The sequence below is a fragment of the Amia ocellicauda genome, chromosome 12 (assembly GCF_036373705.1).
Source record: "Amia ocellicauda isolate fAmiCal2 chromosome 12, fAmiCal2.hap1, whole genome shotgun sequence".
NCBI lineage: Eukaryota > Metazoa > Chordata > Actinopteri > Amiiformes > Amiidae > Amia > Amia ocellicauda.
Window position 1 is genome coordinate 27,550,425 of NC_089861.1, and position 121,856 is coordinate 27,672,280.

Here is a 121,856-nt window from a genome sequence, read left to right on the forward strand (position 1 = left end):
CTTTTTTGTTTGTTTTTTATTTTTACCTTTTAATTGTTTCTTTATTTTGTCCAATGCATTTTCAGTTATTTTCAATGTATTTGACTTTTATGTTGGTGAGCAGTTTTGCTTTAATCACATTTGTTTTGTTGTTTTGTGCACGTTTATTTTAAGTTAATTGTTTTGTTTTTCGTTAAAATCACAAAGATTTTAAAAATGTTAAGTGATTTTAAGAATTGATTTTAAAAGATTTTAATCACAAGTATTAAAAATTTGAATTGTTTTTTTTATGAAAATGTAAAATACTACACCCAATAAAACAGTATCAATGTGCATAGTGTGAAGTCATCGGTGAGAGCACAGTCAGTCTTGACCTATCTTGCAGGGGTTCAAGCAGACGTGATTTTCCTACAGGAATGTGGGATCCCTTTTCGCTCCAGACATACCAAGCTGGAGGAGCTGTGGCCTCACGGTCCATCCCTGTGGAGTGGCTCTGATGAGAATCGGTCTGACGTAGTGGCCGTTCTCATTAAGAACAAGCATGTGTTGGTGAAGGGGTCCTCGGTGGTACGAGTGGGTAGAGCTCTGCATTGATTTTATGTTCGCTCGTGGGTTTTCCTGCACTGCAGTTTCTCTGACTCCGGTTTTCTTTTCCGACCACCAGCTGTTCTCCTGCACACTGGACCTTTCCTCAAATTTTTCGGTGGGGCGTGGGATATGGAAGTTGAACTCTTCCCTAATGGATGACAAGGTTGTAGTGGAAAAATACAGGGACAGATATAGGGAGTGGCAGACCTTATATGACTTCTTTGACACCAGAGCACAGTGGTGGGAGATGGTGAAGGGTAGGACCAAGACTTTCTTTTTAGAGGCAGGGAGAAAGAAGAGGGAAAGAGACAGAAGGGTCGTTAGGGGGCTTCAGAGGCGCCTCAATAGGTCTTTTCGATTGAGGGAGGGGGGTTTTGATTTTATGACAGAGATTAGAGAGCTCAGAGAGGAGATGAGCACTGTTTTTAATGAACCTAGTTGGGGGATTATTTTTAAGAGTAGGGTGAGGGAGATAGAAGAGGGGGAGAAGTGCTCACGGTTTTTCTTTAAGAAGATTTTAGGTAGCGGGGGACTGATGACCGGGCTGACGAGAAGGGACGGCTCTGCGGCCTCCACCACACCTGAGATGTTGGCGGTCGCAGAGGAGTTTTATACTGACCTGTTTGGCACCAAGGACGTTTTAGCAGCCAGCATGACCGAAATTTTAGGGGTTTTAGAGTCGAGTGTAGGGGATGTGTCAGTTTTAACGAAGGAATTGACGGTCAGTCTCCGGACCTTCAAGACAGGTAAGGCTCCAGGAGTGGACGGCCTTACGCTGGAGTTTTATCAGACCTTTTGGGACGTTTTAGCTTCGGACTTCCTGACCGTTTTTAAAGAATTTGAGGTTTTAGACCGGTTACCAGATAGTTTTAGATTAGGGATAGTCAGGCTTTTATATAAGAAACGTGATCGGTCGGACCTGAAAAATTGGTTGACCGATCACCCTTTTAAATCAGGATTTTAAACTTTTTAGTAAACTGCTGACCCTGAGGATGAGGACGGTTTTAGAGGACGTGATCCACCCAGATCAAACCTGTGGAGTGCCGGGGCAGAGAATCACAGACAGCCTGTTGCTGGTCAGAGACACCATCTGTTTTGCGAGAGACAGAGGAATCTGTCTAGCAGTGTTAAATTTAAACTTTGAGAAAGCTTATGATTGGGTCTCGCACCAGTACATGTTTGCTGTACTGAGAAAGATGGGCTTTCCTGACAGGTTCCTAGCCTTGGTGGGTCTGCTCTACCGGGATATTGAGAGCAGGATAATCATTAATGGGTTTCTGTCCAAAGCAGTACAAGTCAACTGCGGTGTCCGTCAAGGCTGTCCGTTATCATCTCTTCTGTTCATCTGCAGCATCGAGCCCCTGGCGCAGTGTTTGAGAAGGGACAAAGTGATCAGTGGGTTGGGTATTCCGGGGAGTGGAGGACAGGATGTATAAACGTTTTATGTACCGACCTTTTATCTATCCACAGGACTCTTGACGCGACCGACAGGTTCAAGGACAAGTGTGACTTGTTGTTTGGGACGTGGACGAGGACAGAGACGGCAGGATTGACTAGGACTGTCCGGACTGATGCAATGAAGATCCTCGGGGTGCAGTTTGATGCACAGGGCAGGGGTGGTTGGACCTGGGAGGGGGTGGTGAACAAAGTAAAGACCAAAGTGGGCTTTTGGAGATTACGCAAGCTGACGATAGAGGGCAAGGTTTTAATTGTAAAAGCCATTACTTTACCCATTTTATTGCACTATTCTATGGTTTTTATGCCTCCCAGGTCTGTTTTAACAGTTTTAAACCGTTTGGTCTTTTATTTTCTATGGGGGTCTAAGTGGGAGAGATTGCGGAGGGAGGTTGTGTGTCGAGGAGTTTTTAAAGGGGGGAAAGGCCTACCAGATATTTACCGGTTTTTAATGATAAAGTATGTGTCTGTGCACCTGTCCTTGTGTGTCTCGTCGGTATCCAAAGCCTCCTTTTTCGCACGGTACTTTCTGGGGTCTTATCTTCGACACTTGAAACTCATCCCTGTCCCGTTGTCTGTCCCTGTGTCTTTTAATTTGCCTTGTTTTTATTTGATCCTAAAGAATTTTATTAAAAAAAGGTGATATGGAGTCATGCACTGTGGACATTTTAACTGACCACAGGAAATTGTCTCTTTTTGTCCATGGGATCCTGCCGGTCAGAGCCGTGATGCACTCCTGGAAGCTGTGCAAGACCCCTAGATGTCCTTTTCAGGGCTGTGGGGCAGACGAATCCATCCTCCATCTGCTCTGGGAGTGCGCCACTGCCAGGGCTTTCTGGAGAGAAACCACGCCAATCATGCAGTGGTTTCTGCTAGGCAGAATTTTGTAAGGATTTTAAACTCGTGGACTGTTTTAAGTTTATTAACCACAGGAGGCCGGTTTCGTATGGCACAAGGGGGATTGGCCACAGGCCCCAAGATTTGACAAGATTTCAGTGGAGCAGTATAGGGACAGATATAGGGAATGGCAGACCTTTTACGATTTCGAGGAGGATGGCTAGGGGGCTTCAGAGGCGCCTGAATAGGTATTGTTGCGGGAGGAAGGGTTTGATTTTATGGCCAAGATTAGAGAGGTGAGAGAGGAGTTGAGCACGTTCTTTGAAGCACATAGTTGGGGGGGATATTTTTAGGAGTAGGGTGGGGGAGGTAGAGGAGGGGGAGAAGTGCTCAAGGTATTTTATTTTTTAAAGAAGATTTTAAGTAGCAGGGGACTAATGACTGGTCTGACGGAAAGGACAGATCTGTGGCCTCTACCACTCCAGAGATGTTGGGGGTCGCAGAGGAGTTTTATCGGGACCAAGGACGTTTTAGTAGCCAGCATGACTGATGTTTTAGGGTTTTTAGAATCGAGTGTAGGGGACGCGTCGTTTTTTAACTGCTGATTTGACCTTGGACTAACTGACTGACAGCCTCCGCACCTTCAACACTGGCAAGGCTCCAGGAGTAGACAGCCTTCCGATGGGATGTTTTAGCTTCGGACTTGCTGACTTAAGGAATTTGAGGTTTTTGACAGGTTGCCGGATAGTCATTGTCAAGCTTTTGTATACAACTTTTTACCAAACTATTAACCTGGAGGATGAGGACAGTTTTAGAGGATGTGATGCAACCGGATCAAACCTGTGGAGTGCCGGGGCGGAGGATCACTGACAGCCCGTTGCTGGTCAGAGATGCCATCTGTTTTGCGAGAGACAGAGGAATTAGTGTTAAATTTAGATTTTGAAAAGGCTTACGATCGGGTCTCGCACCAGTACATGTTAGCTGTACTGTGAAAGATGGGCTTTCCTAACAGGTTCCTAGCCTGGGTGGGAATGCTCTACCGGGATATTGACAGCAGGATAAATCATTAACGGGTTTCTGTCCAAAGCAGTGCCAGTCAACTGCGGTGTCCGTCAAGGCTGCCCGTTATCCTCTCTCCCGTTTATCGGCAGCATCGAGCCCCTGCCACAGAGTTTGAGAAGGGACACAGTGATCAGTGGGTTGGGTATTCCGGGGAGTGGAGGACAGGATGTGAAATGTGTTTTACATATGGACGACGTGAATGTTTTATGTACTGACCTTTTATCAAGCAACCGTCAGGTCCAGCCTGGCCTCGGGGGCCAAGCTGAACAAGGACAAGCCTGACCTGATGTTGTTTGGGATGTGGACAAGCACAGAGACCGCAGGGTTGACTATGACCGTCCAGACTGACGCGATGACAATCCTCGGGGGTTCAGTTTGATGCACAAGGGAGGGGTGCTCAGACCTGGGAGGGGGTGGTGGTGAACAAGGTGAAGAGAAAGGTGGATTTTTGGGGGATTACGATGATTGACAATGGAGGGGAAGGTTTGTTAAAGCCATGATTTTACCCATTTTATTACACATTTCCCCAGTTTGTCTGCCTCCCAGGTCGGTTTTAATTGCTTTAAACTGTCAGGTCTTTCATTTTCTGTGGGGGTCAAAGTGGGAGAGATTACAAAAGGAGTTGGTGTGTAGAGGGTATTTTAACAGGGGGGAGGAAGTGCCTACCAGATTTGTACATGTTTTTAAATGATAAAGTATGCGTCTGTGCATCTCTTCGGTGTCAAAAGAGTTTTTTTTTTTTTTGGCACGGTACATTCCAGGGTTTAATCTTCAGCACTTGAAGCTCGTCTCTGTCCCGTTGTCCTTTGACCTTCTATGCTTTTATCTGATTGTAAAGCTTTTTTTAAAAGGAACAAGAGATGGAGTCCTGCACTGTGGACATTTTAACTGACCATAGGAAAGGTTTTATTTTTGTGCAGGGGAGAGTGCAATTGTGTCCAATAAGAGGGCTTACGGTAGGAGATACCCGGGCGGTGTGGAGAAACGCGACCCATCCTGCCCTGCTGAACAGACCTCAGCTAATTCGTGGCCCATGGGATCCTGCCGGTCAGAACCGTAATGCACTCCCGGAATTTGTACAAGACCCCTAGATGCCCTTTTCAGGGCTGTAAAGCATCCAAATCCATCTGCTCTGGGAGTGCGCTGCTGCCAGGGCTTACTGGACAGCACCAATCACGCAGCCGTTCCTGCTAGGTGGAGTGCTGGACGCACGACTGGTGCTGTACGGGGCGAGCCACTTCCGCTACCCGAGTCAAGACTATGCGTGGCTCTGGATTGTCCTCAACTGCCTCAGGGAGGCTCTGTGGACCGCAAGGAATGTACCGATTCACAAATCAAAGACTTTCCCAACACAGTTGGTGATCGAGATGGCCACATCCTCCACGAGTGCATATGTGCAAAGAGACGTCCGGAGGAATGGACAGGAACACACGCAGAGGTCACAGCAGTTATCCGGCTGGCCGGGCAGGGTCTCAAGGCTCATCGGCATCGGCTTTCGTTTTAGAGACAGGGAGAAGGAAGAGGGACTGAGAAAGGAGGGTCATTAGAGGGATTCAGAGGCAACTACAGTGGTATTTTGTGTTACAGGCACATAGGGAGGTGAAGCTAAGCGCGCTGGTGTGTCCTGGGCTTAAGACTTGTGCGGGTTTCATCACGGGGACCGAGACGAGAGTGGGCTGTAACAAGCAAACCGGAGCACCAGAAGTCAGGACCTCATCTGTGAGTTGAGCTGTGGGCTGAAGAGGACGCATTCCCCGGGGCCCAAGCGTCAACTGGCAGCGATGACAGACCTGCGGCGAAGGAGGAAGTCATCACAACCATGTCTAAAGTGGATTTGGACATTTTGGTTTTACTTAAAATTACAATGTTCCGTCCCCTTCCTGGGGTGGCATCTGTAAAAAGAAAAATGTAAGCTTTGGCAACACTGGAGCGGCTTGGCGTCTGTGGGGTTAGAGTAGTACCAGTCAGTCACCAGACTGATCACTGACTTCGGGAAGACAGTGGGGGAGAAACATTAACACAGAGAGACTGTGGTCAGAGTACCTAACAGTCATGGACATCAGACTGGGGCGGTAAAACAGGATCATCCCTCCACAAGACTATTTGGAAGAGCATTTATACAAAATAAGCCAGAGTAAGACCAGGACTAACCACTCCAAACGAACAGTTTCAGCCACATCCTCACCAGCTCAGCCAGAGGGTCCAGGTGAGAGCAGCTGCAGGGTCCTGCCAGGGCAAAGGGAACAGAACAGAATAGCAGGTCTCTGATCAGTCCCCCAGAAACAGCCCACCTCCTACCACCCCCCACACCCACAGGGTCTGTGAGGCAGAGGGTCAGAGAGGGGGGCAATTCTAGGATTTGACCCTCAGCAGGGCTCAGCCCCCAATGAGAATGTGAGATGTAACATTCCCCAACACAAAAACACCACAATTTTTTCATATCACTTGTCTGGATTACCTGCTAACTTTCTCACCTGGTGCTTGCTCTCGCTCTCCCCATCTGTGGCCTCTCCATCCCCCTCTCTCTCTCCCACTTCACCAGTGGCCACTCCCTCCTCCTCCTCCCTCGCTTTGTACAAACAATCCCAAGCAAACAGACCATTTACTAGAAAATAAATATTTTAAATGTGAAGGGGACTGAAAGACCTGAGGTCAAATTTAAATACAATAAATGACATATCAGCTCTGCATAAATATTCAAGTGGAATATATGTCACACACACATTTATTTGAATGGAATATTTAAATGTTGTATAGTTCTCTCTCTCTCTCTCTCTCTCTCCCCCTGCACACCCACTTTTCTGGTTCCACGTGCAAAACGCATTGAACCACTCTCTCACAGTCCTTTGCATATCCCAGTATGGTATGCGGAGGAAGCGGTGACATGATGATGCTTGGCCCCGATGCTTGGAAACTCCACCCTCCAAAGGAGGAAGAGGAAGTAAGGAAGCAAGGGCTGAGCCAATCCACATGCACATCCGAGACACTGCCCTCTGCTGATTGGACATTATGCACCTTTTGTTTAGAACGGTTTAAAAATGCAAACCCGGAAGATACCTGTAAGAAAAGCCGTTTGAACCCGAGACTGCCTCGTGTTCGCTCTGTTCTTCCGGGCCGGCCTGATTAAAAGACTTCTTTTCCATTTGCAACAACTCCTGCGCTGCCGTTTTCATCAATTTAAGAGGGTTTCTTCAGGGACCCATGACTGGAATGATACTACCTTTTCTCAATAGAGCAATACACTTACCAAGGGTATAAAGTTTCTTTGTAAAAGGGTGCAACGATTTTTGCACCTCACCCGGCTGGAGTTCAGCAGGTCCGTGCTGCAGAGGGGCCTGGGCTTTGCCCCTTCTGAGCTGAACTGTGTGGTAAAACTGCCTGGACCTAGGGACGTGTTCGAGGTGAGCTTTAAGAACCCTCAAGTGCTGGAGAGTTTTTGGAACCTGTATAGGGAGAAAAAAGACAGCATGCCCCTGAATGACTTTGTGGTCGACGCCCTGACAGATAGAGAGATCAAAATTGTAACTATTCAGTTTTACAACGAAGCAGTGGCAGAGTACGACGTAGAAGTATGGCTGAGGAGACACTGTGAGATCCTGTCTGAAAGTAGGAGAGTTAATGATGAGGATGGGGTCTGGACCGGTGCTAGGCGGTGGCAGGTGCGCCTGCAGGTGGAAGTGGCCGCCATCGGCGGAGTACGCCATCTACCAAGCACCGTGGTTTTAGGAGCAAATAGGGGGCTTGTCTTTTATCATGGCATGCCCAAATTATGTAGGAACTGCGGGGCCCTGGGTCATTTAGCCGCAGCCTGTACCGTTGTTAAGTGCAAGGTCTGCGGCGGGGAACATCAGACCAGGGCCTGCAAGCAGGAGAGGGCCTGCAACCTGTGCGGTGGGGGAGGGCACCTCTTTAGAAATTGTCCCTCCTCCTATGCAAATAGGGCGCGGGCCCTCGGGGGTGGTGGAGAGAGAGAAAACCAAGCGGAGGCTCCTCCAAAGGTGATACCCCAAGATGGGGGTAGAGAGGAAACAATCCTCAGGAGCCTCATAGGCTCCCTCTCTGACTCTGGGTCAGAAGTGGAGGCAGAGGGAGAGTGGACAGTGGTAGCGGGGAAGAGAAGGAGGGCTGAGAAGAGGAGCATGGGTAGGGGGGGCATGATGAAAAAGAGGATTCATTCTGCAGATTCTCCCCCCCCTGCCGGCTCCTCCCCCGCTCCAGAGTCCCCTCCCTCTAATTTTTATACGCCCCACTCTGACTCCGGAGAGGAGAGCGGTGGGCCTTCTCCACTGCCCCGAGTGGGCAGCCTGGTAGATGAGAGGCCCCCTAGAAATAACATTCCTCCTGCCCCACAACTGAGACTCTCCCAGGGGAGGGGTCAGGTATGCCCTCCCGGCAGTAGTGGGAGAGCCGCAGGTCCTCAGGAGACGAGAGTCGGCGCCAGTGTCCTTTCCCAGAAAGACATCAGGGACGTGATGGCAAGGTCACTGGCGCTGGGGGAGGAGGCCTGCGGCGGCAGACAGCCGGGAAGGGAGAGACCACCCCCTCCCCCACCATTAGTTAAAAGAACGACTAGCGGGGTCTATACAGTTTTCTCCCCAGTTGTACATAAAGCCTCTGCCCTGCCATCTGTTCGTCGGGCCTCGGCCTCAAAGGAACCAGGGAGAACCTCCAGCACCACGGGCCCTGAGCCCAGTGGAGTTTTGCCCGCCTTACCGGGTGGCGGGAGCCGAGCCCCCCCCATAGTCTTCCTAGAGGATCAAGCGGTGAGGCAAATGATTGAAATGATGGGTGCTAGCGCTAAGCTAGGTGAGGGAGAAGAGAGGAGTGGGGAAGAGAAAGGTTTCTTTACATGATTGTTACGGAGCGGGTAATTGCCCTCACAGCCATTATGGCATTAACTATTATTTCAATTAATGTGAGGAGCATTGCTGAGGTGAAAAAGAGGACCGATGTTTTAAACTCTCTGGCTGGAATGAAGGCGGATATTATCTGTTTGCAGGAGTGCGGCATCCCGTTCCAAAAAGAATACAAAGATCTCCGGGACACTTGGACCCTAGGAGAATCCTTCTGGTCGGGGTCCAATGTGTCCCGAGCGGACGGGATTGCCGTACTCCTGAAAAACCCCTTCTTAATAGTTAAAACATTCAAGGTTATAGAGGCGGGCAGACTGGCCAGCCTCGATTTTAAATACAAGGGGGCTGTATTGAGGCTGGTCAATGTCTATGCCCCCACCAGCCAGAGAGAGAGAGTCCTCTTTCTCCCTCAGCTACGCCCGCTCCTGATCGGCACCTTGCCAGTTATCATTTCAGGTGATTTCAACTGTGCTCTGAGGGATGTAGACCGGAGTAAGCCCCGCAACGATAGATCCAGCAGGGACCTCGCTGCGTTCGTGGAGGACTTTGAACTCTGCGACGCAGGTCGGGACCTGGTCCCCTTGTTCACCTGGGTGAGTTCTTCTGGCTCCTCCTTCTCCAGGATAGATCTCGTCCTCCTCAGTAAGCCACTGGAGAGGACCGCCATGTCTTCGGAGGCGGTCTTCTTTTCAGACCACAGGCTCCTGACGACAGAGGTGCTCATTCCGAGCACACGGGAGTCGGGGCCTGGGGTCTGGAAGCTCAACACCTCTCTGCTCGATGACCCTCGTGTGATTAAGACCTTTAGCAGACGCCTCGAGGAGTGGAGGACCCTGAAGGACCTTTTTGATTCTCCCATAGAGTGGTGGGAGATGATGAAGAAAAGAACCAAGGGCTACTTCATTCAGCTGGGGAAACGGAAAGCTCGCGAGAGGCGGGCGAGATATTCCCATCTAAACGCCCGCCTCCAGCGCCTGAGTCTTTTACAGCTCAGAGGCTTCGACCTAGCTGAGGAGGTGGCCCGGGTCAAACTGAGTCTCTCCGCCCTCTATCGGGAGGAGCAAGAAAAGATCAAGGTCCTTTCCAGGGTCCGCATCATGGAGGACGATGAGAAATGCAGCCGCTTCTTCTTCAAGAAAACGAAGGAGAGGCGGCCTGCAATGTCCTCCATGATCGACTCCTCGGGGCAAGAGGTGGAGGGCAGAGAGGCTGTTGAGACAGTGGTGCGGGATTTCTACAGGGAGTTGTACGACCAGAAGGTGGTGGATCAAAATCTGATCCATCACTTTCTGTCCCTGTTGGAGTCCCGCAATGAGGGGGACGAGGAGGAGGAGGAGGATCCAGAGATCACCACCACTGAACTCTCCCAGGTGATAAAGAGTCTTAACTCTGGAAGGACACCGGGTCCCGATGGGATCCCTGCTGAGTTCTATAAGATCTTTTGGGAGGTGCTTAAGGAAGATCTGGGCCGGGTCCTGGGGTCGATGTACAGAGAGGGCAGATTGGCCCCTTCGATGAAGAAGAGTATCCTCTCCCTTCTTCACAAGAAGGGAGACACGAAAGATCTGAGGAACTGGCGGCCAGTCAGCCTCCTGTGCACCGACTACAAGATACTGGCCAAAGCACTGACGCTCCGGCTGCAGCGGCCACTCCCTCAAGTCGTGGGTCCCGACCAGGTCTGTGGTGCCCGGGGGAGATCGGCGGCCGACAACGCCATGCTGCTCAGGGATGTCGTGGCCTACTCGAACGAGAGAGGGCTTCCCCTGGTCCTAATCAGCTTGGACCAGGAGAAAGCCTTCGACAGAGTGGGCCACGAATACCTGCAGCTTGTTATGGAGAGGATGGGTCTCGCTCTTGGCCTGAGGAAGTGGGTCAAGATCATCTACAGCGGCCTAAGCAGCAGGGTCCTTGTGAACCGCCACCTGACCGAACCATTTCCGGTCAGGTCGGGGGTCCGGCAGGGTTGTCCCCTGTCGGCCCTGCTGTACGTCCTCTGCTTGGAGCCGTTCATGCAGGCGATCCGCCGGGACGTCCGGGTGACAGGTTTCCATCTCCCGGGTTCCGGCGGAGAGCAACTGAAGGCCCTGGCCTATATGGACGACGTGGCCGTGGTCTGCACGGACGCTCCGTCCGTGGCCAGGGTCGAGGAACTGCTGGACGGCTTCTGCAGGGCGACGGGGGCCGCTGTGAATAAGGCCAAGAGCGAGGTCTACCTCTCCAGGACATGGCCTGTCGGCCGGGGCCCGCCGACCGTGTTCCCTGTGAAGCCGTTTATCAAGGTTCTGGGGATCACGATCGACGGGACCAACACGGGCACCCGGAGCTGGGAGGAGGCCATAGCAAAGGTCCAAAGGAAGATCCACGGCTGGAGCACAAGGACCTTGACGATGGCTGGTAAGGTGCTGGTCGTAAAGGCCATCCTCTTCCCGATACTCCTCTACGTAGGAATGATCTTCCCCCCAGACAAGGGTATCGCAAAACTAGTGACCCGAATTATATTTCGGTTTGTCTGGGGGAGCAAAATGGAGAGGCTGAAAAGAGTGCAGATGGTGAAGGGTACCCTGGATGGAGGCAGGGGGGTCCCGGACGTTGTGCGGCTGATAAAGGCGCAGGGGCTGGCCTATGTGGTCAAGAACATCCAGGCTGCTGGCAAGAAAGTGAGTTTCATGAACCGCTTTTATTTTGCCAGCAGCCTGAGACCATTCGGCCTCTGCGCCATGGACAACACCAGGCCGCACTCGTGGGATCCCCCGCCGTTCTACAGGGCGCTCCGAGCCTTTGCGCTCGAAGTAGGCCTCCATAAAGTCGTGCTGGCCTCCTGGGATTATAAGACCATCTGTAGTCAGATGAGATCTGCCCAGGAGACCAGCCGGATAGAAGATTTCCCTCCCGAAACCTGCCGGTTTATCTGGGCTAACGCTACGCACGTTTGCCTCACGAACACGCAGAAAGATGTCTCCTGGATGGCTGTGAGTCGGTGTCTCCCCACCCGAGTGTTTATGCACAGAAGGGGCATAGCTCCTTATGACACCTGCCCCTATAAGGGTTGCTTGGGGAAGGAGACGGAGGCTCACATCTTTAGTGAGTGCCCCTCCGCCCACAGGGTCTGGCTCCTGTTTTCTCCGTTCCTCCACAGGTTCGCCGTTCCTGCGCGGGCGACCGCCCAGCAGATCCTATACGGTCCAGCCAAGGGAATCTCTACATCTACCTTGAGGTGCTGGTGGCGTGTCGTCTGCGCAGTGAAGCAGGCACTGTGGGAGGGACGGAACATCTGTTTGTTCAATAAGCAGGAGCTAGACCCGATCGTCATCGCGCGGAGGGGCATGGTGTTTGTGAAAGACTACGTCAATCTGGAGGTCCATCAGAGGGGCAAGGAGGAAGCCTTTAAGAACTGGCGCATACAAGATCTGGGGGAGCTCAGGATCCCGTGATGGGACCCACCTCCGGGGACGGTTAGTTCCCCCTGCTGGAGCCCGAGTCCAAGATCTTTTAAAGATTTTATGAATGATTGTTTTTAAAAGAAGATTTTAAATAATGAATCTTAATTGTTTTTAAAGATTTAGTTGTTTTTAAATCACATTGTTTAGGGCTCTTTAGGTATAGTTTTGTTATATTTTGTTGTCAAATACATTGACCGTTTTTTGGTTTAATTTAAAATGCATTAGACTCTTTTTGTTTGTTTTTTATTTTTTCCTTTTAATTGTTTCTTTATTTTGTCTAATGCATTTTCTGTTATTTTCAATGTATTTGACTCCTTTGTTGGTGTGCAGTTTTTGCTTTTATCACGTTTTGTTTATTTGATTTGAGCACGTTTATTTTAAAGTTAATTGTTTTAGTTTTGTTAAAAAAATCACAAGATTTTAAAAAATTTTAAGTGATTTTAAGAACTGATATTTTAAACTATTTTAATCATAAGTATTAAAATTGGAATTGTTTTTAATTTTGTAAAATGTGAAATACTTAACCCAATAAACAGTATTTTACCTCCAACAACGAGTTGTAAAGATAGCATCCCTATAATACAAGTACAGTTGTATCATAACTGGAATGATACTAGCTTGTTTCAACACCCCTTGATGCATTCCAATCTACTGAATAACTTGGATAGTTACTTGTGAGCCTAGCCTTGAAAGAGGACTCGGATCTATTTCTGGTCCACTTCATATGTGATGTGGTCTCAGTCCACTTACCATTCACACGATTGTTCTTTGGGAACACAGACCACCAGTTAATACAAATTAATAGCTATGTATATAATAAGTAATAATGGTATTTTGGTCATTAACAATATAAAATTATATGCTTTGCATTTTGCACTATTATAATTTATGGTTTATGTATGCTAATTTCATATAATTTCAATAAGGAATTAAATGGATTTAACAAAATATACTGTTTTCACACTTGGTCCTTTTTAGCCATATGAACTATATTACTCACTACCTTAGACATGGAACGAGGAACAGGACTGGAAATTAAGGTCACCTGATCGCCCCTGGCGAGTATTTTGAAGGCAGGGTGAGTTGCAAATATTAATTGTTGCCACCTGGCAAGCAGCATGTAGTCAATTAAAAACAAATACAAACTTTCCCCCTGTGATTTATCGCAATGCAGCGAGTTTTGCTAGACTGTTGCGCCTTAAGCATTTTATTTCATGCTGAACTCCACCTTAAGGCTTTCCTCATCTGTCCTCGCACCGCATTTGATGGCTGATCTGTGTATAATAACAACCACACACCAAAAGTTCTAGTGCTGATAATTATTTATGCATCAATCGATATGTGAATACTTTTTGACTGAAGAGCTCACCTAGTCTTTGTAGATAATTGCATTCCCAGCTTGTGAACGGAGGTTACATTAACGTTATTTAAATCGTAAGATTAATATTTCCCCACCCGAGCCTCTCTATTCACAATAACACATGCAAATGTATTCTCGAACATTAGAGAATACCCATCTAGATCACAGCTCACCTGTGCGACTTTCACATTCACAGTCCCCAAGCCATCTGTCTGCACTGCACGCAATTCCCCTCTGTGTGGTTCAACCAATCGCAAAACGATCAGCAACCACGATGCTGCTGAGTGGATGATAGGAGAGTTTGCCAATTGTTTACACCCACCGCTGCTGTCAGTCAATCACGCCCTCACGCTTTGGAGGAGAAATCACAAAATACAAGGGGCTTAAATGGATTTCAGTAAATAATCACTTAACATTTTCAGGGGGGCTGAGATGGTCTAGAATCGCCAATGGTCAGAAAGTGCCAGTCATGAGTAGATCAGACTGGGGCGGTAAGAAAAAAAGAAGGATCCTCACTCCCAGGACACACAGACCCACCCAGACTTGGGCTGCTCCACCCCAGCACCCTCCCCCCACCGCCTCAGAGGATGCTGCAGGTGAGGGTTAGGAAGCGTCTAAGATAGTACGTGCTATTGGGGCCACAGCAGCTCCAGGACAGTCAGCATTGGGCTCAGCCTACCCGAGAAGAGGGGAAGAGAATATCAAGTTAAAATTCAGAGTGAACTCTCCAGGCCACCGTGTCCCCTCTGGCAGGATTATTTTATCCAAGTGGCAAACCAGATATCCCAGTATAAACACATAATGACCCTGGGCTCTGCACTGTCAGTTATTTTCTCGCTCAGCACGAGTTCTAAGACGAACGAGATTCCAATAGAAAATCATCATGTGTGCAGAGCCCCCCCACCCACTGCCCAGTCTCTACAGAGAGACTAACAATTTCAGGCTCCAGCACGATTACCTGCCCCACAGACCACAATACAATCCACCCCCACACAAGACCCATGCACTCTCTCAGGGACTAGCTGGTGAGTTTACCATCACAAAGCCGCCCTCCTGCAGTACCATGCCAGTCCACCAGAGCACTAGGCAAGAGAGGGAGAGGTACCCTTACCCTGCTGCTGTATAGGGTGGGGTTGGACTAAAGCACCCCCTCACTGGTATTTAGTCTCAAAAGTTCAAGCCTTTTCACAGCAATTCACAATGAGCTAGATAGCTTCATCACTGGACTGTGCACCCCCCACCTCCCCCCAGAAATACTGCCATCAACTGTACAAGATGGCACCAACCAGCCTACCCCCATTAAGTGTTGAATGCATCTGAAGAAACCCACCTCATGCACGGGGCAGCTACAGCAGCAGACCGGGCAGTGCTGGACCTGAGAACATCAACAGGGCTACATTAGTTACAAGCACTTCCATAGACCCTAAAAATAAAAGCCAAAACCAGTCATCTCTGCCCCCAACCATGTCTCCACAGTCTGATCAGCACTTTGGGGACTTCAGTTGCAATGAGACAAATCTGCCATCCACAAGAGTAATTGGCCGACACCCAGATCATCCTTTCAAACTGGACATGGAGCAGAAACACACCCCATCCTTCAAACAGAAACCCCAACCCAGAGGCTCTATGGGGCGGTTCCTCCCAGGAGAATGCCCATGTAAAAGGCAAGTCCAGTTTAGCTCTGAACACCATTTCCACAGCACCATTCCCAGGATGACATCTGCCCCAATACAGCTACAATCACAACTCCCCCCCAGCACTGGAGTGTCAGATGCCATCGTTTCAGATTAAATGTATGCATCAGAGATCAGGCATATGCTTGTCTTTGGTATAAATTCATCGTCAACGCTTCACACTCCACCTGTGGTACCGGCCCGTCTGCTCAGAATCTGGCAAAGGAGTTTCTTAAAGAGCAGATTTGACAAGAGAGAGTTCAGTGTTCATCAGCACAGCACTGCAGGGACCTTTTGCAAACGGGATTAAATAATGATTCATTTTCTAATGGGAAAGAATTTGTTCTTGGGGAGGTTTGGTAGAATAGTGAATTTGGCAGGTTAACGAGTGGTGGATAAACAAGAGTGAACCTGTAGATATTAAACAGCAGCAGCTTCAGACTGCTCAGTACATTATCCTCGGCTAGCTGCAATAGTCCATTATGGACTGTGTGTTTCTTGTAGTACGTGCGTGTATGTTACACTCTCAATTGATAAGAGATTTCTCCAAACTAAGGTCTATGCTCTCAAAACAATTAACACAGCCATCTGATCCCTTGACATAGTAAGCAGAGCTAACAGTAACTTTATGCTGGGTTTTCACACAAATTACAAAAGATGCACATAGCATTTCCCCCCCCAAACACAAACAAAACTCTACATGAAGTTCAACTTTCAGTTCAAATTTGCCATCTTGTCAAACTCACATGGCATGTGCTCAATTGCCATCAAATTGGTTAGTACAGCACACAAAACAGGAAGTGCAATTTGCTCAATTGTTCACACAGCAAATCAACACTTTGCGATGTATAAAATAAGTCCCTCCATGAAATCCCTAGAGCCTGAACAAAACAATGGAAGAGCCCGGAGAAAGTTGGAAGACGAGGTGCAAGAATGAGAGGAGCTAGTGTAGGTGGGGAAGGAAGAGGGCACAGAAGAAGGATATCAAATGAGTCGAGAGCAACTAATTGACCAGGTCTTCAACCATGGATTGGTCAGCATGCCACGGTCAACGTCCCTTGTCAACGTGGAGGCAACATTACCATCTGTGCTGCAATCTCGAATGGGGTAGTGGCCAACAATGCCATCTTGGGGCCATACAATACAGCAAGAGATCAGAAATGACTAAGGGGGCACAAGTTGGTCTCTGATGAGCGGGGGGCTGCAATACTACAGTCACAAAATATTTTTGCAGCAACGCACGTCAGTCTTGTAACGGTAATCTGCATTCTTGTACTATGTGACACTTATTAATGGGATCAAAAGAAATACTGTTTTATTGTTTAAAAGTATTTTACATTACAAATAAAAACAATTCAAATTTTTAATACTTATGATTAAAAACTTTTTAAAATCAATTCTTAAAATCACTTAACATTTTTAAAATCTTTGTGATTTAACAAGAACAAAAAAAAAAACTTACCTTTCAATAAACAAGTCAAATACATTGATAATAACTGAAAATGCACTGGACAAAATAAAAAAACAATTAAAAAGGTCCAATGCATTTAAAATTAAATCCAAAACAGACAATGTATTTGACAAAAAAAATTAGAACAAAACTAAACCAAAAAAACCCTAAACAATTAGTGTTTTAAAAACAACTAAATCTTTAAAAACAATTAAACTCTGGTCTGACAGACAAGAAATTAATGTATTCATCCAGCCTTGGTTACAACAGTAAATTGGAATTTGTGGTCTTCACACACAAACCTGTACAATTTTCAGATCAAAATTGACAAACCTACCACATAAGAGACTGAAATTACATATTGCATTTCCAAAATTGTGAGGAGAAGCCATTTCACTTACAGTAAACAAAAACACTTCCACACATTATGGAAAAAAGCTTAATCAGTTTAGGATTGTGGAACTTTCAGATAAATGTGTTTTACCATTAGTATTCCTGTATGGATAGATCTAAATCAATAGATGACATTTCTGTAGTTTTGATGAAAATACCCGTTTATAAAGTGTTCTCTGAAAAGAAAGCAGCACTTCATTTCGTTATGTAATTTGGCCGTGTTGCTAAATGAGCGTTTTTCAATGGCTGTGTTAATGGTTGTGAGAGCATAAACGTTAGATTGGAGAAATGAGTCCAATCATTTGAGAACAACTGTAATGGTCGTTGTGAAGTGCACAGTATGCATGGCTGTAATGTAGTCTCACTGAGGTTTGATTTACAGCAGTGTCCTCCCCTGCCGTTCTGGTCCAGCCCATTTCTGAGCCTTCATTTCTCAGAGCTTTCACACTCTGAAGGGAGTGTCACATATGGCGACAGCTCGTGTATACACACACACACATTTATCTATTATACATTGTAAACAAACATGAAAATTGTCCTGTGTTCAAACGTTACACATTCAAAAAATGAAACTGAATTACATCGAGGGCAGCCCTCTCCTCTGTCCCGCTGTCAGTCTGTCGTTAAACCAGCTCGTTCCCCGGGGGGTGCACCGTTCCTGGAGACACTGCAATACCAGGCCGATGCGTGGAGTGGGCGGAGCAAGCCCCTATCCCATCTCCCTGCGCCAAAAATCAATTTAATATATGGTCCCCATATAGGGGACGTATCAGATATTAAACTGATAAGAACAGATACTACACTTGATCTTAGCCAAAAGGCCGAGAAGCGATACCGAGCCCTCCGCGCTCACAGAGTCCCGTCTCCGGACAGAGCGAGTGGGTCCAGGGTGGGACTCGTAAACAACACCTACGAACTCAACACGCAAGCGCATCAAGTTCATATGACACTACGGACGCCTGTAGGAATCGCATGCGCTTCATCAGAACGATCAAGAACCTTTCGAACACTCGCAAATGCTTTTATACCCAACATGCAACGCGCGATAATCTGCATAATAACCTAGTCTGCACCACTCGGATACCTGAAACAAGTGCAATGTTTTTAAGATCGTGACACAAATCAGTTTAATAAAATCGTGACATACAGCGTAACTAATCGACTACTAGGGTAGTGCTCTATACAACAGTATACTGTTGTACCTTGGGCTATACTATAGTATTTATTAAAGTACTATTGGAAATACTATGGCTTACTGTATACTATATTATACTCCAATACGTTGCAATGTACTATACTTCCGATAGTAGTACGACAAATACTATATATACACCGTTTTAATACAAACTATATATACAAACTTTTTAAGTTACATTATACCGGGGTAACTTGATATACAGATAGTGCTCCGTTACAACATGTGATATACTGTAATATAGTAGAGTATTTACTATAGTGCCTTGTGACATTAAAGTATTTACTAGTACTACATAAAATACTGTATATTATACTGTACAGCCTTGCAATGCATGATAGTACACACTACGGTACTACAACAAATACTGTAGTATAATGTATACTATATTATACTGTAGTACCTTGCAATTTACTATAGTACTTACTATAGCAGTACAACACATACAACTCGTATAGTACTGAAACATACTTTCACATGCAGACAATTAGCATTCTAGTTAGGATTGTACTTATTGAGTATTATTGTGGTTACTTTTATTAAACCTGAAATGTATATAATAAAAGAGAACAATCGTTTCACCTCACAATAAATAAGTCACACCAATACATCACACCATTATAAACATTTTCCCCAACACAAACTCTAAACAAAATGCAGTTTAATCTAATCCCACTTAAATAGCTTTATGCTTCATAAATAAACAAACAAACATCCACATATCCCCATCAATACAATCTAAATTTACAGTCAGAAACCCAGCCCACAACGGGGTTTGCGAGAAACCCAGACACACACGTCCACTGCCGACGGGGCTACAAGTTCATATCAGCGGTAGCGCAGACTAACTACAGCGCCAGTCAAACTCCCGGATCAGATTGTTCTCACCCAGCTGCCTCCTCAAGGCTATCAGTAGTTTCGCACCAAACTCCCGCAGTAATGCAGCGATGCAGTCGCTCTCTAGCTCAGCAGCCACACAAGGCAGTGAGCGGCGCTGCTGCAGACGCCTCTCAGTCACCGCGTCCCGGCGCGTCTGCGCTCCCGCACCTGCCTGTCTGCGCGGTCCCTGACGCTGTGCGCCGTCTGACCATTCCTCCCTCTTACACAGGTGCAGCAACCACTTCAAGCATTGTCATCTGCTGATTATGATCCAATTAAACAAGCCCGTATAATCCCTCATATTCGACCCCTTTACACAGGGCAGGCCGTCTGCAGCGCCTCCCCACAGACCAATAAGGCTGCTGTATTCAATCACTTACACTGACTGCGCCCATTTAAAATGCTTTGAAGTGCAGAGATGTGCACTGCACCGGTCCTTTAATCACAAGAGCGGCAATGATGTGCAAGCCAAGCAAACCATGGGAATGAAAGTAGCAAATACAACTGATTTCTAATGAAGCCCTTTAGAAACCCTCCTGTCAAGTATCAAGCCGCAATGCACATCCAGTGCCGCTTTCACCGGCTCACACACGCCTCTCATTGGCCTACAGCGACATCCCCACTACAACACACATTGGAACAAATCGTGCAATACCAGAACCATGATCAAACTCGGCGAATAACCTAAATTAAACCATAACAATTCAACTTCAATCAAATCATAATCGCACAATATACACAAATAAAGAACACATGTATAGCCTATCTGCTTAATAGTAACCACTATATTTAATATTCCACTAAATAAAAGTAATACCTACAATAGAAACAACAATGAAAGTTATAAGTTACATTCCATGAGTTCTATATCTTTGTATATCTTGCATTTGTTTTTTGCCATATTGGCAATATTTCACTGCTAGAACATTAAATACAATATTGTTTGCAATGGTTTGCATCATAAGAATTTAAAACTGAATACGATGGGTTTTTTTTTTTTTAATTCATTCAAATTTTATGGATTATTTTTTACTGCCATTATAATTAAGATTGGAGCAACATTAATTCATATTTTATAAACAGTTAAAACCATGTTGGAAACTTTCTAATATAAACAGTTTTAATCAGGTTACTTAACGACTGCCAAGTTTTTCCAGTAAAAGTATAGTGCATGATTTTGGGTGGTCATTATTTTCCTTGATCCTCGTACAATATCCATGATTTTTTCAGATACCTATTGCCCTAATTCACGGTGGTATTTTTTTAGCTCGTCCTCAACAATGCTTTTCTCGGTTAGCCACTGGTGAAAGCAATCTAGGGAGAAAAACAAAGAAACCTTGGTCACCGGAACGAAAGACTGCCATTGTGGGGAACCCAGGTGCAGAGTGAGAGGTAGTCAGGAACAGGCTGGGATCAATGCCGGCAAACTAATGCAATGTCCAGGGAAATCCAGAAGTCGTGGTCGATAAGGCAAGCAGGGGGTCAATGATCAGACGAACGGGCTGGTAGGGAGAATCGGGGGGGTCGCGTTACACGTGGAGGCCGTCAACAATAACAACAAAGGGACTACATCGCCATGCAACAGGAACAAAGACAAGACTGAGCAGAGAATGGGAGTCACAGGGGGGTTTATATATGTGTAGCAGAGGGCAGTGAAGGAGAGTGCTGGTCCAATGGGAGTTGAGGAAGATGGAACAAGTGCACATGCTGCCGAGGAATGTTAAGTGGCTGATTGCTGGGGAATGTGAGCGTTTAGTATTCCGGTGATGATGACCTCAGGTGGTGAGCTTGTGAATTGCGGGATGTGTGGGATACAACAGTGACAGTCACGATGTGTAATATACAAACATTACATTGTGGCTGAGCACCACCCATGCAGAGAGGGCTTAAAATTGCAGGGTAATCCCAGTCTCACTTCACAACAGCAACTCCTGTGGTGCTGGGTACTGCAGTTGACTGAGTCTTTGGTGGAACTGTATTTCTTCTGATGCAATGGGCCTCGTCACATTATTTTCCAAATAGTAGGCCTATGTAATATATAATATGCTACACAAACATTGTTCTGTAAACAGATATTTATGGTTCATACATATTTTAATTCAATTCAAGTGGAATTTATATACAGATATTTCCAACTTGTTACACACTATGCATATATACACGATCAGCCATAACATTATGACCACTGCGGAAGCGCCTACAATGGGCATGTGAGCATCAGAACTGGACCACGGAGCAATGGAAGAAGGTGGCTTGGTCTGATGAATCACGTTTTCTTTTACATCACGTGGATGGCCGGGTGCCTGTGCGTCGCTTACCTGGAGAACACATGGCACCAGGATGCACTATGGGAAGAAGACAAGCCGGCGGAGGCAATGTGATGCTTTGGGCAATGTTCTGCTGGGAAACCTTGGGTCCTGCCATTCATGTGGATGTGACTTTGACACGTACCTAAGCATTGTTGCAGACCATTTACACCCTTTCATGGAAACGGTATTCCCTGATGGCACTGGCCTCTTTCAGCAGGATAATGCACCCCGCCAAAAAGCAAAAATGATTCAGGAATGGTTTAAGGAACACAACAACGAATTCAAGTTGTTGACTTGGCCTCCAAATTCCCCAGATCTCAATCCAATCGAGCATCTGTGAGATATGCTGGACAAACAAGTCCGATCCATGGAGGCCCCACCTCGCAACTTACAGGACTGCTGCTAACATCTTGGTGCCAGATACCACAGCACACCTTCAGAGGTCTAGTGGAGTCCATGCCTCGACACGTCAGGGCTGTTTTGGCGGCAAAGGGGGACCTACACAATATTAGGCAGGTGTTCATAATGTTATGGTTGATTGGTGTATATATACATGATAGATAGATAGATAGATAGATAGATAGATAGATAGATAGATAGATGTCAGGCCTATACACACACACACACATTTTTAGATACATACCATTGAATGTTTTATTGCGTTTATTTCTACACCCACATTTTTAATGCATTCATTTTCTTCAATGCCTTCATCTTGATTCATCTTGGGAACATGGATTCATTTTCCACTGGAAATCTGCTTCTTAAAATCCTTCTTATCATTTGGAAATGGTTATAATCAACGGATAAATAGTGAGTAATACTTTATCACTTTATATATGTAACAGTGTTCAATATAGCATGAACAGTTATTTCACTTGAAATTTTCTGAACAAAGTGTATACATTATATGCTACAACTTTTTTTTATCCCACTTTTAAAAATATTTTAGATTTGTTTTTAAATCGTTAGGCTATTATAATATTAGCATGTAATATCCTTACCTGACAGTAATAGAATTTGCCCTTTATAATAGAAGTTAGAAGTTAGAAGGTGTTGCTTAAATTTGTGCTTATCCTATGGAAGATTTTGCCCGCATTCAGTCCAGTAAATCTGGTAAATCTTCTTCTTGTCAAAATCATTGGTTGTCTTCGGTTTAAAGTCTCGAATAAAAGACGCAGGTACTGCAGCTCATACATCGTCTTCCATGTATTTTAATAAAGCGAACATCCTAAATAACAAAACAGACAAAATTACCATTTTAACAATGATCTTTGGCAATGTTTCGTTATTTTTAAATACCATTACATAGAGGTAAGATAACGTACCTTAGTTTAGCGAAGATGAACCAACCAGAAAATGCCACGATCTCTCGCGCACCTGTTCAAATCTGAACTGCAAAAGATGCAACGGCGCACGCGCAGAGATGCGAGGACGGGCAGCGGTTTCGACATCTCGAGACGGTGTTTACTAAAATGAATGATAACATTATTAACTAAAAAGTATAGGGTATTGTTTTAAAACATAAATCCTTTAGCTTTATTTCATGCTATTTTAACTTTAAAGTGTGATTTGTATTCACTATTGAGGATAAATTCATCACCATATAACACTTTACGTTTTACAAATCCGTTTTGGTAATATTTCGTTTTTAATCTTGAAGTACTTTTTATTATATAATGATTATTATTGTTTTTCTTGTTATTGATAATTGTCCAGAGAAAACAAACACAAATATGTTTGTATCAGCAGAACTGAAAAATGGAAAGGCCTTGAAATATAAAAGATATTTAGAACCTGGAGCAGAAGATTGCAGGCCTCGCTCAACACAAGGACTGCATGAAAGAAGACGAGATTTTGCTTCTTCATCACAAGTGTCTTTGGTATGCATTATATATTAATTGCTATTTACAAATTACAAATACATGAACCCAGTCCCCCTAAATTAACACATTAGATAATGTTATTACTGTTATAGAAGTAATGTATTCTGCATTTATTTGACAGACTGAGGATAAATCTGAGCAGGTAGTGGGAGATTCTCAGGAAACTGTTATTCTACGGTAAGAAATAGAGACATATAAAACAGCATGACTTTACAATCTAGGAATGCATAATATATGCATTTATTACATCATCACTTAAGCACAACAGTAAATGGTAATAAGCAGTATATTATAGTAAATTAATCAAATAAATATTAAGAGGGAATCCTTATTCCAGGTTAAATAATGAAAATATACAATACAGATAATTTTTTAAACAAGCCAAGGTGTTATGCGAAATCTATTCTGTCCCCCCAAACAAATTGTAACAAGTAAACTTTTAAAATACATATTTTAAAGATACATGCTGGAACAGAAGACAGCACAACTTACAGCCACAATGAACGATTTGCTTTTGAAGTAAATATTCAAGACCTTCTTGGTGTGTTTGATCATTCAGATACTGAACAAAAAGACGTATCATCAGACAGTGATCATGAATCAGACAGTGATCAGGAATACGTGTCATCTGGAACAGCGCTAAATTCAGAAATAGATCCTGGTTCAAATGATCCCTTACATATGCTGGGGTCAAATCCAGACCTGAATTTTAATGTATGTGACTTTGGTAATACAACCAAAGCAGAGGCACTATTAATGGTTATGACATTTGCCATGAGGCATTCCCTTACTGGTGTTGCTGTAGTAGATCTACTTCAAATAACTAACAAACTGTTTGGGAGAGTAGTCCCAGATACAAAACATTGTTTTAGTAAGGTTTTTAGTAAATCATGTGAGTTGACAAAATTTCATTTCTGTTGTACATTTTGCCAATCATGTGGGAAATTACTGTAATAATTTTGATGCAAAGGAGAAAGAATGCTCCCAATGTCACAGGGTTTGTAACACAGATACCTTAAATGAAGGACATTTCTTTATCAGTGTACCACTTGCTCCTCAGACTCAGTGTTCCTGCAGACTTCTGCAGCAGTGAGTGTCTCAGTCAGATAGTTTGTGTAGCTGTTTGTGTTGGTCTTCATATTAATGTCCTCCCTCTGTCTGCTATTGCAGTGTGTTAATGTGTCTGTCTGTCTGTCTTTCAGGTACTACAATGTGTACAACTCAGGGGACAGACAGCCACTCCTAGATGTGTTTCATGGCGGGGCCTCCTTCTCCCTCAGCATCCCCTTCTGCTCTCAGATCCCCTACAGGTACCACATGTTTTTATTATGGATTATGGAGTTTTCTCCCCAGTTGTACATAAAGCCTCTGCCCTGCCATCTGTTCGTCGGGCCTCGGCCTCAAAGGAACCAGGGAGAACCTCCAGCACCACGGGCCCTGAGCCCAGTGGAGTTTTGCCAGCCTTACCGGGTGGCGGGAGCCGAGCCCCCCCCATAGTCTTCCTAGAGGATCAAGCGGTGAGGCAAATGATTGAAATGATGGGTGCTAGCGCTAAGCTAGGTGAGGGAGAAGAGAGGAGTGGGGAAGAGAAAGGTTTCTTTACATGATTGTTACGGAGCGGGTAATTGCCCTCACAGCCATTATGGCATTAACTATCATTTCAATAAATGTGAGGAGCATTGCTGAGGTGAAAAAGAGGACCGATGTTTTAAACTCTCTGGCTGGAATGAAGGCAGACATTATTTGTTTACAGGAGTGCGGCATCCCGTTCCAAAAAGAATATAAAGATCTCCGGGACACTTGGACCCTAGGAGAATCCTTCTGGTCGGGGTCCAATGTGTCCCGAGCGGACGGGATTGCCGTACTCCTGAAAAACCCCTTCTTAGCAGTTAAAACATTTAAGGTTATAGAGGCGGGCAGACTGGCCAGCCTCGATTTTAAATACAAGGGGGCTGTATTGAGGCTGGTCAATGTCTATGCCCCCACCAGCCAGAGAGAGAGAGTCCTCTTTCTCCCTCAGCTACGCCCGCTCCTGATCGACACCTTGCCAGTTATCATTTCAGGTGATTTCAACTGTGCCCTGAGGGATGTAGACCGGAGTAAGCCCCGCAACGATAGATCCAGCAGGGACCTCGCTGCGTTCGTGGAGGACTTTGAACTCTGCGACGCAGGTCGGGACCTGGTCCCCTTGTTCACCTGGGTGAGTTCTTCTGGCTCCTCCTTCTCCAGGATAGATCTCGTCCTCCTCAGCAAGCCACTGGAGAGGACCGCCATGTCTTCGGAGGCGGTCTTCTTTTCAGACCACAGGCTCCTGACGACAGAGGTGCTCATTCCGAGCACACGGGAGTCGGGGCCTGGGGTCTGGAAGCTAAACACCTCTCTGCTCGATGACCCTCGTGTGATTAAGACCTTTAGCAGACGCCTCGAGGAGTGGAGGACCCTGAAGGACCTTTTTGATTCTCCCATAGAGTGGTGGGAGATGATGAAGAAAAGAACCAAGGGCTACTTCATTCAGCTGGGCAAACGGAAAGCTCGCGAGAGGCGGGCGAGATATTCCCATCTAAACGCCCGCCTCCAGCGCCTGAGTCTTTTACAGCTCAGAGGCTTCGACCTAGCTGAGGAGGTGGCCCGGGTCAAACTGAGTCTCTCCGCCCTCTATCGGGACGATCAAGAGAAGATCAAGGTCCTTTCCAGGGTCCGCATCATGGAGGACGATGAGAAATGCAGCCGCTTCTTCTTCAAGAAAACGAAGGAGAGGCGGCCTGCAATGTCCTCCATGATCGACTCCTCGGGGCAAGAGGTGGAGGGCAGAGAGGCTGTTGAGACAGTGGTGCGGGATTTCTACAGGGAGTTGTACGACCAGAAGGTGGTGGATCAAAATCTGATCCATCACTTTCTGTCCCTGTTGGAGTCCCGCAATGAGGGGGACGAGGAGGAGGAGGAGGATCCAGAGATCACCACCACTGAACTCTCCCAGGTGATAAAGAGTCTTAACTCTGGAAGGACACCGGGTCCCGACGGGATCCCTGCTGAGTTCTATAAGATCTTTTGGGAGGTGCTTAAGGAAGATCTGGGCCAGGTCCTGGGGTCGATGTACAGAGAGGGCAGATTGGCCCCTTCGATGAAGAAGAGTATCCTCTCCCTTCTTCATAAGAAGGGAGACCCGAAAGATCTGAGGAACTGGCGGCCAGTCAGCCTCCTGTGCACCGACTACAAGATACTGGCCAAAGCACTGATGCTCCGGCTGCAGCGGCCACTCCCTCAAGTCGTGGGTCCCGACCAGGTCTGTGGTGCCCGGGGGAGATCGGCGGCCGACAACGCCATGCTGCTCAGGGATGTCGTGGCCTACTCGAACGAGAGAGGGCTTCCCCTGGTCCTAATCAGCTTGGACCAGGAGAAAGCCTTCGACAGAGTGGGCCACGAATACCTGCAGCTCGTCATGGAGTGGATGGGTCTCGCTCTTGGCCTGAGGAAGTAGGTCAAGATCATCTACAGCGGCCTAAGCAGCAGGGTCCTTGTGAACCGCCACCTGACCGAACCATTTCCGGTCAGGTCGGGGGTCCGGCAGGGTTGTCCCCTGTCGGCCCTGCTGTACGTCCTCTGCTTGGAGCCGTTCATGCAGGCGATCCGCCGGGACGTCCGGGTGACAGGTTTCCATCTCCCGGGTTCCGGCGGAGAGCAACTGAAGGCCCTGGCCTATATGGACGACGTGGCCGTGGTCTGCACGGACGCTCCGTCCGTGGCCAGGGTCGAGGAACTGCTGGACGGCTTCTGCAGGGCGACGGGGGCCGCTGTGAACAAGGCCAAGAGCGAGGTCTACCTCTCCAGGGCATGGCCTGTCGGCCGGGGCCCGCCGACCGTGTTCCCTGTGAAGCCGTCTATCAAGGTTCTGGGGATCACGATCGACGGGACCAACACGGGCACCCGGAGCTGGGAGGAGGCCATAGCAAAGGTCCAAAGGAAGATCCACGGCTGGAGCACAAGGACCTTGACGATGGCTGGTAAGGTGCTGGTCGTAAAGGCCATCCTCTTCCCGATACTCCTCTACGTAGGAATGATCTTCCCCCCAGACAAGGTCATCGCAAAACTAGTGACCCGAATTATATTTCGGTTTGTCTGGGGGAGCAAAATGGAGAGGCTGAAAAGAGTGCAGATGGTGAAGGGTACCCTGGATGGAGGCAGGGGGGTCCCGGACGTTGTGCGGCTGATAAAGGCGCAGGGGCTGGCCTATGTGGTCAAGAACATCCAGGCTGCTGGCAAGAAAGTGAGTTTCATGAACCGCTTTTATTTTGCCAGCAGCCTGAGACCATTCGGCCTCTGCGCCATGGATAACACCAGGCCGCACTCGTGGGATCCCCCGCCGTTCTACAGGGCGCTCCGAGCCTTTGCGCTCGAAGTAGGCCTCCATAAAGTCGTGCTGGCCTCCTGGGATTACAAGACCATCTGTAGTCAGATGAGATCTACCCAGGAGACCAGCCGGATAGAAGATTTCCCTCCCGAAACCTGCCGGTTTATCTGGGCTAACGCTACGCACGTTTGCCTCACGAACACGCAGAAAGATGTCTCCTGGATGGCTGTGAGTCGGTGTCTCCCCACCCGAGTGTTCATGCACAGAAGGGGCATAGCTCCTTATGACATCTGCCCCTATAAGGGTTGCCTGGGGAAGGAGACGGAGGCTCACATCTTTAGTGAGTGCCCCTCCGCCCACAGGGTCTGGCTCCTGTTTTCTCCGTTCCTCCACAGGTTTGCCGTTCCTGCGCGGGCGACCGCCCAGCAGATCTTGTATGGTCCGGCCAGGGGAATATCAACATCTACCCTGAGGTGCTGGTGGCGTGTCGTCTGCGCAGTGAAGCAGGCACTGTGGGAGGGACGGAACATCTGTTTGTTCAATAAGCAGGAGCTGGACCCGATCGTCATCGCGCGGAGGGGCATGGTGTTTGTAAAAGACTATGTCAATCTGGAGGTCCACCAGAGGGGCAAGGAGGAAGCCTACAAGAACTGGCGCATACAAGATCTGGGGGAGCTCAGGATCCCATGATGGGACCCACCTCCGGGGACGGTTAGTTCCCCCTGCTGGAGCCCGAGTCCAAGATCTTTTAAAGATTTTAAGGATGATTGTTTTTAAAAAGATTTAAAAAAAAACGAATCTTAATTGTTTTTAAAGATTTAGTTGTTTTTAAATCACATTGTTCAGGGTTTTTATTGGTATAGTTTTGTTATATTTTGTTGTCAAATACATTGACCGTTTTGGGTTTAATTTAAAATGCATTAGACTTTTTTTGTTTGTTTTTTATTTTTACTTTTTAATTGTTTCTTTAATTTGTTTAATGCATTTTCAGTTATTTTCAATGTATTTGACCCTTTTGTTGGTGTGCAGTTTTTGCTTTTATCACGTTTGTTTTGTTGATTTGAGCACATTTATTTTAAAAGTTAATTGTTTTAGTTTTTGTTAAAATCACAAAGATTTTAAAATTTTTAAGTGATTTTAAGGATTGATATTTTAATGTTTTTAATCATAAGTATTAAAAATTGAATTGTTTTTATTGATGAAAAGAAAATACTAAATCCAATAAAATAGTATTTTTTAAATCCCTTTTCCCTGCTGTGATACTTGCACAGAAGCCCCACTGCACCCCCAGCCCCTCTATGGGTCGTATATTACCCTTGGGAGTGTGTATTGTGTTAAGCTGGTTGAACTAAACAACTAGTAATATGTTATCTTATCAAATGTGAAAAAAATAATATAGGACACAGGAAGTACACAAAAAAATAACAAATCTGTGGGCCAGAACGGTCATAGAGAGAGACATGTAAAAGAATGTTCCCATCCCGGTGGAGAGAGAGGACTATTTATTGTTTATTTTGTTATAGTATTTTACATTACAAAAAACAAATCACATTTTAATATTTATGATTAAAAAAAAAAGAATTCTAAAATCATATCTAAAATCCTAAAAGTGATTCCAAACCAAAATGCAAAATGAACTCAATAAACAAATGCATTAAAGCAATCAAAACAAGTAAATGTGTAAAGGGGGCAAACTGCCAAAACAACAATTTAACAAAACAGTCGAATGCATTGACATTTTACAGTAAATCATGTATCAGATAAATAAAAAAACAAAACCTCAAAGGAAGAAAAAGAAAACAATCTGATGCATTTAAAGTAATACAAGTGGTCAATGCATTAGACAAAATAAAAAAACAAAACCACCAAACAATCAAAACACAAGAAAAACGAATGCCTTTTAAAACAAGTAATTTAATTTAAAACAATGTTAAAACGCAAGTAAAAACATGAATTTGCAAGCACTTGGACTCAGGCTCCAGCAGAATGGTGATTGACAATGACAGTTAAAGTCTATTGATTTGCAAACCTTCCCTTACAAACTGCGAAATATTGTGTAAACAAGCGTGTGGGTAGAGAATCAAAAAGAGCTTACGTGAACAAATCAGTGGTAATTGAATAAGGAGACGTACATATTGTGAGTAAATGTAATGTTTGTAATATTAATTTAATAAATAGTCTTGGATATGTGTTAAAAGAAGTAGGTGCTGTAATGTATTGTTTGTGAAAAGTGACAGCTGAGTGAGAGCAGACAGCAGTACTGAGTGTTAGGACAAGGCAGAACAGCACCGAGATTCAGAACCCGTTTTGCAAGGAAGGGAGTAAAAGATGTGTTACAATATTAGATGTGTTTTGGCGGTGATCAAGTGTAGTCCTCTTCATTTGATTTGTGGAGCGATCTTGGGTGGAAGTTTGGAAACCATTTGCTTACTTTGTTTAATATTCTTTTTTTTTCAGGTCTTGTTGGTGTGGCTGTCTGGAGGTAGAGTAAGGAGAGTTTTGTGGTGTAAGGCCCTTCGGACCTCATGCTTTCTTTTTCAGTTGCATTTACATTAGTGTTTTGGGTGTAGGTGTGCAAGTTGTTGGGGGTACTTTCTCCAGTGTCGGCCACTAGGGTTGGCATGCAGAGACACTTCTGTGTGCATTTTAATTTTTTCTGTTACGAGTAGTAGGAAGTTGAACATGAGACACGTTCCTCAGTCAATTACATCATCTCTCAGTGTGGTTGAGCAGCCAAGGTGGTAGAATGATCATTCAAAAAGACAAGGTTGGTAGTGAATCCATAAACCAGGAACTGTTTATTGGAGTATAGCCAGCAAGGCATCAGGTACAAACATAAAATGAAAATAAACCAAAGCCAATAAAAAGTGTAATATATATATATCACACACTAATTTTAAATAAAGTTACTCTACACTTTGATAATAACCACTGGAGTAAACCGTTCATCAAAACTCAGCAGATGTATACAACCTCCTGTATGACAGTCTCCATCACTAAATGCCCCCCTCTGCTCTTAACCTTGGGCCTTATACACTCACCTAAAGGATTATTAGGAACACCTGTTCAATTTCTCATTAATGCATTTATCTAACCAACCAATCACATGGCAGTTGCTTCAATGCATTTAGGGGTGTGGTCCTGATCAAGACAATCTCCTGAACTCCAAACTGAATGTCTGAATGGGAAAGAAAGGTGATTTAAGCAATTTTGAGCGTGGCATGGTTGTTGGTGCCAGACGGGCCGGTCTGAGTATTTCACAATCTGCTCAGTTACTGGGATTTTCACGCACAACCATTTCTAGGGTTTACAAAGAATGGTGTGAAAAGGGAAAAACATCCAGTATGCGGCAGTCCTGTGGGTGAAAATGCCTTGTTGATGCTAGAGGTCAGAGGAGAATGGGCCGACTGATTCTAGCTGATAGAAGAGCAACTTTGACTGAAATAAGCACTCGTTACAACCGAGGTATGCAGCAAAGCATTTGTGAAGCCACAACACGTACAACCTTGAGGCAGATGGGCTACAACAGCAGAAGACCCCACCGGGTACCACTCATCTCCACTACAAATAGGAAAAAGAGGCTCACCAAAATTGGACAGTTGAAGACTGGAAAAATGTTGCCTGGTCTGATAAGTCTCGAATTCTGTTGAGACATTCAGATGGTAGAGTCAGAATTTGGCGTAAACAGAATGAGAACATGGATCCATCATGCCTTGTTACCACTGTGCAGGCTGGTGGTGGTGGTGTAATGGTGTGGGGGATGTTTTCTAGCCACACTTTAGGCCCCTTAGTGCCAATTGGGCATCGTTTAAATGCCACGGCCTACCTGAGCATTGTTTCTGACCATGTCCATCCCTTTATGACCACCATGTACCCATCCTCTGATGGCTACTTCCAGCAGGATAATGCACCATGTCACAAAGGTCGAATCATTTCAAATTGGTTTCTTGAACATGACAATGAGTTCACTGTACTAAACTGGCCCCCACAGTCACCAGATCTCAACCCAATAGAGCATCTTTGGGATGTGGTGGAACGGGAGCTTCGTGCCCTGGATGTGCATCCCACAAATCTCCATCAACTGCAAGATGCTATCCTATCAATATGGGCCAACATTTCTAAAGAATGCTTTCAGCACCTTGTTGAATCAATGCCACGTAGAATTAAGGCAGTTCTGAAGGCGCAAGGGGGTCAAACACAGTATTAGTATGGTGTTCCTAATAATCCTTTAGGTGAGTGTATACCCACCTTTCCTTTGATGGAACAAACCAAAAGGATAGGGTACAGAGAGCAAAAAACTGAACCAATAAACCGTAATCACACTTTCCTACAGTTCCAGATTACATTTAAATCTATCAATCTACCTATCACTTGTATAGATCACATTACTGGTATATGAAGGGAGGAAAAAAATGGGTAATCCATGCTGGACATTGTCTATGCTATACCAAAATGAAAAACATACATGTGTTCTTTCTTTGTGTTTATTGTGCGATTATGATTTGATTGAAGTTGAATTGTTATGGTTTAATTTAGGTTATTCGCCGAGTTTGATCATGGTTCTGGTATTGCACGATTTGTTCCAATGTGTGTTGTAGTGGGGATGTCGCTGTAGGCCAATGAGAGGCGTGTGTGAGCCGGTGAAAGCGGCACTTGATGTGCATTGCGGCTTGATACTTGACAGGAGGGTTTCTAAAGGGCTTCATTAGAAATCAGTTGTATTTGCTACTTTCATTCCCATGGTTTGCTTGGCTTGCACATCATTGCCGCTCTTGTGATTAAAGGACCGGTGCAGTGCACATCTCTGCACTTCAAAGCATTTTAAATGGGCGCAGTCAGTGTAAGTGATTGAATACAGCAGCCTTATTGGTCTGTGGGGAGGCGCTGCAGACGGCCTGAGGTACAGTTCTTATAACCTATAGGCCAATACCGTATTTTAATTACTTCCAATAGGCTATCAAGATCAAGTATGATAACTTTCAGTTTTAATCAAAGTAGCAAGAATATTAAAAAACTACAATCCTGGTAAACTGCCACAGTAGAAGATAAAGTACGGGGTCAATTATAGGCCAGAGCGAAATGAATGGGATTGTTTTTTCTTCAAAGCGATCTCTGTGTTCTTGGTTAGAAGAGCTAGGTGTGTTCGTGTCTAAAACCCCATTCAGTCGGCAGTATAACGTTGAAATGTAAAGTGATTTGTCTGGCCGTTTAAAATCATACGTACGATGAAATCAAAATTAGTCTACACTTAATGTGTAGTAATTTCAGTAGTTTGTAAACATGTCTGCACGTAATGTTTGCAGTTATGTGCCTGTTGTACACCCGCTTAAAGCATCAGGGCTCATGTCTGCTTCTCTCCGTGTCCTCCGTGTTGTGCACGGCGGCGCTGCGCCTCTACAGCTCGAAGCGAGCCGGCGCTGCTACCGCTGTGACGCCAGAGTGGTGCTGGGCGTGGTTATGGAAATGTTTGCGGGGCATCATGGGTATTTACTACGTCTTGGCTACAGGCGGAATTAGATCGCACTATTGTCTTCTGACGAGCTGGTGGTTTAAGTACGCTGTATAATAAGACTATTTCACATCCGAGTATTTGTCACGATCTTAAAAACATTGCACTTGTTTCAGGTATGCCCTCCCGGCAGTAGTGGGAGAGCCGCAGGTCCTCAAGAGACGAAAGTCGGCTGGGGGAGGAGGCCTGCGGCGGCAGACAGCCGGGAAGGGAGAGACCCCCCCCCCTCCCCCACCATTAGTCAAAAGAACAACTAGCGGGGTCTACACAGTTTTCTCCCCAGTTGTACATAAAGCCTCCGCCATCTGCTCGTCGGGCCTCGGCCACAAAGGAACCAGGGAGAACCTCCAGCACCACGGGCCCTGAGCCCAGTGGAGTTTCGCCAGCCTTACCGGGTGGCGGGAGCCGAGCCCCCCCCATAGTCTTCCTAGAGGATCAAGCGGTGAGGCAAATGATTGAAATGATGGGTGCTAGCGCTAAGCTAGGTGAGGGAGAAGAGAGGAGTGGGGAAGAGAAAGGTTTCTTTACATGATTGTTACGGAGCGGGTAATTGCCCTCACAGCCATCATGGCATTAATTATTATATCAATAAATGTGAGGAGCATTGCTGAGGTGAAAAAGAGGACCGATGTTTTAAACTCTCTGGCTGGAATGAAGGCGGACATTATTTGTTTGCAGGAGTGCGGCATCCCGTTCCAAAAAGAATATAAAGATCTCCGGGACACTTGGACCCTAGGAGAATCCTTCTGGTCGGGGTCCAATGTGTCCCGAGCGGACGGGATTGCCGTACTCCTGAAAAACCCCTTCATAGTGGTAAAAACATTTAAGGTAATAGAGGCGGGCAGACTGGCCAGCCTCGATTTTAAATACAAGGGGGCTGTATTGAGGCTGGTCAATGTCTATGCCCCCACCAGCCAGAGAGAGAGAGTCCTCTTTCTCCCTCAGCTACGCCCGCTCCTGATCGGCACCTTGCCAGTTATCATTTCAGGTGATTTCAACTGTGCTCTGAGGGATGTAGACCGGAGTAAGCCCCGCAACGATAGATCCAGCAGGGACCTCGCTGCGTTCGTGGAGGACTTTGAACTCTGCGACGCAGGTCGGGACCTGGTCCCCTTGTTCACCTGGGTGAGTTCTTCTGGCTCCTCCTTCTCCAGGATAGATCTCGTCCTCCTCAGTAAGCCACTGGAGAGGACCGCCATGTCTTCGGAGGCGGTCTTCTTTTCAGACCACAGGCTGAGTCGGGGCCTGGGGTCTGGAAGCTCAACACCTCCCTGCTCGATGACCCTCGTGTTATTAAGACCTTTAGCAGATGCCTCGAGGAGTGGAGAACCCTGAAGGACCTTTTTGATTCTCCCATAGAGTGGTGGGAGATGGTGAAGAAAAGGACCAAGGGCTACTTCATTCAGCTAGGGAAACGGAAAGCTCGTGAGAGGCGGGCGAGATATTCCCATCTAAATGCCCGCCTCCAGCGCCTGAGTCTTTTACAGCTCAGAGGCTTCGACCTAGCTGAGGAGGTGGCTCGGGTCAAACTGAGTCTCTCCGCCCTCTATCGGGAGGAGCAAGAGAAGATCAAGGTCCTTTCCAGGGTCCGCATCATGGAGGACGATGAGAAATGCAGCCGCTTCTTCTTCAAGAAAATGAAGGAGAGGCGGCATGCAATGTCCTCCATGATCGACTCCTCGGGGCAAGAGGTGGAGGGCAGAGAGGCTGTTGAGACAGTGGTGCGGGATTTCTACAGGGAGTTGTACGATCAGAAGGTGGTGGATCAAAATCTGATCCATCACTTTCTGTCCCTGTTGGAGTCCCGCAATAAGGGGGACGAGGAGGAGGAGGAGGATCCAGAGATCACCACCACTGAACTCTCCCAGGTGATAAAGAGTCTTAACTCTGGAAGGACACCGGGTCCCGACGGGATCCCTGCTGAGTTCTATAAGATCTTTTGGGAGGTGCTTAAAGAAGATCTGGCCCAGGGGTCGATGTACAGAGAGGGCAGATTTGCCCCTTCTATGAAGAAGAGTATCCTCTCCCTTCTTCACAAGAAGGGAGACCAAAAAGATCTGAGGAACTGGCGGCCGGTCAGCCTCCTGTGCACCGACTACAAGATACTGGCCAAAGCACTGACGCTCCGGCTGCAGCGGCCACTCCCTCAAGTCGTGGGTCCCGACCGGGTCTGTGGTGCCCGGGGGAGATCGGCGGCCGACAACGCCATGCTGCTCAGGGATGTCGTGGCCTACTCGAATGAGAGAGGGCTTCCCCTGGTCCTAATCAGCTTGGACCAGGAGAAAGCCTTCGACAGAGTGGGCCATGAATACCTGCAGCTCGTTATGGAGAGGATGGGTCTCGCTCTTGGCCTGAGGAAGTGGGTTAAGATCATCTACAGCGGCCTAAGCAGCAGGGTCCTTGTGAACCGCCACCTGACCGAACCATTTCCGGTCAGGTCGGGGGTCCGGCAGGGTTGTCCCCTGTCGGCCCTGCTGTACGTCCTCTGTCTGGAGCCGTTCATGCAGGCGATCCGCCGGGACGTCCGGGTGACAGGTTTCCATCTCCCGGGTTCCGGCGGAGAGCAACTGAGGCCCTGGCCTACATGGACGACGTGGCCGTGGTTTGCACGGACGCTACGTCCGTGGCCAGGGTCGAGGAACTGCTGGACGGCTTCTGCAGGGCGACAGGGGCCGTTGTCAATAAGGCCAAGAGCGAGGTCTACCTCTCCAGGGCATGGCCTGTCGGCCGGGGCCCGCCGACCGTGTTCCCAGATAAGCCGTTTATCAAGGTTCTAGGGATCACGATCGACGGGACCAACACGGGCACCCGGAGCTGGGAGGAGGCCATATCTAAGGTCCAAAAGAAGATCCACGGCTGGAGCACAAGGACCTTGAAGATGGCTGGTAAGGTGCTGGTCGTAAAGGCCATCCTCTTCCCGATACTCCTCTACGTAGGAATGATCTTCCCCCCAGACAAGGTCATCGCAAAACTAGTGACCCGAATTATATTTCGGTTTGTCTGGGGGAGCAAAATGGAGAGGCTGAAAAGAGTGCAGATGGTGAAGGGTACCCTGGATGGAGGCAGGGGGGTCCCGGATGTTGTGCGGCTGATAAAGGCACAGGGGCTGGCCTATGTGGTCAAGAACATCCAGGCTGCTGGCAAGAAAGTGAGTTTTATGAACCGCTTTTATTTTGCCAGCAGCCTGAGACCATTCGGCCTCTGCGCCATGGATAACACCAGGCCGCACTCGTGGGATCCCCCGCCGTTCTACAGGGCGCTCCGAGCCTTTGTGCTCAAAGTAGGCCTCCATAAAGTCGTGCTGGCCTCCTGGGATTATAAGACCATCTGTAGCCAGATGAGATCTACCCAGGAGACCAGCCCGATAGAAGATTTCCCTCCCGAAACCTGCCGGTTTACCTGGGCTAACGCTACGCATGTTTGCCTCACGAATACGCAGAAAGATGTCTCCTGGATGGCTGTGAGTCGGCGTCTCCCCACCCAAGTGTTCATGCACAGAAGGGGCATAGCTCCTTATGACACCTGCCCCTATAAGGGTTGCCTGGGGAAGGAGACGGAGGCTCACATCTTTAGAGATTGCCCCTCCGCCTACAGGGTCTGGCTCCTGTTTTCTCCGTGCCTCCACAGGTTTGCCGTTCCTGCGCGGCGACCGCCCAGCAGATCTTGTACGGTCCTCCCAGGGGACTAACATCTTCCACCCTGAGGTGCTGGTGGCGTGTCGTCTGCGCAGTGAAGCAGGCCCTGTGGGAGGGACGGAACATCTGTCTATTCAATAAGCAGGAGCTGGACCCGATTGTCATCGCGCGGAGGGGCATGGTGCTCGTGAGGGACTACGTCAATCTGGAGGTCCATCAGAGGGGCAAGGAGGAAGCCTATAAGAACTGGCATATACAAGATCTGGGGGAGCTCAGGATCCCATGATGGGACCCACCTCCGGGGACGGTCAGTTCCCCCTGCTGGAGCCCGAGTCCAAGATCTTTTAACCAGTTTATGGATGATTGTTTTTAAAAGGACTTTTAAAATGAATCTTAACTGTTTTTAAAGATTTAGTTGTTTTTAAATCACTAATTGTTTAAGGGTTTCTTGGTTTAGTTTTGTTATATTTTTTTGTCAAATACATTGTCCGTTTTGGATTTAATTTTAAATGCATTGGACCTTTTTTGTTTTTTATTTTTACCTTTTTAATTGTTCCTTTATATTGTCCAGTGCATTTTCAGTTATTTTCAATGTATTTGACTTTTATTGGTAGCAGTTTTGCTTTAATCACGTTTGTTTTGTTGTTTTGTGCACTAGTTTATTTGAAATTAAGTATTTTATTTTCGTTAAATCACAAAGATTTTTAAAATTTTAATTGATCTTAAGAATTGTATTTTAAAAAAGTATTAAAAATTTGAATTGTTTTTATTTGTTAAATGTAAAATACTTTAAAACAATAAAACCGTATTTCTTTTGATCCCATTAATAAGTGTCCACATAGTACAAGAATACAGATTACCGTTACAAGACTGACGTGCGTTGCTGCAAAAATATAGTCTTTTTTGCATTTGTCTTTGAAAGCGATCCGGAGTGGAGTGTTTTGGTTCTTTTGCATGTTCTTGTGTTTTCTCACAGTTAGGTGTTGTGGGTGCTGTGCTGGAGGCGGAGTGAGGAGTGTTTCGTGTGGGTTAAGGCCCTCCGGGGCCCATGGGTTCTTCTTTGTTACTTCTTCTGTAGTGTTTTTTCTTGTTGTAAGGTTTTGTGTTGGGAGTACTTTCCGTCATGTCGGCCACTAGGGTCGGCATGCGTAGGTACTTCTGTGTGCGTTTCTCCTCTGTTAAACATGGGGGTGGGGGGTGCGAGTTGTCAAGGCTTGACTTTTCAAGGAAAGTCATGCAGCAAGCCTTGCAATTCAAGCCCACAGATATTAATTGTTTAGTGGTGTTGCCAAGAGGGGAGGGTTTTGATGTGAGTTTTCGTTCAGCACAACTTTTGAGTGAGTTTTGGAGTGGGGAATTGTAAGGATGTTGGACTGTTGCGAATGTTTAGTTTGGAGCGTTTGTCTGATGCGTCTGTGAAAACTGTGATTGTTCGAATGTTTAATGAGTGCGTGACGTCGGAAGATAGAGGTATGGCTGCGACGGTTTTGTATGGTGAAAGGGAAGTCGCAGAAGGTGGTGGACGTGGATGGTATTTGGAACTGTGCGTGGAGGGTGTTGATCCAGCAAAGGCCGGACCCGGCAGAATTTGGTGGACTGAAGGCGATCCCCTCCCAAATTCTGCTGGGGATGAATAGGGGCCTTGTGTTTTACCAGGGTGAGCCAAAGCTGTGCAGGAAGTGTGGGGAGCACGGACATTTGGCTGATGCCTGCGAGAAGCTGGGGTGTGGCAAGTGCAGGGAGGTTGGCCATGGCTATGCTGACTGCACTAACGAACGGGCGTGCAATCTGTGTGGAGAGACCGGGCATTTGTTTTGCGATGTCTTTCGCAAATAAAATGAAGGTATGTCGACTAGTAGAGGCAGCTAGAGATGTGGTGGTGGAGCAGGAGCCCACAGTGGAATCCGAACACCAAGAACCCGACAAACAAAATGGTGGCCCAACTGCCGGCTCTGAACCCTCTAACGAGGGGGAGGAGCTGGTTAGTTTGAATCTCCCACCCAGTATCCCGGTTGGTGCGGAGATTGAGGTGGCGACCAGTAGAGCGGACGGTGGGGGTGGCCAGCTCATTGGTTCGATTTCGGATAGTGACTCTCCCTCTTCCAGTTCGGATGAGGGGGAGGCTTTCGATCTCTCTCTCCCACCGGCCCTCAGTGGAACGGTGGTGGCTGACTCTGGTGAAGCCGGTGGGTCTGGGACGGCAATGAAGAGAGGACAGGACATTTTGTCTGATTCAGATTCTGAGCCCTTGATTGATAGGAAAAGACCCGCTGGTCCGGGAAAGATCCCCGCACCACTAGAGGTGGACTCGGTCTCGGGATCCGATGATTCAAAGGTATTCCCCTCCTCATCTCCGAATGAGAGGACGTTTGTAGACCCTGGTGCAGCCACAAAGATGAGTCTCCCAAGACGTCAACACGACAGAAGAAAGACCACTCCAAAGGTCTTGGCTTTTTTTGGTTACAATGTTTTTATTTCTCATTCTCATGGCGTTGAGTGTGGTGACTATCAATGTGCATAGTGTGAAGTCACCGGTGAGAGCACAGTCAGTCTTGACCGATCTTGCAGGGGTTCAAGCAGACGTGATTTTCCTACAGGAATGTGGGATCCCTTTTCGCTCCAGACATACCAAGCTGGAGGAGCTGTGGCCTCACGGTCCATCCCTGTGGAGTGGCTCTGATGAGAATCGGTCTGACGTAGTGGCCGTTCTCATTAAGAACAAGCATGTGTTGGTGAAGGGGTCCTTGGTGGTACGAGTGGGTAGAGCTCTGCATTGATTTTATGTTCGCTCGTGGGTTTTCCTGCACTGCAGTTTCTCTGACTCCGGTTTTCTTTTCCGACCACCAGCTGTTCTCCTGCACACTGGACCTTTCCTCAAATTTTTTGGTGGGGCGTGGGATATGGAAGTTGAACTCTTCCCTAATGGATGACAAGGTTGTAGTGGAAAAATACAGGGACAGATATAGGGAGTGGCAGACCTTATATGACTTCTTTGACACCAGAGCACAGTGGTGGGAGATGGTGAAGGGTAGGACCAAGACTTTCTTTTTAGAGGCAGGGAGAAAGAAGAGGGAAAGAGACAGAAGGGTCGTTAGGGGGCTTCAGAGGCGCCTCAATAGGTCTTTTCGATTGAGGGAGGGGGGTTTTGATTTTATGACAGAGATTAGAGAGCTCAGAGAGGAGATGAGCACTGTTTTTAATGAACCTAGTTGGGGGATTATTTTTAAGAGTAGGGTGAGGGAGATAGAAGAGGGGGAGAAGTGCTCACGGTTTTTCTTTAAGAAGATTTTAGGTAGCGGGGGACTGATGACCGGGCTGACGAGAAGGGACGGCTCTGCGGCCTCCACCACACCTGAGATGTTGGCGGTCGCAGAGGAGTTTTATACTGACCTGTTTGGCACCAAGGACGTTTTAGCAGCCAGCATGACCGAAATTTTAGGGGTTTTAGAGTCGAGTGTAGGGGATGTGTCAGTTTTAACGAAGGAATTGACGGTCAGTCTCCGGACCTTCAAGACAGGTAAGGCTCCAGGAGTGGACGGCCTTACGCTGGAGTTTTATCAGACCTTTTGGGACGTTTTAGCTTCGGACTTCCTGACCGTTTTTAAAAAATTTGAGGTTTTAGACCGGTTACCAGATAGTTTTAGATTAGGGATAGTCAGGCTTTTATATAAGAAACGTGATCGGTCGGACCTGAAAAATTGGCGACCGATCACCCTTTTAAATCAGGATTTTAAACTTTTTAGTAAACTGCTGACCCTGAGGATGAGGACGGTTTTAGAGGACGTGATCCGCCCAGATCAAACCTGTGGAGTGCCGGGGCAGAGAATCACAGACAGCCTGTTGCTGGTCAGAGACACCATCTGTTTTGCGAGAGACAGAGGAATCTGTCTAGCAGTGTTAAATTTAAACTTTGAGAAAGCTTATGATTGGTTCTCGCACCAGTACATGTTTGCTGTACTGAGAAAGATGGGCTTTCCTGACAGGTTCTTAGCCTTGGTGGGTCTGCTCTACCGGGATATTGAGAGCAGGACAATCATTAATGGGTTTCTGTCCAAAGCAGTACAAGTCAACTGCGGTGTCCGTCAAGGCTGTCCGTTATCATCTCTTCTGTTCATCTGCAGCATCGAGCCCCTGGCGCAGTGTTTGAGAAGGGACAAAGTGATCAGTGGGTTGGGTATTCCGGGGAGTGGAGGACAGGATGTATAAACGTTTTATGTACCGACCTTTTATCTATCCACAGGACTCTTGACGCGACCGACAGGTTCAGCTTGGCCTCAGGGGCCAAGCTGAACAAGGACAAGTGTGACTTGTTGTTTGGGACGTGGACAAGGACAGAGACGGCAGGATTGACTAGGACTGTCCGGACTGATGCAATGAAGATCCTCGGGGTGCAGTTTGATGCACAGGGCAGGGGTGGTTGGACCTGGGAGGGGGTGGTGAACAAAGTAAAGACCAAAGTGGGCTTTTGGAGATTACGCAAGCTGACGATAGAGGGCAAGGTTTTAATTGTAAAAGCCATTACTTTACCTACCAGATATTTACCGGTTTTTAATGATAAAGTATGTGTCTGTGCACCTGTCCTTGTGTGTCTCGTCGGTATCCAAAGCCTCCTTTTTCGCACGGTACTTTCTGGGGTCTTATCTTCGACACTTGAAACTCATCCCTGTCCCGTTGTCTGTCCCTGTGTCTTTTAATTTGCCTTGTTTTTATTTGATCCTAAAGAATTTTATTAAAAAAGGTGATATGGAGTCATGCACTGTGGACATTTTAACTGACCACAGGAAATTGTCTCTTTTTGTCCATGGGATCCTGCCGGTCAGAGCCGTGATGCACTCCTGGAAGCTGTGCAAGACCCCTAGATGTCCTTTTCAGGGCTGTGGGGCAGACGAATCCATCCTCCATCTGCTCTGGGAGTGCGCCACTGCCAGGGCTTTCTGGAGAGAAACCACGCCAATCATGCAGTGGTTTCTGCTAGGCAGAATTTTGTAAGGATTTTAAACTCGTGGACTGTTTTAAGTTTATTAACCACAGGAGGTCGGTTTCGTATGGCACAAGGGGGATTGGTCACAGGCCCCAAGATTTGACAAGATTTCAGTGGAGCAGTATAGGGACAGATATAGGGAATGGCAGACCTTTTACGATTTCGAGGAGGATGGCTAGGGGGCTTCAGAGGCGCCTGAATAGGTATTGTTGCGGGAGGAAGGGTTTGATTTTATGGCCAAGATTAGAGAGGTGAGAGAGGAGTTGAGCACGTTCTTTGAAGCACATAGTTGGGGGGGATATTTTTAGGAGTAGGGTGGGGGAGGTAGAGGAGGGGGAGAAGTGCTCAAGGTATTTTATTTTTTAAAGAAGATTTTAAGTAGCAGGGGACTAATGACTGGTCTGACGGAAAGGACAGATCTGTGGCCTCTACCACTCCAGAGATGTTGGGGGTCGCAGAGGAGTTTTATCGGGACCAAGGACGTTTTAGTAGCCAGCATGACTGAAGTTTTAGGGTTTTTAGAATCGAGTGTAGGGGACGCGTCATTTTTTAACTGCTGATTTGACCTTGGACTAACTGACTGACAGCCTCCGCACCTTCAACACTGGCAAGGCTCCAGGAGTAGACAGCCTTCCGATGGGATGTTTTAGCTTCGGACTTGCTGACTTAAGGAATTTGAGGTTTTTGACAGGTTGCCAGATAGTCATTGTCAAGCTTTTGTATACAACTTTTTACCAAACTATTAACCCGGAGGATGAGGACAGTTTTAGAGGATGTGATGCAACCGGATCAAACCTGTGGAGTGCCGGGGCGGAGGATCACTGACAGCCCGTTGCTGGTCAGAGATGCCATCTGTTTTGCGAGAGACAGAGGAATTAGTGTTAAATTTAGATTTTGAAAAGGCTTACGATCGGGTCTCGCACCAGTACATGTTAGCTGTACTGCGAAAGATGGGCTTTCCTAACAGGTTCCTAGCCTGGGTGGGAATGCTCTACCGGGATATTGACAGCAGGATAAATCATTAACGGGTTTCTGTCCAAAGCAGTGCCAGTCAACTGCGGTGTCCGTCAAGGCTGCCCGTTATCCTCTCTCCCGTTTATCGGCAGCATCGAGCCCCTGCCACAGAGTTTGAGAAGGGACACAGTGATCAGTGGGTTGGGTATTCCGGGGAGTGGAGGACAGGATGTGAAATGTGTTTTACATATGGACGACGTGAATGTTTTATGTACTGACCTTTTATCAAGCAACCGTCAGGTCCAGCCTGGCCTCGGGGGCCAAGCTGAACAAGGACAAGCCTGACCTGATGTTGTTTGGGATGTGGACAAGCACAGAGACCGCAGGGTTGACTATGACCGTCCAGACTGACGCGATGACAATCCTCGGGGGTTCAGTTTGATGCACAGGGGAGGGGTGCTCAGACCTGGGAGGGGGTGGTGGTGAACAAGGTGAAGAGAAAGGTGGATTTTTGGGGGATTACGATGATTGACAATGGAGGGGAAGGTTTGTTAAAGCCATGATTTTACCCATTTTATTACACATTTCCCCAGTTTGTCTGCCTCCCAGGTCGGTTTTAATTGCTTTAAACTGTCAGGTCTTTCATTTTCTGTGGGGGTCAAAGTGGGAGAGATTACAAAAGGAGTTGGTGTGTAGAGGGTTTTTTAACAGGGGGGAGGAAGTGCCTACCAGATTTGTACATGTTTTTAAATGATAAAGTATGCGTCTGTGCACCTGTGCTTGTGCATCTCTTCGGTGTCAAAAGAGTTTTTTTTTTTTTGGCACGGTACATTCCAGGGTTTAATCTTCAGCACTTGAAGCTCGTCTCTGTCCCGTTGTCCTTTGACCTTCTATGCTTTTATCTGATTGTAAAGCTTTTTTTTTTAAAAGGAACAAGAGATGGAGTCCTGCACTGTGGACATTTTAACTGACCATAGGAAAGGTTTTATTTTTGTGCAGGGGAGAGTGCAATTGTGTCCAATAAGAGGGCTTACGGTAGGAGATACCCGGGCGGTGTGGAGAAACGCGACCCATCCTGCCCTGCTGAACAGACCTCAGCTAATTCGTGGCCCATGGGATCCTGCCGGTCAGAACCGTAATGCACTCCCGGAATTTGTACAAGACCCATAGATGCCCTTTTCAGGGCTGTAAAGCATCCAAATCCATCTGCTCTGGGAGTGCGCTGCTGCCAGGGCTTACTGGACAGCACCAATCACGCAGCTGTTCCTGCTAGGTGGAGTGCTGGACGCACGACTGGTGCTGTACGGGGCGAGCCACTTCCGCTACCCGAGTCAAGACTATGCGTGGCTCTGGATTGTCCTCAACTGCCTCAGGGAGGCTCTGTGGACCGCAAGGAATGTACCGATTCACAAATCAAAGACTTTCCCAACACAGTTGGTGATCGAGATGGCCACATCCTCCACGAGTGCGTATGTGCAAAGAGACGTCCGGAGGAATGGACAGGAACACACGCAGAGGTCACAGCAGTTATCCGGCTGGCCGGGCAGGGTCTCAAGGCTCATCGGCGTCGGCTTTCGTTTTAGAGACAGGGAGAAGGAAGAGGGACTGAGAAAGGAGGGTCATTAGAGGGATTCAGAGGCAACTACAGTGGTATTTTGTGTTACGGGCACATAGGGAGGTGAAGCTAAGCGCGCTGGTGTGTCCTGGGCTTAAGACTTGTGCGGGTTTCATCACGGGGACCGAGACGAGAGTGGGCTGTAACAAGCAAACCGGAGCAGCAGAAGTCAGGACCTCATCTGTGAGTTGAGCTGTGGGCTGAAGAGGACGCATTCCCCGGGGCCCAAGCGTCAACTGGCAGCGATGACAGACCTGCGGCGAAGGAGGAAGTCATCACAACCATGTCTAAAGTGGATTTGGACATTTTGGTTTTACTTAAAATTACAATGTTCTGTCCCCTTCCTGGGGTGGCATCTGTAAAAAGAAAAATGTAAGCTTTGGCAACACTGGAGCGGCTTGGCGTCTGTGGGGTTAGAGTAGTACCAGTCAGTCACCAGACTGATCACTGACTTCGGGAAGACAGTGGGGGAGAAACATTAACACAGAGAGACTGTGGTCAGAGTACCTAACAGTCATGGACATCAGACTGGGGCGGTAAAACAGGATCATCCCTCCACAAGACTATTTGGAAGAGCATTTATACAAAATAAGCCAGAGTAAGACCAGGACTAACCACTCCAAACGAACAGTTTCAGCCACATCCTCACCAGCTCAGCCAGAGGGTCCAGGTGAGAGCAGCTGCAGGGTCCTGCCAGGGCAAAGGGAACAGAACAGAATAGCAGGTCTCTGATCAGTCCCCCAGAAACAGCCCACCTCCTACCACCCCCCACACCCACAGGGTCTGTGAGGCAGAGGGTCAGAGAGGGGGGCAATTCTAGGATTTGACCCTCAGCAGGGCTCAGCCCCCAATGAGAATGTGAGATGTAACATTCCCCAACACAAAAACACCACAATTTTTTCATATCACTTGTCTGGATTACCTGCTAACTTTCTCACCTGGTGCTTGCTCTCGCTCTCCCCATCTGTGGCCTCTCCATCCCCCTCTCTCTCTCCCACTTCACCAGTGGCCACTCCCTCCTCCTCCTCCCTCGCCTTGTACAAACAATCCCAAGCAAACAGACCATTTACTAGAAAATAAATATTTTAAATGTGAAGGGGACTGAAAGACCTGAGGTCAAATTTAAATACAATAAATGACATATCAGCTCTGCATAAATATTCAAGTGGAATATATGTCACACACACATTTATTTGAATGGAATATTTAAATGTTGTATAGTTCTCTCTCTCTCTCTCTCTCTCCCCCTGCACACCCACTTTTCTGGTTCCACGTGCAAAACGCATTGAACCACTCTCTCACAGTCCTTTGCATATCCCAGTATGGTATGCGGAGGAAGCGGTGACATGATGATGCTTGGCCCCGATGCTTGGTAACTCCACCCTCCAAAGGAGGAAGAGGAAGTAAGGAAGCAAGGGCTGAGCCAATCCACATGCACATCCGAGACACTGCCCTCTGCTGATTGGACATTATGCACCTTTTGTTTAGAACGGTTTAAAAATGCAAACCCGGAAGATACCTGTAAGAAAAGCCGTTTGAACCCGAGACCGCCTCGTGTTCGCTCTGTTCTTCCGGGCCGGCCTGATTAAAAGACTTCTTTTCCATTTGCAACAACTCCTGTGCTGCCGTTTTCATCAATTTAAGAGGGTTTCTTCAGGGACCCATGACTGGAATGATGCTACCTTTTCTCAATAGAGCAATACACTTACCAAGGGTATAAAGTTTCTTTGTAAAAGGGTGCAACGATTTTTGCACCTCCAACAACGAGTTGTAAAGATAGCATCCCTATAATACAAGTACAGTTGTATCATAACTGGAATGATACTAGCTTGTTTCAACACCCCTTGATGCATTCCAATCTACTGAATAACTTGGATAGTTACTTGTGAGCCTAGCCTTGAAAGAGGACTCGGATCTATTTCTGGTCCACTTCATATGTGATGTGGTCTCAGTCCACTTACCATTCACACGATTGTTCTTTGGGAACACAGACCACCAGTTAATACAAATTAATAGCTATGTATATAATAAGTAATAATGGTATTTTGGTCATTAACAATATAAAATTATATGCTTTGCATTTTGCACTATTATAATTTATGGTTTATGTATGCTAATTTCATATAATTTCAATAAGGAATTAAATGGATTTAACAAAATATACTGTTTTCACACTTGGTCCTTTTTAGCCATATGAACTATATTACTCACTACCTTAGACATGGAACGAGGAACAGGACTGGAAATTAAGGTCACCTGATCGCCCCTGGCGAGTATTTTGAAGGCAGGGTGAGTTGCAAATATGAATTGTTGCCACCTGGCAAGCAGCATGTAGTCAATTAAAAACAAATACAAACTTTCCCCCCGTGATTTATCGCAATGCAGCGAGTTTTGCTAGACTGTTGCGCCTTAAGCATTTTATTTCATGCTGAACTCCACCTTAAGGCTTTCCTCATCTGTCCTCGCACCGCATTTGATGGCTGATCTGTGTATAATAACAACCACACACCAAAAGTTCTGGTGCTGATAATTATTTATGCATCAATCGATATGTGAATACTTTTTGACTGAAGAGCTCACCAAGTCTTTGTAGATAATTGCATTCCCAGCTTGTGAACGGAGGTTACATTAACGTTATTTAAATCGTAAAAGATTATTATTTCCCCACCCCTCCCACCCGAGCCTCTCTATTCACAATAACACATGCAAATGTATTCTCGAACATTAGAGAATACCCATCTAGATCACAGCTCACCTGTGCGACTTTCACGTTCACAGTCCCGAAGCCATCTGTCTGCACTGCACGCAATTCCCCTCTGTGTGGTTCAACCAATCACAAAACGATCAGCAACCACGACGCTGCTGAGTGGATGATGAGAGTTTGCCAATTGTTTACACCCACCGCTGCTGTCAGTCAATCACGCCCTCACGCTTTGGAGGAGAAATCACAAAATACAAGGGGCTTAAATGGATTTCAGAAAATAATCACTTAACATTTTCAGGGGGGCTGAGATGGTCTAGAATCACCAATGGTCAGAAAGTGCCAGTCATGAGTAGATCAGACTGGGGCGGTAAGAAAAAAAGAAGGATCCTCACTCCCAGGACACACAGACCCACCCAGACTTGGGCTGCTCCACCCCAGCACCCTCCCCCCACCGCCTCAGAGGATGCTGCAGGTGAGGGTTAGGAAGCGTCTAAGATAGTACCTGCTATTGGGGCCACAGCAGCTCCAGGACAGTCAGCATTGGGCTCAGCCTACCCGAGAAGAGGGGAAGAGAATATCAAGTTAAAATTCAGAGTGAACTCTCCAGGCCACCGTGTCCCCTCTGGCAGGATTATTTTATCCAAGTGGCAAACCAGATATCCCAGTATAAACACATAATGACCCTGGGCTCTGCACTGTCAGTTATTTTCTCTCTCAGCACGAGTTCTAAGACGAACGAGATTCCAATAGAAAATCATCATGTGTGCAGAGCCCCCCCACCCACTGCCCAGTCTCTACAGAGAGACTAACAATTTCAGGCTCCAGCACGATTACCTGCCCCACAGACCACAATACAATCCACCCCCACACAAGACCCATGCACTCTCTCAGGGACTAGCTGGTGAGTTTACCATCACAAAGCTGCCCTCCTGCAGTACCATGCCAGTCCACCAGAGCACTAGGCAAGAGAAGGAGAGGTACCCTTACCCTGCTGCTGTATAGGGTGGGGTTGGACTAAAGCACCCCCTCACTGGTATTTAGTCTCAAAAGTTCAAGCCTTTTCACAGCAATTCACAATGAGCTAGATAGCTTCATCACTGGACTGTGCACCCCCCCACCTCCCCCAGAAATACTGCCATCAACTGTACAAGATGGCACCAACCAGCCTACCTCCATTAAGTGTTGAATGCATCTGAAGAAACCCACCTCATGCACGGGGCAGCTACAGCAGCAGACCGGGCAGTGCTGGACCTGAGAACATCAACAGGGCTTCATTAGTTACAAGCACTTCCATAGACCTTAAAAATAAAAGCCAAAACCAGTCATCTCTGCCCCCAACCATGTCTGATCAGCGCTTTGGGGACTTCAGTTGCAATGAGACAAATCTGCCATCCACAAGAGTAATGGGCCGACACCCAGATCATCCTTTCAAACTGGACATGGAGCAGAAACACACCCCATCCTTCAAACAGAAACCCCAACCCAGAGGCTCTATGGGGCGGTTCCTCCGATTTAATTTTAAAAACACGACCAACCAAGGTCTACCAGCCTACCTGCTCTATTCCCATGGAATCAACACCTGCAGCATCAGGACCCCTCATGGCACAGTCGTCCCAGGAGAATGCCCGTGTAAAAGGCAAGTCCAGTTTAGCTCTGAACACCATTACCACAGCACCATTCCCAGGATGACATCTGCCCCAATACAGCTACAATCACAACTCCCCCCCCAGCACTGGAGTGTCAGATGCCATCGTTTCAGATTAAATGTATGCATCAGAGATCAGGCATATGCTTGTCTTTGGTTTAAATTCATCATCAACGCTTCACACTCCACCTGTGGTACCGGCCCGTCTGCTCAGAATCTGGCAAAGGAGTTTCTTAAAGAGCAGATTTGGCAAGAGAGAGTTCAGTGTTCGTCAGCACAGCACTGCAGGGACCTTTTGCAAACGGGATTAAATAATGATTAATTTTCTAATGGGAAAGAATTTGTTCTTGGGGAGGTTTGGTAGAATTGTGAATTTGGCAGGTTAACGAGTGGTGGATTAACAAGAGTGAACCTGTAGATATTAAACAGCAGCAGCTTCAGACTGCTCAGTACATTATCCTCGGCTAGCTGCAATAGTCCATTATGGACTGTGTGTTTCTTGTAGTACGTGCGTGTATGTTACACTCTCAATTGATAAGAGATTTCTCCAAACTAAGGTCTATGCTCTCAAAACAATTAACACAGCCATCTGATCCCTTGACATAGTAAGCAGAGCTAACAGTAACTTTATGCTGGGTTTTCACACAAATTACAAAAGATGCACATAGCATTTCCCCCCCAAACACAAACAAAACTCTACATGAAGTTCAACTTTCAGTTCAAATTTGCCATCTTGTCAAACTCACATGGCATGTGCTCAATTGCCATCAAATTGGTTAGTACAGCACACAAAACAGGAAGTGCAATTTGCTCAATTGTTCACACAGCAAATCAACACTTTGCGATGTATAAAATAAGTCCCTCCATGAAATCCCTAGAGCCTGAACAAAACAATGGAAGAGCCCGGAGAAAGTTGGAAGACGAGGTGCAAGAATGAGAGGAGCTAGTGTAGGTGGGGAAGGAAGAGGGCACAGAAGAAGGATATCAAATGAGTCGAGAGCAACTAATTGACCAGGTCTTCAACCATGGATTGGTCAGCATGCCACGGTCAACGTCCCTTGTCAACGTGGAGGCAACATTACCATCTGTGCTGCAATCTCGAATGGGGTAGTGGCCAACAATGCCATCTTGGGGCCATACAATACAGCAAGAGATCAGAAATGACTAAGGGGGCACAAGTTGGTCTCTGATGAGCGGGGGGCTGCAATACTACAGTCACAAAATATTTTTGCAGCAACGCACGTCAGTCTTGTAACGGTAATCTGCATTCTTGTACTATGTGACACTTATTAATGGGATCAAAAGAAATACTGTTTTATTGTTTAAAAGTATTTTACATTACAAATAAAAACAATTCAAATTTTTAATACTTATGATTAAAAACTTTTTAAAATCAATTCTTAAAATCACTTAACATTTTTAAAATCTTTGTGATTTAACAAGAACAAAAAAAAACTTACCTTTCAATAAACAAGTCAAATACATTGATAATAACTGAAAATGCACTGGACAAAATAAAAAAACAATTAAAAAGGTCCAATGCATTTAAAATTAAATCCAAAACGGACAATGTATTTGACAAAAAAAATTAGAACAAAACTAAACCAAAAAAACCCTAAACAATTAGTGTTTTAAAAACAACTAAATCTTTAAAAACAATTAAACTCTGGTCTGACAGACAAGAAATTAATGTATTCATCCAGCCTTGGTTACAACAGTAAATTGGAATTTGTGGTCTTCACACACAAACCTGTACAATTTTCAGATCAAAATTGACAAACCTACCACATAAGAGACTGAAATTACATATTGCATTTCCAAAATTGTGAGGAGAAGCCATTTCACTTACAGTAAACAAAAACACTTCCACACATTATGGAAAAAAGCTTAATCAGTTTAGGATTGTGGAACTTTCAGATAAATGTGTTTTACCATTAGTATTCCTGTATGGATAGATCTAAATCAATAGATGACATTTCTGTAGTTTTGATGAAAATACCCGTTTATAAAGTGTTCTCTGAAAAGAAAGCAGCACTTCATTTCGTTATGTAATTTGGCCGTGTTGCTAAATGAGCGTTTTTCAATGGCTGTGTTAATGGTTGTGAGAGCATAAACGTTAGATTGGAGAAATGAGTCCAATCATTTGAGAACAACTGTAATGGTCGTTGTGAAGTGCACAGTATGCATGGCTGTAATGTAGTCTCACTGAGGTTTGATTTACAGCAGTGTCCTCCCCTGCCGTTCTGGTCCAGCCCATTTCTGAGCCTTCATTTCTCAGAGCTTTCACACTCTGAAGGGAGTGTCACATATGGCGACAGCTCGTGTATACACACACACACATTTATCTATTATACATTGTAAACAAACATGAAAATTGTCCTGTGTTCAAACGTTACACATTCAAAAAATGAAACTGAATTACATCGAGGGCAGCCCTCTCCTCTGTCCCGCTGTCAGTCTGTCGTTAAACCAGCTCGTTCCCCGGGGGGTGCACCGTTCCTGGAGACACTGCAATACCAGGCCGATGCGTGGAGTGGGCGGAGCAAGCCCCTATCCCATCTCCCTGCGCCAAAAATCAATTTAATATATGGTCCCCATATAGGGGACGTATCAGATATTAAACTGATAAGAACAGATACTACACTTGATCTTAGCCAAAAGGCCGAGAAGCGATACCGAGCCCTCCGCGCTCACAGAGTCCCGTCTCCGGACAGAGCGAGTGGGTCCAGGGTGGGACTCGTAAACAACACCTACGAACTCAACACGCAAGCGCATCAAGTTCATATGACACTACGGACGCCTGTAGGAATCGCATGCGCTTCATCAGAACGATCAAGAACCTTTCGAACACTCGCAAATGCTTTTATACCCAACATGCAACGCGCGATAATCTGCATAATAACCTAGTCTGCACCACTCGGATACCTGAAACAAGTGCAATGTTTTTAAGATCGTGACAAATACTCGGATGTGAAATAGTCGTATTATACAGCGTACTTAAACCACCAGCTCGTCAGAAGACAATAGTGCGATCAAATTCCGCCTGTAGCCAAGACGTAGTAAATACCCATGATGCCCCGCAAACATTTCCATAACCACGCCCAGCACCACTCTGGCGTCACAGCGGTAGCAGCGCCGGCTCGCTTCGAGCTGTAGAGGCGCAGCGCCGCCGTGCACAACACGCAGGACACGGAGAGAAGCAGACATGAGCCCTGATGCTTTAAGCGGATGAACAACAGGCACATAACTGCAAACATTACGTGCAGACATGTTTACAAACTACTGAAATTACTACACATTAAGTGTAGACTAATTTTGATTTCATCGTACGTATGATTTTAAACGGCCAGACAAATCACTTTACATTTCAACGTTATACTGCCGACTGAATGGGGTTTTAGACACGAACACACCTAGCTCTTCTAACCAAGAACACAGAGATCGCTTTGAAGAAAAAACAATCCCATTCATTTCGCTCTGGCCTATAATTGAACCCGTACTTTATCTTCTACTGTGGCAGTTTACCAGGATTGTAGTTTTTTAATATTCTTGCTACTTTGATTAAAACTGAAAGTTATCATACTTGATCTTGATAGCCTATTGGAAGTAATTAAAATACGGTATTGGCCTATAGGTTATAAGAACTGTACCTCAGGCCGTCTGCAGCGCCTCCCCACAGACCAATAAGGCTGCTGTATTCAATCACTTACACTGACTGCGCCCATTTAAAATGCTTTGAAGTGCAGAGATGTGCACTGCACCGGTCCTTTAATCACAAGAGCGGCTATGATGTGCAAGCCAAGCAAACCATGGGAATGAAAGTAGCAAATACAACTGATTTCTAATGAAGCCCTTTAGAAACCCTCCTGTCAAGTATCAAGCCGCAATGCACATCCAGTGCCGCTTTCACCGGCTCACACACGCCTCTCATTGGCCTACAGCGACATACCCACTACAACACACATTGGAACAAATCGTGCAATACCAGAACCATGATCAAACTCGGCGAATAACCTAAATTAAACCATAACAATTCAACTTCAATCAAATCAATTTTCATGTTTGTTTACAATGTATAATAGATAAATGTGTGTGTGTGTGTGTATACACGAGCTGTCGCCATATGTGACACTCCCTTCAGAGTGTGAAAGCTCTGAGAAATGAAGGCTCAGAAATGGGCTGGACCAGAACGGCAGGGGAGGACACTGCTGTAAATCAAACCTCAGTGAGACTACATTACAGCCATGCATACTGTGCACTTCACAACGACCATTACAGTTGTTCTCAAATGATTGGACTCATTTCTCCAATCTAACGTTTATGCTCTCACAACCATTAACACAGCCATTGAAAAACGCTCATTTAGCAACACGGCCAAATTACATAACGAAATGAAGTGCTGCTTTCTTTTCAGAGAACACTTTATAAACGGGTATTTTCATCAAAACTACAGAAATGTCATCTATTGATTTAGATCTATCCATACAGGAATACTAATGGTAAAACACATTTATCTGAAAGTTCCACAATCCTAAACTGATTAAGCTTTTGTCCATAATGTGTGGAAGTGTTTTTGTTTACTGTAAGTGAAATGGCTTCTCCTCACAATTTTGGAAATGCAATATGTAATTTCAGTTTCTTATGTGGCAGGTTTGTCAATTTTGATCTGAAAATCTGAAAATTGTACAGGTTTGTGTGTGAAGACCACAAATTCCAATTTACTGTTGTAACCAAGGCTGGATGAATACATTAATTTCTTGTCTTTCAGGCCAGAGTTTAATTGTTTTTAAAGATTTAGTTGTTTTTAAAAACACTAGTTTGATTGGTTTTTTGGGTTGTTTTTGTTATATTTCTTTATCAAATGCATTGGCCACTTGGTTTTAATTTTAAATGAATTGGACTGTTTTGGTTTGTCATTTTTCTTGTTTTATTTTATTTTTTTGATTTGTCCGATTCATTTTCAGTTATTTTCAATGTATTTGACATTTTTTGTTGGTTAGCAGGTTTGCTTTTAGCACATTTGTTTTTCTTTTAATGCACATGTTCAGTTAATTTGAATTTAATCACTTTGAGATTTAATTTTTTTTTTTAAGTGATTTTAGTAATTTATTTAAGAATTTTTTTTAATCATAAGTATTAAAAATTTGAATGCTTTTTATTTGTAAATGTAAAATACTACTACCTAATAAACAGTATTATCAGTTTAATATCTGATACCACCTCCGGATTGAGAGCCTCTAGTGAGAGAAACCTTTGTCCAGCAGGGGGCATCAAGCTGTATTTGACAGTCTTCTTTTCCTTGCAGGGAGCTGATCCATCAGGCCAGACCAGACGAGACGGGGAGGTGCCGGTTGACAGAGCTGCAGAGTCCTGGGTCCTTGGAGCGGTCCGGAGGCCGAGGCGAGTGGAGATTGGGACGGACCGGGAGCGACAGGGGACCTAGCCAGAGGAGTCGGCGGACTCCTCACGGAGTGGGTCCCACCCAGAAGCCCGGCCGACCATCTACCCGGAGCCCGGCCTGACCAGGACTGCTCCCTGCTGACGTCACCAGCCAGGATCCAGGAGAGGCCTCGGATTCCAGGGACCGACCAGGCTGATCGGCAACGTCCCTGAGGGAGGCCTCCTGCAGCCAGGGCCCGGACTTCTCCCCGCAAGGCCCGCTCCCTGCAAGAGCCCCGGAGGTGGAAGCTGCTCCCCAGCCAGGTGGACTTGCCCAGACCTCCGGATTGAGAGCCTCTGGACCCTTCTCCCAGGTAGGAAAGCGCAGCATGGCCCAGCGAACCGCCGGTGTGAGGCGCCATAATGCGGAGCGCTTCAGCCGTGAGGCTGGAGCCGAGACCGCGGCCCTCACCCGGCTGGAGTTCAGCAGGTCCGTGCTGCAGAGGGGCCTGGGCTTTGCCCCTTCTGAGCTGAACTGCGTGGTTAAACTGCCTGGACCTAGGGACGTGTTTGAGGTGAGCTTTAAGAACCCTCAAGTGCTGGAGAGTTTTTGGAATTTGTATAGAGAAAAAAAAGATAGTATGCCCCTGAGTGACTTTGTGGTCGATGCACTGACAGATAGAGAGGTAAAAATAGTAACTATTCAGTTCTATAATGAAGCAGTGGCAGAGTACGACGTATAGGTATGGCTGAGGAGACACTGCGAGATCCTGTCTGAAAGCAGGAGAGTTAATGATGAGGATGGGGTCTGGACCGGTGCTCGGCGGTGGCAGGTGTGCCTGCAGGTGGAAGTGGCCGCCATCGGCGGAGTACGCCATCTGCCGAGCACCGTGGTATTAGGAGCAAATAGGGGGCTTGTCTTCTACCATGGCATGCCCAAATGATGCAGGAACTGCGGGGCCCTGGGTCATTTAGCCGCAGCCTGCACTGTTGTTAAGTGCAAGGTCTGTGGCGGAGAACATCTGACCAGGGCCTGCAAGCAGGAGAGGGCCTGCAACCTGTGCGGTGGGGGAGGGCATCTCTTCAGGAATTGCCCCTCCTCCTATGCAAATAGGGAGGAGAGAGAATCAAGTGGAGGCTCCTCCAAAGGTGATACCCCAAGATGGGGGTAGAGAGGAAACAATCCTCAGGAGCCTCATAGGCTCCCTCTCTGACTCTGGGTCAGAAGTGGAGGCAGAGGGGGAGTGGACAGTGGTAGCGGGGAAGAGAAGGAGGGCAGAGAAGAGGAGCATGGGTAGGGGGGGTATGATGAAAAAAAGGATCCATTCTCCCCCCCCTGCTGGCTCCTCCCCCGCTGCAGAGTCCTCTCCCTCTAATTTCTACACGCCCCACTCTGACTCCGGAGAGGAGAGTAGTGGGCCTTCTCCACTGCCCCGAGTGGGCAGCCTGGTGGACGAGAGGCCCCCTAGAAATAACATTCCTCCTGCCCCACAACTGAGACTCTCCCAGGGGAGGGGTCAGGTGTGCCCTCCCGGCAGTAGTGGGAGAGCCGCAGGTCCTCAGGAGATGAGAGTTGGCGCCAGTGTCCTTTCCCAGAAAGACATCAGGGACGTGATGGTAAGGTCACTGGCGCTGGGGGAGGAGGCCTGCGGCGGCAGACAGCCGGGAAGGGAGAGACCACCCCCTCCCCCACCATTAGTTAAAAGAACAACTAGCGGGGTCTACACAGTTTTCTCCCCAGTTGTACATAAAGCCTGTGCCCTGCCATCTGTTCGTCGGGCCTCGGCCTCAAAGGAACCAGGGAGAACCTCCAGCACCACGGGCCCTGAGCCCAGTGGAGTTTCGCCAGCCTTACCGGGTGGCGGGAGCCGAGCCCCCCCCATAGTCTTCCTAGAGGATCAAGCGGTGAGGCAAATGATTGAAATGATGGGTGCTAGCGCTAAGCTAGGTGAGGGAGAAGAGAGGAGTGGGGAAGAGAAAGGTTTCTTTACATGATTGTTACGGAGCGGGTAATTGCCCTCACAGCCATTATGGCATTAACCATTATTTCAATAAATGTGAGGAGCATTGCTGAGGTGAAAAAGATGACCGATGTTTTAAACTCTCTGGCTGGAATGATGGTAGATATTATTTGTTTGCAGGAGTGCGGCATCCCGTTCCAAAAAGAATATAAAGATCTCCGGGACACTTGGACCCTGAGAGAATCCTTCTGGTCGGGGTCCAATGTGTCCCGAGCGGACGGGATTGCCGTACTCCTGAAAAACCCCTTCTTAACAGTAAAAACATTTAAGGTTATAGAGGCGGGCAGACTGGCCAGCCTCGATTTTAAATACAAGGGGGCTGTATTGAGGCTGGTCAATGTCTATGCCCCCACCAGCCAGAGAGAGAGAGTCCTCTTTCTCCCTCAGCTACGCCCACTCCTGATCGGCACCTTGCCAGTTATCATTTCAGGTGATTTCAACTGTGCTCTGAGGGATGTAGACCGGAGTAAGCCCCGCAACGATAGATCCAGCAGGGACCTCGCTGCGTTCGTGGAGGACTTTGAACTCTGCGACGCAGGTCGGGACCTGGTCCCCTTGTTCACCTGGGTGAGTTCTTCTGGCTCCTCCTTCTCCAGGATAGATCTCGTCCTCCTCAGTAAGCCACTGGAGAGGACCGCCATGTCTTCGGAGGCGGTCTTCTTTTCAGACCACAGGCTCCTGACGACAGAGGTGCTCATTCCGAGCACACGGGAGTCGGGGCCTGGGGTCTGGAAGCTCAACACCTCTCTGCTCGATGACCCTCGTGTGATTAAGACCTTTAGCAGACGCCTCGAGGAGTGGAGGATCCTGAAGGACCTTTTTGATTCTCCCATAGAGTGGTGGGAGATGGTGAAGAAAAGAACCAAGGGCTACTTCATTCAGCTGGGGAAACGGAAAGCTCGCGAGAGGCGGGCGAGATATTCCCATCTAAACGCCCGCCTCCAGCGCCTGAGTCTTTTACAGCTCAGAGGCTTCGACCTAGCTGAGGAGGTGGCCCGGGTCAAACTGAGTCTCTCCGCCCTCTATCGGGAGGAGCAAGAGAAGATCAAGGTCCTTTCCAGGGTCCGCATCATGGAGGACGATGAGAAATGCAGCCGCTTCTTCTTCAAGAAAACGAAGGAGAGGCGGCCTGCAATGTCCTCCATGATCGACTCCTCGGGGCAAGAGGTGGAGGGCAGAGAGGCTGTTAAGACAGTGGTGCGGGATTTCTACAGGGAGTTGTACGACCAGAAGGTGGTGGATCAAAATCTGATCCATCGCTTTCTGTCCCTGTTGGAGTCCCGCAATGAGGGGGACGAGGAGGAGGAGGAGGATCCAGAGATCACCACCACTGAACTCTCCCAGGTGATAAAGAGTCTAAACTCTGGAAGGACACCGGGTCCCGACGGGATCCCTGCTGAGTTCTAGAAGATCTTTTGGGAGGTGCTTAAAGAAGATCTGGCCCAGGTCTTGGGGTCAATGTACAGAGAGGGCAGATTGGCCCCTTCGATGAAGAAGAGTATCCTCTCCCTTCTTCACAAGAAGGGAGACCAAAAAGATCTGAGGAACTGGCGGCCAGTCAGCCTCCTGTGCACCGACTACAAGATACTGGCCAAAGCACTGACGCTCCGGCTGCAGCGGCCACTCCCTCAAGTCGTGGGTCCCGACCAGGTCTGTGGTGCCCGGGGGAGATCGGCGGCCGACAACGCCATGCTGCTCAGGGATGTCGTGGCCTACTCGAACGAGAGAGGGCTTCCCCTGGTCCTAATCAGCTTGGACCAGGAGAAAGCCTTCGACAGAGTGGGCCACGAATACCTGCAGCTCGTCATGGAGAGGATGGGTCTCGCTCTTGGCCTGAGGAAGTGGGTCAAGATCATCTACAGCGGCCTAAGCAGCAGGGTCCTTGTGAACCGCCACCTGACCGAACCATTTCCGGTCAGGTCGGGGGTCCGGCAGGGTTGTCCCCTGTCGGCCCTGCTGTACGTCCTCTGCTTGGAGCCGTTCATGCAGGCGATCCGCCGGGACGTCCGGGTGACAGGTTTCCATCTCCCGGGTTCCGGCGGAGAGCAACTGAAGGCCCTGGCCTATACGGACGACGTGGCCGTGGTCTGCACGGACGCTACGTCCGTGGCCAGGGTCGAGGAACTGCTGGACGGCTTCTGCAGGGCGACGGGGGCCGCTGTCAACAAGGCCAAGAGCGAGGTCTACCTCTCCAGGGCATGGCCTGTCGGCCGGGGCCCGCCGACCGTGTTCCCTGTGAAGCCGTCTATCAAGGTTCTGGGGATCACGATCGACGGGACCAACACGGGCACCCGGAGCTGGGAGGAGGCCATAGCGAAGGTCCAAAGGAAGATCCACGGCTGGAGCACAAGGACCTTGACGATGGCTGGTAAGGTGCTGGTCGTAAAGGCCATCCTCTTCCCGATACTCCTCTACGTAGGAATGATCTTCCCCCCAGACAAGGTCATCGCAAATTTAGTGACCCGAATCATATTTCGGTTTGTCTGGGGGAGCAAAATGGAGAGGCTGAAAAGTGTACAGATGGTGAAGGGTACCCTGGATGGAGGCAGGGGGGTCCCGGACGTTGTGCGGCTGATAAAGGCGCAGGGGCTGGCCTATGTGGTAAAGAACATCCAGGCTGCTGGCAAGAAAGTGAGTTTTATGAACCGCTTTTATTTTGCCAGCAGCCTGAGACCATTCGGCCTCTGCGCCATGGATAACACCAGGCCGCACTCGTGGGATCCCCCGCCGTTCTACAGGGCGCTCCGAGCCTTTGTGCTCAAAGTAGGCCTCCATAAAGTCGTGCTGGCCTCCTGGGATTATAAGACCATCTGTAGCCAGATGAGATCTACCCAGGAGACCAGCCGGATAGAAGATTTCCCTCCCGAAACCTGCCGGTTTACCTGGGCTAACGCTACGCACGTTTGCCTCACGAATACGCAGAAAGATGTCTCCTGGATGGCTGTGAGTCGGCGTCTCCCCACCCAAGTGTTCATGCACAGAAGGGGCATAGCTCCTTATGACACCTGCCCCTATAAGGGTTGCCTGGGGAAGGAGACGGAGGCTCACATCTTTAGAGATTGCCCCTCCGCCTACAGGGTCTGGCTCCTGTTTTCTCCGTTCCACCACAGGTTTGCCGTTCCTGCGCGGCGACCGCCCAGCAGATCTTGTACGGTCCTGCCAGGGGACTAACATCTTCCACCCTGAGGTGCTGGTGGCGTGTCGTCTGCGCAGTGAAGCAGGCCCTGTGGGAGGGACGGAACATCTGTCTATTCAATAAGCAGGAGCTGGACCCGATTGTCATCGCGCGGAGGGGCATGGTGCTCGTGAGGGACTACGTCAATCTGGAGGTCCATCAGAGGGGCAAGGAGGAAGCCTATAAGAACTGGCATATACAAGATCTGGGGGAGCTCAGGATCCCATGATGGGACCCACCTCCAGGGACGGTCAGTTCCCCCTGCTGGAGCCCGAGTCCAAGATCTTTTAACCAGTTTATGGATGATTGTTTTTAAAAGGACTTTTAAAATGAATCTTAACTGTTTTTAAAGATTTAGTTGTTTTTAAATCACTAATTGTTTAAGGGTTTTTTGGTTTAGTTTTGTTATATTTTTTTGTCAAATACATTGTCCGTTTTGGATTTAATTTTAAATGCATTGGACCTTTTTTGTTTTTTATTTTTACCTTTTTAATTGTTCCTTTATATTGTCCAGTGCATTTTCAGTTATTTTCAATGTATTTGACTTTTATTGGTAGCAGTTTTGCTTTAATCACGTTTGTTTTGTTGTTTTGTGCACTAGTTTATTTGAAATTAAGTATTTTATTGTCGTTAAATCACAAAGATTTTTAAAATTTTAATTGATCTTAAGAATTGTATTTTAAAAAAGTATTAAAAATTTGAATTGTTTTTATTTGTTAAATGTAAAATACTTTAAACAATAAAACCGTATTTCTTTTGATCCCATTAATAAGTGTCCACATAGTACAAGAATACAGATTACCGTTACAAGACTGACGTGCGTTGCTGCAAAAATAGTCTTTTTTGCATTTGTCTTTGAAAGCGATCCGGAGTGGAGTGTTTTGGTTCTTTTGCATGTTCTTGTGTTTTCTCACAGTTAGGTGTTGTGGGTGCTGTGCTGGAGGCGGAGTGAGGAGTGTTTCGTGTGGGTTAAGGCCCTCCGGGGCCCATGGGTTCTTCTTTGTTACTTCTTCTGTAGTGTTTTTTCTTGTTGTAAGGTTTTGTGTTGGGAGTACTTTCCGTCATGTCGGCCACTAGGGTCGGCATGCGTAGGTACTTCTGTGTGCGTTTCTCCTCTGTTAAACATGGGGGTGGGGGGTGCGAGTTGTCAAGGCTTGACTTTTCAAGGAAAGTCATGCAGCAAGCCTTGCAATTCAAGCCCACAGATATTAATTGTTTAGTGGTGTTGCCAAGAGGGGAGGGTTTTGATGTGAGTTTTCGTTCAGCACAACTTTTGAGTGAGTTTTGGAGTGGGGAATTGTAAGGATGTTGGACTGTTGCGAATGTTTAGTTTGGAGCGTTTGTCTGATGCGTCTGTGAAAACTGTGATTGTTCGAATGTTTAATGAGTGCGTGACGTCGGAAGATAGAGGTATGGCTGCGACGGTTTTGTATGGTGAAAGGGAAGTCGCAGAAGGTGGTGGACGTGGATGGTATTTGGAACTGTGCGTGGAGGGTGTTGATCCAGCAAAGGCCGGACCCGGCAGAATTTGGTGGACTGAAGGCGATCCCCTCCCAAATTCTGCTGGGGATGAATAGGGGCCTTGTGTTTTACCAGGGTGAGCCAAAGCTGTGCAGGAAGTGTGGGGAGCACGGACATTTGGCTGATGCCTGCGAGAAGCTGGGGTGTGGCAAGTGCAGGGAGGTTGGCCATGGCTATGCTGACTGCACTAACGAACGGGCGTGCAATCTGTGTGGAGAGACCGGGCATTTGTTTTGCGATGTCTTTCACAAATAAAATGAAGGTATGTCGACTAGTAGAGGCAGCTAGAGATGTGGTGGTGGAGCAGGAGCCCACAGTGCTCAATGTGGAATCCGAACTCCAAGAACCCGACAAACAAAATGGTGGCCCAACTGCCGGCTCTGAACCCTCTAACGAGGGGGAGGAGCTGGTTAGTTTGAATCTCCCACCCAGTATCCCGGTTGGTGCGGAGATGGAGGTGGCGACCAGTAGAGCGGACGGTGGGGGTGGCCAGCTCATTGGTTCGATTTCGGATAGCGACTCTCCCTCTTCCAGTTCGGATGAGGGGGAGGCTTTCGATCGATCTCTCCCACCGGCCCTCAGTGGAACGGTGGTGGCTGACTCTGGTGAAGCCGGTGGGTCTGGGACGGCAATGAAGCGAGGACAGGACAGGACGTTTTGTCCGATTCAGATTCTGAGCCCTTGATTGATAGGAAAAGACCCGCTGGTCCGGGAAAGATCCCCGCACCACTAGAGGTGGACTCGGTCTCGGGATCCGATGATTCAAAGGTATTCCCCTCCTCATCTCCGAATGAGAGGACGTTTGTAGACCCTGGTGCAGCCACAAAGATGAGTCTCCCAAGACGTCAACACGACAGAAGAAAGACCACTCCAAAGGTCTTGGCTTTTTTTGGTTACAATGTTTTTATTTCTCATTCTCATGGCGTTGAGTGTGGTGACTATCAATGTGCATAGTGTGAAGTCACCGGTGAGAGCACAGTCAGTCTTGACCGATCTTGCAGGGGTTCAAGCAGACGTGATTTTCCTACAGGAATGTGGGATCCCTTTTCGCTCCAGACATACCAAGCTGGAGGAGCTGTGGCCTCACGGTCCATCCCTGTGGAGTGGCTCTGATGAGAATCGGTCTGACGTAGTGGCCGTTCTCATTAAGAACAAGCATGTGTTGGTGAAGGGGTCCTCGGTGGTACGAGTGGGTAGAGCTCTGCATTGATTTTATGTTCGCTCGTGGGTTTTCCTGCACTGCAGTTTCTCTGACTCCGGTTTTCTTTTCCGACCACCAGCTGTTCTCCTGCACACTGGACCTTTCCTCAAATTTTTTGGTGGGGCGTGGGATATGGAAGTTGAACTCTTCCCTAATGGATGACAAGGTTGTAGTGGAAAAATACAGGGACAGATATAGGGAGTGGCAGACCTTATATGACTTCTTTGACACCAGAGCACAGTGGTGGGAGATGGTGAAGGGTAGGACCAAGACTTTCTTTTTAGAGGCAGGGAGAAAGAAGAGGGAAAGAGACAGAAGGGTCGTTAGGGGGCTTCAGAGGCGCCTCAATAGGTCTTTTCGATTGAGGGAGGGGGGTTTTGATTTTATGACAGAGATTAGAGAGCTCAGAGAGGAGATGAGCACTGTTTTTAATGAACCTAGTTGGGGGATTATTTTTAAGAGTAGGGTGAGGGAGATAGAAGAGGGGGAGAAGTGCTCACGGTTTTTCTTTAAGAAGATTTTAGGTAGCGGGGGACTGATGACCGGGCTGACGAGAAGGGACGGCTCTGCGGCCTCCACCACACCTGAGATGTTGGCGGTCGCAGAGGAGTTTTATACTGACCTGTTTGGCACCAAGGACGTTTTAGCAGCCAGCATGACCGAAATTTTAGGGGTTTTAGAGTCGAGTGTAGGGGATGTGTCAGTTTTAACGAAGGAATTGACGGTCAGTCTCCGGACCTTCAAGACAGGTAAGGCTCCAGGAGTGGACGGCCTTACGCTGGAGTTTTATCAGACCTTTTGGGACGTTTTAGCTTCGGACTTCCTGACCGTTTTTAAAGAATTTGAGGTTTTAGACCGGTTACCAGATAGTTTTAGATTAGGGATAGTCAGGCTTTTATATAAGAAACGTGATCGGTCGGACCTGAAAAATTGGTTGACCGATCACCCTTTTAAATCAGGATTTTAAACTTTTTAGTAAACTGCTGACCCTGAGGATGAGGACGGTTTTAGAGGACGTGATCCACCCAGATCAAACCTGTGGAGTGCCGGGGCAGAGAATCACAGACAGCCTGTTGCTGGTCAGAGACACCATCTGTTTTGCGAGAGACAGAGGAATCTGTCTAGCAGTGTTAAATTTAAACTTTGAGAAAGCTTATGATTGGGTCTCGCACCAGTACATGTTTGCTGTACTGAGAAAGATGGGCTTTCCTGACAGGTTCCTAGCCTTGGTGGGTCTGCTCTACCGGGATATTGAGAGCAGGATAATCATTAATGGGTTTCTGTCCAAAGCAGTACAAGTCAACTGCGGTGTCCGTCAAGGCTGTCCGTTATCATCTCTTCTGTTCATCTGCAGCATCGAGCCCCTGGCGCAGTGTTTGAGAAGGGACAAAGTGATCAGTGGGTTGGGTATTCCGGGGAGTGGAGGACAGGATGTATAAACATTTTATGTACCGACCTTTTATCTATCCACAGGACTCTTGACGCGACCGACAGGTTCAAGGACAAGTGTGACTTGTTGTTTGGGACGTGGACGAGGACAGAGACGGCAGGATTGACTAGGACTGTCCGGACTGATGCAATGAAGATCCTCGGGGTGCAGTTTGATGCACAGGGCAGGGGTGGTTGGACCTGGGAGGGGGTGGTGAACAAAGTAAAGACCAAAGTGGGCTTTTGGAGATTACGCAAGCTGACGATAGAGGGCAAGGTTTTAATTGTAAAAGCCATTACTTTACCCATTTTATTGCACTATTCTATGGTTTTTATGCCTCCCAGGTCTGTTTTAACAGTTTTAAACCGTTTGGTCTTTTATTTTCTATGGGGGTCTAAGTGGGAGAGATTGCGGAGGGAGGTTGTGTGTCGAGGAGTTTTTAAAGGGGGGAAAGGCCTACCAGATATTTACCGGTTTTTAATGATAAAGTATGTGTCTGTGCACCTGTCCTTGTGTGTCTCGTCGGTATCCAAAGCCTCCTTTTTCGCACGGTACTTTCTGGGGTCTTATCTTCGACACTTGAAACTCATCCCTGTCCCGTTGTCTGTCCCTGTGTCTTTTATTTGCCTTGTTTTTATTTGATCCTAAAGAATTTTATTAAAAAAAGGTGATATGGAGTCATGCACTGTGGACATTTTAACTGACCACAGGAAATTGTCTCTTTTTGTCCATGGGATCCTGCCGGTCAGAGCCGTGATGCACTCCTGGAAGCTGTGCAAGACCCCTAGATGTCCTTTTCAGGGCTGTGGGGCAGACGAATCCATCCTCCATCTGCTCTGGGAGTGCGCCACTGCCAGGGCTTTCTGGAGAGAAACCACGCCAATCATGCAGTGGTTTCTGCTAGGCAGAATTTTGTAAGGATTTTAAACTCGTGGACTGTTTTAAGTTTATTAACCACAGGAGGCCGGTTTCGTATGGCACAAGGGGGATTGGCCACAGGCCCCAAGATTTGACAAGATTTCAGTGGAGCAGTATAGGGACAGATATAGGGAATGGCAGACCTTTTACGATTTCGAGGAGGATGGCTAGGGGGCTTCAGAGGTGCCTGAATAGGTATTGTTGCGGGAGGAAGGGTTTGATTTTATGGCCAAGATTAGAGAGGTGAGAGAGGAGTTGAGCACGTTCTTTGAAGCACATAGTTGGGGGGGATATTTTTAGGAGTAGGGTGGGGGAGGTAGAGGAGGGGGAGAAGTGCTCAAGGTATTTTATTTTTTAAAGAAGATTTTAAGTAGCAGGGGACTAATGACTGGTCTGACGGAAAGGACAGATCTGTGGCCTCTACCACTCCAGAGATGTTGGGGGTCGCAGAGGAGTTTTATCGGGACCAAGGACGTTTTAGTAGCCAGCATGACTGATGTTTTAGGGTTTTTAGAATCGAGTGTAGGGGACGCGTCGTTTTTTAACTGCTGATTTGACCTTGGACTAACTGACTGACAGCCTCCGCACCTTCAACACTGGCAAGGCTCCAGGAGTAGACAGCCTTCCGATGGGATGTTTTAGCTTCGGACTTGCTGACTTAAGGAATTTGAGGTTTTTGACAGGTTGCCGGATATTCATTGTCAAGCTTTTGTATACAACTTTTTACCAAACTATTAACCTGGAGGATGAGGACAGTTTTAGAGGATGTGATGCAACCGGATCAAACCTGTGGAGTGCCGGGGCGGAGGATCACTGACAGCCCGTTGCTGGTCAGAGATGCCATCTGTTTTGCGAGAGACAGAGGAATTAGTGTTAAATTTAGATTTTGAAAAGGCTTACGATCGGGTCTCGCACCAGTACATGTTAGCTGTACTGTGAAAGATGGGCTTTCCTAACAGGTTCCTAGCCTGGGTGGGAATGCTCTACCGGGATATTGACAGCAGGATAAATCATTAACGGGTTTCTGTCCAAAGCAGTGCCAGTCAACTGCGGTGTCCGTCAAGGCTGCCCGTTATCCTCTCTCCCGTTTATCGGCAGCATCGAGCCCCTGCCACAGAGTTTGAGAAGGGACACAGTGATCAGTGGGTTGGGTATTCCGGGGAGTGGAGGACAGGATGTGAAATGTGTTTTACATATGGACGACGTGAATGTTTTATGTACTGACCTTTTATCAAGCAACCGTCAGGTCCAGCCTGGCCTCGGGGGCCAAGCTGAACAAGGACAAGCCTGACCTGATGTTGTTTGGGATGTGGACAAGCACAGAGACCGCAGGGTTGACTATGACCGTCCAGACTGACGCGATGACAATCCTCGGGGGTTCAGTTTGATGCACAGGGGAGGGGTGCTCAGACCTGGGAGGGGGTGGTGGTGAACAAGGTGAAGAGAAAGGTGGATTTTTGGGGGATTACGATGATTGACAATGGAGGGGAAGGTTTGTTAAAGCCATGATTTTACCCATTTTATTACACATTTCCCCAGTTTGTCTGCCTCCCAGGTCGGTTTTAATTGCTTTAAACTGTCAGGTCTTTCATTTTCTGTGGGGGTCAAAGTGGGAGAGATTACAAAAGGAGTTGGTGTGTAGAGGGTATTTTAACAGGGGGGAGGAAGTGCCTACCAGATTTGTACATGTTTTTAAATGATAAAGTATGCGTCTGTGCATCTCTTCGGTGTCAAAAGAGTTTTTTTTTTTTTTGGCACGGTACATTCCAGGGTTTAATCTTCAGCACTTGAAGCTCGTCTCTGTCCCGTTGTCCTTTGACCTTCTATGCTTTTATCTGATTGTAAAGCTTTTTTTAAAAGGAACAAGAGATGGAGTCCTGCACTGTGGACATTTTAACTGACCATAGGAAAGGTTTTATTTTTGTGCAGGGGAGAGTGCAATTGTGTCCAATAAGAGGGCTTACGGTAGGAGATACCCGGGCGGTGTGGAGAAACGCGACCCATCCTGCCCTGCTGAACAGACCTCAGCTAATTCGTGGCCCATGGGATCCTGCCGGTCAGAACCGTAATGCACTCCCGGAATTTGTACAAGACCCCTAGATGCCCTTTTCAGGGCTGTAAAGCATCCAAATCCATCTGCTCTGGGAGTGCGCTGCTGCCAGGGCTTACTGGACAGCACCAATCACGCAGCCGTTCCTGCTAGGTGGAGTGCTGGACGCACGACTGGTGCTGTACGGGGCGAGCCACTTCCGCTACCCGAGTCAAGACTATGCGTGGCTCTGGATTGTCCTCAACTGCCTCAGGGAGGCTCTGTGGACCGCAAGGAATGTACCGATTCACAAATCAAAGACTTTCCCAACACAGTTGGTGATCGAGATGGCCACATCCTCCACGAGTGCGTATGTGCAAAGAGACGTCCGGAGGAATGGACAGGAACACACGCAGAGGTCACAGCAGTTATCCGGCTGGCCGGGCAGGGTCTCAAGGCTCATCGGCGTCGGCTTTCGTTTTAGAGACAGGGAGAAGGAAGAGGGACTGAGAAAGGAGGGTCATTAGAGGGATTCAGAGGCAACTACAGTGGTATTTTGTGTTACGGGCACATAGGGAGGTGAAGCTAAGCGCGCTGGTGTGTCCTGGGCTTAAGACTTGTGCGGGTTTCATCACGGGGACCGAGACGAGAGTGGGCTGTAACAAGCAAACCGGAGCAGCAGAAGTCAGGACCTCATCTGTGAGTTGAGCTGTGGGCTGAAGAGGACGCATTCCCCGGGGCCCAAGCGTCAACTGGCAGCGATGACAGACCTGCGGCGAAGGAGGAAGTCATCACAACCATGTCTAAAGTGGATTTGGACATTTTGGTTTTACTTAAAATTACAATGTTCCGTCCCCTTCCTGGGGTGGCATCTGTAAAAAGAAAAATGTAAGCTTTGGCAACACTGGAGCGGCTTGGCGTCTGTGGGGTTAGAGTAGTACCAGTCAGTCACCAGACTGATCACTGACTTCGGGAAGACAGTGGGGGAGAAACATTAACACAGAGAGACTGTGGTCAGAGTACCTAACAGTCATGGACATCAGACTGGGGCGGTAAAACAGGATCATCCCTCCACAAGACTATTTGGAAGAGCATTTATACAAAATAAGCCAGAGTAAGACCAGGACTAACCACTCCAAACGAACAGTTTCAGCCACATCCTCACCAGCTCAGCCAGAGGGTCCAGGTGAGAGCAGCTGCAGGGTCCTGCCAGGGCAAAGGGAACAGAACAGAATAGCAGGTCTCTGATCAGTCCCCCAGAAACAGCCCACCTCCTACCACCCCCCACACCCACAGGGTCTGTGAGGCAGAGGGTCAGAGAGGGGGGCAATTCTAGGATTTGACCCTCAGCAGGGCTCAGCCCCCAATGAGAATGTGAGATGTAACATTCCCCAACACAAAAACACCACAATTTTTTCATATCACTTGTCTGGATTACCTGCTAACTTTCTCACCTGGTGCTTGCTCTCGCTCTCCCCATCTGTGGCCTCTCCATCCCCCTCTCTCTCTCCCACTTCACCAGTGGCCACTCCCTCCTCCTCCTCCCTCGCCTTGTACAAACAATCCCAAGCAAACAGACCATTTACTAGAAAATAAATATTTTAAATGTGAAGGGGAATGAAAGACCTGAGGTCAAATTTAAATACAATAAATGACATATCAGCTCTGCATAAATATTCAAGTGGAATATATGTCACACACATTTATTTGAATGGAATATTTAAATGTTGTATAGTTCTCTCTCTCTCTCCCCCTGCACACCCACTTTTCTGGTTCCACGTGCAAAACGCATTGAACCACTCTCTCACAGTCCTTTGCATATCCCCGTATGGTATGCGGAGGAAGCGGTGACATGATGATGCTTGGCCCCGATGCTTGGTAACTCCACCCTCCAAAGGAGGAAGAGGAAGTAAAGAAGCAAGGGCTGAGCCAATCCACATGCACATCCGAGACACTGCCCTCTGCTGATTGGACATTATGCACCTTTTGTTTAGAACGGTTTAAAAATGCAAACCCGGAAGATACCTGTAAGAAAAGCCGTTTGAACCCGAGACCGCCTCGTGTTCGCTCTGTTCTTCCGGGCCGGCCTGATTAAAAGACTTCTTTTCCATTTGCAACAACTCCTGTGCTGCCGTTTTCATCAATTTAAGAGGGTTTCTTCAGGGACCCATGACTGGAATGATGCTACCTTTTCTCAATAGAGCAATACACTTACCAAGGGTATAAAGTTTCTTTGTAAAAGGGTGCAACGATTTTTGCACCTCCAACAACGAGTTGTAAAGATAGCATCCCTATAATACAAGTACAGTTGTATCATAACTGGAATGATACTAGCTTGTTTCAACACCCCTTGATGCATTCCAATCTACTGAATAACTTGGATAGTTACTTGTGAGCCTAGCCTTGAAAGAGGACTCGGATCTATTTCTGGTCCACTTCATATGTGATGTGGTCTCAGTCCACTTACCATTCACACGATTGTTCTTTGGGAACACAGACCACCAGTTAATACAAATTAATAGCTATGTATATAATAAGTAATAATGGTATTTTGGTCATTAACAATATAAAATTATATGCTTTGCATTTTGCACTATTATAATTTATGGTTTATGTATGCTAATTTCATATAATTTCAATAAGGAATTAAATGGATTTAACAAAATATACTGTTTTCACACTTGGTCCTTTTTAGCCATATGAACTATATTACTCACTACCTTAGACATGGAACGAGGAACAGGACTGGAAATTAAGGTCACCTGATCGCCCCTGGCGAGTATTTTGAAGGCAGGGTGAGTTGCAAATATGAATTGTTGCCACCTGGCAAGCAGCATGTAGTCAATTAAAAACAAATACAAACTTTCCCCCCGTGATTTATCGCAATGCAGCGAGTTTTGCTAGACTGTTGCGCCTTAAGCATTTTATTTCATGCTGAACTCCACCTTAAGGCTTTCCTCATCTGTCCTCGCACCGCATTTGATGGCTGATCTGTGTATAATAACAACCACACACCAAAAGTTCTGGTGCTGATAATTATTTATGCATCAATCGATATGTGAATACTTTTTGACTGAAGAGCTCACCTAGTCTTTGTAGATAATTGCATTCCCAGCTTGTGAACGGAGGTTACATTAACGTTATTTAAATCGTAAAAGATTATTATTTCCCCACCCCTCCCACCCGAGCCTCTCTATTCACAATAACACATGCAAATGTATTCTCGAACATTAGAGAATACCCATCTAGATCACAGCTCACCTGTGCGACTTTCACGTTCACAGTCCCGAAGCCATCTGTCTGCACTGCACGCAATTCCCCTCTGTGTGGTTCAACCAATCACAAAACGATCAGCAACCACGACGCTGCTGAGTGGATGATGAGAGTTTGCCAATTGTTTACACCCACCGCTGCTGTCAGTCAATCACGCCCTCACGCTTTGGAGGAGAAATCACAAAATACAAGGGGCTTAAATGGATTTCAGAAAATAATCACTTAACATTTTCAGGGGGGCTGAGATGGTCTAGAATCACCAATGGTCAGAAAGTGCCAGTCATGAGTAGATCAGACTGGGGCGGTAAGAAAAAAAGAAGGATCCTCACTCCCAGGACACACAGACCCACCCAGACTTGGGCTGCTCCACCCCAGCACCCTCCCCCCACCGCCTCAGAGGATGCTGCAGGTGAGGGTTAGGAAGCGTCTAAGATAGTACCTGCTATTGGGGCCACAGCAGCTCCAGGACAGTCAGCATTGGGCTCAGCCTACCCGAGAAGAGGGGAAGAGAATATCAAGTTAAAATTCAGAGTGAACTCTCCAGGCCACCGTGTCCCCTCTGGCAGGATTATTTTATCCAAGTGGCAAACCAGATATCCCAGTATAAACACATAATGACCCTGGGCTCTGCACTGTCAGTTATTTTCTCTCTCAGCACGAGTTCTAAGACGAACGAGATTCCAATAGAAAATCATCATGTGTGCAGAGCCCCCCCACCCACTGCCCAGTCTCTACAGAGAGACTAACAATTTCAGGCTCCAGCACGATTACCTGCCCCACAGACCACAATACAATCCACCCCCACACAAGACCCATGCACTCTCTCAGGGACTAGCTGGTGAGTTTACCATCACAAAGCTGCCCTCCTGCAGTACCATGCCAGTCCACCAGAGCACTAGGCAAGAGAGGGAGAGGTACCCTTACCCTGCTGCTGTATAGGGTGGGGTTGGACTAAAGCACCCCCTCACTGGTATTTAGTCTCAAAAGTTCAAGCCTTTTCACAGCAATTCACAATGAGCTAGATAGCTTCATCACTGGACTGTGCACCCCCCCACCTCCCCCAGAAATACTGCCATCAACTGTACAAGATGGCACCAACCAGCCTACCTCCATTAAGTGTTGAATGCATCTGAAGAAACCCACCTCATGCACGGGGCAGCTACAGCAGCAGACCGGGCAGTGCTGGACCTGAGAACATCAACAGGGCTTCATTAGTTACAAGCACTTCCATAGACCTTAAAAATAAAAGCCAAAACCAGTCATCTCTGCCCCCAACCATGTCTGATCAGCGCTTTGGGGACTTCAGTTGCAATGAGACAAATCTGCCATCCACAAGAGTAATGGGCCGACACCCAGATCATCCTTTCAAACTGGACATGGAGCAGAAACACACCCCATCCTTCAAACAGAAACCCCAACCCAGAGGCTCTATGGGGCGGTTCCTCCGATTTAATTTTAAAAACACGACCAACCAAGGTCTACCAGCCTACCTGCTCTATTCCCATGGAATCAACACCTGCAGCATCAGGACCCCTCATGGCACAGTCGTCCCAGGAGAATGCCCGTGTAAAAGGCAAGTCCAGTTTAGCTCTGAACACCATTTCGACAGCACCATTCCCAGGATGACATCTGCCCCAATACAGCTACAATCACAACTCCCCCCCCAGCACTGGAGTGTCAGATGCCATCGTTTCAGATTAAATGTATGCATCAGAGATCAGGCATATGCTTGTCTTTGGTTTAAATTCATCATCAACGCTTCACACTCCACCTGTGGTACCGGCCCGTCTGCTCAGAATCTGGCAAAGGAGTTTCTTAAAGAGCAGATTTGGCAAGAGAGAGTTCAGTGTTCGTCAGCACAGCACTGCAGGGACCTTTTGCAAACGGGATTAAATAATGATTAATTTTCTAATGGGAAAGAATTTGTTCTTGGGGAGGTTTGGTAGAATTGTGAATTTGGCAGGTTAACGAGTGGTGGATTAACAAGAGTGAACCTGTAGATATTAAACAGCAGCAGCTTCAGACTGCTCAGTACATTATCCTCGGCTAGCTGCAATAGTCCATTATGGACTGTGTGTTTCTTGTAGTACGTGCGTGTATGTTACACTCTCAATTGATAAGAGATTTCTCCAAACTAAGGTCTATGCTCTCAAAACAATTAACACAGCCATCTGATCCCTTGACATAGTAAGCAGAGCTAACAGTAACTTTATGCTGGGTTTTCACACAAATTACAAAAGATGCACATAGCATTTCCCCCCCAAACACAAACAAAACTCTACATGAAGTTCAACTTTCAGTTCAAATTTGCCATCTTGTCAAACTCACATGGCATGTGCTCAATTGCCATCAAATTGGTTAGTACAGCACACAAAACAGGAAGTGCAATTTGCTCAATTGTTCACACAGCAAATCAACACTTTGCGATGTATAAAATAAGTCCCTCCATGAAATCCCTAGAGCCTGAACAAAACAATGGAAGAGCCCGGAGAAAGTTGGAAGACGAGGTGCAAGAATGAGAGGAGCTAGTGTAGGTGGGGAAGGAAGAGGGCACAGAAGAAGGATATCAAATGAGTCGAGAGCAACTAATTGACCAGGTCTTCAACCATGAATTGGTCAGCATGCCACGGTCAACGTCCCTTGTCAACGTGGAGGCAACATTACCATCTGTGCTGCAATCTCGAATGGGGTAGTGGCCAACAATGCCATCTTGGGGCCATACAATACAGCAAGAGATCAGAAATGACTAAGGGGGCACAAGTTGGTCTCTGATGAGCGGGGGGCTGCAATACTACAGTCACAAAATATTTTTGCAGCAACGCACGTCAGTCTTGTAACGGTAATCTGCATTCTTGTACTATGTGACACTTATTAATGGGATCAAAAGAAATACTGTTTTATTGTTTAAAAGTATTTTACATTACAAATAAAAACAATTCAAATTTTTAATACTTATGATTAAAAACTTTTTAAAATCAATTCTTAAAATCACTTAACATTTTTAAAATCTTTGTGATTTAACAAGAACAAAAAAAAACTTACCTTTAAATAAACAAGTCAAATACATTGATAATAACTGAAAATGCACTGGACAAAATAAAAAAACAATTAAAAAGGTCCAATGCATTTAAAATTAAATCCAAAACGGACAATGTATTTGACAAAAAAAATTAGAACAAAACTAAACCAAAAAAAACCTAAACAATTAGTGTTTTAAAAACAACTAAATCTTTAAAAACAATTAAACTCTGGTCTGACAGACAAGAAATTAATGTATTCATCCAGCCTTGGTTACAACAGTAAATTGGAATTTGTGGTCTTCACACACAAACCTGTACAATTTTCAGATCAAAATTGACAAACCTACCACATAAGAGACTGAAATTACATATTGCATTTCCAAAATTGTGAGGAGAAGCCATTTCACTTACAGTAAACAAAAACACTTCCACACATTATGGAAAAAAGCTTAATCAGTTTAGGATTGTGGAACTTTCAGATAAATGTGTTTTACCATTAGTATTCCTGTATGGATAGATCTAAATCAATAGATGACATTTCTGTAGTTTTGATGAAAATACCCGTTTATAAAGTGTTCTCTGAAAAGAAAGCAGCACTTCATTTCGTTATGTAATTTGGCCGTGTTGCTAAATGAGCGTTTTTCAATGGCTGTGTTAATGGTTGTGAGAGCATAAACGTTAGATTGGAGAAATGAGTCCAATCATTTGAGAACAACTGTAATGGTCGTTGTGAAGTGCACAGTATGCATGGCTGTAATGTAGTCTCACTGAGGTTTGATTTACAGCAGTGTCCTCCCCTGCCGTTCTGGTCCAGCCCATTTCTGAGCCTTCATTTCTCAGAGCTTTCACACTCTGAAGGGAGTGTCACATATGGCGACAGCTCGTGTATACACACACACACATTTATCTATTATACATTGTAAACAAACATGAAAATTGTCCTGTGTTCAAACGTTACACATTCAAAAAATGAAACTGAATTACATCGAGGGCAGCCCTCTCCTCTGTCCCGCTGTCAGTCTGTCGTTAAACCAGCTCGTTCCCCGGGGGGTGCACCGTTCCTGGAGACACTGCAATACCAGGCCGATGCGTGGAGTGGGCGGAGCAAGCCCCTATCCCATCTCCCTGCGCCAAAAATCAATTTAATATATGGTCCCCATATAGGGGACGTATCAGATATTAAACTGATAAGAACAGATACTACACTTGATCTTAGCCAAAAGGCCGAGAAGCGATACCGAGCCCTCCGCGCTCACAGAGTCCCGTCTCCGGACAGAGCGAGTGGGTCCAGGGTGGGACTCGTAAACAACACCTACGAACTCAACACGCAAGCGCATCAAGTTCATATGACACTACGGACGCCTGTAGGAATCGCATGCGCTTCATCAGAACGATCAAGAACCTTTCGAACACTCGCAAATGCTTTTATACCCAACATGCAACGCGCGATAATCTGCATAATAACCTAGTCTGCACCACTCGGATACCTGAAACAAGTGCAATGTTTTTAAGATCGTGACACAAATCAGTTTAATAAAATCGTGACATACAGCGTAACTAATCGACTACTAGGGTAGTGCTCTATACAACAGTATACTGTTGTACCTTGGGCTATACTATAGTATTTATTAAAGTACTATTGGAAATACTATGGCTTACTGTATACTATATTATACTCCAATACGTTGCAATGTACTATACTTCCGATAGTAGTACGACAAATACTATATATACACCGTTTTAATACAAACTATATATACAAACTTTTTAAGTTACATTATACCGGGGTAACTTGATATACAGATAGTGCTCCGTTACAACATGTGATATACTGTAAGATAGTAGAGTATTTACTATAGTGCCTTGTAACATTAAAGTATTTACTAGTACTACATAAAATACTGTATATTATACTGTACAGCCTTGCAATGCATGATAGTACACACTACGGTACTACAACAAATACTGTAGTATAATGTATACTATATTATACTGTAGTACCTTGCAATTTACTATAGTACTTACTATAGCAGTACAACACATACAACTCGTATAGTACTGAAACATACTTTCACATGCAGACAATTAGCATTCTAGTTAGGATTGTACTTATTGAGTATTATTGTGGTTACTTTTATTAAACCTGAAATGTATATAATAAAAGAGAACAATCGTTTCACCTCACAATAAATAAGTCACACCAATACATCACACCATTATAAACATTTTCCCCACCACAAACTCTAAACAAAATGCAGTTTAATCTAATCCCACTTAAATAGCTTTATGCTTCATAAATAAACAAACAAACATCCACATATCCCCATCAATACAATCTAAATTTACAGTCAGAAACCCAGCCCACAACGGGGTTTGCGAGAAACCCAGACACACACGTCCACTGCCGACGGGGCTACAAGTTCATATCAGCGGTAGCGCAGACTAACTACAGCGCCAGTCAAACTCCCGGATCAGATTGTTCTCACCCAGCTGCCTCCTCAAGGCTATCAGTAGTTTCGCACCAAACTCCCGCAGTAATGCAGCGATGCAGTCGCTCTCTAGCTCAGCAGCCACACAAGGCAGTGAGCGGCGCTGCTGCAGACGCCTCTCAGTCACCGCGTCCCGGCGCGTCTGCGCTCCCGCACCTGCCTGTCTGCGCGGTCCCTGACGCTGTGCGCCGTCTGACCATTCCTCCCTCTTACACAGGTGCAGCAACCACTTCAAGCATTGTCATCTGCTGATTATGATCCAATTAAACAAGCCCGTATAATCCCTCATATTCGACCCCTTTACACAGGGCAGGCCGTCTGCAGCGCCTCCCCACAGACCAATAAGGCTGCTGTATTCAATCACTTACACTGACTGCGCCCATTTAAAATGCTTTGAAGTGCAGAGATGTGCACTGCACCGGTCCTTTAATCACAAGAGCGGCAATGATGTGCAAGCCAAGCAAACCATGGGAATGAAAGTAGCAAATACAACTGATTTCTAATGAAGCCCTTTAGAAACCCTCCTGTCAAGTATCAAGCCGCAATGCACATCCAGTGCCGCTTTCACCGGCTCACACACGCCTCTCATTGGCCTACAGCGACATCCCCACTACAACACACATTGGAACAAATCGTGCAATACCAGAACCATGATCAAACTCGGCGAATAACCTAAATTAAACCATAACAATTCAACTTCAATCAAATCATAATCGCACAATATACACAAATAAAGAACACATGTATAGCCTATCTGCTTAATAGTAACCACTATATTTAATATTCCACTAAATAAAAGTAATACCTACAATAGAAACAACAATGAAAGTTATAAGTTACATTCCATGAGTTCTATATCTTTGTATATCTTGCATTTGTTTTTTGCCATATTGGCAATATTTCACTGCTAGAACATTAAATACAATATTGTTTGCAATGGTTTGCATCATAAGAATTTAAAACTGAATACGATGTTTTGTTTTTTTTTTTTTTAATTCATTCAAATTTTATGGATTATTTTTTACTGCCATTATAATTAAGATTGGAGCAACATTAATTCATATTTTATAAACAGTTAAAACCATGTTGGAAACTTACTAATATAAACAGTTTTAATCAGGTTACTTAACGACTGCCAAGTTTTTCCAGTAAAAGTATAGTGCATGATTTTGGGTGGTCATTATTTTCCTTGATCCTCGTACAATATCCATGATTTTTTCAGATACCTATTGCCCTAATTCACGGTGGTATTTTTTTAGCTCGTCCTCAACAATGCTTTTCTCGGTTAGCCACTGGTGAAAGCAATCTAGGGAGAAAAACAAAGAAACCTTGGTCACCGGAACGAAAGACTGCCATTGTGGGGAACCCAGGTGCAGAGTGAGAGGTAGTCAGGAACAGGCTGGGATCAATGCCGGCAAACTAATGCAATGTCCAGGGAAATCCAGAAGTCGTGGTCGATAAGGCAAGCAGGGGGTCAATGATCAGACGAACGGGCTGGTAGGGAGAATCGGGGGGGTCGCGTTACACGTGGAGGCCGTCAACAATAACAACAAAGGGACTACATCGCCATGCAACAGGAACAAAGACAAGACTGAGCAGAGAATGGGAGTCACAGGGGGGTTTATATATGTGTAGCAGAGGGCAGTGAAGGAGAGTGCTGGTCCAATGGGAGTTGAGGAAGATGGAACAAGTGCACATGCTGCCGAGGAATGTTAAGTGGCTGATTGCTGGGGAATGTGAGCGTTTAGTATTCCGGTGATGATGACCTCAGGTGGTGAGCTTGTGAATTGCGGGATGTGTGGGATACAACAGTGACAGTCACGATGTGTAATATACAAACATTACATTGTGGCTGAGCACCACCCATGCAGAGAGGGCTTACAATTGCAGGGTAATCCCAGTCTCACTTCACAACAGCAACTCCTGTGGTGCTGGGTACTGCAGTTGACTGAGTCTTTGGTGGAACTGTATTTCTTCTGATGCAATGGGCCTCGTCACATTATTTTCCAAATAGTAGGCCTATGTAATATATAATATGCTACACAAACATTGTTCTGTAAACAGATATTTATGGTTCATACATATTTTAATTCAATTCAAGTGGAATTTATATACAGATATTTCCAACTTGTTACACACTATGCATATATACACGATCAGCCATAACATTATGACCACTGCCGAAAGCGCCTACAATGGGCATGTGAGCATCAGAACTGGACCACGGAGCAATGGAAGAAGGTGGCTTGGTCTGATGAATCACGTTTTCTTTTACATCACGTGGATGGCCGGGTGCCTGTGCGTCGCTTACCTGGAGAACACATGGCACCAGGATGCACTATGGGAAGAAGACAAGCCGGCGGAGGCAATGTGATGCTTTGGGCAATGTTCTGCTGGGAAACCTTGGGTCCTGCCATTCATGTGGATGTGACTTTGACACGTACCTAAGCATTGTTGCAGACCATTTACACCCTTTCATGGAAACGGTATTCCCTGATGGCACTGGCCTCTTTCAGCAGGATAATGCACCCCGCCAAAAAGCAAAAATGGTTCAGGAATGGTTTAAGGAACACAACAACGAATTCAAGTTGTTGACTTGGCCTCCAAATTCCCCAGATCTCAATCCAATCGAGCATCTGTGAGATATGCTGGACAAACAAGTCCGATCCATGGAGGCCCCACCTCGCAACTTACAGGACTTAAAGGATCTGCTGCTAACATCTTGGTGCCAGATACCACAGCACACCTTCAGAGGTCTAGTGGAGTCCATGCCTCGACACGTCAGGGCTGTTTTGGCGGCAAAGGGGGAGCTACACAATATTAGGCAGGTGTTCATAATGTTATGGTTGATTGGTGTATATATACATGATAGATAGATAGATAGATAGATCGATAGATAGATAGATAGATAGATAGATGTCAGGCCTATACACACACACACACATTTTTAGATACATACCATTGAATGTTTTATTGCGTTTATTTCTACACCCACATTTTTAATGCATTCATTTTCTTCAATGCCTTCATCTTGATTCATCTTGGGAACATGGATTCATTTTCCACTGGAAATCTGCTTCTTAAAATCCTTCTTATCATTTGGAAATGGTTATAATCAACGGATAAATAGTGAGTAATACTTTATCACTTTATATATGTAACAGTGTTCAATATAGCATGAACAGTTATTTCACTTGAAATTTTCTGAACAAAGTGTATACATTATATGCTACAACTTTTTTTATCCCACTTTTAAAAATATTTTAGATTTGTTTTTACATCGTTAGGCTATTATAATATTAGCATGTAATATCCTTACCTGACAGTAATAGAATTTGCCCTTTATAATAGAAGTTAGAAGTTAGAAGGTGTTGCTTAAATTTGTGCTTATCCTATGGAAGAATTTGCCCGCATTCAGTCCAGTAAATCTGGTAAATCTTCTTCTTGTCAAAATCATTGGTTGTCTTCGGTTTAAAGTCTCGAATAAAAGACGCAGGTACTGCAGCTCATACATCGTCTTCCATGTATTTTAATAAAGCGAACATCCTAAATAACAAAACAGACAAAATTACCATTTTAACAATGATCTTTGGCAATGTTTCGTTATTTTTAAATACCATTACATGGAGGTAAGATAACGTACCTTAGTTTAGCGAAGATGAACCAACCAGAAAATGCCACGATCTCTCGCGCACCTGTTCAAATCTGAACTGCAAAAGATGCAACGGCGCACGCGCAGAGATGCGAGGACGGGCAGCGGTTTCGACATCTCGAGACGGTGTTTACTAAAATGAATGATAACATTATTAACTAAAAAGTATAGGGTATTGTTTTAAAACATAAATCCTTTAGCTTTATTTCATGCTATTTTAACTTTAAAGTGTGATTTGTATTCACTATTGAGGATAAATTCATCACCATATAACACTTTACGTTTTACAAATCCGTTTTGGTAATATTTCGTTTTTAATCTTGAAGTACTTTTTATTATATAATGATTATTATTGTTTTTCTTGTTATTGATAATTGTCCAGAGAAAACAAACACAAATATGTTTGTATCAGCAGAACTGAAAAATGGAAAGGCCTTGAAATATAAAAGATATTTAGAACCTGGAGCAGAAGATTGCAGGCCTCGCTCAACACAAGGACTGCATGAAAGAAGACGAGATTTTGCTTCTTCATCACAAGTGTCTTTGGTATGCATTATATATTAATTGCTATTTACAAATTACAAATACATGAACCCAGTCCCCCTAAATTAACACATTAGATAATGTTATTACTGTTATAGAAGTAATGTATTCTGCATTTATTTGACAGACTGAGGATAAATCTGAGCAGGTAGTGGGAGATTCTCAGGAAACTGTTATTCTACGGTAAGAAATAGAGACATATAAAACAGCATGACTTTACAATCTAGGAATGCATAATATATGCATTTATTACATCATCACTTAAGCACAACAGTAAATGGTAATAAGCAGTATATTATAGTAAATGAATCAAATAAATATTAAGAGGGAATCCTTATTCCAGGTTAAATAATGAAAATATACAATACAGATAATTTTTTAAACAAGCCAAGGTGTTATGCGAAATCTATTCTGTCCCCCCAAACAAATTGTAACAAGTAAACTTTTAAAATACATATTTTAAAGATACATGCTGGAACAGAAGACAGCACAACTTACAGCCACAATGAACGATTTGCTTTTGAAGTAAATATTCAAGACCTTCTTGGTGTGTTTGATCATTCAGATTCTGAACAAAAAGACGTATCATCAGACAGTGATCATGAATCAGACAGTGATCAGGAATACGTGTCATCTGGAACAGCGCTAAATTCAGAAATAGATCCTGGTTCAAATGATCCCTTACATATGCTGGGGTCAAATCCAGACCTGAATTTTAATGTATGTGACTTTGGTAATACAACCAAAGCAGAGGCACTATTAATGGTTATGACATTTGCCATGAGGCATTCCCTTACTGGTGTTGCTGTAGTAGATCTACTTCAAATAACTAACAAACTGTTTGGGAGAGTAGTCCCAGATACAAAACATTGTTTTAGTAAGGTTTTTAGTAAATCATGTGAGTTGACAAAATTTCATTTCTGTTGTACATTTTGCCAATCATGTGGGAAATTACTGTAATAATTTTGATGCAAAGGAGAAAGAATGCTCCCAATGTCACAGGGTTTGTAACACAGATACCTTAAATGAAGGACATTTCTTTATCAGTGTACCACTTGCTCCTCAGACTCAGTGTTCCTGCAGACTTCTGCAGCAGTGAGTGTCTCAGTCAGATAGTTTGTGTAGCTGTTTGTGTTGGTCTTCATATTAATGTCCTCCCTCTGTCTGCTATTGCAGTGTGTTAATGTGTCTGTCTGTCTGTCTTTCAGGTACTACAATGTGTACAACTCAGGGGACAGACAGCCACTCCTAGATGTGTTTCATGGCGGGGCCTCCTTCTCCCTCAGCATCCCCTTCTGCTCTCAGATCCCCTACAGGTACCACATGTTTTTATTATGGATTTTTTTAAATCCCTTTTCCCTGCTGTGATACTTCCACAGAAGCCCCACTGCACCCCCAGCCCCTCTATGGGTCGTATATTACCCTTGGGAGTGTGTATTGTGTTAAGCTGGTTGAACTAAACAACTAGTAATATGTTATCTTATCAAATGTGAAAAAAATAATATAGGACACAGGAAGTACACAAAAAAATAACAAATCTGTGGGCCAGAACGGTCATAGAGAGAGACATGTAAAAGAATGTTCCCATCCCGGTGGAGAGAGAGGACTATTTATTGTTTATTTTGTTATAGTATTTTACATTACAAAAAACAAATCACATTTTAATATTTATGATTAAAAAAAAAAGAATTCTAAAATCATATCTAAAATCCTAAAAGTGATTCCAAACCAAAATGCAAAATGAACTCAATAAACAAATGCATTAAAGCAATCAAAACAAGTAAATGTGTAAAGGGGGCAAACTGCCAAAACAACAATTTAACAAAACAGTCGAATGCATTGACATTTTACAGTAAATCATTTATCAGATAAATAAAAAAACAAAACCTCAAAGGAAGAAAAAGAAAACAATCTGATGCATTTAAAGTAATACAAGTGGTCAATGCATTAGACAAAATAAAAAAACAAAACCACCAAACAATCAAAACACAAGAAAAACGAATGCCTTTTAAAACAAGTAATTTAATTTAAAACAATGTTAAAACGCAAGTAAAAACATGAATTTGCAAGCACTTGGACTCAGGCTCCAGCAGAATGGTGATTGACAATGACAGTTAAAGTCTATTGATTTGCAAACCTTCCCTTACAAACTGCGAAATATTGTGTAAACAAGCGTGTGGGTAGAGAATCAAAAAGAGCTTACGTGAACAAATCAGTGGTAATTGAATAAGGAGACGTACATATTGTGAGTAAATGTAATGTTTGTAATATTAATTTAATAAATAGTCTTGGATATGTGTTAAAAGAAGTAGGTGCTGTAATGTATTGTTTGTGAAAAGTGACAGCTTGTTCAGAGAGCAGACAGCAGTACTGAGTGTTAGGACAAGGCTGAACAGCACCGAGATTCAGAACCCGTTTTGCAAGGAAGGGAGTAAAAGATGTGTTACAATATTAGATGTGTTTTGGCGGTGATCAAGTGTAGTCCTCTTCATTTGATTTGTGGAGCGATCTTGGGTGGAAGTTTGGAAACCATTTGCTTACTTTGTTGAATATTCTTGTTTTTTCAGGTCTTGTTGGTGTGGCTGTCTGGAGGTAGAGTAAGGAGAGTTTTGTGGTGTAAGGCCCTTCGGACCTCATGCTTTCTTTTTCAGTTGCATTTACATTAGTGTTTTGGGTGTAGGTGTGCAAGTTGTTGGGGGTACTTTCTCCAGTGTCGGCCACTAGGGTTGGCATGCAGAGACGCTTCTGTGTGCATTTTAATTTTTTCTGTTACGAGTAGTAGGAAGTTGAACATGAGACACGTTCCTCAGTCAATTACATCATCTCTCAGTGTGGTTGAGCAGCCAAGGTGGTAGAATGATCATTCAAAAAGACAAGGTTGGTAGTGAATCCATAAACCAGGAACTGTTTATTGGAGTATAGCCAGCAAGGCATCAGGTACAAACATAAAATGAAAATAAACCAAAGCCAATAAAAAGTGTAATATATATATATCACACACACTAATTTTAAATAAAGTTACTCTACACTTTGATAATAACCACTGGAGTAAACCGTTCATCAAAACTCAGCAGATGTATACAACCTCCTGTATGACAGTCTCCATCATTAAATGCCCCCCTCTGCTCTTAACCTTGGGCCTTATACACTCACCTAAAGGATTATTAGGAACACCTGTTCAATTTCTCATTAATGCATTTATCTAACCAACCAATCACATGGCAGTTGCTTCAATGCATTTAGGGGTGTGGTCCTGATTAAGACAATCTCCTGAACTCCAAACTGAATGTCTGAATGGGAAAGAAAGGTGATTTAAGCAATTTTGAGCGTGGCATGGTTGTTGGTGCCAGACGGGCCGGTCTGAGTATTTCACAATCTGCTCAGTTACTGGGATTTTCACGCACAACCATTTCTAGGGTTTACAAAGAATGGTGTGAAAAGGGAAAAACATCCAGTATGCGGCAGTCCTGTGGGCGAAAATGCCTTGTTGATGCTAGAGGTCAGAGGAGAATGGGCCGACTGATTCTAGCTGATAGAAGAGCAACTTTGACTGAAATAAGCACTCGTTACAACCGAGGTATGCAGCAAAACATTTGTGAAGCCACAACACGTACAACCTTGAGGCGGATGGGCTACAACAGCAGAAGACCCCACCGGGTACCACTCATCTCCACTACAAATAGGAAAAAGAGGCTCACCAAAATTGGATAGTTGAAGACTGGAAAAATGTTGCCTGGTCTGATAAGTCTCGAATTCTGTTGAGACATTCAGATGGTAGAGTCAGAATTTGGCGTAAACAGAATGAGAACATGGATCCATCATGCCTTGTTACCACTGTGCAGGCTGGCGGTGGTGGTGTAATGGTGTGGGGGATGTTTTCTTGGCACACTTTAGGCCCCTTAGTGCCAATTGGGCATCGTTTAAATGCCACGGCCTACCTGAGCATTGTTTCTGACCATGTCCATCCCTTTATGACCACCATGTACCCATCCTCTGATGGCTACTTCCAGCAGGATAATGCACCATGCCAAAGGTCGAATCATTTCAAATTGGTTTCTTGAAAATGACAATGAGTTCACTGTACTAAACTGGCCCCCACAGTCACCAGATCTCAACCCAATAGAGCATCTTTGGGATGTGGTGGAACGGGAGCTTCGTGCCCTGGATGTGCATCCCACAAATCTCCATCAACTGCAAGATGCTATCCTATCAATATGAGCCAACATTTCTAAAGAATGCTTTCAGCACCTTGTTGAATCAATGCCACGTAGAATTAAGGCAGTTCTGAAGGCGAAAGGGGGTCAAACACAGTATTAGTATGGTGTTCCTAATAATCCTTTAGGTGAGTGTATACCCACCTTTCCTTTGATGGAACAAACCAAAAGGATAGGATACAGAGAGCAAAAAACTGAACCAATAAACCGTAATCACACTTTCCTACAGTTCCAGATTACATTTAAATCTATCAATCTACCTATCACTTGTATAGATCACATTACTGGTATATGAAGGGAGGAAAAAAATGGGTAATCCATGCTGGACATTGTCTATGCTATACCAAAATGAAAAACATACATGTGTTCTTTATTTGTGTATATTGTGCGATTATGATTTGATTGAAGTTGAATTCTTATGGTTTAATTTAGGTTATTCGCCGAGTTTGATCATGGTTCTGGTATTGCACGATTTGTTCCAATGTGTGTTGTAGTGGGGATGTCGCTGTAGGCCAATGAGAGGCGTGTGTGAGCCGGTGAAAGCGGCACTGGATGTGCATTGCGGCTTGATACTTGACAGGAGGGTTTCTAAAGGGCTTCATTAGAAATCAGTTGTATTTGCTACTTTCATTCCCATGGTTTGCTTGGCTTGCACATCATTGCCGCTCTTGTGATTAAAGGACCGGTGCAGTGCACATCTCTGCACTTCAAAGCATTTTAAATGGGCGCAGTCAGTGTAAGTGATTGAATACAGCAGCCTTATTGGTCTGTGGGGAGGCGCTGCAGACGGCCTGAGGTACAGTTCTTATAACCTATAGGCCAATACCGTATTTTAATTACTTCCAATAGGCTATCAAGATCAAGTATGATAACTTTCAGTTTTAATCAAAGTAGCAAGAATATTAAAAAACTACAATCCTGGTAAACTGCCACAGTAGAAGATAAAGTACGGGTTCAATTATAGGCCAGAGCGAAATTAATGGGATTGTTTTTTCTTCAAAGCGATCTCTGTGTTCTTGGTTAGAAGAGCTAGGTGTGTTCGTGTCTAAAACCCCATTCAGTCGGCATTATAACGTTGAAATGTAAAGTGATTTGTCTGGCCGTTTAAAATCATACGTACGATGAAATCAAAATTAGTCTACACTTAATGTGTAGTAATTTCAGTAGTTTGTAAACATGTCTGCACGTAATGTTTGCAGTTATGTGCCTGTTGTACACCCGCTTAAAGCATCAGGGCTCATGTCTGCTTCTCTCCGTGTCCTCCGTGTTGTGCACGGCGGCGCTGCGCCTCTACAACTCGAAGCGAGCCGGCGCTGCTACCGCTGTGACGCCAGAGTGGTGCTGGGCGTGGTTATGGAAATGTTTGCGGGGCATCATGGGTATTTACTACGTCTTGGCTACAGGCGGAATTTGATCGCACTATTGTCTTCTGACGAGCTGGTGGTTTAAGTACGCTGTATAGTACGACTATTTCACATCCGAGTATTTGTCATGATCTTAAAAACATTGCACTTGTTTCAGGTATGCCCTCCCGGCAGAAGTGGGAGAGCCGCAGGTCCTCAAGAGACGAGAGTCGGCGCCAGTGTCCTTTCCCATAAAGACCTTAGGGACGTAATGGTAAGGTCACTGGCGCTGGGGGAGGAGGCCTGCGGCGGCAGACAGCCGGGAAGGGAGAGACCCCCCCCCTTCCCCCACCATTAGTCAAAAGAACAACTAGCGGGGTCTACACAGTTTTCTCCCCAGTTGTACATAAAGCCTCTGCCCTGCCATCTGCTCGTCGGGCCTCGGCCACAAAGGAACCAGGGAGAACCTCCAGCACCACGGGCCCTGAGCCCAGTGGAGTTTCGCCAGCCTTACCGGCCCCCCCCATAGTCTTCCTAGAGGATCAAGCGGTGAGGCAAATGATTGAAATGATGGGTGCTAGCGCTAAGCTAGGTGAGGGAGAAGAGAGGAGTGGGGAAGAGAAAGGTTTCTTTACATGATTGTTACAGAGCGGGTAATTGCCCTCACAGCCATCATGGCATTAATTATTATATCAATAAATGTGAGGAGCATTGCTGAGGTGAAAAAGAGGACCGATGTTTTAAACTCTCTGGCTGGAATGAAGGCGGACATTATTTGTTTGCAGGAGTGCGGCATCCCGTTCCAAAAAGAATATAAAGATCTCCGGGACACTTGGACCCAAGGAGAATCCTTCTGGTCGGGGTCCAATGTGTCCCGAGCGGACGGGATTGCCGTACTCCTGAAAAACCCCTTCATAGTGGTAAAAACATTTAAGGTTATAGAGGCGGGCAGACTGGCCAGCCTCGATTTTAAATACAAGGGGGCTGTATTGAGGCTGGTCAATGTCTATGCCCCCACCAGCCAGAGAGAGAGAGTCCTCTTTCTCCCTCAGCTACGCCCGCTCCTGATCGGCACCTTGCCAGTTATCATTTCAGGTGATTTCAACTGTGCTCTGAGGGATGTAGACCGGAGTAAGCCCCGCAACGATAGATCCAGCAGGGACCTCGCTGCGTTCGTGGAGGACTTTGAACTCTGCGACGCAGGTCGGGACCTCGTCCCCTTGTTCACCTGGGTGAGTTCTTCTGGCTCCTCCTTCTCCAGGATAGATCTCGTCCTACTCAGTAAGCCACTGGAGAGGACCGCCATGTCTTCGGAGGCGGTCTTCTTTTCAGACCACAGGCTCCTGACGACAGAGGTGCTCATCCCGAGCACACGGAAGTCGGGGCCTGGGGTCTGGAAGCTCAACACCTCCCTGCTCGATGACCCTCGTGTTATTAAGACCTTTAGCAGACGCCTCGAGGAGTGGAGGACCCTGAAGGACCTTTTTGATTCTCCCATAGAGTGGTGGGAGATGGTGAAGAAAAGAACCAAGGGCTACTTCATTCAGCTGGGGAAACGGAAAGCTCGTGAGAGGCGGGCGAGATATTCCCATCTAAACGCCCGCCTCCAGCGCCTGAGTCTTTTACAGCTCAGAGGCTTCGACCTAGCTGAGGAGGTGGCCCGGGTCAAACTGAGTCTCTCCGCCCTCTATCGGGAGGAGCAAGAGAAGATCAAGGTCCTTTCCAGGGTCCGCATCATGGAGGACGATGAGAAATGCAGCCGCTTCTTCTTCAAGAAAACGAAGGAGAGGCGGCCTGCAATGTCCTCCATGATCGACTCCTCGGGGCAAGAGGTGGAGGGCAGAGAGGCTGTTGAGACAGTGGTGCGGGATTTCTACAGGGAGTTGTACGATCAGAAGGTGGTGGATCAAAATCTGATCCATCACTTTCTGTCCCTGTTGGAGTCCCGCAATGAGGGGGACGAGGAGGAGGAGGAGGATCCAGAGATCACCACCACTGAACTCTCCCAGGTGATAAAGAGTCTTAACTCTGGAAGGACACCGGGTCCCGACGGGATCCCTGCTGAGTTCTATAAGATCTTTTGGGAGGTGCTTAAAGAAGATCTGGCCCAGGTCTTGGGGTCGATGTACAGAGAGGGCAGATTGGCCCCTTCTATGAAGAAGAGTATCCTCTCCCTTCTTCACAAGAAGGGAGACCAAAAAGATCTGAGGAACTGGCGGCCAGTCAGCCTCCTGTGCACCGACTACAAGATACTGGCCAAAGCACTGACGCTCCGGCTGCAGCGGCCACTCCCTCAAGTCGTGGGTCCCGACCAGGTCTGTGGTGCCCGGGGGAGATCAGCGGCCGACAACGCCATGCTGCTCAGGGATGTCGTGGCCTACTCGAACGAGAGAGGGCTTCCCCTGGTCCTAATCAGCTTGGACCAGGAGAAAGCCTTCGACAGAGTGGGCCACGAATACCTGCAGCTCGTCATGGAGAGGATGGGTCTCGCTCTTGGCCTGAGGAAGTGGGTTAAGATCATCTACAGCGGCCTAAGCAGCAGGGTCCTTGTGATCCGCCACCTGACCGAACCATTTCCGGTCAGGTCGGGGGTCCGGCAGGGTTGACTCCTGGAAGCTGTGCAAGACCCCTAGATGTCCTTTTCAGGGCTGTGGGGCAGACGAATCCATCCTCCATCTGCTCTGGGAGTGCGCCACTGCCAGGGCTTTCTGGAGAGAAACCACGCCAATCATGCAGTGGTTTCTGCTAGGCAGAATTTTGTAAGGATTTTAAACTCGTGGACTGTTTTAAGTTTATTAACCACAGGAGGTCGGTTTCGTATGGCACAAGGGGGATTGGTCACAGGCCCCAAGATTTGACAAGATTTCAGTGGAGCAGTATAGGGACAGATATAGGGAATGGCAGACCTTTTACGATTTCGAGGAGGATGGCTAGGGGGCTTCAGAGGCGCCTGAATAGGTATTGTTGCGGGAGGGTTGGTTTGATTTTATGGCCAAGATTAGAGAGGTGAGAGAGGAGTTGAGCTCGATCTTTGAAGCACATAGTTGGGGGGGATATTTTTAGGAGTAGGGTGGGGGAGGTAGAGGAGGGGGAGAAGTGCTCAAGGCATTTTATTTTTTAAAGAAGATTTTAAGTAGCAGGGGACTAATGACTGGTCTGACGGAAAGGACAGATCTGTGGCCTCTACCACTCCAGAGATGTTGGGGGTCGCAGAGGAGTTTTATCGGGACCAAGGACGTTTTAGTAGCCAGCATGACTGAAGTTTTAGGGTTTTTAGAATCGAGTGTAGGGGACGTGTCGTTTTTTAACTGCTGATTTGACCTTGAACTAACTGTCTGACAGCCTCCGCACCTTCAACACTGGCAAGGCTCCAGGAGTAGACAGCCTTCCGATGGGATGTTTTAGCTTCGGACTTGCTGACTTAAGGAATTTGAGGTTTTTGACAGGTTGCCAGATAGTCATTGTCAAGCTTTTGTATACAACTTTTTACCAAACTATTAACCCGGAGGATGAGGACAGTTTTAGAGGATGTGATGCAACCGGATCAAACCTGTGGAGTGCCGGGGCGGAGGATCACTGACAGCCCGTTGCTGGTCAGAGATGCCATCTGTTTTGCGAGAGACAGAGGAATTAGTGTTAAATTTAGATTTTGAAAAGGCTTACGATCGGGTCTCGCACCAGTACATGTTAGCTGTACTGCGAAAGATGGGCTTTCCTAACAGGTTCCTAGCCTGGGTGGGAATGCTCTACCGGGATATTGACAGCAGGATAAATCATTAACGGGTTTCTGTCCAAAGCAGTGCCAGTCAACTGCGGTGTCCGTCAAGGCTGCCCGTTATCCTCTCTCCCGTTTATCGGCAGCATCGAGAAACTGCCACAGAGTTTGAGAAGGGACACAGTGATCAGTGGGTTGGGTATTCCGGGGAGTGGAGGACAGGATGTGAAATGTGTTTTACATATGGACGACGTGAATGTTTTATGTACTGACCTTTTATCAAGCAACCGTCAGGTCCAGCCTGGCCTCGGGGGCCAAGCTGAACAAGGACAAGCCTGACCTGATGTTGTTTGGGATGTGGACAAGCACAGAGACCGCAGGGTTGACTATGACCTTCCAGACTGACGCGATGACAATCCTCGGGGGTTCAGTTTGATGCACAGGGGAGGGGTGCTCAGACCTGGGAGGGGGTGGTGGTGAACAAGGTGAAGAGAAAGGTGGATTTTTGGGGGATTACGATGATTGACAATGGAGGGGAAGGTTTGTTAAAGCCATGATTTTACCCATTTTATTACACATTTCCCCAGTTTGTCTGCCTCCCAGGTCGGTTTTAATTGCTTTAAACTGTCAGGTCTTTCATTTTCTGTGGGGGTCAAAGTGGGAGAGATTACAAAAGGAGTTGGTGTGTAGAGGTTTTTTAACAGGGGGGAGGAAGTGCCTACCAGATTTGTACATGTTTTTAAATGATAAAGTATGCGTCTGTGCACCTCTTCGGTGTCAAAAGAGTTTTTTTTTTTTTTGGCATGGTACATTCCAGGGTTTAATCTTCAGCACTTGAAGCTCGTCTCTGTCCCGTTGTCCTTTGACCTTCTATGCTTTTATCTGATTGTAAAGCTTTTTTTTAAAAGGAACAAGAGATGGAGTCCTGCACTGTGGACATTTTAACTGACCATAGGAAAGGTTTTATTTTTGTGCAGGGGAGAGTGCAATTGTGTCCAATAAGAGGGCTTACGGTAGGAGATACCCGGGCGGTGTGGAGAAACGCGACCCATCCTGCCCTGCTGAACAGACCTCAGCTAATTCGTGGCCCATGGGATCCTGCCGGTCAGAACCGTAATGCACTCCCAGAATTTGTACAAGACCCCTAGATGCCCTTTTCAGGGCTGTAAAGCATCCAAATCCATCTGCTCTGGGAGTGCGCTGCTGCCAGGGCTTACTGGACAGCACCAATCACGCAGCCGTTCCTGCTAGGTGGAGTGCTGGACGCACGACTGGTGCTGTACGGGGCGAGCCACTTCCGCTACCCGAGTCAAGACTATGCGTGGCTCTGGATTGTCCTCAACTGCCTCAGGGAGGCTCTGTGGACCGCAAGGAATGTACCGATTCACAAATCAAAGACTTTCCCAACACAGTTGGTGATCGAGATGGCCACATCCTCCACGAGTGCGTATGTGCAAAGAGACGTCCGGAGGAATGGACAGGAACACACGCAGAGGTCACAGCAGTTATCCGGCTGGCCGGGCAGGGTCTCAAGGCTCATCGGCGTCGGCTTTCGTTTTAGAGACAGGGAGAAGGAAGAGGGACTGAGAAAGGAGGGTCATTAGAGGGATTCAGAGGCACCTACAGTGGTATTTTGTGTTACGGGAGGGTGGATTTGATTTTACTAATGAGATTAGAGAAGGTGAGAGGAGTTGCACATTCTTCTTGAGGCACATAGGGAGGTGAAGCTAAGCGCGCTGGTGTGTCCTGGGCTTAAGACTTGTGCGGGTTTCATCACGGGGACCGAGACGAGAGTGGGCTGTAACAAGCAAACCGGAGCACCAGAAGTCAGGACCTCATCTGTGAGTTGAGCTGTGGGCTGAAGAGGACGCATGCCCCGGGGCCCAAGCGTCAACTGGTAGCGATGACAGACCTGCGGCGAAGGAGGAAGTCATCACAACCATGTCTAAAGTGGATTTGGACTTTCTGTTTTTACTTAAAATTACAATGTTCTGTCCCTTCCTGGGGTGGCATCTGTAAAAAGAAAAATGTAAGCTTTGGCAACACTGGAGCGGCTTGGCGTCTGTGGGGTTAGAGTAGTACCAGTCAGTCACCAGACTGATCACTGACTTCGGGAAGACAGTGGGGGAGAAACATTAACACAGAGAGACTGTGGTCAGAGTACCTAACAGTCATGGACATCAGACTGGGGCGGTAAAACAGGATCATCCCTCCACAAGACTATTTGGAAGAGCATTTATACAAAATAAGCCAGAGTAAGACCAGGACTAACCACTCCAAACGAACAGTTTCAGCCACATCCTCACCAGCTCAGCCAGAGGGTCCAGGTGAGAGCAGCTGCAGGGTCCTGCCAGGGCAAAGGGAACAGAACAGAATAGCAGGTCTCTGATCAGTCCCCCAGAAACAGCCCACCTCCTACCACCCCCCACACCCACAGGGTCTGTGAGGCAAAGGGTCAGAGAGGGGGGCAATTCTAGGATTTGACCCTCAGCAGGGCTCAGCCCCCAATGAGAATGTGAGATGTAACATTCCCCAACACAAAAACACCACAATTTTTTCATATCACTTGTCTGGATTACCTGCTAACTTTCTCACCTGGTGCTTGCTCTCGCTCTCCCCATCTGTGGCCTCTCCATCCCCCTCTCTCTCTCCCACTTCACCAGTGGCCACTCCCTCCTCCTCCTCCCTCGCTTTGTACAAACAATCCCAAGCAAACAGACCATTTACTAGAAAATAAATATTTTAAATGTGAAGGGGACTGAAAGACCTGAGGTCAAATTTAAATACAATAAATGACATATCAGCTCTGCATAAATATTCAAGTGGAATATATGTCACACACACATTTATTTGAATGGAATATTTAAATGTTGTATAGTTCTCTCTCTCTCTCTCTCCCCCTGCACACCCACTTTTCTGGTTCCACGTGCAAAACGCATTGAACCACTCTCTCACAGTCCTTTGCATATCCCAGTATGGTATGCGGAGGAAGCGGTGACATGATGATGCTTGGCCCCGATGCTTGGTAACTCCACCCTCCAAAGGAGGAAGAGGAAGTAAAGAAGCAAGGGCTGAGCCAATCCACATGCACATCCGAGACACTGCCCTCTGCTGATTGGACATTATGCACCTTTTGTTTAGAACGGTTTAAAAATGCAAACCCGGAAGATACCTGTAAGAAAAGCCGTTTGAACCCGAGACCGCCTCGTGTTCGCTCTGTTCTTCCGGGCCGGCCTGATTAAAAGACTTCTTTTCCATTTGCAACAACTCCTGCGCTGCCGTTTTCATCAATTTAAGAGGGTTTCTTCAGGGACCCATGACTGGAATGATACTACCTTTTCTCAATAGAGCAATACACTTACCAAGGGTATAAAGTTTCTTTGTAAAAGGGTGCAACGATTTTTGCACCTCCAACAACGAGTTGTAAAGATAGCATCCCTATAATACAAGTACAGTTGTATCATAACTGGAATGATACTAGCTTGTTTCAACACCCCTTGATGCATTCCAATCTACTGAATAACTTGGATAGTTACTTGTGAGCCTAGCCTTGAAAGAGGACTCGGATCTATTTCTGGTCCACTTCATATGTGATGTGGTCTCAGTCCACTTACCATTCACACGATTGTTCTTTGGGAACACAGACCACCAGTTAATACAAATTAATAGCTATGTATATAATAAGTAATAATGGTATTTTGGTCATTAACAATATAAAATTATATGCTTTGCATTTTGCACTATTATAATTTATGGTTTATGTATGCTAATTTCATATAATTTCAATAAGGAATTAAATGGATTTAACAAAATATACTGTTTTCACACTTGGTCCTTTTTAGCCATATGAACTATATTACTCACTACCTTAGACATGGAACGAGGAACAGGACTGGAAATTAAGGTCACCTGATCGCCCCTGGCGAGTATTTTGAAGGCAGGGTGAGTTGCAAATATGAATTGTTGCCACCTGGCAAGCAGCATGTAGTCAATTAAAAACAAATACAAACTTTCCCCCCGTGATTTATCGCAATGCAGCAAGTTTTGCTAGACTGTTGCGCCTTAAGCATTTTATTTCATGCTGAACTCCACCTTAAGGCTTTCCTCATCTGTCCTCGCACCGCATTTGATGGCTGATCTGTGTATAATAACAACCACACACCAAAAGTTCTGGTGCTGATAATTATTTATGCATCAATCGATATGTGAATACTTTTTGTCTGAAGAGCTCACCTAGTCTTTGTAGATAATTGCATTCCCAGCTTGTGAACGGAGGATACATTAACGTTATTTAAATCGTAAAAGATTAATATTTCCCCACCCCCCCCACCCGAGCCTCTCTATTCACAATAACACATGCAAATGTATTCTCGATCATTAGAGAATACCCATCTAGATCACAGCTCACCTGTGCGACTTTCACGTTCACAGTCCCTAAGCCATCTGTCTGCACTGCACGCAATTCCCCTCTGTGTGGTTCAACCAATCACAAAATGATCAGCAACCACGACGCTGCTGAGTGGATGATAGGAGAGTTTGCCAATTGTTTACACCCACCGCTGCTGTCAGTCAATCACGCCCTCACGCTTTGGAGGAGAAATCACAAAATACAAGGGGCTTAAATGGATTTCAGAAAATAATCACTTAACATTTTCAGGGGGACTGAGATGGTCTAGAATCGCCAATGGTCAGAAAGTGCCAGTCATGAGTAGATCAGACTGGGGCGGTAAGAAAAAAAGAAGGATCCTCACTCCCAGGACACACAGACCCACCCAGACTTGGGCTGCTCCACCCCAGCACCCTCCCCCCACCGCCTCAGAGGATGCTGCAGGTGAGGGTTAGGAAGCGTCTAAGATAGTACCTGCTATTGGGGCCACAGCAGCTCCAGGACAGTCAGCATTGGGCTCAGCCTACCCGAGAAGAGGGGAAGAGAATATCAAGTTAAAATTCAGAGTGAACTCTCCAGGCCACCGTGTCCCCTCTGGCAGGATTATTTTATCCAAGTGGCAAACCAGATATCCCAGTATAAACACATAATGACCCTGGGCTCTGCACTGTCAGTTATTTTCTCTCTCAGCACGAGTTCTAAGACGAACGAGATTCCAATAGAAAATCATCATGTGTGCAGAGCCCCCCCACCCACTGCCCAGTCTCTACAGAGAGACTAACAATTTCAGGCTCCAGCACGATTACCTGCCCCACAGACCACAATACAATCCACCCCCACACAAGACCCATGCACTCTCTCAGGGACTAGCTGGTGAGTTTACCATCACAAAGCTGCCCTCCTGCAGTACCATGCCAGTCCACCAGAGCACTAGGCAAGAGAGGGAGAGGTACCTTTACCCTGCTGCTGTATAGGGTGGGGTTGGACTAAAGCACCCCCTCACTGGTATTTAGTCTCAAAAGTTCAAGCCTTTTCACAGCAATTCACAATGAGCTAGATAGCTTCATCACTGGACTGTGCACCCCCCCCCCTCCCCCCAGAAATACTGCCATCAACTGTACAAGATGGCACCAACCAGCCTACCCCCATTAAGTGTTGAATGCATCTGAAGAAACCCACCTCATGCACGGGGCAGCTACAGCAGCAGACCGGGCAGTGCTGGACCTGAGAACATCAACAGGGCTTCATTAGTTACAAGCACTTCCATAGACCTTAAAAATAAAAGCCAAAACCAGTCATCTCTGCCCCCAACCATGTCTCCACAGTCTGATCAGCACTTTGGGGACTTCAGTTGCAATGAGACAAATCTGCCATCCACAAGAGTAATGGGCCGACACCCAGATCATCCTTTCAAACTGGACATGGAGCAGAAACACACCCCATCCTTCAAACAAAAACCCCAACCCAGAGGCTCTATGGGGCGGTTCCTCCGATTTAATTTTAAAAACACGACCAACCAAGGTCTACCAGCCTACCTGCTCTATTCCCATGGAATCAACACCTGCAGCATCAGGACCCCTCATGGCACAGTCGTCCCAGGAGAATGCCCGTGTAAAAGGCAAGTCCAGTTTAGCTCTGAACACCATTTCCACAGCACCATTCCCAGGATGACATCTGCCCCAATACAGCTACAATCACAACTCCCCCCCCAGCACTGGAGTGTCAGATGCCATTGTTTCAGATTAAATGTATGCATCAGAGATCAGGCATATGCTTGTCTTTGGTTTAAATTCATCATCAACGCTTCACACTCCACCTGTGGTACCGGCCCGTCTGCTCAGAATCTGGCAAAGGAGTTTCTTAAAGAGCAGATTTGGCAAGAGAGAGTTCAGTGTTCGTCAGCACAGCACTGCAGGGACCTTTTGCAAACGGGATTAAATAATGATTAATTTTCTAATGGGAAAGAATTTGTTCTTGGGGAGGTTTGGTAGAATTGTGAATTTGGCAGGTTAACGAGTGGTGGATTAACAAGAGTGAACCTGTAGATATTAAACAGCAGCAGCTTCAGACTGCTCAGTACATTATCCTCGGCTAGCTGCAATAGTCCATTATGGACTGTGTGTTTCTTGTAGTACGTGCGTGTATGTTACACTCTCAATTGATAAGAGATTTCTCCAAACTAAGGTCTATGCTCTCAAAACAATTAACACAGCCATCTGATCCCTTGACATAGTAAGCAGAGCTAACAGTAACTTTATGCTGGGTTTTCACACAAATTACAAAAGATGCACATAGCATTTCCCCCCCAAACACAAACAAAACTCTACATGAAGTTCAACTTTCAGTTCAAATTTGCCATCTTGTCAAACTCACATGGCATGTGCTCAATTGCCATCAAATTGGTTAGTACAGCACACAAAACAGGAAGTGCAATTTGCTCAATTGTTCACACAGCAAATCAACACTTTGCGATGTATAAAATAAGTCCCTCCATGAAATCCCTAGAGCCTGAACAAAACAATGGAAGAGCCCGGAGAAAGTTGGAAGACGAGGTGCAAGAATGAGAGGAGCTAGTGTAGGTGGGGAAGGAAGAGGGCACAGAAGAAGGATATCAAATGAGTTGAGAGCAACTAATTGACCAGGTCTTCAACAATGGATTGGTCAGCATGCCACGGTCAACGTCCCTTGTCAACGTGGAGGCAACATTACCATCTGTGCTGCAATCTCGAATGGGGTAGTGGCCAACAATGCCATCTTGGGGCCATACAATACAGCAAGAGATCAGAAATGACTAAGGGGGCACAAGTTGTTCTCTGATGAGCGGGGGGCTGCAATACTACAGTCACAAAATATTTTTGCAGCAACGCACGTCAGTCTTGTAACGGTAATCTGCATTCTTGTACTATGTGACACTTATTAATGGGATCAAAAGAAATACTGTTTTATTGTTTAAAAGTATTTTACATTACAAATAAAAACAATTCAAATTTTTAATACATATGATTAAAAACTTTTTAAAATCAATTCTTAAAATCACTTAACATTTTTAAAATCTTTGTGATTTAACAAGAACAAAAAAAACTTACCTTTAAATAAACAAGTCAAATACATTGATAATAACTGAAAATGCACTGGACAAAATAAAAAAACAATTAAAAAGGTCCAATGCATTTAAAATTAAATCCAAAACGGACAATGTATTTGACAAAAAAAATAGAACAAAACTAAACCAAAAAAACCCTAAACAATTAGTGTTTTAAAAACAACTAAATCTTTAAAAACAATTAAACTCTGGCCTGACAGACAAGAAATTAATGTATTCATCCAGCCTTGGTTACAACAGTAAATTGCAATTTGTGGTCTTCACACACAAACCTGTACAATTTTCAGATTTTCAGATCAAAATTGACAAACCTACCACATAAGAGACTGAAATTACATATTGCATTTCCAAAATTGTGAGGAGAAGCCATTTCACTTACAGTAAACAAAAACACTTCCACACATTATGGAAAAAAGCTTAATCAGTTTAGGATTGTGGAACTTTCAGATAAATGTGTTTTACCATTAGTATTCCTGTATGGATAGATCTAAATCAATAGATGACATTTCTGTAGTTTTGATGAAAATACCCGTTTATAAAGTGTTCTCTGAAAAGAAAGCAGCACTTCATTCCGTTATGTAATTTGGCCGTGTTGCTAAATGAGCGTTTTTCAATGGCTGTGTTAATGGTTGTGAGAGCATAAACGTTAGATTGGAGAAATGAGTCCAATCATTTGAGAACAACTGTAATGGTCGTTGTGAAGTGCACAGTATGCATGGCTGTAATGTAGTCTCACTGAGGTTTGATTTACAGCAGTGTCCTCCCCTGCCGTTCTGGTCCAGCCCATTTCTGAGCCTTCATTTCTCAGAGCTTTCACACTCTGAAGGGAGTGTCACATATGGCGACAGCTCGTGTATACACACACACACACACACACACATTTATCTATTATACATTGTAAACAAACATGAAAATTGTCCTGTGTTCAAACGTTACACATTCAAAAAATGAAACTGAATTACATTGAGGGCAGCCCTCTCCTCTCTCCCGCTGTCAGTCTGTCGTTAAACCAGCTCGTTCCCCGGGGGGTGCACCGTTCCTGGAGACACTGCAATACCAGGTCGATGCGTGGAGTGGGCGGAGCAAGCCCCTATCCCATCTCCCTGCGCCAAAAATCAATTTAATATATGGTCCCCATATAGGGGACGTATCAGATATTAATACTGTTTATTTGGTTAAGTATTTTACGTTTACATTAAATAAAAACAATTCAATTTTTTAATACTCATGATTAAAAATATCAATCCTTAAAATCACTTAAAACTTTTAAAATCTGTGATTTTAACAAAGAACAAAACAATTAACTTCAAAATAAACGTGCCCAATACAACAAAACAAATGTGATAAAAGCAAAACTGCTCACCAACATAAAGGTCAAATACATTGAAAATAACTGAAAATGCATTGGACAAAAAAAATAAAAAATAAAAAAACAATTAAAAAGGTAAAAATAAAAAACAAACAAAAAAGGTCCAATGCATTTAAAATTAAATCCAAAACGGTCAATGTATTTGACAAAAGAATATAACAAAACTTAAACCAAAAAACCCTAAACAATGTGGTTTAAAAGCAAACTAAATCTTTAAAAACAATTAAGATTCATTTTTTAAATCTTTTTTTTTTAAAACAATCATCCATAAAATCTTTAAAAGATCTTGGACTCGGGCTCCAGCAGGGGGAACTGACCGTCCCCGGAGGTGGGTCCCATCATGGGATCCTGAGCTCCCCCAGATCTTGTATGTGCCAGTTCTTATCGGCTTCCTCCTTGCCCCTCTGATGGACCTGGATCTGCTGGGCGGTCGCCCGCGCAGGAACGGCAAACCTGTGGAGGAACGGAGAAAACAGGAGCCAGACCCTGTGGGCGGAGGGGCACTCACTAAAGATGTGAGCCTCCGTCTCCTTCCCCAGGCAACCCTTATAGGGGCAGGTGTCATAAGGAGCTATGCCCCTTCTGTGCATGAACACTCGGGTGGGGAGACACTGACTCACAGCCATCCAGGAGACATCTTTCTGCGTATTCGTGAGGCAAACGTGCGTAGCGTTAGCCCAGATAAACCGGCAGGTTTCGGGAGGGAAATCTTCTATCCGGCTGGTCTCCTGGGTAGATCTCATCTGGCTACAGATGGTCTTGTAATCCCAGGAGGCCAGCACGACTTTATGGAGGCCTACTTCGAGCGCAAAGGCTCGGAGCGCCCTGTAGAATGGCGGGGGATCCCACGAGTGCGGCCTGGTGTTATCCATGGCGCAGAGGCCGAATGGTCTCAGGCTGCTGGCAAAATAAAAGCGGTTCATGAAACTCACCTTCTTGCCAGCAGCCTGGATGTTCTTGACCACATAGGCCAGCCCCTGCGCCTTTATCAGCCGCACAACGTCCGGGACCCCCCTGCCTCCATCCAGGGTACCCTTCACCATCTGCACTCTTTTCAGCCTCTCCATTTTGCTCCCCCAGACAAACCGAAATATAATTCGGGTCACTAATTTTGCGATGACCTTGTCTGGGGGGAAGATCATTCCTACGTAGAGGAGTATCGGGAAGAGGATGGCCTTTACGACCAGCACCTTACCAGCCATCGTCAAGGTCCTTGTGCTCCAACCGTGGATCTTCCTTTGGACCTTCGATATGGCCTCCTCCCAGCTCCGGGTGCCCGTGTTGGTCCCGTCGATCGTGATCCCCAGAACCTTGATAGACGGCTTCACAGGGAACACGGTCGGCGGGCCCCGGCCGACAGGCCATGCCCTGGAGAGGTAGACCTCGCTCTTGGCCTTGTTGACAGCGGCCCCAGTCGCCCTGCAGAAGCCGTCCAGCAGTTCCTCGACCCTGGCCACGGACGGAGCGTCCGTGCAAACCACGGCCACGTCGTCCATATAGGCCAGGGCCTTCAGTTGCTCTCCGCCGGAACCCGGGAGATGGAAACCTGTCACCCGGACGTCCCGGCGGATCGCCTGCATGAACGGCTCCAAGCAGAGGACGTACAGCAGGGCCGACAGGGGACAACCCTGCCGGACCCCCGACCTGACCGGAAATGGTTCGGTCAGGTGGCGGTTCACAAGGACCCTGCTGCTTAGACCGCTGTAGATGATCTTAACCCACTTCCTCAGGCCAAGAGCGAGACCCATCCTCTCCATGACGAGCTGCAGGTATTCGTGGCCCACTCTGTCGAAGGCTTTCTCCTGATCCAAGCTGATTAGGACCAGGGGAAGCCCTCTCTCGTCAGTGCTTTGGCCAGTATCTTGTAGTCGGTGCACAGGAGGCTGACCGGCCGCCAGTTCCTCAGATCTTTTTGGTCTCCCTTCTTGTGAAGAAGGGAGAGGATACTCCTCTTCATAGAAGGGGCCAATCTGCCCTCTCTGTACATCGACCCCAAGACCTGGGCCAGATCTTCTTTAAGCACCTCCCAAAAGATCTTATAGAACTCAGCAGGGATCCCTTCGGGACCCGGTGTCCTTCCAGAGTTAAGACTCTATCACCTGGGAGAGTTCAGTGGTGGTGATCTCTGGATCCTCCTCCTCCTCCTCGTCCCCCTCATTGCGGGACTCCAACAGGGACAGAAAGTGATGGATCAGATTTTGATCCACCACCTTCTGATCGTACAACTCCCTGTAGAAATCCCGCACCACTGTCTCAACAGCCTCTCTGCCCTCCACCTCTTGCCCCGAGGAGTCGATCATGGAGGACATTGCAGGCCGCCTCTCCTTCGTTTTCTTGAAGAAGAAGCGGCTGCATTTCTCATCGTTCTCCATGATGCGGACCCTGGAAAGGACCTTGATCTTCTCTTGCTCCTCCCGATAGAGGGCGGAGAGACTCAGTTTGACCCGAGCCACCTCCTCAGCTAGGTCGAAGCCTCTGAGCTGTAAAAGACTCAGGCGCTGGAGGCGGGCGTTTAGATGGGAATATCTCGCCCGCCTCTCACGAGCTTTCCGTTTCCCCAGCTGAATGAAGTAGCCCTTGGTCCTTTTCTTCACCATCTCCCACCACTCTATGGGAGAATCAAAAAGGTCCTTCAGGGTCCTCCACTCCTCGAGGCGTCTGCTAAAGGTCTTAATAACACGAGGGTCATCGAGCAGGGAGGTGTTGAGCTTCCAGACCCCAGGCCCCGACTCCCGTGTGCTCGGGATGTGCACCTCTGTCGTCAGGAGCCTGTGGTCTGAAAAGAAGACTGCCTCCGAAGACATGGCGGTCCTCTCCAGTGGCTTACTGAGGAGGACGAGATCTATCCTGGAGAAGGAGGAGCCAGAAGAACTCACCCAGGTGAACAAGGGGACCAGGTCCCGACCTGCGTCGCAGAGTTCAAAGTACTCCACGAACGCAGCGAGGTCCCTGCTGGATCTATCATTGCGGGGCTTACTCCGGTCTACATCCCTCAGAGCACAGTTGAAATCACCTGAAATGATAACTGGTAAGGTGCCGATCAGGAGCAGGCGTAGCTGAGGGAGAAAGAGGACTCTCTCTCTCTGGCTGGTGGGGGCATAGACATTGACCAGCCTCAATACAGCCCCCTTGTATTTAAAATCGAGGCTGGCCAGTCTGCCCGCCTCTATAACTTTAAATGCTTTAACGTCTATGAAGGGGTTTTTCAGGAGTACGGCAATCCCGTCCGCTCGGGACACATTGGACCCCGACCAGAAAGATTCTCCTAGGGTCCAAGTGTCCTGGAGATCTTTATATTCCTTTTGGAACGGGATGCCGCACTCCTGCAAACAGATGACATCCGCCTTCATTCCAGCCAGAGAGTTTAAAACATCGGTCCTCTTTTTCACCTCAGCAATGCTCCTCACATTTATTGATATAATAATTAATGCCATGATGGCTGTGAGGGCAATTACCCGCTCCGTAACAATCATGTAAAGAAACCTTTCTCTTCCCCACTCCTCTCTTCTCCCTCACCTAGCTTAGCGCTAGCACCCATCATTTCAATCATTTGCCTCACCGCTTGATCCTCTAGGAAGACTATGGGGGGGGCTCGGCTCCCGCCACCCGGTAAGGCTGGCGAAACTCCACTGGGCTCAGGGCCCGTGGTGCTGGAGGTTCTCCCTGGTTCCTTTGTGGCCGAGGCCCGACGAGCAGATGGCAGGGCAGGGGCTTTGTGTACAACTGGGGAGAAAACTGTTTAGACCCCGCTAGTTGTTCTTTTAACTAATGGTGGGGGAGGGGGGGGGGTCTCTCCCTTCCCGGCTGTCTGCCGCCGCAGGCCTCCTCCCCCAGCGCCAGTGACCTTGCCATTACGTCCCTGAGGTCTTTATGGGAAAGGACACTGGCGCCGACTCTCGTCTCTTGAGGACCTGCGGCTCTCCCACTACTATTTTATTGTATTTAGTATTTTTCATTTCAAAATTAAAAACAATTCAATTTTTTAATACTTATGATTAAAATCTTTAAAAAAAAATCAATCCTTAAAATCACTTAAAATTTTTAAAATCTTTGTGATTTTTAACAAACAACAAAACAATTAACTTCAAAATAAACGTGCCCAAAACAACAAAACAAACGTGATTAATGCAAAACTGCTCACCAACATAAAAGTCAAATACATTGAAAATTACTGAAAATGCATTGGACAAAATAAAGAAACAATTAAAAAGGTAAAAATAAAAAACAAACAAAAAAGGTCCAATGCATTTAAAATTAAATCCAAAACGGTCAATGTATTTGACAAAAGAATATAACAAAACTAAACCAAAAAACCCTAAACAATGTGGTTTAAAAGCAACTAAATCTTTAAAAACAATTAAGATTCCTTTTTAAAATAGTTTTAAAAACAATCATCCATAAAATATTTAAAAGATCTTGGACTCGGGCTCCAGCAGGGGGAACTGACCGTCCCCGGAGGTGGGTCCCATCATGGGATCCTGAGCTTCCCCAGATCTTGTATGTGCCAGTTCTTGTAGGCTTCCTCCTTGCCCCTCTGATGGACCTCCAGATTGACATAGTCCCTTACGAGCACCATGCCCCTCCGCGCTATGACGATCGGGTCCAGCTCCTGCTTGTTGAACAGACAGATGTTCCGTCCCTCCCACAGTGCCTGCTTCACTGCGCAGACGACACGCCACCAGCACCTCAGGGTGGATGATGATATTCCCCTGGCCGGACCGTACAGGATCTGCTGGGCGGTCGCCCGCGCAGGAACGGCAAACCTGTGGAGGAACGGAGAAAACAGGAGCCAGACCCTGTGGGCGGAGGGGCACTCACTAAAGATGTGAGCCTCCGTCTCCTTCCCCAGGCAACCCTTATAGGGGCAGGCGTCATAAGGAGCTATGCCCCTTCTGTGCATGAACACTCGGGTGGGGAGACACCGACTCACAGCCATCCAGGAGACATCTTTCTGCGTATTCGTGAGGCAAACGTGCGTAGCGTTAGCCCAGATAAACCGGCAGGTTTCGGGAGGGAAATCTTCTATCCGGCTGGTCTCCTGGGTAGATCTCATCTGGCTACAGATGGTCTTATAATCCCAGGAGGCCAGCACGACTTTATGGAGGCCTACTTCGAGCGCAAAGGCTCGGAGCGCCCTGTAGAACGGCGGGGGATCCCACGAGTGCGGCCTGGTGTTATCCATGGCGCAGAGGCCGAATGGTCTCAGGCTGCTGGCAAAATAAAAGCGGTTCATGAAACTCACCTTCTTGCCAGCAGCCTGGATGTTCTTGACCACATAGGCCAGCCCCTGCGCCTTTATCAGCCGCACAACGTCCGGGACCCCCCTGCCTCCATCCAGGGTACCCTTCACCATCTGCACTCTTTTCAGCCTCTCCATTTTGCTCCCCCAGACAAACCGAAATATAATTTGGGTCACTAATTTTGCGATGACCTTGTCTGGGGGGAAGATCATTCCTACGTAGAGGAGTATTGGGAAGAGGATGGCCTTTACGACCAGTACCTTACCAGCCATCGTCAAGGTCCTTGTGCTCCAGCCGTGGATCTTCCTTTGGACCTTCGCTATGGCCTCCTCACAGCTCCGGGTGCCCGTGTTGGTCCCGTCGATCGTGATCCCCAGAACCTTGATAGACGGCTTCACAGGGAACACGGTCGGCGGGCCCCGGCCGACAGGCCATGCCCTGGAGAGGTAGACCTCGCTCTTGGCCTTGTTGACAGCGGCCCCCGTCGCCCTGCAGAAGCCGTCCAGCAGTTCCTCGACCCTGGCCACGGACGGAGCGTCCGTGCAAACCACGGCAACGTCGTCCATATAGGCCAGGGCCTTCAGTTGCCGGAACCCGGGAGATGGAAACCTGTCACCCGGACGTCCCGGCGGATCGCCTGCATGAACGGCTCCAAGCAGAGGACGTACAGCAGGGCCGACAGGGGACAACCCTGCCGGACCCCCGACCTGACCGGAAATGGTTCGGTCAGGTGGCGGTTCACAAGGACCCTGCTGCTTAGGCCGCTGTAGATGATCTTAACCCACTTCCTCAGGCCAAGAGCGAGACCCATCCTCTCCATGACGAGCTGCAGGTATTCGTGGCCCACTCTGTCGAAGGCTTTCTCCTGGTCCAAGCTGATTAGGACCAGGGGAAGCCCTCTCTCGTTCGAGTAGGCCACGACATCCCTGAGCAGCATGGCGTTGTTGGCCGCTGATCTCCCCCGGGCACCACAGACCTGGTCGGGACCCACGACTTGAGGGAGTGGCCGCTGCAGCCGGAGCGTCAGTGCTTTGGCCAGTATCTTGTAGTCGGTGCACAGGAGGCTGACCGGCCGCCAGTTCCTCAGATCTTTTAGGTCTCCCTTCTTGTGAAGAAGGGAGAGGATACTCTTCTTCATAGAAGGGGCCAATCTGCCCTCTCTGTACATCGACCCCAAGACCTGGGCCAGATCTTCTTTAAGCACCTCCCAAAAGATCTTATAGAACTCAGCAGGGATCCCGTCGGGACCCGGTGTCCTTCCAGAGTTAAGACTCTATCACCTGGGAGAGTTCAGTGGTGGTGATCTCTGGATCCTCCTCCTCCTCCTCGTCCCCCTCATTGCGGGACTCCAACAGGGACAGAAAGTGATGGATCAGATTTTGATCCACCACCTTCTGATCGTACAACTCCCTGTAGAAATCCCGCACCACTGTCTCAACAGCCTCTCTGCACTCCACCTCTTGCCCCGAGGAGTCGATCATGGATGACATTGCAGGCCGCCTCTCCTTCATTTTCTTGAAGAAGAAGCGGCTGCATTTCTCATCGTTCTCCATGATGCGGACCCTGGAAAGGACCTTGATCTTCTCTTGCTCCTCCCGATAGAGGGCGGAGAGACTCAGTTTGACCCGAGCCACCTCCTCAGCTAGGTCGAAGCCTCTGAGCTGTAAAAGACTCAGGCGCTGGAGGCGGGCGTTTAGATGGGAATATCTCGCCCGCCTCTCACGAGCTTTCCGTTTCCCCAGCTAAATGAAGTAGCCCTTGGTCCTTTTCTTCACCATCTCCCACCACTCTATGGGAGAATCAAAAAGGTCCTTCAGGGTCCTCCACTCCTCGAGGCGTCTGCTAAAGGTCTTAATAACACGAGGGTCATCGAGCAGGGAGGTGTTGAGCTTCCAGACCCCAGGCCCCGACTTCCGTGTGCTCGGGATGAGCACCTCTGTCGTCAGGAGCCTGTGGTCTGAAAAGAAGACCGCCTCCGAAGACATGGCGGTCCTCTCCAGTGGCTTACTGAGTAGGACGAGATCTATCCTGGAGAAGGAGGAGCCAGAAGAACTCACCCAGGTGAACAAGGGGACCAGGTCCCGACCTGCGTCGCATAGTTCAAAGTCCTCCACGAACGCAGCGAGGTCCCTGCTGGATCTATCGTTGCGGGGCTTACTCCGGTCTACATCCCTCAGAGCACAGTTGAAATCACCTGAAATGATAACTGGCAAGGTGCCGATCAGGAGCGGGCGTAGCTGAGGGAGAAAGAGGACTCTCTCTCTCTGGCTGGTGGGGGCATAGACATTGACCAGCCTCAATACAGCCCCCTTGTATTTAAAATCGAGGCTGGCCAGTCTGCCCGCCTCTATAACCTTAAATGTTTTAACCACTATGAAGGGGTTTTTCAGGAGTACGGCAATCCCGTCCGCTCGGGACACATTGGCTCTCCCACTACTGCCGGGAGGGCATACCTGACCCCTCCCCTGGGAGAGTCTCAGTTGTGGGGCAGGAGGAATGTTATTTCTAGGGGGCCTCTCATCCACCAGGCTGCCCACTCGGGGCAGTGGAGAAGGCCCACTGCTCTCCTCTCCGGAGTCAGAGTGGGGCGTATAGAAATTAGAGGGAGAGGTCTCTGCAGCGGGGGAGGAGCTGGCAGGGGGGGGAGAATCTGCAGAGTGGATCCTTTTATTCATCATACCCCCCTACCCATGCTCCTCTTCTCTGCTCTCCACCTCTTCCCCGCTACCACTGTCCACTCCCCCTCTGCCTCCACTTCTGAACCAGAGTCAGAGAGGGAGCCTATGAGGCTCCTGAGGATTGTTTCCTCTCTACCCCCATCTTGGGGTATCACCTTTGGAGGAGCCTCCACTTGATTCTCTCTCTCTCCACCACCCCCGAGGGCCCGCGCCCTATTTGCATAGGAGGAGGGACAATTCCTGAAGAGATGCCCTCCCCCACCGCACAGGTTGCAGGCCCTCTCCTGCTTGCAGGCCCTGGTCAGATGTTCTCCGCCGCAGACCTTGCACTTAACAACAGTGCAGGCTGCGGCTAAATTACCCAGGGCCCCGCAGTTCCTGCATAATTTGGGCATGCCATGGTAGAAGACAAGCCCCCTATTTGCTCCTAGTACCACGGTGCTCGGCAGATGGCGTACTCCGCCGATGGCGGCCACTTCCACCTGCAGGCACACCTGCCACTGTCGAGCACCGGTCCAAACCCCATCCTCATCATTGACCCTCTTACTTTCAGACAGGATCTCACAGTGTCTCCTCAGCCATACCTCTACATCATACTCTGCCACTGCTTCATTATAGAACTGAATTGTCACGATTTTAATCTATCTATCAATCAAGGCGTAGACTACAAAGTCACTCGGGGGCATGCAATCTTTCTTTTCTCTGTATATATTCCAGAAACTCTCCAGCACTTCTTAAAACTCACCTCAAACATGTCCCTAGGTCCAGGCAGTTTCACCATGCAGTTCAGCTCAGAAGGGGCGAAGCCCAGGCCCCTCTGCAGCACGGACCTGCTAAACTCCAACCGGGTGAGGGCCGCGGTCTCGACTCCAGCCTGTTGGCTGAAGCGCACCGCATTATGGCGCCTCACACCGGTGGTTCGCTGGGCCATGCTGCACTCTCCTACCTGGGAAAGGGTCCAGAGGCTCTCAATCTGGAGGTCGGGGCAAGTCCACCTGGCTGGGGAGCAGCTTCCACCTCCGGGCTCTTGCAGGGAGCGGGCCTTACGGGGAGAAGTCCTGGCCCTGGCTGCAGGAGGCCTCCCTCAGGGCCGTTCGCCGTTCGACCGAGGCCTCTCCTGGATCTTGGCTGGTGACATCAGAGGGGAGCAGTCCTGGTCAGGCTGGGCTCCGGGTAGATGGTCGGCCGGGCTTCTGGTAGGGACCCACTCCGTGAGAAGTCCGCCGACTCCTCTGGCTAGGTCCCTTGTTGCTCCCGGTCCGTCCCTATCTCCACTTGCCTCGGCCTCAAGACCGCTCCAAGGACCCAGGACTCTGCCGCTCTGTCATCCGGAATCTCCCCGTCTCATCTCGTCTGGCCTGGAGGAACAGCTCCCTGCAAACAGAAGAAAAAGACTGTCAAAATACAGTTCAAAGCCCCCTGCTGGACAAAGGTTTCACTCGCAATTGGAGGGAAACCCGAGTCCAAAATAGTCGTTAAATGTGAGCTGCCCATTGTTCACAAAATCAGGTCGGATTGTAAAAATCGTGTAGTGTGACCCCAGCATTACATTGAAACCCTCCCCTCGTGGCAGCACCACCAGACCATTTATGTCCGTGGGCTTGAAGTTTAACTCCTACTGCAGGACTTTCCTAGAAAAGTCGAGCCTGGACAACTCTCTCACCCCACCCCCACTCTTAACAAAAGAAAAGCGCACACAGAAGTATCTCCGCTTGCTGACCCTATTGGCCAACATGACAAAGTACTCCCCCCACCTAACGCCACTACTATACTAACCTTAGAAGTAACTACAGAAAGAAACCATGAGCCCCGAAGGGCCTTACCCCACACAAAATACTCCTTAAACGACCTCCAGAACCACACCAGCAAGACCTAAAAGAGAGAAAATAAATGAGAACCGTACAAAATACCCAAGCAAAAAATATAAATATGGTCAGTTAAAATGTCCACAGTGCAGGACTCAATCTCTTGTTCTTTGTAAATATATATATTTTATTTTTTAATCCAATAAAAGCATGGAAGTTCAAAGGACACCGGGACAGACAATGGGACAGGGACGAGCTTCAAGTGCTGAAGATAAATCCCCGGAAAGTACCGTGCAAAAAAATAATTTGGACACCAAAGAGATGCACAAGGACAGGTGCACAGACACATACTTTATCATTTAAAAACATGCACAAATCTGGTAGGCCCTTCCCCCCAGTTAAAAACCCCTCTACACGCCACCTCCTTCCGTAATCTCTCCCACTTTGACCCCCACAAAAAATGAAAGCCTGACAGTTTAAAGCAATTAAACTGGGGAAATGTGTAATAAAATGGGTAAAATCATGACTTTAACAATTAAAACCTTCCCCTCTATTTGTCAGTCATCGTAATCCCCCAAAAATCCACCTTTCTCTTCACCTTGTTCACCACCCCCTTCCAGGTCTGACCACCCCTCCCCTGTGCAACAAACTGAACCCCCGAGGATTGTCATCAAGTCAGTCCGGACGGTCATAGTCAACCCTGTGGTCTCTGTGCTTGTCCACATCCCAAACAACATCAGGTCACACTTGTCCTTGTTCAGCTTGGCCCCTGAGGCCAGGCTGGACCTGACGGTTGCGTTGAGAGTCTGTTGAACAGATAAAAGGTCAGTACATAAAACATTCACGTCGTCCATATGTAAAACACATTTGACGTCCTGTCCTCCACTCCCTGGAATACCCAACCCACTGATCACTGTGTCCCTTCTCAAATTCTGCGCCAGGGGCTTGATGCTGCCGATAAACGGGAGAGAGGATAATGGACAGCCTTGACGGACACCGCAGTTGACTGGCACTGCTTTGGACAGAAACCCGTTAATGATTTATCCTGCTGTCAATATCCCGGTAGAGCATTCCCACCCAGGCTAGGAACCTGTTAGGAAAGCCCATCTTTTGCAGTACAGCTAACATGTACTGGTGTGAGACCCAATCATAAGCTAAGTCTAAATGTAACACGAATTCCTCCGTCTCTCGCAAAACAGATGGCATCTCTGACCAGCAACGAGCTGTCGGTGATCCTCCGCCCCGGCACTCCACAGGTTTGATCCGGTTGGATCACATCCTCTAAAACCGTCCTCATTCTCCGGGTTAGTAGTTTGGTAAAAAGTTGTATACCAAAGCTGGACAATGACTATCTGGCAACCTGTCTAAAACCTCAAATTCCTTAAAAAGTCAGCAAGTCCAAAAGTTAAAACATCCCATCGGAAGGCTGTCTACTCCTGGAGCCTTGCCAGTGTTGAAGGTGCAGAGGCTGTCAGTCAGTTAGTCCAAGGTCAAATCAGCAGTTAAAAACAACACGTCCCCTACACTCGATTCTAAAAAAAAAACCCCTAAAACTTCAGTCTGATAAAACGTCCTTGGTCCCAACCCAAGTCACGATAAAACTCCTCTGCGACCCCCAACATCTGTGGAGTGGTAGAGGCCACAGAGCTGTCCTTTCCGTCAGACCAGTCATCAGTCTCCCGCTACCTAAAATCTTCTTTAAAAAATAAAATACCTTGAGCACTTCTCCCCCTCCTCTACCTCCCTCACCCTACTCCTAAAAATATCCCCCCCGACTATGTGCTTCAAAGATAGTGCTCAACTCCTCTCTCACCTCTCTAATCTCGGCCGTAAAATCAAACCCTTCCTCCCGCAACAATACCTATTCAGGCGTCTCTGAAGCCCCCTACCTACCCTCTTCCTTCTCCCTGCTTCTAAAACGAAAGTCTGTGTCCTGCCTTTCACCATCTCCCATCACTGTGCTCTAGTATCAAACAAATCGTATAAGGTCTGCCACTCCCTATATCTGTCCCTATACTGCTCCACTGAAATCTTGTCAAGCTTAAAGGGAAGAGTTTAGCTTCCATACATCACGCCACACCTAATTTGTGTGAAGAAAGTTCCAGGCTGCAGGAGAATAGCTGTTGGCCAGAAATAGAAAACGGTAGACTGAGAAAAAGCAGTGCAGGAAAAACCACGAGCAAACCTAAAATCAATGCGTGAGGCCTGTGACCAATCCCCCTTTTGCCACACGAAACCGGCCTCCTGTGGTTAATAAACTTAAAACAGTCCACGAGTTTAAAATCCTTACAAAATTCTACAATAAAATTGCACTTTTGTCGTAGTTAAAATCAGCCCCCTCTCCCTTCCTCTGCTCCTTTTCCAGAATAGTTAAAATCAGAGGCGCCCTCCCCAGTAAAAAAAACCCAGCAGTTCAGTTAAAAGCATCCCACCCAAAAGGGGATCTCGCATTCCTGTAGGAGAAATGAGTCTGCTTGAACCCCTACCAGAAAGGACAAGACTGACTGTGCTCTCACTGGTGACTTCACACTGCGCACATTGATGGTCACCACACTCCGCGCCGTTAAAATGGGAAATAAAAACACAGCCATTGTAAAACCAAAATGAAAACCAAGTCCTTAGGACGGCTCCTTCCTCTGTCATGCCGACAGTCTCGGGAGACTCATCTCTCTGGCTGCAACAGGGTCTACAAACATCCTCTCACTCGGAGATGAGGAGGGGAATACTCTTGAATCATCAGACCCTGAGATTCAAACCAACCAGTTCCTCCCCCTCATCAGAGGGTTTAGAGCTGGCAGTTGGTCAACCATTTTGTCTGTCGGGTAGGTCAAGTTCAGATTCCACAGTAAGCACTGTATGCTCCTGCTCCACCACCACTTCACTAGTCGCCGCTGCTTGCCGTCGTGCCTTCAGTTTGGTAGCAAAAGACTTGGGGCAATCACAAATCAAATGCCTGGTCTCTCCACACAGATTGCACGCCCTCTTGTTCGTGCAATCAGCATATCAATGGTCAATTCCCCTTGCACTTCCCACAAACCAATTTCTCACAAGCGTCAGCCAAATGTCCGTGCTCTCCACACTTCCTGCACAGCTTTGGCTGACCCTGTTTAAAAAAAAAAAAAAAAAAAAAAGGCCTCTATTAATCTGCAGCAGGATTTGGGAGGGAATCGCCTTCAGCCCACCAAACCCTGCTGGGTCAGGCCGTTGCTGAATCGGAACCCTCCACGCACAGTTCCAGATTCCATCCACATCCACCACCTTCTGCGGCCTCCCTTTCACCACACAAAACCTCTGCAGCCATACCTCTATAGCATCCGACGTCACACACTCCTTAAACATCCACACAATCATGGTCTTCACAGACTCATCCGACAATCTCTCCAAACTAAACATTCGCAACAGATTCACATCCTTCTTATACTCAACCCTGTTCCAAAATGCAGTCAACAGCTGTGCTGACCAAAAACTTACATCAAAACCTTCCCCTCGCGGCAGCACCACCAAACCATTTATGTCCGTGGGCTTGAAGTTTAACTCCTTCTACAGGACTTTCCTAGAAAAGTCAAGCCTGGACAACTCTTGCCCCACCCCCTCTCTGAACAATAGAAAAACGCACGCAGAAGTACCTCCGCATGCCGACCTTAGTGGCCGACATGGCAAAGTACTCCCCCCACTAACCTTAGAAGTAACTACAGAAAGAAACGATGAGCCCCGAAGGGCCTTACCCCACACAAAATACTCCTTAAACGACCTCCAGAACCACACCAACAAGACCTAAAAGAGAGAAAAGAAACGAGAACATACAAAATACCAAGCAAAAAAAAACGCAACTCTCCACTCTGGATCGCTTCAAAAATCAAACGCAGTGTGAGAACTACTCTTGATCTTAGCCAAAAGGCCAAGAAGCGATACTGAGAACCTGTGGTGGAATGGAGAAAACAGGAGCCAGACCCTGCACGCAAAGGGGCATTGTTAAAATACTGTTTTTATTGCTTAAGTATTATACATATCAATTTTAAAACACACAATTTTAATAATTGTGATTTAAAAATTGTTACAATTCAATTCTAAAATCACTTAACTTTTAAAATCTTAAAGAGTTCAATTAGTATTTGTTTAATCACAAGAAACAAGTGCATTAGATCAAAACATATCGTGATAAGTTTTGTTGGCAGTTTGCCATTTAACAAAAACAACCAAATACATTGATAATGCATCGGTTAAATAAAGAAAAAAGACTAACTAAAAAAAAAAAAAAAAATCTAAAACAATCGGATGCTTTAAAAGAACACCAAACAATCAAACATTCAAAATCAATTAAACCAGTGTTTTGTTAAAAACAATCAAAATTGTTTTCAAAGAACAATAGTTTATCAATAAGAGAATTAAAAACACTTTGACTCGGGCTCAAGCAGGGGGAGTATTCGTCCCCAGAGGTGGGGTCCCATTCTGGGATCCGCTCCCCCAGATCTTGGATATGCCAGTTCTTAAAGGCTTCATCCTTGCCCCTCTGTGGATCTACAGATTGACATGATCTCTCACCAGGACCATGCCATGTTATTTAACAGACCAGTGTTCTGTCCCTCCCACAGGGCCTGGTTCACCGTGCAGACGGCACGCCACCAGCACCTCAGAGTAGATGACAATCCTCTGGCTGGACTGTATAGGATCTGCTGGGCGGTCGCCTGTGCAGGAACGGCAAATCTGTGGAGGAATGGAGAAAACAGGAGCCAGACCCTGCAAGCAGAGGGGCAATCCCTAAAGATATGAGCCTCTGTCTCCCTTCCCAGGCAGCCCTTGTAGGGGCAGGTGTCAAACTAGGCTAGGCCCCTTCTGTACATGAACACTCACAGCCACCCAGGAGACATCTTTTTGCATATTTGTGAGGCAAACATGCATACCGAAAGCCCAGATATTCCGGCAGGTTTCGGGAGGGAAATCTCCTATTCTGCTGGACCAGCGCAGCTTTGTGGAGGCCTGCTTCAAGTGCAAAGGCTCGGAGCGCCCTATAGAACAGCGGGGGATCCCACGAGTGCGACCTGGTGTTTTCCATGCCGCAGAGGCCGAGTGGTCTTGGGCTGCTGGCAAAATAAAAGCGGTTCATAAAACTCACTTGCTAGCAGCCTGGATGTTCTTAACCACATATCCCAGCTCCTGCGCCTTAATGAGCCGCAACATCGGAGACCCCCCTACCTCCATCCAGTGTGCCCTTCACCATCTGCACTCTTTTCAGCCTCTCCATTTTACTCCCCCAGAAGAACTGAAATATAGTTCTCATTATCAATTTTGCAGTGTACCTGTCTAGGGAAGAGGATGGCCTTTGCAACCAGCACCTTACCAGTCATCGTCAAGGTCCTTGTGTTCCAGCCATGGATCTTCCTCTGTACCGTCCCCCAGACAAACCGAAATATAATTCTAGTAATTATGCAGATAAAACCGACATGTCCCCTATGCTCACTTCTAAAACCCCTAAAACTTCTATCATGCGGTCTGCTAAAACATCCTTGGTCCCAAACGATTCACTTTAAAACTCCTCTGTGACCCCCCCCAACATCTCCGGAGTGGTGGAGGCCGCAGATCTGTCCAGTCCTGTCCCGTCAGGTCAGTCATCAGTCCCCCTGCTCCCTAAAATCTTCTTTAAAAAAAATATATATATACACACACAGTGAGGGGAAAAAAGTATTTGATCCCCTGCTGATTTTGTATGTTTGCCCACTGACAAAGAAATTATCAGTCTATCATTTTAATGATAGGTGTATTTTAACAGTGAGAGACAGAATAACAACAACAAAAATCTAGAAAAACACATTTCAAAAAAGTTATAAATTGATTTGCATGTTAATGAGGAAAATAAGGATTTGTCCCCTTCGACTTAGTACTTGGTGGCAAAACCCTTGTTGGCAATCACAGAGGTCAGACGTTTCTTGGAGTTGGCCACCAGGTTTGCACACATCTCAGGAGGGATTTTGTCCCACTCCTCTTTGCAGATCCTCTCCAAGTCATTAAGGTTTCGAGGCTGACGTTTGGTAACTCGAACCTTCAGCTCCCTCCACAGATTTTCTATGGGATTAAGGTCTGGAGACTGGCTAGGCCACTCCAGGACCTTAATGTGCTTCTTCTTGAGCCACTCCTTTGTTGCCTTGGCTGTGTGTTTTGGGTCATTGTCATGCTGGAATACCCATCCACGACCCATTTTCAATGCCCTGGCTGAGGGAAGGAGGTTCTCACCCAAGATTTGATGGTACATGGCCCCGTCCATCGTCCCTTTGATGCGGTGCAGTTGTCCTGTCCCCTTAGCAGAAAAACACCCCCAAAGCATAATGTTTCCACCTCCATGTTTGATGGTGGGGATGGTGTTTTTGGGGTCATTCCTCCTCCTCCAAACACGGCGAGTTGAGTTGATGCCAAAGAGCTTGATTTTGATCTCATCTGACCACAACACTTTCACCCAGTTCTCCTCTGAATCATTCAGATGTTGGCAAACTTCAGACAGGCCTGTACATGTGCTTTCTTGAGCAGGGGGACCATGCGGGCACTGCAGGATTTCAGTCCTTCACAGCATAGTGTGTTACCAATTGTTTTCTTGGTGACTATGGTCCCAGCTGCCTTGAGATCATTAACAAGATCCTCCCGTGTAGTTCTGGACTGATTCCTCACAGTTCTCATGATCATTGAAACTCCATAAGGTGAGATCTTGCATGGAGCCCCAGACCGAGGGAGACTGACCGTTATTTTGTGTTTCTTCCATTTGCGAATAATCGCACCAACTGTTGTCACCTTCTCACCAAGCTGCTTGGCGATGGTCCTGTAGCCCATTCCAGCCTTGTGTAGGTCTACAATCTTGTCCCTGACATCCTTGGACAGCTCTTTGGTCTTGGCCATGGTGGAGAGTTTGGAATCTGATTGATTGATTGCTTCTGTGGACAGGTGTCTTTTATACAGGTAACGAGCTGAGATTAGGAGCACTCCCTTTAAGAGAGTGCTCCTAATCTCGGCTCGTTACCTGTATAAAAGACACCTGGGAGCCAGAAATCTTGCTGATTGATAATAATTAGTTCCCTCATTAACATGCAAATCAATTTATAACTTTTTTGAAATGCGTTTTTCTGAATTTGTTTGTTGTTATTCTGTCTCACTGTTAAAATACACCTACCATTAAAATTATAGACTGATCATTTCTTTGTCAGTGGGCAAACGTACAAAATCAGCAGGGGATCAAATAGTTTTTTCCCTCACTGTATATATACTGTAAGCACTTATCCCCTTCCTCCACCTCCCTCACCCTGCTCTAGAAAATGGAGCCCCTGACTATGTGCCTCAAGAACAATGTATAACTCCTCTCTTACCTCTCTAATCTCATTGGTAAAATCAGATTTCCACCCCACCCCCCCTCCCCTAACACAAAAGACTGCTGTAGACTGCTCTGAAGCCCCATAATAACCCTCCTTTCTCTGTCCCTCTTTCTTCTCCCTGCCTCTAAAAATAAGGTTTTGGTCCTGCCCTGCACCATCTCCTGCCACTCCCTATATCTGTCCCTATTCTGCTCCACTAAAACCTCGTCCTCTAAAAGGGAAGAGTTTAGATTTACAAGGACCAGTTCCCTGTTCATCCCCAGCATAATTTGGGGGATGGGGTCACTTTCAGCCCACCAAAACCCGCTGTGTCAGGTTGTTGCTGAATCAAAACCCTCCAAGTGCAATTCCAGATACCATCAACTACCTTCTGTGGCCGCCCTTTCATCACACAAAACCTCTGCAACCATACCTCGATGTCATCCGCCCTCACACATTCATTAAACATTCGCACTACCACGGTCTTTACCGATGCATCTGACCATCGTATTAAAGTAAAAGATCGCAAAATTTCCACATCCCCCTTATTCTCTTCTGTATTCCAAAACAGCTGTGCGGACAGAAAAGGAACATCAAACCCCTGCCCTCTAGGTAATGCCACCAAACAGTTGATGTCTGCAGGCTTAAAGTTCAACTCCTTCTGTAATACCTTCTGTGAAAAATCAAACCTAGACAATTCACTAACTCCACTACTTGTGATGGACGGGAGCTTGACTGGAAATATTGTGCGTGTATTGTGCGTGTATTGTGCATGTTCTTATCCATGTAACATGTAAACACTGTTGGTTATTGCTAGCATATTCATATTCCTCCTTGTTGTCTATTTTTCATTTTGGTATTTAAGAGCATAGACAAACGATTGTTTACCCACTTTTTTTTTTCTCCCTTATACCAGTAATGTGATCTACACTCACCTAAAGGATAATTAGGAACACCATACTAATACTGTGTTTGACCCCCTTTCACCTTCACCTTCAATGCCTTAATTCTACGTGGCATTGATTCAACAAGGTGCTGAAAGCATTCTTTAGAAATGTTGGCCCATATTGATAGGATAGCATCTTGCAGTTGATGGAGATTTGTGTGGATACACATCCAGGGCACGAAGCTCCCGTTCCACCACATCCCAATGATGCTCTATTGGGTTGAGATCTGGTGACTGTGGGGGCCAGTTTAGTACAGTGAACTCATTGTCATGTTCAAGAAACCAATTTGAAATGATTCGACCTTTGTGACATGGTGCATTATCCTGCTGGAAGTAGCCATCAGAGGATGGGTACATGGTGGTCATAAAGGGATGGACATGGTCAGAAACAATGCTCAGGTAGGCCGTGGCATTTAAACGATGCCCAATTGGCACTAAGGGGCCTAAAGTGGGCCAAGAAAACATCCCCCACACCATTACACCACCACCACCAGCCTGCACAGTGGTAACAAGGCATGATGGATCCATGTTCTCATTCTGTTTACGCCAAATTCTGACTCTACCATCTGAATGTCTCAACAGAAATCGAGACTCATCAGACCAGGCAACATTTTTCCAGTCTTCAACTGTCCAATTTTGGTGAGCTTGTGCAAATTGTAGCCTCTTTTTCCTATTTGTAGTGGAGATGAGTGGTACCCGGTGGGGTCTTCTGCTGTTGTAGCCCATCCGTCTCAAGGTTGTACATGTTGTGGCTTCACAAATGCTTTGCTGCATACCTGGGTTGTAACGAGTGGTTATTTCAGTCAAAGTTGCTCTTCTATCAGCTTGAATCAGTCGGCCCATTCTCCTCTGACCTCTAGCATCAACAAGGCATTTTCGCCCACAGGACTGCCGCATACTGGATGTTTTTCCCTTCTCACACCATTCTTTGTAAACCCTAGAAATGGTTGTGCGTGAAAATCCCAGTAACTGAGCAGATTGTGAAATACTCAGACCGGCCCGTCTGGCACCAACAACCATGCCACGCTCAAAATTGCTTAAATCACCTTTCTCTCCCATTCAGACATTCAGTTTGGAGTTCAGGAGATTGTCTTGACCAGGACCACACCCCTAAATGCATTGAAGCAACTGCCATGTGATTGGTTGGTTAGATAATTGCATTAATGAGAAATTGAACAGGTGTTCCTAATAATCCTTTAGGTGAGTGTATACCAGTGATCATTGTCTTCCTGTATGCATCATTGCGGTGTGTGGCGATCCAACTTGATGAACTTGGGAAGTGGCTGTTACACAAGTTCAAGGTTAGAAGAAAAGTATCTATAGCTTACTTATCCCTTTACTTTTGTGTTTGGGAGCACGCTCCAGGTTTATGCTTCCGTTACTAGTCTGGGGAGAAGCTGCAGTTAGTCTATAGCCAGACCGCAGTGTCTCTGCCCGGCTGAAGAATGTTCCGGTTGTACTATGGCAACGTTAAAGGGGAAAGAGGTTTATAATTACTATAGGTAAACCCTGATTTTTAACCAATAAACTGTAACAAAATTAATCTGTATTTATATATTTAAATGTAATCTGGAACTGTAGGAAAGTGCGATAATGGCTTATTAGTTCTCTGTATCCTATCCTTTTGGATTGTTCCATCAAGGGAAGGGTGGGTATAGAAGGCCCAAGTTTAAGAGCAGAGGGGGGCATTTAGTAAAGGAGACTCTCATACAGCAGGTTGTATGCATCGGCTGAGTTTTGATGCAGTTTACTCCAATGGTTATTACCAAAGAGTAATTTGTGTGTGTTTTTCGCTTTGGTTTATTTTTATGTTTGTGCCTGATGCCTTGCCAGCTATACTCCAATAAACAGTTCCTGCTTCATGAATTCACTACCAACTTTGTCAATGTTGTATCCCATACATCCCACAACTCACTAGCTCACCACCAGAGGTCATAATCACCAGAATACTCGCATTCCCCAACAATCAGCCACTTAACAGTCCTCGGCACCATGTGCACTTGTTCCATCTTCCTCAACTCCCATTGCACCAGCACTCTCCTTCACTGCCCTCTGCTACACATATAAACCCCTCTGTGACTTCCATTCACTACTCAGTCTTGTTTTCATTCCTGTTGCATTTCTCAGTATTCCCTTTGTTCTTGATTGCCCATTTACGACCTCCACGTGTTCCTCGACCACTTATGCCCGGATTCTCCCTACCACGCTGTTCGTCTTATCATTAACCCCCTGCTTGCCTTATCACCCACGACTTATGGACGTTACGGTTTGCCGGCATTGACCCCAGCCTGTTCCTGACCACCTCTCACTCCGCACCTGGGTTCCTCATCACCCCAGTCATTCATTACACTTGTCTTTTTGAATGATCGCTCAAGCAACTTGGCTGCTTGACCGCATTGAGTGAAGTTTTTATTTCACTGATGAATACCTCTTGTGCAGTAGAAAGTTGGTTCTTCACACTACTCTTAATAATAATAATAATAATAATAATAATAATAATAATAATAATAATAATAATAATAATAATAATAATGCACACAGGGTTGGCATGTGGAGATACTTCTATCAAAATGTATACATAAATTAAAATGGTACGTCTTACTTCCATTTCTAAATGAAGATCTTACAGCTCATCGCCTGCTTGCATAATGTTTCCAAACTCCAGTGTTATCTTTTCCCAGTTTCTTGATTAAAATAATTATAACCTGTCACAAGCTGCTTCTGATTGATTGATTTCTTGCATTTAGGATGCAGGATATATGAGGCACCTGGTTGGGTATTTTATTCAAATTGCTCAATATGACTGGGACTCATGTATTGCATCTAAAGTAGTCCATGACCTGGGTTTATCATCAGACTTTCCTACACAGCTGCTGTTGAACCACTTGGAAACACTGAATATGGCAGTTCACTGTGGTGGTACAATTAAAACTGTAACCGCTTTTATTTTTGAAACACAATGCTATATTGCCTAGTGTTTTGGAAGGTGGAACACCTTTTGAAACTCTTTTTAACTATACCAGTTGCTGGGGCAAGTACAGAAAGGTTGTTTTCAAAACTAAAATTGATTAATTAAAAAAAAAGATTAAATAAAAACTACCTAGGAAACTCAATGTACCAGGAAAGACTATCAGGACTGTCAACTTTGAGCCAAAAAATGCAGAAGGCAGTCTTAAAAAAAAAAAAACTGGTTGCCCAGTCTCAGATCAGCAAACCGTCATAGGTGCAGTTGGACAGGACAGACAGGGCTAATTCACAGATAACTGTCCCAAGCAAAAGGTCAGACAATGGTTTTATATATGTTGAGGGGAAAGCGTTTGGTTTCATATGGAGGGAAGTTCAAAGTAATTAAGACTGTTATTCATGTTGCTTAAAAGGGCTTATATACACCGATCAGCCATAACCTTATGACCACTGACAGGTGAAGTGAATAACACTGATAATCTCGTTATCATGGCACCTGCCAGTGGGTGGGATATATTAGGCAGCAAGTGAACATTTTGTCCTCAAAGTTGATGTGTTAGAAGCAGGAAAAATGGGCAAGCGTAAGGATCTGATCGACTTTGACAAGGGCCAAATTGAGATGGCTAGATGACTGGGTCAGAGCATCTCCAAAACTGCAGCTCTCGTGGGGTGTTCCCGGTCCGCAGTGGTCAGTACCTATCAAAAGTGGTGCAAGGAAGGAAAAGCGGTGAACCAGCGACAGGGTCATGGGCGGCCAAGGCTCATTGATGCACGTGGGGAGCGAAGGCTGGCCCGTGTGGTCCGATCCAACAGACGAGCTACTGTAGCTCAAATTGCTGAAAAAGTTAATGCTGGTTCTGATAGAAAGATGTCAGAACACACTGTGCATCACAGTTTGTTGCGTATGGGGCTGTGTAGCCCCAGACCAGTCAGGGTGCCCATGCTGACCCCTGTCCACTGCCGAAAGCGCCTACAATGGGTACGTGAGCATCAGAACTGGACCACGGAGCAATGGAAGAAGGTGGCCTGGTCTGATGAATCACGAGTTCAAGGTGTTGACTTGGTCTCCAAATTCCCCAGATCTCAATCCAATCGAGCATCTGTGGGATGTGCTGGACAAACAAGTCCGATCCATGGAGGCCCCACCCCGCAACTTACAGGACTTAAAGGATCTGCTACTAATGTCTTGGTGCCAGATACCACAGCACACCTTCAAAGGTCTAGTGGAGTCCAAGCCTCGACGGGTCAGGGCTGTTTTGGGACCTACACAATATTAGGCAGGTGGTCATAATGTTATGGCTGATCGTTGTATGTGTGTGCTGTATGAGAGGAGGCTCGTCAGCAGTGATATTCTTTGGGCCCCCACATTTTATTTCACTGGCGGGCCCGGGTAATTTGTGATACACCACTGATTACCTCATGTGAAATGTGATAATTATGGGGCAGCAGTGTAAAGTAGTTGTTAGGGTTCTGGACTTTCAACCAAAGGGTTATGGGGGGAGGGGAATGTATTTATGTCACCTGGGGTGTGTAAGGGCTTAATGAGGGCTAATTAGTTGTTTCGTTATTTAGGTATTACTGTACTGTTAGGTATTGATTGATTGCAGCTCTTCGTGTGGGTTATGTAATGGTTTGATTGTGGGCATAATTTTATGGATTTTATTGAGGATTGCCAGCTATAGGTGAAGCATACAGTGCATCCAGAAAGTATTCACAGCACTTCACTTTTTCCACATTTTGTTATGTTACAGCCTTATTCCAAAATGGATGAAATTCATTATTTTCCTGAAAATTCTACAAACAATACCCCATAATGACAACATGAAAGAAGTTTGTTTGAAATCTTTGCAAATTTATTAAAAATAAAAAACAAAAAAAAGCACATGTACATAAGTATTCACAGCCTTTGCTCAATACTTTGTTGAAGGACCTTTGGCACCAATTATAGCCTCAAGTATTTTTGAGTATGATGCTACAAGCTTGGCACACCTATTTTTGGGCAGTTTCTCCCATTCTTCTTTGCAGGACCTCTCAAGCTCCATCAGGTTGGATGGGGAGCATCGGTGCACAGCCATTTTCAGATCTCTCCAGATCGGGTTCAAGTCTGGGCTCTGGCTGGGCCACTCAAGGACATTCACAGAGCTGTCCTGTAGCCACTCCTTTGTTATCTTGGCGGTGTGCTTAGGGTCGTTATCCTGTTGGAAGATGAACTTTCGCCCCAGTCTGAGGTACAGAGCGCTCTGGAGCAGGTTTTCATCAAGGATGTCTCTGTACATTGCTGCATTCATCTTTCCCTTGTTCCTGACTAGTCTCCCAGTTCCTGCCACTGAAAAACATCCCCACAGCATGATGCTGCCACCACCATGCTTCACTGTAGGGATGGTATTGCCCAGGTGATGAGCGGTGCCTGGTTTCCTCCAGACAGGACGCTTGCCATTCAGGCCAAAGAGTTAAATCTTTGTTTCATCAGACCAGAGAATTTTAGTTCAGGTGCCTTTTGGCAAACTCCAGGCGGGCTGTCATGTGCCTTTTACTCAGGAGTGGCTTCCGTCTGGCCACTCTACCATACAGGCCTGCTTGGTGGAGTGCTACAGAGATGGTTGTTCTTCTGGAAGGTTCTCCTCTCTCCACAGAGACACGCTGGAGCTCTGTCAGAGTGACCCTCGGGTTCTTGGTCACCTCCCTGACTAAGGCCCTTCTTCCCCGATCGCTCAGTTTGGCCGGGCGGCCAGCTCTAGGAAGAGTCCTGGTGGTTCCAAACTTCTTCCATTTACGGATGATGGAGGCCACTGTGCTCATTGGGACCTTCAATGCTGCAGACATTTTTCTGTACCCTTCCCCAGATCTGTGCCTCGATAAAATCTTGTCTTGGCGGTCTATAGACAATTCCTTGGACTTCATGGCTTGGTTTGTGCTCTGACATGCACTGTTAACTGTGGGACCTTATATAGACAGGTGTGTGCCTTTCCAAATCATGTCCAATCAACTGAATTTACCACAGGTGGACTCCAATCAAGTTGTAGAAACATCTCAAGGATGATCAGTGGAAACAGGATGCACCTGAGCTCAATTTTGAGTGTCATGGCAAAGGCTATGAATATTTATGTACATGTGCTTTTTTTGTTTTTTATTTTTAATACATTTGCAAAGATTTTAAACAAACCTCTTTCACGTTGTCATTATGGGGTATTGTTTGTACAATTTTGAGGAAAATAATGAATTTAATCCATTTTGGAATAAGGCTATAACGTAACAAAATGTGGAAAAAGTGAAGCACTGTGAATACTTTCCGGATGCACTGTATTACTGTGAGCTAATCGTGTGCTGATGTATCATTAAGAAACTAGACTGGAAAATGTGT

At 46.5% G+C, this 121,856-nt stretch overlaps 4 long non-coding RNA genes and 12 other non-coding genes across 16 annotated transcripts; all 16 read right to left on the reverse strand.

Annotated features, from left to right (window-relative positions):
* Positions 1 to 5,949: 5,949 nt before the first annotated feature.
* On the reverse strand, positions 5,950 to 6,018 carry LOC136765508 (small nucleolar RNA SNORD31). The gene has a single exon (XR_010821697.1). It is a non-coding gene; the product is annotated as a small nucleolar RNA SNORD31 (small nucleolar RNA).
* Positions 6,019 to 14,736: 8,718 nt separating this feature from the next.
* LOC136765498 (small nucleolar RNA SNORD29) lies at positions 14,737 to 14,802 on the reverse strand. The gene has a single exon (XR_010821687.1). It is a non-coding gene; the product is annotated as a small nucleolar RNA SNORD29 (small nucleolar RNA).
* Positions 14,803 to 17,732: 2,930 nt separating this feature from the next.
* Positions 17,733 to 17,923, reverse strand: LOC136765227 (U2 spliceosomal RNA). The gene has a single exon (XR_010821426.1). It is a non-coding gene; the product is annotated as a U2 spliceosomal RNA (small nuclear RNA).
* Positions 17,924 to 43,743: 25,820 nt separating this feature from the next.
* Positions 43,744 to 45,528, reverse strand: LOC136764816 (uncharacterized). The gene is made up of 2 exons (XR_010821243.1): positions 45,017 to 45,528; positions 43,744 to 44,655 (listed from the first exon to the last, which is right to left on the reverse strand). It is a non-coding gene; the product is annotated as an uncharacterized LOC136764816 (long non-coding RNA).
* LOC136765509 (small nucleolar RNA SNORD31) lies at positions 44,894 to 44,962 on the reverse strand. The gene has a single exon (XR_010821698.1). It is a non-coding gene; the product is annotated as a small nucleolar RNA SNORD31 (small nucleolar RNA).
* A 1,618-nt stretch (positions 45,529 to 47,146) lies between the features above and the next one.
* LOC136764817 (uncharacterized) lies at positions 47,147 to 51,904 on the reverse strand. The gene is made up of 3 exons (XR_010821244.1): positions 51,173 to 51,904; positions 48,312 to 48,356; positions 47,147 to 47,656 (listed from the first exon to the last, which is right to left on the reverse strand). It is a non-coding gene; the product is annotated as an uncharacterized LOC136764817 (long non-coding RNA).
* LOC136765499 (small nucleolar RNA SNORD29) lies at positions 48,144 to 48,209 on the reverse strand. Its single transcript, XR_010821688.1, has one exon. It is a non-coding gene; the product is annotated as a small nucleolar RNA SNORD29 (small nucleolar RNA).
* LOC136765238 (U2 spliceosomal RNA) lies at positions 51,234 to 51,424 on the reverse strand. Its single transcript, XR_010821437.1, has one exon. It is a non-coding gene; the product is annotated as a U2 spliceosomal RNA (small nuclear RNA).
* A 14,377-nt stretch (positions 51,905 to 66,281) lies between the features above and the next one.
* On the reverse strand, positions 66,282 to 67,992 carry LOC136764818 (uncharacterized). The gene is made up of 2 exons (XR_010821245.1): positions 67,555 to 67,992; positions 66,282 to 67,193 (listed from the first exon to the last, which is right to left on the reverse strand). It is a non-coding gene; the product is annotated as an uncharacterized LOC136764818 (long non-coding RNA).
* LOC136765510 (small nucleolar RNA SNORD31) lies at positions 67,432 to 67,500 on the reverse strand. The gene has a single exon (XR_010821699.1). It is a non-coding gene; the product is annotated as a small nucleolar RNA SNORD31 (small nucleolar RNA).
* Positions 67,993 to 69,674: 1,682 nt separating the features above from the next.
* LOC136764819 (uncharacterized) lies at positions 69,675 to 74,190 on the reverse strand. The gene is made up of 3 exons (XR_010821246.1): positions 73,701 to 74,190; positions 70,840 to 70,884; positions 69,675 to 70,184 (listed from the first exon to the last, which is right to left on the reverse strand). It is a non-coding gene; the product is annotated as an uncharacterized LOC136764819 (long non-coding RNA).
* Positions 70,672 to 70,737, reverse strand: LOC136765501 (small nucleolar RNA SNORD29). The gene has a single exon (XR_010821690.1). It is a non-coding gene; the product is annotated as a small nucleolar RNA SNORD29 (small nucleolar RNA).
* LOC136765250 (U2 spliceosomal RNA) lies at positions 73,762 to 73,952 on the reverse strand. Its single transcript, XR_010821448.1, has one exon. It is a non-coding gene; the product is annotated as a U2 spliceosomal RNA (small nuclear RNA).
* A 16,631-nt stretch (positions 74,191 to 90,821) lies between the features above and the next one.
* LOC136765512 (small nucleolar RNA SNORD31) lies at positions 90,822 to 90,890 on the reverse strand. The gene has a single exon (XR_010821701.1). It is a non-coding gene; the product is annotated as a small nucleolar RNA SNORD31 (small nucleolar RNA).
* A 3,179-nt stretch (positions 90,891 to 94,069) lies between these two features.
* Positions 94,070 to 94,135, reverse strand: LOC136765502 (small nucleolar RNA SNORD29). The gene has a single exon (XR_010821691.1). It is a non-coding gene; the product is annotated as a small nucleolar RNA SNORD29 (small nucleolar RNA).
* Positions 94,136 to 97,185: 3,050 nt separating this feature from the next.
* LOC136765283 (U2 spliceosomal RNA) lies at positions 97,186 to 97,372 on the reverse strand. The gene has a single exon (XR_010821481.1). It is a non-coding gene; the product is annotated as a U2 spliceosomal RNA (small nuclear RNA).
* Positions 97,373 to 121,856: the final 24,484 nt, after the last annotated feature.